The sequence below is a fragment of the Mesocricetus auratus genome, unplaced genomic scaffold (assembly GCF_017639785.1).
Source record: "Mesocricetus auratus isolate SY011 unplaced genomic scaffold, BCM_Maur_2.0 Super-Scaffold_100676, whole genome shotgun sequence".
Taxonomy (NCBI): Eukaryota; Metazoa; Chordata; class Mammalia; order Rodentia; family Cricetidae; genus Mesocricetus; species Mesocricetus auratus.
In genome coordinates, this window is record NW_024429266.1 from 18723500 (window position 1) to 18867678 (window position 144179).

General features: G+C 38.6%; 9 protein-coding genes across 9 annotated transcripts; 2 read left to right on the forward strand and 7 right to left on the reverse strand.

Moving 5' to 3' along the window:
- The first annotated feature begins 1228 nt into the window (after window positions 1-1228).
- Window positions 1229-2170, forward strand: LOC101832873 (olfactory receptor 10Z1). Its single transcript, XM_005088130.2, has one exon. The coding sequence runs from the start codon at window positions 1229-1231 to the stop codon at window positions 2168-2170; it is 942 nt and encodes a 313-aa protein (XP_005088187.1).
- Window positions 2171-3949: 1779 nt separating this feature from the next.
- Spta1 (spectrin alpha, erythrocytic 1) lies at window positions 3950-77588 on the reverse strand. The gene is made up of 52 exons (XM_040738927.1): window positions 77514-77588; window positions 64827-65063; window positions 63481-63606; window positions 61385-61525; window positions 60513-60659; window positions 60035-60168; window positions 59214-59358; window positions 55995-56149; window positions 55054-55189; window positions 54853-54954; window positions 53836-53973; window positions 52977-53087; window positions 51915-51992; window positions 51187-51342; window positions 48986-49190; window positions 47618-47799; window positions 46842-47085; window positions 45916-46038; window positions 42565-42782; window positions 41488-41580; window positions 40968-41105; window positions 39249-39400; window positions 38014-38200; window positions 37134-37235; window positions 35368-35459; window positions 34318-34462; window positions 33513-33694; window positions 33039-33138; window positions 32752-32949; window positions 31253-31396; window positions 29088-29191; window positions 28638-28800; window positions 28269-28400; window positions 27729-27866; window positions 27439-27543; window positions 26218-26426; window positions 24528-24648; window positions 23840-23961; window positions 22055-22187; window positions 19398-19496; window positions 17942-18104; window positions 17331-17407; window positions 14512-14721; window positions 11714-12010; window positions 10971-11083; window positions 9884-9901; window positions 9105-9156; window positions 7943-8130; window positions 6981-7034; window positions 6328-6474; window positions 5509-5653; window positions 3950-4485 (listed from the first exon to the last, which is right to left on the reverse strand). The coding sequence occupies exons 1-52, from the start codon at window positions 77586-77588 to the stop codon at window positions 4360-4362; spliced, it is 7302 nt and encodes a 2433-aa protein (XP_040594861.1). The 3' UTR covers window positions 3950-4359.
- A 590-nt stretch (window positions 77589-78178) lies between these two features.
- LOC101822772 (olfactory receptor 6K2) lies at window positions 78179-81815 on the reverse strand (the record flags this gene model as incomplete). Its single annotated transcript, XM_005078180.3, has 2 exons — window positions 80900-81815; window positions 78179-78210 (listed from the first exon to the last, which is right to left on the reverse strand). Coding segments are annotated over exons 1-2 (948 nt in total), but the record flags the coding sequence as incomplete, so codon positions are not given.
- Window positions 81816-89374: 7559 nt separating this feature from the next.
- LOC101822498 (olfactory receptor 6K3-like) lies at window positions 89375-90340 on the reverse strand. The gene has a single exon (XM_005078179.3). The coding sequence runs from the start codon at window positions 90320-90322 to the stop codon at window positions 89375-89377; it is 948 nt and encodes a 315-aa protein (XP_005078236.1). The 5' UTR covers window positions 90323-90340.
- Window positions 90341-103572: 13232 nt separating this feature from the next.
- On the reverse strand, window positions 103573-104496 carry LOC101840836 (olfactory receptor 6K3). Its single transcript, XM_005078244.1, has one exon. It carries the CDS (start codon window positions 104494-104496, stop codon window positions 103573-103575), a length of 924 nt encoding a protein of 307 aa, XP_005078301.1.
- Window positions 104497-110806: 6310 nt separating this feature from the next.
- On the reverse strand, window positions 110807-111754 carry LOC101823039 (olfactory receptor 6K3-like). The gene has a single exon (XM_005078181.1). It carries the CDS (start codon window positions 111752-111754, stop codon window positions 110807-110809), a length of 948 nt encoding a protein of 315 aa, XP_005078238.1.
- Window positions 111755-123381: 11627 nt separating this feature from the next.
- On the forward strand, window positions 123382-124347 carry LOC101841106 (olfactory receptor 6K6). Its single transcript, XM_005078245.3, has one exon. It carries the CDS (start codon window positions 123391-123393, stop codon window positions 124345-124347), a length of 957 nt encoding a protein of 318 aa, XP_005078302.1. The 5' UTR covers window positions 123382-123390.
- Window positions 124348-129331: 4984 nt separating this feature from the next.
- Window positions 129332-133200, reverse strand: LOC101841373 (olfactory receptor 6K3-like). Its single transcript, XM_005078246.1, has 3 exons — window positions 133073-133200; window positions 130237-130303; window positions 129332-129955 (listed from the first exon to the last, which is right to left on the reverse strand). The coding sequence occupies exons 1-3, from the start codon at window positions 133198-133200 to the stop codon at window positions 129332-129334; spliced, it is 819 nt and encodes a 272-aa protein (XP_005078303.1).
- Window positions 133201-137798: 4598 nt separating this feature from the next.
- Window positions 137799-139012, reverse strand: LOC101823305 (olfactory receptor 6N1). The gene has a single exon (XM_005078182.3). It carries the CDS (start codon window positions 138983-138985, stop codon window positions 138047-138049), a length of 939 nt encoding a protein of 312 aa, XP_005078239.1. The 5' UTR covers window positions 138986-139012; the 3' UTR covers window positions 137799-138046.
- Window positions 139013-144179: the final 5167 nt, after the last annotated feature.

The window sequence follows — 144179 nt, forward strand, 5'->3', positions numbered from 1 at the left end:
CTACTCTCAGAACAGGACCCTCTGAGATGGACCTCAAGTCTTACTCACAGAGAGCAGTCTTCTGAGAGCTGCCTGAGACATGACTACCAAAAAGGAGGACTCTGTCCCACTGTGATCTTCTTCATGTGAGTGAAGACTCTCCTTTTCTCCCCTAACATTGCCTGCTCTCATTCATGCCTGGACTCACAGCATATCTGGGGGTGGGAATGTAGTGGTTATTGAAGGCTGGTCACAATAGGCTGTACTCTATTCTTCCTTCAGTGCTCAGTGTGTTGGTAACATGAAAAAGAAGCCTGCTCCACTCAGGGAAGGGATTTGCATAGGATAGAATGGCTTGGAAGGAGGTAATTGTTCAGGTACAATTAATTTATATTGAGCAAGATACTTAATCTATACTTATTAAATATAATTGTCCCACAGTGTCTGTAGAGAGTAACCATAGTGTGAAAAAGTAATGCTGAATTATAACACAGCTTATCTGTTCTCTAGTCCTGCCTTGGTTTGACTTTTAAAAAGTTACCTTTGTTGGCCTTTCTTGCCTAATCTACAAAAAATTCACAAATCCTTCCACCTCTACTGAACATTTAAATAGGCAATGTATTTGTGTTTGTGTTTGTTTTTTGTTTGTTTGATTTTCAAGACAGGGTTTCTCTATGTAGCCCTAGCTTTCCTGGAACTAGCTCTTGTATATCAAGCTGGCCTTGAACTCACAGAGATCTGTCTGCCTCTGTCTCCTGAGTGCTGGAATTAAAGATGTGTACTACCACAGCCTGGATGTATTTGTGGTTGTTTAAATGTATAGTCTTAGGTATAAGGTCAGGATGAATGAATACATGGTGCATGTATATTCAAACTTGCTTATATGTGAATATATGTGCATTCATTACATAAATGCACAATGTACTTGCAGTGTGGTAAATGTGTAATAAAGAATTTGAGTATGTAATTTTATATATAAATATATACATACATATATATAATCATGTGTTCTTACATTTGCTTCCATGTACTTAGACATCTTTCAATGTATGTTATGTATACATGCTTGTGTCTAACGCAGTACATAATTTTCTAAAGTGTAATTACAGTATACATAAGAGATTCTATTATATGTGTGTTTCCAATAGGTAAGAGGAGAAGAGAAGCCATACCACCTGCATCTAAAGAGGCTAGACGTCTACTGGCATGGTGGAAGGAATCAACAGAATTACCAGGACTATCATTCCCAATGGCACAGGACAATGCCACCTGCTGGAGGGACTTTGTCTTCCTGGGCTTCTCTAGCTTTGGGAAGCTTCAACTTCTGCTGTTTGTCTTGTTCCTCTCTTTGTATCTCGTCACCATCACTAGCAATGTCTTCATCATCATAGTGATCAGGCTGGATAGCCATCTGCACACACCCATGTATCTCTTCCTTTCCTTCCTGTCCTTCTCTGAGACCTGTTACACACTGGGAATCATCCCGAGGATGCTCTCTGGCCTGGTTATGGGGGGACAGGCTATCTCCTTTATGGGATGTGCTACCCAGATGTTTTTCTCTGCTTCGTGGGCTTGTACCAACTGCTTTCTCCTGTCTGTCATGGGCTTTGACAGGTATGTGGCCATTTGTGCCCCACTGCACTATGCCAGCCGTATGAATCCCACCCTCTGTGCCCAGTTAGTAGGCACCTCCTTCTTGAGTGGATACCTTTTCGGACTAGGAATGACACTAGTCATTTTTCGCCTCTCATTCTGTAGCTCCCATGAAATCCAGCACTTTTTCTGTGACACACCTCCAGTGCTAAGCATCGCCTGTGGGGATACAAGACTAAGTGAGTTGGGAATCCTCATCCTCAGCCTGCTGGTCCTCTTGATCTCCTTCTTCTTAATTAGTGTCTCCTATGCCTACATTCTCGTAGCAATCCTGAGCATCCCTTCTGCGGAGGGGCGGAGGAAAGCTTTCTCTACTTGTGCCTCACATCTCACAGTGGTCGTCATTCACTATGGCTGTGCCTCCTTCATGTACTTGAGACCCAAAGCCAGCTACTCTCTTGAGAGGGATCAGCTTATTGCTGTCACCTACACTGTGGCAACTCCTCTCCTCAATCCCATTGTTTATAGTCTAAGGAATCGGGCTGTGCAATCAGCGCTGAGAAACGCTTTCCGAGGGACTTTACTAGGTAAAGGATGAAGGCTAGCCTAAAGACATTCTCCTTTGTGTAAGCAGGCCCTAGGCCAGGTTCAATTCAATGTCCAGATAGCCCCAAATTTTGCCAAAACTGCTGTATCCCAAAGACCACATCCCTCCTCTGCCTTTCCTTCTAGGATACCTGAAAGGATAAGACTGGATTTCTTGCTCTGGTCACCTGGCTCAACACACAGAGAGCTCAAAAAACTTAATATCCACCTTTAATCTCATACATGCCACTCTCAATTATCAGAACTCAACAAGAAGTAGGAATTTTCTTAATTCAGTAAGATCATTACTAATTTCCCAGCTGAGCTAAACAAGATGGGGGAGTTTCAGAGTGTTTAAGTTCAAGGCTAGGATGTCAGGATCCAGGTACATTTTTGAGAATTGTAATATGATTAGACAATGAGAATATTTGACCAGTAATGTTCATCTAATGTCTGAAACTCAGGTGGTAGCCATCTGGGAGACTCTGAGCAGACAGAAGCCCCGCTGCTGCATTTGTTTCTCACTTCTCAACCTAGCTATTAGCTTTCTGACTTTGTTGTAGAACTATTTATTTTTCCTGCTCCACCTTCCACCAACCGTGTTCTATATATGTTCTGCTGGGTGTTGCTAGGGATAAATAAAAGTTAACTCCCACAGTGCCCTGGCAGGAGTGTGAACACAAACTCCTCAACCAGCTGGGATAGGGTGGGTAAGTCAACATTTTCAGCTTCACTGTTCTCATTTGTAAAATAGTTATCATGTCCTACTTTTGTGTTGGTGACTAAACATGTTGTACATAGATAAAGAATTGATCAATATACTGGAGTCATAGTCATTTTTAATAAATGTAACCTGCTGATTTTAATAATGAAGTGTGGAGAGGGATGTTGACTTTTAGTCCATGGAAAGGTTACTCTAGGTGAGGACCTGTGAAGGCTTCATACCTGAGGTAGCACATGATCTTGTTCCTAAAGAATGGGTGGGACATTTCCTAACCTGACTGGGACCTTCAGAGAAGTTGACAGAACAATGGAAGCTGGGGGACAAGACACTGTGGGTATATAACAGAACTGACTGAGTTGCTAAGAGAGGATGAAAAACTTTCCAGAAAATTACCGTGTTAGCAGGGGCATTTTTGTTGCTTTAACTGGCTCCTGTGATAGGAATTTTTACTCCCAAAGATTGAGGAGGGGTTATTTTCTACTCAAGTGAAAGAACTGAGACTTAATATGGGCAATTAAAGGACAATATTCATGGGTGAGGGGCTCTTTGTGTGAAATGCTAACAGTCTTACATAAGGCAAAAAAGTTAAGAAATGTATCTGTCCTGAAAATACCTATAGTGCCATAGCCTCTTAGATTTTCTCCTTAATTCATAAATTCTGAACAATTTCTCTGACTCTTTAAAGAAGATAGAAATTAATAAACACAAGCATCATTTGTATCATATGAAAATGTAAGAGAGTAGTCTAGGAGTTAGAAAAGAAGGGGGTACCCTGATATGCCAGAATTGTGCCTTTCTGAGAGTAGAAACATCATCTCTAACATATGAAAACAGGAAAGAAGTTTTGTGTTATCTTCGTGTGGTTCTGCTTCACAGAAGATAAAATGACACACATTTTTCTTTTCTTTTTTTATTTAAGTTAGAAACAAGCTTGTTTCATATGTCAATACCAGCTCCCTCCCCTCCTCCCCCGCCCTCCCCACCAGGCCCCCCAGTCCCCCACCCAATCTCCACTCACATTTTTATTTTCAAATTGTAAGAATTTAAACATCCTCCAAACATACAAGCTGTAAGTCACCTTTAATTTTATTTACTACTTGATTATTGTCCTTATTCACAGTATAATTAACTACTTGTATTTAGTAATAATTTGGTTCCCCAAATGCAGAAGCACAATTTTAGTTAAATTTCCCCTTTAAAAAGAAACATTTCCACGATAAGAATGAAGAATAATCTTAAAGGTGTTCAGAACACATACATAGTTAGAGTCTAGTTACATTCAAATAAATCCTATAGCTGTCTGTCTTTTCTCCGAAGCCTCCCCATAAACTTGATAAACATTTTATATTCTGCAATAGATGTAAAACACACACACACACACACACAGCATCAACTTTTCTTCTTCCACACTTGCCTGTGTTTCTTATCCCTCAAGATTTCCTGCCACACTATGATCTAATACCAAAACCACCTGGTTATCAATTGCCAAAGAATGAATTGGTGAAGCCGACATAGTCATAACCAGCAGGTTGACTTCGACCCCGTGGGTCCATATATTGTTGCATATGTATGGTGCAGAATGACACTTGTTCTGGGGTTAGAGCCTGAAAATAATGAGAAGAGAAAGACACAGTTACAGAAATCCAACACTACCTGTTTCTGTGGGTTCGCTACCTGTCTTGGACATAGGAGATGGAGAGCCTTCAGGAGAAACAGCCTTTGTTCCTATCACTCCCCTCTAGCATAAGTTTATGCTAATGAATAAAAATGCTCCAAATTTCTACCCGTTTCTTTTTTCATATTCCACTTCTTTAAGTTTTTGAGACAGAACTGAATAAATGATTCATTATGACATTCCAAATACAATTTGATTTTGTTGATCTCACCCTCCCGCATTTTTTCCCTCCACCTTCCTGCCTGCCCTGTACCCTTCCATCCCCAGCAATCTATTAATTTTACATATCACATGTGTCTGTCAGTCGCAGCTTCTACTTCAAACTCTCTTTTCCTCTCTGTGGTTCCCTTTCTAGTTTCTTTGGCTATACCTACTCATACCCACCTATGTACATGCTTAGTGACACCACTGTCTAGGGTTCCAGTGTGAGACAGATAATTCAGCATTAGCCTTTCTGAGTCCTGATTACCACACTTAATACTGGAACTTCTAGGTTCTTCAATTTTCCTGCAAGCTTCATATTTTCCTTATGGCCTAATAAATGCCATATATATTTATGAAAATAGATAATGGAAGAATGTGATATATATATATATATCCACATATATCACATTTTTTCATTATCTACTTAATAGTTCATGGGCATCTGGAACTTAAATCTTTCTGTTTCCTAAATTTGGTTTATTAAGTAGAAATGATAGTCAATTGTTGAAAAATTCAGTTGCAAGTTTTGAACTGACTGTAATAGTCAGTAGATAACCTTTAGAGGTTTTTGAGTTGGAGTAAGGTAAATGACTTAACTGAAACAGTGATACCTTGTAAAAGATAAGATGAGAGACAATACAGTGGGTATTTGTGAGGGAGCTTATGGAGGAAATAGTCAAGGCTAAGTAAGGCAATCCAAACCAAAGTTATAGTGTCAGCACAGAAGAAGCAGCAATGGGAATCTCACCTGTTTCATGTCTTCCTTGGTAATATAGGCCTTGCCCTCTGCCAGGGCTTGGAATCCACTTTCTATGTCATCACTGGTCTTGATGTTCTCTGACTCCTTGTCAATCAGGAATGATGTGTAGTCCTCCAGAGAGACATAGCCTTTCCTGTATTAGAAACAGAGGAGCTATGCCTTCTCAAGACAAGCAAAGTGTTTTCCTTCCATCCTGTGTAATATCTCAAGGCAGAGGGAAGCTAGATCCTCTGTAGTTCTCTTTCAAGTAATCTCTCTGATATGTGAGTGTTCTACACTCTGATCCCCTATTACTCTTTTCTAGACACTCAGTTCTGAGATCCAGAAAAGTCTACATGGGTCAAAGCCATGTATTGCTTTTCTTTTTGAATTTCCTATCAGCTCAAGTACCCAGATAATAGTCCTTTGTTCAACTCTATCTTTAGAATCAGAAATAATTAGTTCCTTACTGTAACTTGGTTCTGTCATATTTACCACAAGCATACAAGACTCCACCATAACCTGTGTCTTTGAATTACTAATTTCTCCTGAAGAGCTCACAGAAAAGAGAGGATTCCTCTCCCAAATTCCTCTCTCAGAAACAGCTGAAATTTATAGACTAAACATATTCACAACTTGAGAAAACTGTAGAGCTTGGAACTCAGTTGGCCCAAGTACCATTTACTTCTGAACCAATCTCAAAAACAAATAAAACTTCCCAGTTGTCTTATTGACCTATTTTCAAGTAAGTTAATTTTGTATTTCATAGACCATTTCACTCTATGCTCCTCTCCACTGAAGCCCCAACCCTTGACTTCTTCCTCTTACCTCCCTGGATCCACAGCATTCAGGAATTTCTCAAACTTGGGCTCAGGTTCACCTTCCTCTACCATAGGCAGGTAGTAATTGAGTCCTCTCAGGCAGGACCGGAACTCTTTATGAGTTAAACGCCCTGTCAGATTCTCATCAAAGTGTCTAAAGAACAAAAACATTTCTTCAATATCAAGAAAGCTCCATGTTGGAACAGAACAGATCAGGCCTGTTGTAGTCACTGGATCTTTAATGCACACCACAAGATTGCTGGAACACATATTAGAGAACCCATCTGCAGCCCTGTGTGTTTTGTTAAAACCAGTAAACGGAGGACTAACACAAAGCACTGAACATGTTTCTCTCAAGTTTTGCCCTCAGAAACAGCTGAAATTCACAGAGCAAAGGTAATCACTCGTTGAACGATGTTTTAGAGACATGATTTTTTAAAATCCAGGATCTCACAGATTATTAAAATAAGATATTAAAATCCAATTCTGATGCTAATTAACATACCTAGACTAGATCTTTACTGAGGGTAATCAACATACCTAGACTAGTTCTTCATTGAAAATACCATCAAGACACATAGAAGGGGAAGTTATTATTTGTAAGCTCACTCTGAACTTTCTAAAAGACAAAGGACCAGTCAACTATGAACTTATACTTACTTATATGTGGTGCTAAACTCCTTCAGTGTCTCTTCACTCACACCTATGGTGTCCCTGGAAGGAAAATTATGAGTTAACTCTGTAAATAAAATAGCAAATGTCAAAAGACTACCATATGAAAGATAGAGGGATTTAAACAAATAATGTATTATTAGAGCTATCTAGTTGAGAGGTTGCCAACTTATACTACAGGAGCCAAATTTAGCCTCCTCCTGTTTCTTGACAACCTATGTGTCAAGAATGCTTTCAACATTTCTTTGTAGTTGAAAACAATCAAAGTAAAATTATTTTATGAAGCCTGAAAAACATGTGAAATTCAAATTTCAATGTCTGCAAATAAAGTTTTATTGGAACACAGCCATGTTCATCCAGTTATGAATTTTCTTTGGCTGCTTTCCAGTTTATTAGCAAAATTGAAATGCTCCAACAGAAATTTAATGGTTCGAAGAGACTTAATTATTTATAACGAGGTAATTTACAGAGGGTGATTGTCAATTTCTAAAGTACAAAAAATACTTACAATGACTATTGAGACAGAAAGCTGCTGTGATAAGTTTAAATTGTCTAGGAAAGATTAATTTCTTCACTTATGCCCCATTAGTCCCCAATTTGGACCCTTTCCCCCTGTTCTAGATATTATATTTTCAACAGACTTTTATAAAAGGGAATGGTTTCTGGGAGATCACAAGATGTTAAGGGGACCCTGAAAACTGGATGAAGGACTCATGAGTCTAGAAAAAGGATGTGTGCACACACGGGGGGGTGGGTAATCTCTTATTTCATAGTAGACCCTGGTGTAAAGAGAAATAGCCCAGTTGTGGAGCAGGAAAGAGAGAATATTGGTAGGTAAGCACAGTATCTCTGAAGCATCCCTTTATCAGGTGTCCTAAGCCCAGCCTAGTTAAGTTGCCACATATAACACCACCTGCCCTCTCTATGATCTGGGTTCAAACCATCATTACTTGGCCTGGATCTGTTGCTCCAGATTGTGTTGCATTCTCATCCCCAACTGGTGCAGCTGATCCCACTGTTGGGCAAGTCCAATAGTGCTGTATTTGATGTCAAGGATCAGAGCCTCTTCCATGCTGTCCCCCAGGTCTTCAATCTTGGTCAGATGTCGCTTCATTGCCTGTATCTCTTTTTGCTTCCTCTGGAAAAAGACAAGAAGAGAGGCAGTCAGTCAAGCCAAAAGGTAGGGAAGGAGAGACTGAATTAACTAATTTGTTCATTTCCAAAGGTCTTCTTATTCTCAATAAAATAAGGAAAACTACTTCACTTCCATAGTCATCCCTTTGTAAAACAGTAGGAAGTCTATGAGAGATGATGTCTGTCACCCTGGAACTCAGACACCACCAGCTCTATTCATTGCATTGGGTATTATCTCTATCATTCACTGGAGCTGAGCTCTCTGGCTTATCAAATGTCCTTAGTGTGGCCACTTCCTGGACTCCTCTATCATCAGGGATGATGGGTTGCTGTTGCCATCTGAACACATTCTGTAAAAATTTTCTACATTTTCCCAAAGCATTCCAATATGGGGGAAGCATTCACCGAGGAGTCACAGGGCAAAGTGGCTCTGAGGGTTGGGTGGAACCTTCCATGTTATAAAGAAGGTCAGCTCTACCTGACATATTATTCTTCTCTCCCTAGGAAAAAGTTACATTCAACATTTTTCAATCCTTCAAAGAGGCAATAAAGCATAGAATACTGAGAAATACTCTTCTAACTCACTGCTACCTTCAGTAGACAGGAGAAGATTTACATCTGATCATATCAACTGGCTACATCAAATAACAGAAATGTACTGATGCTCTAGGCTATAAGCTAGGGACATGTATATCTGCTCTTTTAGTTAAGTGCATCAGCAATCTTCAAGTAGATCAGTTGTATTATTGCAGAAATTGACACTCAAAGGTTTAATTAAACTGAGGTGAGGCTTGTATCAATAATGTGGTGGTCTGTAGTTAAAAAATGCAAATTGACATCTGAGTAGGACTAAAACCTTGGTTTCTTGACCTCAGGTAACCTCTACCTACAATATCACCAGGTTGCTTCTGTGTGTTTTTTTCCTGTGCTTTTTAAAATTCAAGCAGTGTCTTCAGCTAGTGAACAAACATTACTCACTTTATTTGCTTCGAGTTGGGACTCCAGAGTTCCTGTTTCCTTGAGCAATGATCTAATTAAGAATCAAAAGCAAACATTCTTTGTTATAACAGAAATCCATATTTCACAGACCCATTAGCTCAAAGCCTCTGCAGTTCTTTGTTTCTGTTTCTTTCAGGTTACGTAGATTCCATAAAATAAAGTCTAATGAAGCCAAATTTTAATAAACAAGCATTCTATCTGCCAATCTTTCTGGATAGATGAAAAGGAAATTAAAGCCAGGCCTAGATCCCCTGTATCTAGAAGAAGGTATCACATGTCTTTCTTAGTTCTACTCTCAAATGTAGTCATCCTTTGGTATCCATGGGGGTCCCTGTGGTTACCATCATAATGAATGTTGCAGCTACAAAATGGAAACGTGGCATGCGGTATGTGTATATAATCTATATTGCTTATAATACCTAACACAATTTAAATAGTTATTAGCTACTGGAAAGAGAATGATAACAAAAACAATGTTTATATATTCAGTAGGTACACAGTTTTTCTGAGTATTTTCAGTCCATATAGATATGGTTTTCATTGGATATGAAGGTTTTATTCTACACATTTAAGACTTGAGTGGTAACACCTACTGTGAGTGCAAGACTAGGAGGAAATGAGGTTTTATTCTTGCCTCCACATCTTTAATTAAGAACTACCAGATTATGATGAGATAGGATACCTCAGCCCCAAAGTTTCCTTAACTAATTATTCCAGGACAATATAAGAAAACAAAGATAATTACAGAAAATACTGACCCATCCAGAAAATAAGCCCTGGACGTGATGGACCGGAACAGGAATGATGAGAGAAAAAAGGAAAACATATGTTAGCACAAATAATGATTCCATTTCTTCATGTTGATGAAACATTTTAAGTCTGTATTGGAATCCACACATCCACATGCTGCTTCCAAAGCCTCTGGTACTCTGGGAAACTCAGAGACTTGGTGAAGCTCCTCTCTTTGGGACAAGGAGCAGTCCTAGCAAACAGTATGCTAAGTCTCCAGAACACACTACAGGGTAACATAAAGGAACCAAAGCCAGGACAAAGGAGGATGCATTGATCATACGATCTTAGCCAGTTGTACGTTTTTAGATAAAATGCATTTTTTTCTTGTTTAGTGTAGAAGCATTAAATATGTATTATCTAGCCAACACTAAACCTCGAAATATCACATTAGTGACCTACCTAATGGGCATAATCTTCATACATTGACCATTCTAACATATTACACTTTTTTATGAATCCTCTTTTTCCAGGTCATTTACTCAGAAGATGTAATGTACATTATCTTCACATACGTCTTGCATATAATAAATGAAATTAGGCTCTATTATACTATTCCATTCTCATAATGGCTTTCGTTGGCAGGCAACATAATAACTTCGTATTAGGTGCTTACAGTACATTCTGTTTTTGGTCATGTCAAATAAATACATGTGTGACCTTGAGAAAAACAATTTATCTACTTGAATTTTCCACACCTGAAAGCAGATGTAATAAGATATACTCTGCACTTTTCAAGGTTGCTCTGACAGTTAAGAATGATAATGGCTCTTGAAGTACCTTATAAAGTGCAATGTGGCATGCAGTCACAGAACTATTGTTTTGAAGTGTGAGTATACACAATAGGAGGGGAAGTATGAGTATCAAAAAGAAAATAAAAAGGGTGGTTGAGAATAATGTACATAATATCGAATTGTAGAAGTAGTTAAATACAAATATAAAGCAGAGTCAAAATACGGTGATGGGGACAGAGTACATATTATCTCTTGCCACTTGCATCATCCCTATTGGAAACAGTATCTGTGGGGGTCTTGGTTTCAAGAAAGCACAGCATACCTGGTCTCCTGGATCCATTGAAGGAAGGCACTGGCACTCTGTTCAAACTCCTGGCACATTTCAAAGTTCTTGATTTGCCTAGCTTCTTCTTTCTTTAACTCCTGCTCTCGCTCCTACAAAACAACAAAGAGCAGAGCTGATTCACATGGAAGGACTTTGTTTATTATAAAAGAAGCATTTTGTAGGTATAGGTGCACATCTCTATTCCAAAGCTAACCTATCTTCCACAGGTAGACATTCATGTGCCTATCTACTATCTATCTATCAATCAATCAATCAATCAATCAATCAATCTATCTATCTATCTATCTATCTATCTAATTATATATGTCATCTATCTATCTACTCATCTATATGTGATTTATGTATCATCTATTATCTATCTATCTATCTATTTATCTATCTATCATCTGTGTAACTATATCTCATCTTCTTTTGCTTCCTTCAATAATTTTTCAATTTCCCACAAATCACAAGGCAACAAACCATAAGAGACACCTACTCTGACACTGACACACACACACACACACACACACACACACACACACACACACACACACACACACATATATATATACACATGCTTTCCAATTTTCCTTAGATAGTTTTCTTTCTTGACTTCTGCCACAACCTAATTAATGACAACATTCCCTTGTTTTCTCTAACACTTCCAACTTTCACATAGGTTCACTGGTCATGCTTCATATATCAGAAGATGTTGGGTTGCCTGCCCACTAAGATACCTTGATGATGTCAGGAAGGTGCTTCCAGATCCTGCCCAGCACTTCTACTGTTAACCAGGTATAAGGGCTGCATGGCTCATTTAAGGCTTTAATCTGCTGGTCTAGCTCCAATAAATGGTTGAAGTCTTCTTGAGCTCCAGCTAGAGAGGCTAAGAAAGCCTCATGTTCCTTTTGGAGTTGCCTGATCTCATTCAGGGAGACACAGTGTACAGGCTCTGACAGGTCCTCTTCAGCATTCTCACACCAGTTGTTGAAGGCTGAAGCCTTGTGTGCAAATTCCATGAATAGTTCCTCAGCCTGCAGAGAAAAGACACCCTCATTGCTTCTGATAGCGTCCCATAGGAGAAGAGAATATTCAGGATAAAAATAGTGTCTTCAAATATTTGCAGAGCAGCAATATGAGATGTTAATACTAAAATTAGCAGGGATGCTATGATTGGGCGGGATGAATGCAAGTTAGAGGAACTGTCAGGGGTTAGCCTTTTCTCACTGTGTGCAATTCCTCAAGCTCCCCACCATCTACAGATGAAGAGAGTGACTGGCTCACAATGTTTGTTCACCTCCATCATACTAAGAGTGGCGATGCAAGTTTTCAATCACATCATTTCTTAGTCGGAAGTCTGGACTGCAGTCCTACCTGGCACAGGAACCACTCAGAAACAAGTGCTAAATGAGTATCTAAGAAAATGACTGATGCAAACCAAGCAACTCTGTGCTGTCCTTTACCCACTCCCTTTCTCCCCTTCAGTTTTTGTAGATGGCATACCATTACAATTCTTTGACTACACCAAGTCACTTTCCTACCTTCCTCTCTAAGCCTTATTGTGATCTCATCTGATGTCTAACTGAAGCTTTAAAAGTCACAGAGTGAACCCATCTTCTACACATTGACCCGCACCCTGTGCATGAACTAATGCTCCTATACTGCTGTCCAGAGCTACCCACATGTTCAGAGGACTCAGAACTTACATAACTGGGAGACAGAAAAATCATAGCAGTTCCAGACAAGAGATAAGGAATGATTCAAGATCAAAAGTGCACCACAGGTTTTTAACTCAGCTGATTGAATTTCCCACATGATTTGTCTGAGCAATTATGAAGATGGATTTTCTTACTTTCCAATTTAAGCTAGTTAGAAGAAAATTCATCTAAATAGAGAGGGTGACTATCCTGCACTAATTTCAGTTACCCATATGCTAAAATAAATAAATACAAAGAAAAACAAACAAGATGGACACAGAATCAATATATATCACTTCATGTTATATTAAGAGTGTTATGGATTGCTTGAATATTTATAGTAAAATTTGAAATAAATATTATGCTAATTAAAATTATGGAAAACAGAATAATAAATTCAAGTAACTTTATATGGTAAATGTACATATATACAGAAAGCTGGCAATATAATTGCTTTATTTTTTCACTTAAGAATTATTTCTTCTGTGTTTATATCCTTCAATAGACTATAAATTAACTAGGGGCTGAGATGCTGCATGTTTCTCTAACTCCCTGGCTTAAATTATTGTCAAGTACAGTTGTTCTCTCATCTAGAAATAACACCAACACTAACCATTCTGCATCAGTTTTTCTGTGGTGGTGAATGTAAAACCCAGAACCTTGTGCATTCTAGGCTAGTTTCCTGCCACTGACTTTCACACTGGGATTTAGTCTTTAGTTTCTTCTACAGAATCTTGTTATGCAGTCTAGTTTGGCCTAGAAGTCTTGATCCTTTTGCTTCTTCTACTTGAGTCAGAAATCTGGGATTTTTGGCAGGCACAACCACATTCAGTTTGGTTTCCTTTTTGTTATTGATATGTTTTGTGACCGTCAAGAAATATGTCTCAGAAACTACCACTGTAAAGAGTACTTTAGTCTCCTAAATCTACACAGACTACTGCATTTCTAGATCTGTTATGCCATTTAATAGTAAGAACTCAGAAAAGCAGAAGGAGATGAAAGTGTCTGTTGGGGAAGTCTTTTGTCAATAAAGCACTGTTGAGCCAATAGGAATCTAGATAGGTGGGACTAGGAGTCCAGGAGGATTCTGGGAAGGAGAAACACAGGAGAGTCAACATGTAACCACCATGGGGTAGGAGCCCGAAACTATTCTCCGGTAAGAGACATACTTAGATTAACAATTATGGGGTAATTACTTAAGTCAGAGCTAGCCAGTAAGAAACAAGCAAGGCCAACAACTTCATAATTAATATAGCCTCCTATGTGTTTATTTGGGGACTACAATGCGGCAGAGCCCAGGCGGCTGGCGGGGGATAAACCAAAGCAGCTAGCAAGGAAATAGCTTCTCTTTACAAGTGTCTTCCTGTTTCACAAAAGGTAGAACAAGGTTTAAAGGTTAGCAGTTCCAAACAAGGGATAAGGAATGATGCCCTCCTAGTAAAGAAGATACACTGAGAACACACTTTACAGCTGCTTTTCCAGTGACCAACTTCGGTCCAGTTTTAGTTTTGTGTACAAGACTATCTTCTATCCTTCTCTCTCACTCACTGTATGTAGGTAGCTTCCATCCTAAGCCAACTGAGAAATTTCTTTATCCATTGAAAACAAAACAAAAAGACCTTCTATCCATCCTAAGAAAATGAAATGCTTTTTGCTCAATGAGAATGTTTTGTTGATCTTTTTCTCTGTCCTGAAATGTCTATAAAATTTACAAATTGGGTTTCTAGTTACTGTGTCTGAATTCTCTTGCTAATAACCAGATAATTGAGGCCCTATCATACTTCATTGCATCCCATTCTCTTGTCACTCTGTTTTTTCTCCCTTCCCTTCTTCCTTACCTTCTGTAGAGGCAGCTGCTTCTCTAGCAGCTTCTGCCTGTGGGCTGCAGAGGCCTCCAGAAGTTGCTCCCAGCGCTTCAGCAAGGCCGCATGCCGCTCCTCAATGGCTTTGCTTTGGCTGTGCTCGGCAGCCACCAACTGGTTCTTCAGATCAGTGATTTCAGAAAGTCGTTCTTGCTCAAAGCTCTGAAGACTGGCATCCAGGGTATCCTTAGATGATCAAAAGAGAAGCAATGAACAGGCCCAATGAAACTTTCAACGGACCACTCATGTCTGTGCCCAAACAGACTTTTATCATGATGGTTAATGACAATTGTTAATGATAGGATATGTTTAAAAGGATAGTTAGAATATTACTCGAGGAGAAGGAAATACAATTTAGAGATCTGAATAAACATCTGAGCTTGGAATTATGATTAAGTACTAGTGCATGCATATTTTATAGATAATATATTAGGGATAAAATTGCTAAGGGGCTGGAACATGATATGATATTTCAAATATTTATAATTACAATGAAATCCTGTTTATAACACACATATTTTCTAAGAATTTGTTAAATTGTCACACTCTACTTTAATCAGAGGCAGTACACTGTTAGGGCCCATGGATATACAAACTTAGAAAAGCTCTGTACATTCTGGTTACAGAAATTAAGTTTTTGCAGAAATGTTAATATCAAAGTCACAAATTTCAGGAATGCTAAGTCAGCTTTAACCAAGTGACTTTCATTAGAACAGTTCTAGCTTCCTCCTCCTCTTCTTCTTCTTGCCTCTCTCTTTTTTAATACAAATCCTCACTCTGTAGCACTCATTGGCCTAGAGCTCACTTTATAGATCAGTCTGGCCTTGAAGACATAGAGATGTGCCTTCATCTGCCTATCACTGCCTGTTTCTACCTCTGCTGAGTGCTGGGATTCAAGCCGAGCATGCTAGGCTAATTCTCTTTTGGAGAATGATTAAAAATTAGATTTTATCCATTTTATTACTTATATGTGTGGTGTTTTATCTGCATGCGTGCCTGTGGAGACCTGAAGAAGACATTAGGTCTTTTTGAACTGGAATTTCAGACAGTTGTTCCTGCCATGTGGATGCCTGCAGTCAAACCCTGGTCCTCTGGGAGGCTAGTCAGTACTCCTAACTGCTGAGCCATCTCTCCAGACCTTATGAGAACAATTTTAAAATGATCGAGACGTTTATTGTTTGAATACAGTCAGAAAGCAACTGAAAAAGCTGCAAATGAATGGCTCCTGGTGCCTGAAAGGAAGAGCATGGCAGTGACGAATATTCACTCCATCCTTCCCTTCTAAGAATAAGCTGAGCAGGGTAAGACATTCACAAGAAAGCATTGCTCAGCCTTTGGCAATCACATGCAGTTATGAGGACAGAAATAGCCACTCTGGGGAATTGGGGTATCCAGTTCTGCAGATGCTATAGAAAGAGAACTGCAGGATTATAGAGTCACTATTCTTCTGTATTTTAATTTCAAGACACCTTAGATTCCAAAAATGAGCAGGTAGTGTCCTAGGAGTCAAGCAGAAATAGTACAAAGAGCCTTAGATGCTATGCAAGATTCCTTGTGGTATCAGAGAGCCTACTTCAGGACCTACCAATCACACACTCAAGTCAAAGTGCTTAGGGAAAAGAAAATGAGGGGAGCCAGTCCTCCTACACAGGACATACTTTGTAGTCTCTTAATTCATGACCAAAAAGAAGAGGCTTTGCTGGAATAGGTGGTAAAGCTTCAAATGAAATTGTGAATTATTTACCTTAAATGTAAACAGATCCAACTTTTCAACAAAACTTAATATATACTATTTGTAAGACACTGATGTGCAATACTTCATCTGCTGTGCAGAGATGATGCTTGAAGAGACAGTGCTGAATAAGAGGTGCTTATGTCACTTGAATCAATGTCCTCAGGAGAGATTTGCGTTGCCCACATCTCTTTCCTGTTTCCTTTATGATATTATACTTCCTGCCATGTTCTCTTTTCATTTGTCAGTGAGCTTGTCATTTCATGTACTGCTTGAACTAACAGCATTATACTATGAACAAAATACTCTTTTGAAAACAAGCTACCTATGCACTTATTGGAAAGTTGAAATCCTGTTTTTTGTCTGTATTTATGTGTGTGTGTCTGTGTACATGCAGATGTTAGAGGATGGCATTGGGTGTCTTCCTCATTTCCCTACATCTTCTCTTTTGAGACAGTATTCTCCTGTTGAAGCAGGAGCATAAATTCTCAAGATCGTTCTGTCTCTGCCTGCCAGGGCTGGTGCTAGATCTGAACCCAGGTCCTCATGTTTATGTAGGAAGCACTTTACCACTGAGACATCACCTCAGCCCAGCCCTAAGTTTCTCCATCCAAGATTTAATTATAGTAACAAATTGCCTAATTACAGGAATTAGTAAGAATGCACAAGTGGAGAAAATTAGAAAAACCAAAAATTGAAGATGACAAACACAAACACCTAATAGCAGGGAAGGGGCCTGTAAGCAAGGAGAGAGAGAGAGAGAGAGAGAGAGAGAGAGAGACAGAGACAGAGACAGAGACAGACAGAGAGACAGAGAGAGATACAGAGAGAGATGAGACAGAGACAGAGAGACAGACAGACAGAGAGAGAAAGAGAGAGAGACAGAGACAGAGAGACAGAGAGAGATACAGAGAGAGATGAGACAGAGACAGAGAGACAGAGACAAAATGACAGAGAGACACAGAGAGAGAGAGAGACAGAGAGAGAGAGAGCAAATTATTGGCAAACTAAATTATAGATACTGGCTTCCCTGGCCCCATTTGACATGGTACCCTTTACTCACATGCTTTGCCAGGAGTGTGAGGAAGGCAGTGAGGTCTGCACCATTGATCTTGGTTTTCAGACTTGCTTCCTTTTCACCTAGGAAAAAGGAAAGTCAGTAGTGAATTAATATTATTAATATGATTATTTGTCCTAGTCAGTGACAAAGTTTCCTGAGTCTCAGAACAGGTGACTCTGTGGAATATACAGACTCAGTGGGAAGAATGTGTTGCTTTTCAGTCCTTGTCAGAATAAAACTGACTCACTCCTAAGGGCAAAAGAAACACTGACTTGTGGAATGAAGGAAAGTTGAGGACTGAACATGAATTACAAACAAATCAACATACACTGTAGTGTGTTTCCTAGGACATTTTGTGGAGGATTTTCCTTTCTGAATATCATGCATGAGTTTGCCAGTAGCTAGCAACTGTGTTCTGTGGGTTTATGACATTTATTTCCCTAACATCAGTGTGTGTGTGTGTGTGTGTGTGTGTGTGTGTGTGTGTGTGTGTAATTGCTTCTAAGGAATACAAATGAGTAATTCACCTCATTTCCAGAGGTAAAGGAAAATCCAGAGACCATTCCTCAAATAGTACTCTTCAAACCAAGGATGGCAGCCCGGGCACCTCATACCTATCCATGACTCCACAACATCGGCTTTCCAGTTAAACTGCTGGAAGGCATACTCATCATCCAGTTGTAACTTCCAACTAGCCATTGCCTTGGCCAGAGAAGTTGTCTTTTCATTCAGAACTTGGATCTTTGTGGAAATCTTATCCTTGTTTTGAGTTTCTTCCTGCAATGCCAAGGTTAAGAGGAGTTAGGCAGACATGTGGAGGAGCTAGAAACATGATTCCTTGGCACCAGTAAAAAGCTCTCAATTCTCTTATCCTAAACACGTAACTACTATACTCTAGGTCTATTGTAATTATTCCATTCCTCACATGTGTTCAAGAATATTTCTATTCTAGCATTTGGACAACCATAGTGTATTTGTTTATTCATGTGTTATTTCATTTATGAAGCTTTTTAAAGACATAGGGTTATTTCTAGTTAGGGATCAACAAGGCTTTGTAAAAGATGATGTAAGCAAAAGAAAGATTCACAAATTATTAAGATATTCTTGTGTGGTCCTCTTTCAAGAGGCCTAGAAGACAATGAACTTAAGGCTCTTAGGGTGCGCTATGGATGTATGGGTTAGTTTTATGTTAACTTGATACAAGCTAAAGCTAAAGTCATTTGGAAAGAGGTGATTTGAATTGAGAAAGTGTCACATCCAGATTGTCCTATGGCTACATCTGTAGGGGTATTTGATTATTTGATGATTGGGTGGGAGGGCCCAGGACATTGTGGGCAGTGCCATCCTTGGAGAGATAGTTAATGTGTGTTATAAGAAAAGAGGCTAAGAAAGTCAAGGGGAGCAAGCCAGGAAACAGCATTCCTCCATTACCTCTGTTTCAGTTTCTGCCTCCAAGTTTCTGCCCTGCTTGAGTTAGTGCCTGGAATTCCCTCAGTGATGGCCCATTAACTAGAAGCATACAATGAAATAAACTCTTTATTCCTCAAGTTGCTTTTGGTCAAGGTGTTTATTACTGCAATGAAAACCTAACTAATATAATAGTCAAAACTAGTTTTAAGATTAATGGAGATTGGCAAAAGGCCAACAATGTATCTTTATAAAAAGATGAAAGGAGAACATTTAAGGATTTAAAAAAATAATATTCAGAAAACACCAGTTGAGTGGGTAATGGGCTGGGCTGCTGGGGGAAACAACTAAACTCTGCTTTGAAGAGATTAATACAATCCTGTGTTACAGACTGAGCAAAGTTAACATATCTTCAAATTCAGCACTTGGGAAGCAGAGGCAGAGACAGAGGCAGAGGTAGGCAGAGCTTTGTGGATTTGAGGCCAACCTGGTCTACACACTCAAGTTCGAAGCCATGCAAGAGCTATATAGTGACATGCCATTTCAAAAGAATCTCTATGTAATTCTATTTTATTACTTTTTACAGATAATTTCATCACTGTTCTTGTTTCTGTATTTGGACCAACCACTTTAAGAAAAGGACACAAAATCCTGAGAACTCACCTTACTAAGAATATCTTCTCCTTGTGCACACACATTTTGTACCCGGGCCTTGTGCACAGCAAAGTCATTCTCCAAAGCTTCATGTTTCTTTAGCAAACTCTGCATGAACAAATCAGCAAAGACCATAATGTTCAAGAATGATCAACCTCCGCCCACATACAAGTCTACAGTATATTATTTAGGAGAGCTGGCCCAGCCCAATTAATAAACTAGATGAGGGTGCATTTCATCTGCAACACCTCTATCAGGTTCCTCTTAAAAATTCTTTCCTGTGAGATTTCCAGAGATCTACAAGGATAACACCAACTGGAAAACTAAGTAATAGCGGAGAGACTACATTAATAGCCACTACTTGATGATAAGGTTGATGACTACCTAGAACCTTCATCCAGTGACTGATAGAAGCAGAGACAGATACTCACAGCTAAACACTGAACTGACCCCCTGGAACCCAGTGACAGAGATGGAGGAGTGATGAGCAAAGGGGTCAAGACCCTGTTGGTGAAACCCACAAAGACAGCTGACTGGACAAGGGGGAGCTCTTGAACCCCGGACTGATAGCTAAAAGGCCACCAGGGGACTGATCCAGACTACATGAATGTAGTGTAAGTGAGGAGGCCTCAGAAATCTCTGGGGCCTTGGGTAGTAGACTCGTGTTCACCATGGCATACGAATGAACTTTGGGAGCCCATTCCACATAGAGGGATGCTCTCTCAGCCTGGACACATGGGGAAGTGCCTAGTTCCTGCCCAGGATGAAATGGCAGACTTTAAAGATCCCCCCCTCCAAGGAGGGTCTCATCCTCCCTGGGGAATGATGTGGGAACTGGGTGGGGGTCTTGGGGGGCCGGTGGAGGGACAAGGGAGGAGGGATGGGAGAGGAAGCTGGGACTGACATGTGAAACATTCACGTTCCTAATTTAAATAAAAACGTATATTGAGAAAAAATAGATCAGATCATTGTCTTAAATAATATTAAAAATCAGGTCAAATATATTAAAGACTTAAATATAACAATGAAAATATCCCCCCCACCCGAGAGAACACATGCAGAGAAAAAAAATTCAAGACACTTGCTTTGGCAATCACTGCATGTGTTTTACCATAAGAGCACAGACACAGGAGCCACAAATAGAAAAGTAGGACTGCATCAAACTCCAAAACTCTGCACAGCCAAGGAAACAATCAACAGAGATCATGCACCACCTACAGAATTATGATAAATACACAAACCATGTATCTTATAAGGTAATTTCCAAAACATCCAAGGAACTGCTTTAACTCACTACTGAAATAAGCAAGTAGAGAAATGACAGGAACATTAAAAATGAATGCTCAATAGTTTGATTTAAAATAGAGAGAAGGTTAAAAGAGTTAGGAATACCAGTTTGAGGGCCAGAGAGGTGGGTCAGTCGCTAAAAGCTAGATTCATGACCAAAACAGCAAGAATAGCAGTTTGAGGTGGAAAGAACTGGTAACAGTTATAGAAGAGAAATGGAGAGGGGGCACTTTGTGATGGCCATCTTAAAATGCGGATATTATCATACCATACTACAGCTATTTTTAAATGTTACCCACAATCAGAGTATATTCAATAAATGATAGTTTCTCTAAACTATTGATTCCAAAGCATGCAAACCTTTGGCTTTCAAAACTAAAAGGCTCTGAGAGTGCACAGCCAGCATGTAAGCACTTGGGAGGCTAAGTGAAGAAAACTGACAGGAGTTTGGGCCAGCTGCTGTTGCAAGGTGATTCCCTGTCTCGCAAAACCAAAACATAAGAATAATAAAGCTTAAGTTTTAAAAGCAGAAGCCATTGGGAGTGTTTGATATGGAACATTAAAATGCTAGAGCTTGCACAGGGACATGTTACAGAAGATGTTTTTAACTAAAACACTGATAATTTGAGTCATTAGTCCTTCAGAATTTAAATGCTTTCCTGCAAATCTAAGTCTTCCTTTATGACCTTACATAGACGTGATTCATCTCCACACAGAGCTCTTAGCAGTCTTTGTACATAAGGTGGTGAAACAGACTCAAAGTCATGAGAACATTGCCATTCTGTGAAGGCTTTCTCCACAGTTGCCAAAACCTACATTAACCAAAGATCCTACACAGAGCTTGTTAATTTCTTTATTCAACAAATCCAATAAAGGTGACTTAAAAGGATGCCTCCAAATGTGTATTTAGTCTGTTAATAGGCATGCTAAAATTCTTTTTTTCCTAAAATTATATATTTTGGAACCTGTAACCAATTTCAGATAAATAAGCTTTTTTTCAGATTAATGGAACATTGATACTTGAGAGAATCTTTAGAAGATATATACATGATGTATGCATGTATGTATGTATGTATGTATGTACACATACACATATTCCCTGTAAGGACTCACACCTATGAGGAAAGGTCTTTTACCATGATGCCTTCTATGCAGAGAGCTCACAGGTTAAGCTTTGAGTTCTGCCTTCATCCCCATTTGGCTCCCTGACTTAGACAAGTCAGATCTTGCTTTCTCATATTTAAAATTAACAGAAACATCCACATTTCTCTAACTCAGGACACAGGCTCTAATTTTTACACAGGTGAAATCACCACATTCTTAAGGAAAGATGAAAATGGAAAAGATAACACAATCGACCCATTTTGCCTTTTCTTTACCTGAGTAGCAGCCAGTGTGTCTCCAGCGTCCCCCCTGCTGACCATAGCATCCTTTTCACTCAGCCAGGCTTCCTCTTCCTCTGCGTTCTCCATGAATTGCAGATACTGAAGAGACTCTTCCAGCTGTGCCCCTCTGTAACAGTGTGGTTAGCCCAACAGGAGTAGGAAGGAATAGCTAAACTGTGGAGCTAAAATGGGGTGGCTTAATCCTACCCCAGAAAACACTGGTTCTCAAGACAACCACAGCTTCACTGGGCATGAACACAATGTACATGCCTACTGGTCAGTGGTACTGATCCCTGTTGACACGGAAGAGACCAGTGCCCTCAGACTTTATTTTGCAACAGCATTGAAACTTTGATTAATGAAGGAAATCCCACCCAAAGAAAAGTTTCAGGGTCATAGACATTATAGTGATGCAGAGGCTCCCTGTGTCAAGTACTGTCTTTTCTCTCATCTGAAGAAAGTACTGAAAATCCAGAAAAGATCGTTGTTTTTAAAAATATTTATTTTTAATTTATGCATTTGTGTGTTTTCCTGAGTGCTAACTCTGGACTGGTGGTCCAAGGTGCTGTAAGAAAGCAGGCTGAGTGGACACATGGGGGAGGCCTAGGCCCTGCCCCAGATGAAGTGACAGACTCTGGAGAGCCCCATGGAGGGAGGATTGGGTGGGGGGCTGGGGAGCTGGTAGAAGGGCAAGGGAGTAGGGGTGGGAGAGGGAGCTGGGATCGACATGTGAAGCAAGCATGTTTCTAATTTAAATTAAAAATATATTGAAAAAGAAGTTGGCATTATAAATGTTTTATTTATAAAACATCTAGAACATTTTGTCAGAATTAGCAAGATCAGATATTTCTTCATGAGTTGGAATCTGGAAGTCAGTGGTCCAAGTTGAATCAGTAGGGTCCTTATTCTTCCCAGCATCAAGCAGCCTCTCTTGGTGATTGGCTTATGTGTGGAGGGGCTCTGTCAATCCTAACTAACTTATTTTTCTTCATTTTAATCTTTTTAGTTTCGATGATGTCACTTACAGATTCTGTTACTACCCAGTTTGTGGCTTTGGGGGTTGAATTATAACTAGACAATTTCTTAACTTTGCAATTTTATAAGGATACTTAAAAATAAAATCTATAAGAAAACATCCAAAAAGAAAGACAGACAGACAGACAGAAAGAAAAGAAAGAAAGAAAGAAAGCAGGCTGAGAAAACTATGGGGAGGAAGCCAATAAGCAGCATCTCTCCATGGCCTCAGCATCAGCTCCTGCCTCCAGGTTCCTGCAGTGAGTTCCTGCTTTTACTTCCTTTAGTGATGGAATGTGATGTGGAACTGTAAGCTAAAATAAACTCCACTCAAAATTGCTTTGCTTTATGACAGCAGTAGAAATAGTAACTGATAGTGTGACTGTCTACCACATATATGCTGGTGACTGTGGGTGTGGGTGCCAGTTGAAAGCACTGGATCCTCTGGAACTGGAATTACAGATGGTTGTCAAGCACCCAATTGTGAGTGCTGGGAACTGAACTTGGATTGTCTGTACGATCATCAAGTGTTCTTAACTGCTGAGCCATCTTCCCAGCTCTGGTAAATTCCTCTTATTTCCCAGAAAGAACTGTCTGCCCATGGCCACCAGAGGACAGGTTCATTCAAGACTTGGTGTTTGTATAGGAGTTAATAAAGTAGATTAGGGTCTATAGACCATGTTGGGCTGAAACAAAAGCATCCTTCAAACACAAATCTAGTTCTCCAAACACAGACACCTCATTGACTTCTTTTGTCCAACTCACCTGGTCTTGGCCAACTCTTTGAGCTTTTCCCAGTGTTGAACAAACTGAGCCAGCCGCTCCTGGATCTCCTCTTTCCCTACAGCAGCCTTGTCTCTTAGACTCTCCGCTGTATCCAGCACGTTCTGAAGAACACATATCCCACATTAAGTTACTCCATAATCTCCTCCTCTCAGTTGGTCATAATTCATGATGGGATTTTGTCTTTCCTAATGTCAGATTTTCCATGTGTTCCTGGGACTTGAGGTGGCCCCTGGTTACTGGGAATATGAAGAAAGCTATAGCAATATCTTTCATGCTAAGCTTTTCCAAATATTTTCACAAACATCCCAGAAATCAAGTAGGCTTCTTCCTTTGTTCTGCATTATGGGTCATTCACAGTCACAGAGGACTGTGCTGCCAGTTCAGAATCATAGTTATCTTTTCCAGGGATCTCAACCCACATACCAGTTGTCAGTGACTGTCCATCAGTGTCAAAATTAATCATTCCAGGAAAGATCGTGGCATCCTGTCTAGAATCTCCTATTCAGAGGACACAAAGTCTGCACCAGAGAAGAATTCCCATTAGCTAAAGGAGTAGCTAGCTGTGTCTGAACACTGCTTTTCCATTTTACTGTATTGATTTATCTAACTAGGGTGTAAAGAACTACTTTCAATTTCTTTTTCTTTAGGTCTGGCATTCGATTCCTACCTGGACAGCAGGTTCATGTGCCACCAGCTCTCCCTCCAGGCGTTTGTGTTTTTTCAGTAAGTTCTGAACACTCTGAAGGTCTCTCCCATAGTCTTGGGAGCTCACTCGTAACAACTTCTCCCTGAGACCCAGGAAGAAGATGGAAAAATACATAGGTTAGAAAACTCTGAGATCAACCCAGAGAAATAGCTTTCTAAATGTATGTGTGGTGAAAGCTGGTAGATTCTGATGAACTCTGGGACTGTGGTGGTTAGTTTGATGTCAACTTGACACAAACTAGTCATTGGGAAGAGGGAATCTCAACTGATAAAATGCTCCCACAGTGCTGGCCTATGGGCAAAGCTTTGGTGAATTTCCTTGCTTGCTGACTGATGTAGGAAGTTCCGGTTCTCTGTAGGCTATGAGGGAGCAAGCAGCCCACCCCATGGTCTCTGCCATCCACTCCCGCCATCAGGCTTCTGACCTGTTTGAATTCTTGCCTTGCCTTCCTTAAGTGAAGAACCGTGCTGTTGAACTGTGAGTTGAAATGAACCTTTTCCTCCCTCCTCAAGCTGATTTAGGTTATGGTGTTTTATCAAAGTAATAGAAACTCTTACTCATCCAGGAACCAACACCAAAAAGATAAGCAGTGGAAGAGAATTTCAGAAAACTTGATTTATATCAACACAAATTAAAATAACATACCAATGCCCATTAGTATGCTAGAACATATACACCTTGTTCCCTTTTTAAAATTATGAAAATTATATTACTTTCATAATTTTTGTATATTAATGTCATTGACAATATTTGGGAATATAGCTTAGTGGCAGAGAACTTGCCCTGCTCGTACCAAGTCTTGAGTTTGATCTTTATCCTTACAAACTACATGAAATGTATGAACAACAAAAGGTTACAGTATTTGATGACTACTAAAAGGTGTGACTTGACACCTTACAAACCATGCTTCCATCTAATTTGTTTGTTACTTGTAAGAATCTGTAGATCGGCAGATGAGAAACACAAGGAACAAAGTAACTATGAAGCAGGTAAAAATACTGATTTGTTAGGAATTTCTCAGGTATATTTAAAAGAATGAGATCAGCAATAAAACTATGACAGATAGTGTGACTGCTTAGTATCAAGTATCATGTAGCAAGTACAGAAAGAATGGATGGGGGCTGGAGAGGTGGCTCAGTGGTTAAGGGCACTTGCTGCTCTTGCAGAGGACTGGTTCCTAACTCCTGCATGAGGAGGCTCAACAAGCACTTGTAATTCTAGCTCTAGGGGACCTATGCTCTCTTCTGGTCTTCAGGGGCATGCTCATTCAAGTACCCATACACACAGACCTATTCATGTACACATAAATAAAAACAAATAAATCTTAAAAGGAAATATAAAATCAATGTTGTATTTTCTGCATAAGCTGCAAAGGCTCAGCTAACTATGCCCTACAGTTCAACGCATAGTTTAAAAGAAGTGTGTTTGGTGTCTGAATTTTATTCCCAGGACGTGGGTGAACTGCTATTCCAGTTTCCCTCTATACTGGTTTTCCTATCTGCATCCACTGAAGGTGAAAAGTGAAACCAATGTCTGCTTTCAGTTGAGGCAGAGATTTAAAAGTATTATCAACATAAAAATCAATTTCATATTGACTTCAGAGTGAGTTGAATCCTTTTGGTGGGCTACCCAGGGAAGTGGTGATACATACTCTATCCAGGCTTCCTCATCATCCAGGTCCTGAAAGAACTGGAACAAGGCGTAGGTCTCTTTCAGTTTTTCATGGTGTGCAGCTGCCAAACTCTGAACATTTTTGAAGCGCTCATTGACACCATTCATTGTCTTTTCTATTTGGTCAATGTTGAAAGTCCCACTGGAGATGAGTTCCTTAGCCAGATTGTTCAGATCTTTCAGAGGGTCCTTGAAAATACATCATGCTCAGTGAATGAAGGAGTATATAGATCCTAGACTTCAGTCAACAGTGGTTCTACTTCCTTTACTAGATTTGATAGATGGCTTTTGAAGGCACTGACTTTGGTATACACAGCTAAGTGTTTCACACAAATGTGGTTGTGTAAGAGGTGCATCAACAATATAGACATCATGGCTATATTACTCCAGATCACATTTATTTCCAGCCAACCTATCCTTCCTCCTAAGTTCTTCCCTGCTCTCACTGACTGAAATAATAACTTTGCCCACACACTACTGTCTTCACAGTGCTGCACACTTCTGCACTTGATAGTTACTAACCAAATGATCATACTAGTCAACAGTACCCTCTTTTGTAATGTTCTTGGGCTGACCTTACAACACATTCATGGCCTTTTATGCTTGTGTTCATTCTAGGGCAGCCCAATAATTATGTAATGAGAAATATTACAAAGTCTCAACACACCAAAACCAGAAAACTTTTGGCTTTTTGACCTTTTAATGTGCATCTTTATTACTAAGTAAAACATATGATTATCTGGTATGTAATTAATTGTTAATCCTGTTAGAATTTTGTTACTGGCCCAGGTTAGGCTACAACTGGAATCCTCCACAGAACTTACATATGTACTTTCTTATGTGCTATCTGTTCTCTCATCTGTTTTATTTCTTTACTTTCCCTTATAATGCCAGCTCCTCTTTTCTTTCAAAGACTAGCTCAAATTTGTATTTTCAGAAAGTAGTACGTTTATGCAACAGTAAAATGATAAATCAGATGGCTTTAAGGATCTACTTCCCAGAGTCTTAGAGCCTATGCTTTAGGGGTTTCATTAGTAATCGATAATAACTGTCATAATGGCATTGCAGACCATGGCTTTGACCTGGTTAAAATGGCTGCACGTCAATGATCTCAAGGCTGCAGTCTCATGTACTCTCCTAAAATAGGGTGTCAGGAATATTTCCACTTTGTCCAGAGGAGTGAGACTCCACCACTTCTTACCTCTCGAGCCAACATCTCTGCTTCCAATAGCTGATGCTTCTTAAGTAGGTTTCCTGCTGAGGTTAAGTCCCTGGCCTGATCTTTCATGGCCAATAAGCCTTCTGCCTAGGAACAGAGAAAAGGGAAAGACAGATTCTAGGTAAAAACTGAATTTAAGGAAAGTAAGATTTAGCATCTATGTTCCCAGATATTTACCATAAAGGGTCAAGGGAACAATTCATATATACATTAAATTAATTAGCATGTATCTATTAAGTTTTAATGTTCATATCATTCTCAGGAACAGTTACCTCTGAAAGCCAGAACTCAAAGTCCCGGATGCTTGTGTTGAACCTTTGCTGGCGACTGGCCTCATTGAGTTTCTGCCCTTTGTCAGTTGTTTTTTCTAGTAGATAATCCCATTTTTCCTTTAGCTTGTCCAGTTGCTCCTAGTTTCAGGAAAGTGAGAACTTATTATAGTCTTTGGAATCCTGGGCCCTGTAAGACCTTGAAGGGATAATGTGGGGAGGGTCATAATATAGGTGAAATGATGATATTTGTATGTCATCCAATTCAAAGTAGTTATGCTGTATGTGGGAAACAGCAGGTGTGAGGTGCAAGGAAACGTTTGAAAACCAGGATGCTGAACTTTGTGCAGTGGCTGGTATTTGAATGCCAAAAGGTTCTTGGCAGAAAAGAAAAACACCAAAAGGCATGGCAAAGCCAGAAGCCTAGTTCGAATTACAGGAAGTGTGACTGTATTTCTATTTCTACCCAGAAAATACTGAAAAGAGTGGAGGACTTTCTTCACATGCCTCTGGAGACCAGACTTATCTATGTACAAACTTTACCTTCATGGTCTCTTCGTTACCATCACAGACTCTGCGCTCAATCAGGGAGCTCCCAAGACTGATGACGCCATCCACCTGCTCTGCACGGCCTTTAACTTCATTTTCAAAGGCCTGATGTTTCAGATATTTCCTCTGAAGGCAAAGGAAGAATACATCAGTTGATTATCTAGAGAAGCATTATTAATCCCTCATCAAGAGAAGCATGATTGTACAATGGGACAAAACAACCACTGTGTCCCCCAAACAACAACAACAGCAAAACAGTACAAAGCTCAACCAACCACCATAGGACTTGTTCAGTTTTAGGGTGACCATTTAACCAACAATAAAGTGTGGTGAAACTTTTCAAGATTTCTATTTTGAACTTGCCTGAATGTTAGTGGGGTCTTTGTAAGATTCATCACAGGCTATGGGCAGCATCTCATTGATCCATTCCTCTATATCCTCGTAATCACGATAGAACTGTTTCAGGTCAGCATAGTTCCCGAGCTTTTCCAGTTCAGCAAGTAGCTGTTCTTTGAGAGCTTTCCATCTAAACGATGAGGTCAGATTATTTTCTACCCAGGGCTCCTTTGCTCTGACGTTACATACAATATATTTTCCATCTTCCTGCCTGACCATTTGCCTTTCATAGACTCTCACTTTTTCTTACATACAACACAGTGGTTAAATAAAGTAACTATGAAGTATCTTTCATGACTTTCATTCTATAAGTATAGAACAAAAGGTCTCCTAAGAAATACATTTCAAAAGGACAAGAATTTAAAGGTATCTCTTTATCATGATGCTGATGCAGACTGGGGACTTTGCCAGCCTGACCTGTCTAGCACATGTTGGAGGCGAGCAGCAATCTCTTCCTTGGCATAGTGGTCATCATCTATGAGCCTTGTAGCAACATGTTCCAGGTCAGCAATCTTCCCTTCCTGGATAAAAGAAAATGAAAGAACACATATGCCTGGTGATTAGGTATTTGATGTAATTCCAGGCTCCAATCCACTTTAAGGATAAACAGTGTTTGTGTGTGTGTGTGTGTGTGTGTGTGTGTGTGTGTGTGTGTGTGTGTGGTGTTTTCAGATGACAGTACCAGCATCAAAAAGTAATTCGTGGCACACAGAGAAATATTTCTATGCTGGGATAGTACTAACTTCCCTATAGAACAAACTTTTCTCATGGCTATTGTAAAGATGAATCCTGTGTTGGTAAGATGCTGAAATAGAGAGTAACATGAAGTCACATTTAGTCCTAAAAACTTGTGAGAAAGCCAAATATCCATATGTAATATGTCAGCTTCCCCTTCCTGCTCCGTCATTGCCTGTAAGAAGCAAAGGTGACTTAGAGATTAGTAGCCTATGGCTTCTGAGAGCAATGTCATCTGCTGGCTTAGGGTACAGCCATTTAAACCATTTCATTTTATGTTTTGACTAGTTTATCAAGTATCAAATTTTCAAGTGACTGTGTTATACATATTTAGTTTTGGTTGACCCTTATCCCCATCCCTTTCTCTTCCCTATACCCCTGTGCCTTCTCCACATCTTCATGACTTTACACCCCAGTATTCCTGTTTCACTTTCACACACGTGATCTGCATGTGCCTAAGGAATCTCTCTTCCTCTCTGATAGACACCTTTCTACTTTTCTGGATCTACACATGTTCACTCCCACACAAATGCACATGTACAAAAAGTTAGAAGCTAGGGTCCTCATGTGAGAAAGGACACCTGTGTTTGTCTTAGGGCTGATGGGGCTCCACCCCTCCCTGAGAGTTGTGTGCAGGTACGTGGGTGAAGGAAGGGTATCTGCTTCTGGGGTGTAGTCACTGGTGAGGGGTTCTTCTTTCTGTAAACAAACATACACCATGTTCCAGGCAACAACCTCATGAAGGCCGCTGGCCATTAGAAAAGAAAAGAGGTATTGGAGTGAATTAGTCAGGGCTAGCAGAGAAGAGGAGGAGGATGAGTGCAGGAGTAGGTAGAGGACAGAGACAGGAAACCAAACACTGTGTACGTACATGGAAGTATCATAAGGAGAGTCACTACTATATATAATTAATTTGCTAATCAAACAATGCTTGAAGAGAAGCAAAGACAAATTAAAATGCCTTAAAATCAGAAAACTGGGCAAGGGTGTAGAGTTTCTGTTATTATTACTAATAGTTTGCCATGGTCCCACCACAGCCTGGGTTCCCTGAGACTGACTGGAAAGGGGTATCAACAAAAGGAGAATTGTGTCTAACCACCAGATGGATTTCACACAGATGACTGGCTCTGAATAGCTCAAGTTCTAATTATTATTACTTCAAAAGCAAATATGTTTCTCCCAACTACCAAGACTAACCTCTGGCAAAAGCAAATGTTTTCCCCCCAACTTTTACATCAAAACAAAATAAAATAAAAATTTTAAATTTAAGAATAAAAGCAATGCTCAGTATTTTGTTAGATTGGCTAAAATCGAGCAGGCATATCCTGTGGTTACAAAGCAAAAAGGTGATAAACGTAGGCTTGTATTCTCCAGAACAGCAATATCATCCAAAACTTAATGAAGCACATTTACAGAAATGGGGGTGATTTGCCATAAACTGTTTGCATGCCGTTAGCCTGTATTTCTCTGACTGTTCCCTTGTCCTATAAATGGGTCCTACATGCTTAAGCCTCCCTATAAGAAACCTGAGAAGAATCAGTTCCCAAAGAATTTTAGGGTGAATATTGGAGAAGAAAGTGGGATTCCTGGGAATGATCATATCTGTCCCATGATTGACTGACAAAGTGAAACTAAAAACCTTATGAGAGAGAAGAGCCTTCAGGCCACATGGTCCTACAAGAACTCTGCACTGTTTGGAGGTCTCCTGGTCTTTGCCAAGTGAGAGACCATCTCCACGGGCTTTGCCTCTTGGAGACCCATTGGACAATCGTTTATACGCTGATCTGAAACTAGGCCACATGGCTCCCAACAACAGTTGGTACTGGAAATTTTATATTGATTATTACCTGGGCAGCAATTGCTTTCTCCAAATCATCACGTTTCTTCATCAAAGCTTGCAGACTGTTTAAGTGATCCCTGTCGTCTGATCTCAGAGAGTTCTCACGAGCCACCATCCAGCTCTCAACCTGTTCACAGTTCCCTCGGAACAACTGTGGGCGGGGAGGGTGAGTAGGTGAAATCAGAGGCATGAATACGGTATTCTACAAGGGCCAAGGAAATAACTTTGTCCCTCCTCAGTGATGATGATGCAAAGCATCTTTCCAGGGCTGGTATTCTCTCATGAAGCGATCTTTTAATTAATCTTAAATATACTGTCATTTTACTTTTTGCTTCAAACATATCTCACATGTTTTATAAGCTATAGTAAATGAAGTAAATGTGAGGCTGGTGCCTCATATGTTTGTTACATATAGTAGCTATCGACTGGCTCTCTCTCCTTTCTCTTTGGCCTCTCTCTCTTAAAATTTGAGACAAAGTCTTAGGTAGCCTAGGATGACATCAAACTCAGTATGCAGTTGAAGTTAAGCATGAACATCTACATTCTGAGATTTTCAATGGGTCTAACCTTCAGCTGGTTACTTCTTTACAACTTGGTTCAAATTTTACCCACAGATGTGTCTGATAGTTTCATACACTTCACTCACTGTGATCACCCCTTCCTTTTTATCCTCAAAGCATTCATACATTCCATTTTATTAGTAAACATCTCCTATATTAGAATGATCTGTACTTCTTATATAAAGAAACACACCGTAATATTTGTAGTACTGGGACCTGCACATAGCAGTTCTTAATGAAAACTAGTCCTTCAGTTAATTACTTACTGGCAATTAATGATAATCACCCCATTCATCTACAAAGCTGGTTAGCATCTTCTTTTGCTCTCTCCTTAAAAAACTTTCAATTTTTAAAATTTCATGTATTGATTATTGCTAATAGTAGCACACATCTGTATGTGCACATATGAGGGAGAGGGTGTGTATGGGGGATTCCATGGTGTGCATGTGAAAGCCAGTGGACAACCTAGTGGTGCCTGCCAGCTCTTCCCTCTACATGTGTTTTGGAATGCAACTCAGGTCATCAGGCTTGTTCAGCAAATACCTTTACCCACTGAGTCATTTCGTAGGCACTCGCTTGGCTCTTTTAACAGGAACAAGAGCACAGAACATAAGGATGCTTAGTTTACAACAGAGTACAGTGGGAAACAATCATGAGACACTGGTGTTTACAGCTCATAGAGTCTAAAGCAGCAAGTGCACCCAATCAGCCCATAAAACCACTCTCAAGGGACTGGGGCTAAACCCCAACTATCCAGAAGATGCTATACCTGAAGTTCTTTTTTTTTTTTTTTTGGTTTTTCAAGACAGGGTTTCTCTGTATTGTTTGGAGGCTGTCCTGGAACTCGCTCTGTAGACCAGGCTGACCTCGAACTCACAGAGATCCTCTTGCCTCTACCTCCCTAGTGCTGGGATTAAAGGCATGCGCCACCACCGCCCGGCTATACCTGAAGTTCTAAGCACTGGTCTAGCATCTTCTTGCGGTTTTCCCAACCTTTCTCCAACTCATCTCTCTTTAATTTAATATCACGAAGAGTATTTTCAATTTCAAAGCTGTTACGGTGGCCTCCGTCTATAAGTTCTGTGCCAAAGTCCTCTAAGGCCTGGAAGGTGGGACCCTCTGCCTTCATGTCATCATGATGTTCCTGTGGGGAAAGCAGGAAAGGTGATGGTGAACACCGTAGGAACTTCTGAAGTGACAAGAGAGTTTTACATCAGTGGTTAGTAGCTGTACCTGGTGTCGCTCCAACAGGATCTCTGTGCCAGTTAAGTCCTCAGCCAGTTCAGGTGATGATATTACACCACCAATGGTTTTGATCCAATTCTCTAGATCGCTGTAGAAGTAAATGTATCAGGATCAATCATGGTTATCCTAATCCTTTTCTGCCCCCATCAGAAAGAAAATCCATGCTCCAAACTTGTCTCCTGGCAACACCTAGTACATAATATGTACTTTATAGGAGCTTTCTTAGTTGGTCTGCTTGCATCACATTTTATTGAGCAACAGTATTTTAGGACTTGAAGCATTAAACCTGTTTTATTTATTTATTTTTCTTTTCTGTGACCCCTGGAGATGACACTTGGACATAGTCTGCATAACCCAGCAGTGAATAGCACATGTACCCAGGCTATTCCTAGGGACTCTGCACAGGGCAGCCTGCAGAAACTGCCCATCCTGCTTGTTGAATGTCAGCCTTTTGAACTGTACCTGGCCTTGCTGAGGAAGAGAAAGAATTTATGGGCCTCATTCAGACTCTCCTTTCGGTCATTTGTAAGACCTTGTAGGGTAGCCCAGGCCTCGTTCAGCTCTGTTTTCTGCTTCTGCAGGTCCTCAGTGGCATCTGGGTGGGACTCACAGAGACGCTCGGCTGTCTCCTCCAGTGTGGTCACCTGGACAAAAAGAAGCTTAACCACATGGTAGTTTCTGAACTGGGCAAAATTGCCTTTCCTAATTTTTTTAAAGAAGTTATAGGGAAGAGGGCATGAGTGACCCTACTCCTCAGTAGTACATTAATCCTGGAACCCACTGGGTCTTAATTCTCCATATGAAAATATCCTTTGTGCTCTGCATGAGGATGCTAAGCTCTAGGTTTCCTCCCGCATATCTGGAAAGTGTCAGTCTTCCCTTTTTACTTTGAGGTAGGAATAGTCTTATTTAATTACTGACTAAGGGAACACTTCCCAAAATCTAGAAATAGTCTGATTTGAATATTCATTTTCTCCTCCACATTTGTTTCCACAATTGGCTGAAAGTCTAATTCTCTTGACAGTCTCAAAAGATGTAAAGAAAGCATTCATTTAGACAGTAAATGTTCAATATATTTTTCCTATGCTAATGGTCATGGGAGCATATTTTAATTTTTTCATGAGGGGGAGTGTATAAAAATTATTACAATGCGAGATTTAAAAAAAAGAATAAGAATAATGGTTTTGGCGAGAGAACCAAAGAAAGGCACACTGCTACGGGCATAAACTTGGAGAAAGCACCGAGGAAGGTTGAAAACACAACCCACCTTTTCTCCCAGGGGGATGATGTCTCTCTCAAAGACCTCATGCTGCCTCTGGAGGGCCTGGACACTGAGCAGATCAGAGCCAGGGTCAGCAGCACTAAGAACCCGGCATTTCTTATCAATCTGCTCCTTGATGTCATCTGCTTCTCTGGAACACAAAAGAGTGAAGAACACAGGAATAAGGATATGCCTTAGAAGGCTGGATCACAAGGACACCACTACCACCATCGCCTTCAGCACCCTTCTCATCCTTGTGATATACTGGCATCTAGGCTGCTTGGATATAGAGGCATAGATGCTGTAATTATTTCCATTCTATATATCAGAAAATAGGAGTTTAAAGATTTCTCAAGATGCTGTCACTTCCAGATGGTGGAGCCCATGTTTGAATCTGGCATACTAACTACAGAGTCACATGGTTAAACAATACTTTGCATTGCAAGTCATTCTAAACAGAAGAATAGAAAACAGAGAAAAATATGAGGTTTGATATCTGTTGCCATTTCCTATATATATATATGTATATATATATATTTCTTTTTATTTAATCATCTCCCATACAATATATCCTGAACATAGCTTCTCCTGCATTCCCCTGCTCTTCCCAGCCACCTCCTCCTCTCTTTTCCCTTTTCTCCACCCAGCCACCTCCTCCTCTCTTCTCTTTTCTCCACCATTTCCCTTCAAAAATGAGCAGGCTTCCCAGAGGACAGCAACCTTTCTTAATCTACTCCTGCAGCCTTTTTAATGCTTCATTCTCACATCCACGTATACTAAGAACATAATGACGTAGGCCCAATCTATCCTTCAAGCTTGATTCTCTGTTATAGAACTACATCTAAATTTCAAATGTGCCATGCCTAATTGAATATTGAACTTATTTATCTTTGAGTATCCAGTGTGTCAGGTTAAAAAACAATCTGTTCTGTTAGTAAACTGTCTCTTTCTGAAGAAGAGGGTTGTACACTATCACTCTTCTCCATAGTGATAGACTTAAGGACCCTGTGAGGAGGCTGTAGTGGAGTAATACCATCTAAGTGTTAAGAGGCTTACCTGTGAAACATCTCAACAGCATGGGCGCTACTTAGTAGTTGATGCTGTTCATCTGCCAGCCTCTTCAAGGAATGCCAGCGGGTGTTCAGCTCCTTAAAGAAGTAGATATATGGATTTAGTCAGAGAGCTAGCTCAGACAGCTTAGTGTTGACATGTCACCTCCTGCTTTTCTGGTAGCCTTTCAGAACGTACATAGCTCTGCTTCTGTCTTGCATGGTTTTAAGATAGTGCCTCGGAAGAAGGGCTTTCCTTTCTTCCCAACTGACGTTATATGTAGGACTGTTGGTTCTAGGGCAACTATAAATGCCTATTGTCACAAAGAATACATTAGAACTTCCAAAATGAGTTAAAGCATTGACTTGGTAGTCAGATGTTGGCACATTTATTGAGGCAAGGCCAAGTTTAGAGCTAGTAGTTTTTCCTGCAGGATTTAAGCAAAGTGTTTTCATATATCTTCTTTCGATGCTCAATCCCAGGAAAACTACCATAAGAAAGAGGAAATGAAGTCATCACTACTGCTTTATGAAAACCAAGATTGTAAGACTAGTCTTTGCAATAAATGTTCATCAAACCCATAATGGACACAATGTGGTCTAGACACAATATGGGTGAAGATCATCAACCCTCATCTCTAAAAGTAATGGGAGAGACATTTAAATTCTCCTTTACTATGCTTACCAAAACCAGTCTCTTCCAATATATTTTCTTGACTAACCTCTTCTCACAGTCACTGATCTCTTGTGTGCACTATCTTTGCTTTCTTGTATCTGAGCATTGAATTTTTAGTGTGTATGAGGCATTAAGAGGTAGTTGAGTATAGGTCAATTTTAAAGGATTTCAAGTCAGTTAAATTGCATATAGTTTAAAACTTCAACATAAACTATCTAACTTTGGGTAAGGTCAGAAGATAGGAACTTTATGATCCATTTGATGGAACATAGTAACACAAATTAAAAGGATTTAAAGATTGTTTTATCCAATCATGGAGTTCCTTACCAGTTAAGCAATTTTTACAAAGAACACATAGGGTAAAGCCAAGACTAAATCCAACTTTCCCAATTCCCAATGCAATATCTTCCAAGCTTCCTTTTTCGATGTGTGTGTGTGTTTATGTGTATGTGCATGTGCGTATACGTAATACATACATACATATATATGCATGTGTGTGTGTGTGTATGTGTGCGCGCACATGTGTATTTGCAGGTCATAGGTTGATGTCGGGTATCCTTTTCAATTACTCCCCACCTTATTTTTTTGAGACAGGATCTCTCAGTGAACCCAGATCTCATCAATTTGGCTGTACAAGCAAGCTCTGGGAGCTCTTTTTGTTCACCCACACTCTCCTAGTGTTGGGACTAAAACCGTGTTCTTTGGTGTTTGGTTGTTAAATGGATTCTGAGGATCAAAAATGAGGTCTTCATGATTTGTTCAATGCATCCTTTACCAAAGGAACATCTCTGTAATCCCTACACATTTTAATACTGCCTCTTGAAGTTACATATGAATTTATTGTCTGAGATTTTTTTGTCCTTCACACTCCAGAAATTATGTGTGAGAACATGGAAGACATTTGGAAAATGTCACTAAGTAAATCTGCTTTACTGAAGTTCTCTGAAACAATAAAAATGGCTGGCCTTTTCTATAGCCAGTTTCACACTGCCTTTACATTCTGGTCTTTGGAATATGAAGTGGAATCAACTGATGTAAAACAAGGAACCCAGAGTCAAGCCTGACACCGAGGAGGAATGGAGGGAGTCTGTGATTACCTGGCGTATGTGAGCACCTTCTGGTGTCAGAAGCTCTTCAAACAACAGTTCATCTGCCACCTTGTTGATATCCTTTAGCCGAGGCTCATTGCTCTTCAGATCCTAGATTAAAACATTCATCCAAAGTACTATGAATCTTTTTCTTTGACCTTCCATACATGTCTGCCCCCTGGGCCCACATTTAGCTAATTGTTACTAAATTAAATGGTTAATATCAGTTGTCATACACATACTGCTCTCTCATTTGTTAAACACTGTGATACCAAACAGCCATCCAAAACTTGCCAGAGCCATCATTTACTTGGAGTCTGAAGTGTATCTATTTATCTTATATTCCTTAAATTATTTTCCATGTTTTAATTTATATTATCAAAACATTTCTACCTCAAGTATATGTCTATATGCCAATATATATGTTTATTTCCTCTAGGAGAATAACAAAAATAAAAGACAGTAAGAAGTAGATTTATACCTTGTGCTATTTGATATGAGTGAAGAAAAATTGATGAATGCAGGTAAATAGTAATTTTCTGGCAGTGAAAACAGGTCACTTCTCTTCCCACCTCAACTGATGCTTCCTATTTTGAGGCCACATGCGTCCTGTGACACCCCATCTCTGTCTGGGATTCAGCAGTACAGTATGTCACAGGGCAAATTTTGAAGAATCATTGTGGGGGGACTACATTGCCTAGCAGATTTTGGAAAGCCAGGAAATGAGGCTGGAAATTTAAATTGACTGGTTTCAGATACCTTGTTTTCTAGTTATAGGCAACCAGTGGGGGTGTTAAATGTGGAAATCTCAAAAACCACTGAGAACATTTAACAAATATGAAGCAAACACCTCCAAGAAAAAGACGTCCACGCACAGCCCCTCACTTACCCTCTGAAATTCATCAAACTTCTTTTGCAGCTCCCAGACATCATCCAGTTCTACCCCAGTGTTCTCTGCCTTTTTCTCTTGGATCCACTCCAGCATGTCTCCTGCCTCATAGGCCAGCAGAAATTCATTATAACGTTGCAGCAGGCGACGCCTTCGTTCCTCTGCCTGCTCCAGCAGGGAATGGTACCTTAGTGAAGGAGAAAAGAGGAGGGGAAAGTAATGGGCTGAAAAACATAGAAAGCATAACAAGTTAGAGGCAGGGTGAGAGAACTAGAGGAGGAAATGGAGGGAAAGAAAAGAAGAGTAAGTTAAAGTGAGATCAGTAAAAGAGAAGAGAAATGTAATGGGAATAAAGCAGACATTAAGAGCAGAGGGATGAAGAATATTATATTTAAAAACTGAAGTGTGCCCAAGACTCAGGCAACACCCTGGAAGAGATAGTAGAAAGATTGTAAGAACCAGAGGACCAGGAAGCCTTCTCTGAGAAAATATCTTCTAGAAATAGCTTCTCAAACAAGACCTGAACAATAACGCTGTTTACTGATATGATAACACAGAAGGGAAAAAATCTCAGGGAGACACATTTTAAGAAAAGAACTACAGCAACTCATGACAGCTGAGAGAGGGAGGATTAATTAGCTTCGTCCAGGGAAAAGCGTTTTCATTGGCTATCTAGTATAAAATGGTCAGATATGAAGTCACACACACACACACACACACACACACACACACACACACACACAAATATATCCAATGGGTTTACTTACATGTTTTCACATCTATCATCTATATAGCCTTAATCAAAGAAAATAGGCCATCAATTTGAGAGGAGAGATAGGAGAACATGGAGAAGTTAGAGGGGAAAGGGCAGGAAATTATGTAACTACATTTTAATTAAGTATCTTTAAAATATCAATGGATGAAGAAAATGTCTTTTGTCATTACTTTCTTGTTATAGAAGAGAGAAGTTGTACATGGTAGCTAAATATGAAAGTATACAACATTCTTATGAATGTCTCTGGACTTAGAAGGAAGCTGGCTGAGTTGGAAGACACGACTTCATTGTCTGACACAGACAACTAATGCTCCTGGGATTCCCTTTTGTTCATTTACAAACTAAAGTGTGTGAAGGATAAAGTGTGTGAATTTACATCTCTAAACAGGACTGACTGTTAAGAGGAAAGCAGGAAATAACTTTAGCCAATGTCCATCAAAGTCTCCATCCGGGAACTTACAGGCTCTCCACCTGCTGCTGGCGCTGAGGGATGTTGATTGGCTCTTCTCGTCGATGCTGCGGGAACCCTGGTAGCTCATCAGGGGCCAGTTTCCTGACATAGACCGCTGGCACAAAGCCCTGGTGATCATCAGCTTCAACCTTCCACCAGTCCTAAAGGGAGGACAGATTCACACTTTTTCCTTAATCCTTGAAAAGTCACAAACCATAGCGGCTTCCATTCTCACAACAGTACCCGGGACAAGGAAGAGCTGGCTATTAAGGGCTAAGCATTACTCCCAGATGGTACATAATTTCTATGCATTACAGAAAGGATAGAGGAGGAGTTGCAGAGGTCAGCCCCTGGAATTAGTGACTCTGATATCTGATGTCAGATGGGTATGGTACTGAAAAGAAAGTGAGGGGCAGCTTGGCTCCTCAGGAATCAGCTTGCTTTGTTCCGGCTAGGTTCTGTGTTTGACAGCAGTGTGTAAGAACTGGTTACTCATATCCCACTTCCAAGGCACTAAAATATATCAATTTCGCTGAAATTCATTGATGCAAACTCTTTTAGTTCTGGAACACTAGCCGTTCCAAAGTCCAGTTTCTTAGAGAAAGTGTTGTGAAATGTGATCCAGGCAAAGTGGAGGCGGGACTTCCCTTAGATTTTCTGGTAAGAAAACATCTTACCTCTCAAAAAGTTCACTTATCTTTAATAATAGTAACAAAAATAAAGATCTTCCTATTTTCTTACTAAGATCTTTAGGAGAATAGTTACATACTAAAATATTTTTTATAAGGAACACATACTGTAAAATTCCATTCATTAACACTGGCTTTATAGGCATATAAGAATTCAAGTCATTGGAAGATGAATTTCCTCCTTCCTCTTCTTTCCTTCCTCCCTTCCTCCTTCCCTCCCTCCCTTCCTTTCCTCCTTTTTCACTCCCTCCCTCCCTTCCTTCCTTCCTTCTTTCCTCCCTCCCTCCCTCCACCCCTCTCTCCCTCCCTCCTTTCTTCCTTTCTTTTTCTTTCTCCTTAAACATGTTATATATCTGTGTTGCTCAGGCTGACGTCAAACTTTTGTGCTCAAGAGATTCTTGTGCCTGAGCCTTCCAAGTGCCTGGAGCTAAGGTGGCCGTTGTCTTTCATCAGGCTTCTCCTAACCCTAACAACATTTTATTCACTAGGGATGCTGTCACAGAAGAGGAGCAAGCAAGGATATAGGAAGAAAAGGACAATTTAATTCTTTAAGTGCATAGCAATATAAGGTTGTTCAGCCTTTATATATGTTCAGTTAATTCCCTAAGTTTTTTGATTCACTGTTTCAATAATGCTAAAATTAAGATTAGAATGCAAAATTTCCCAAAGGTATATGGATCTAACTTTCTGCCCTTGCACAATACTTTAAGAAAAATATTACTTAATAAATTATTTAAGAGAAAAGGACATTGAAACACCTATCTGAGCCTGGCAGTGGAAATGTCCACCTTTCATTCCAGCACTTGAGAGGCAGAATCAGGTGGATCTTTGTGAGTTCAAGGCCAGCCTGGTCTACAGAGCAAGTTCTAGGACAGTGAATGTTACGAGAGAAACCATATCTTGAAAAAACAAACACCCTCCCCCTACAAAAAAAAATGAGCAAGTAAGCAAACAGGCAAACTCTACCTATCTGGTGGACTCAGGAAAGACTTGTGGAAGACCCATGTAGTAGATGGTAAGAAAGTTTAAGAAAAATCACCTTGTTGATGGAACTGAGTAGAGTCAAGACATCATTCTTCTTCATGGTAACCTCTCTACGGCTGCGGGCCTCAAAGTCATATAAAGCTATGACCCTAGCTTCTAGAGCAGCCTCATCCACTGGTGCTGCCTGTTGTTGCTGGGGAAAAAACAAACAAACCAGATGTCAGTTGCTCACTGTAAGTCTTTCCCTGTGGAACTCACAGTGCTGGGAAGTTCCCAGGACCTCCCAGGAGAGGGGAGAAGGAGTTCTTATGTGGCTGCTGGGTCTCACAGTGGTGATCCTCACGGATGCTGCACCACTGAAGCAGAGAGCGGGAAGATTGGAAAATACGAACACAGTCACCAGTACATAGGCACTCTGTCAGAAAGCATGGAATGTGCCAGACTACATGGTTTTTAGGGGCAAGGGCAATAGACCCCTGCTCTTTAGAGGGAAGGGCAACAGCAGATGAGGCAGCAGCATTCCTTTACATCTCTAGAGAGGGATGTGGGCACTGTCTCAGCCCAGCACTTCTTACCTGGCAGGCTTCAGCCTGATCCCTCAGATCCTTTATGCTGTTCCCAAATGCATTCAGATCCACCAGGAAGGCCTCATGCTTCTTGAGAAGAGCCTGCATTTATTGACGGAAAGACAATTAGGACAAATATCAGAGAAATAGCAAGAATGCTAGGGAGGCGCTTCAGCTACTATTATTAATGTGGGTGAGTTCAATTGCTTACTCTTATATTAGAAAATTACTTTTCATATTACATTTGTGAGACTCAAGGACATTTCAGTAAACAAGTGAATAACAACTTTAATGTATTTGCCCAAATCAAAATTAACTAAGATTTACACACATTTTAAAGAAGACATATCATATCTGTGAGAGGATGTGACTATAGACACACTATGGATAATGTTACTTTGCAGGATTCATGTCAGGAAACTTTATTTATTTTAGTTTTTTGTTTTATTTTGTATTTATTATTATTTTTATTTATTTATTTTATTATTTTAGTTTTTTTGATACAGGATTTCTGTATGTAGCCTTGGATACCCTGGAACTCACTTTGTAGACCTGGCTGGCCTCAAACTCACAGAGATCCTCCTACCACTGTCTCCCAAGTTCAGGGATTAGAGGTGTGGTCTAACAACACCAGGCTTTCAGAAAAACTTAAAACACACACTATTTCTAAGGTTAATGAAATCTACTTTATAGATATGCTGATTTTCATATGACACCAAATAAACATACTGGTGGATATGAGGGATTGTAAGTAATAATGACCCTTAAGGTTTCTCCTGTCTGTCTGATTTCATTTTGGTGGCATGGTTAAGCCTAGAGAAGTTCAGGGTTACTCTCATAAGTTTAGAATAAAACCAGGACAGGTGTAGATCTTTGATCACTGACTTTGTATTTAGGTACTCTTTATAGGATCTATGGATTTCTATGAGATTAGAAAAAAATGTGATATTCCTTTGGGATCCCTGTTAACTTTGGGTATATCACAGCAGATCCAGGCAAAAAACACTGCTACAACTTGAGATAGTCTAGCATTTGATAGAATTTGGTGAATATTCCCTGGACCTTGGTCATTCCATCCCACCGTACCCCAGCTGCTTCTTCATCAGCTCCATAGTTTTTGTTGTCTACAATTGGTTCTTTCTCTTTAATCCATGCTTCTGCTTCATGCAGATCTGCCAGGTACTGTTGCAGCTGGACATTGGCCTTGAGATCATTCTCCCGCCTAACAGCTCGAGCATGGAGGGACTCCATATTTTTGTTCAAGCTCTCAACCCTAGATGCTATGTCTTCTGCAGCAAAGTGTCCTATGAAGTAGATATAAGCATAGTGAGTATGATCCTCATTCATAGATGCCACGGTCTAATCCTCATCAGATCTTTGAGGAAAAGAAGAGGCAAGAACAAGATGCTCAATTTAGTGAGGATTACAATAAAATTTCTTGGAGTTGGAATGTCTTCAGTGAGACTAAGAAGTAATATGTGGGGGATAAATGTAGAAGGAAGCCTGTATGCCGCCATTAACCATGTGACTTACTAGAGGCGCATACAGATGAGGTAATAAAAGAGTGGTTTACCACACCGCTAACCACACCCACTTTAAGCATGACTAAAGACATATACGGACGGACGTAAAGACGTATACATATGTAGGCGGTGAACTACGTCACTAGCCAGGCCCACTTTTGGGCATGGCTAGGGGGCGTTACGGGGGAAGGCATAAAAGACAGCACAAAGGAAGTCTTGGTCTCTTTTCCCGGATTTCGGCTTCCGGTTCGGCAGTGGAAAACTACTGGGCTCATCTGGGTTACTTGTTTGGTATCTTGTGAGTAATTTATACAATAAATACTTAGTTTTACTTTCAGTAATTGTGCCGTTTATCGTTACAGCGTCATTTGCAGCATCAGATAGATGTATGTATGTGATGGTGAATGAGCTGGTATAAGCTAAGGAATACAGACACAACAACAAAACATCCAGGAGTGCTATGAGACTCAGAGTTGAAAACCATTTCTCCTTTAGATTCAGAAGAAGGACTAGCAGATCTCCATTCTCCCTTAAAAGTAGAAAACAGGTCAATATGGAAAGTATAATGACTTTTCAGAGAATTAATAAAAGGAAAGAAAAAGATGAGACATGCCCAAATGATATTATAGTGTATGCCTGGAGGTTCTGTGCTAGAAAACTAATCCAAGATAAACCTGAGTTGATGAGACAGAGAATGGGAAATTCAGGAACTAGAACTTGTGAGACAGAGAACACTAGAGATAGGGTCTTCACATAATTGGGGCTTCAAAGACATTCAGCCAGGTCCCTTAGGATTTATGACTGATATGCCATGTGTACACATGCAAAGTGATGATGAGAAATGATGTGAAGGCAGCCACCATACAGTCCCCAGGATTCATCTAAATCTGCAGATAGTTAAAATTACAACCCAATAAGCTGAAAGGGTACCGTAAACACAAAGTAGGGTCATTAGAAAAGCATCTTAGTACTGGACTTTATCTCTCAAGTCATCCAATAATACAGTCTGTCTGAAGAATCACAATGAAGACCCGAGAAGCCCTGTAACTGTCATACTGAACAAACAAGTGTGAGTGAAAAAGAAGAAAGGTTAAGGGGTCTGGAAAAGAAGATTCATGGCAGAAAGTGGATGACATCAGACTTCAGATCAGAAACTGCAACTCTGAGGGCAACATACTTGTATTTTTAAGGCTTAAGGAAGTTACTTTGACTTGTAATGAAAATATACTTGAAAAAAAGGAATGGAAAATAAATTAAGACATTCACATGAACAGAAGCAAAGGGATTTATGATCATACAACAAAGGACCTCCAGAGGAAGTTCATCAAGTAGGAGGAAAGCAGTGCAGAGGGTAATCCCGACCAGTGCAAAGGAGCAGGAAGAGATTACACAGACGGAACTTTCTTCTTTCTCAATATTATTCAAGGCTAGTTGAAAACTAAAGTCAAAACAATGTTAAAGCATTGAAAGAGTTATAATGTAACAAAATTAAATTGTGTAACATCAAGAAAAAGAGGGAAAATGGAAGAATGAACTAAAGGATATTAGATTACTCATGGAATGCTATATTATTTGACTTTAAAATGCCATAAATTTAAATGTGTTTTAATTCCTAGAATAATAGCTCCCAATACTTTAACTATCAGAATGCCTATAAAAACTTAAACAATGTGAAGTTCCCCCAAAGTTGCCATACATATGATTATATTTATCAACAGTTCCCATATAAGAAGTTAAACATGAAATATTGAGACAAAAACTAATTAAAAGACAAACAAAATGATTACATTAAAATCATTGAGTATATTTCAGAAAAAGGAATATTTCTGGGAACAAAATCTTGTAGAAATTACAATTGATCAGGGAGACAAATATATCAGCAATATTACATATAATAATAAAATTTCAAATCATTATAAAACAAAAATTGATGAGTATATAATAAGAAATAGAAAAATATCAACACCTATAGTCAGAGATTTAGAAAATCAAAAGATCCTTTCTATGGCAAGACAAAATTAAAAAAACAAACAAATGGCAAAACAACAACAAAAAAGGAAAAAATAAATTTCATTGGTTTGAATAACTTAGTTCAGAACTGAAAATTTCTCAGCAAAATTTATATTAACCTATACTTTTAAAAACTGAATACTAAAAATTGACTAGTTAACAGAGGGAAAATATTTTAGTGTAACCTGGATTGCTTGTCTGTGCCTGGCATATGATGCTCAAATCTGAACATACTATTTAGAAAGTAGAGCTTTCCAAGTATGGATAACATGCATGTGCATAGTCGCTAAAGTTTCATAAAATTAAAAAGTTAAAGGAAAGACCTTTTTACTACATTCATTAATATGTCGTCGAGAAGAAAGCTTTTAGATATTTGGAAACCCTTATATAGGAAAAAGTTTTGTGTTTTACAAGGCTTTGGAAATTATATTTGAATTCTGCAACTTCTCCAAAGAACCACATTGATAATTAGACTAAAATTTATTTATTTTAATGATTTCAGATTTGCAATAAAGAGATGATTTAATAAAGCATTCAAACATCTGCAGCAGGATTATAAAAAGCACAATGTAAGCTGGGCGGTGGTGGCGCACGCCTTTAATCCCAGCACTCGGGAGGCAGAGGCAGGCGGATCTCTGTGAGTTCGAGGCCGGGCTGGACCGATAGCATCCAATACAGAGAAACCCTGTCTCGTAAAAACCAATAAAATAAAATAAATAAAATAAAATAAAAAAAGCACAATGTATACTGCTCTATCAGAAACACTCAAAGGGAATTTCTTCATTAAATTGGAAAGTGATGCCATGTACGTTTAAATTCAGTGTAAGTACTAAGATTACCTAAATTTCTTCCCCAAGGTCTGTCATGATGGAGTGTTGGGCAAATCAATCAGTGCCACACGTACCTTCCTCTACCATTTTGTTTCCCCTCTCCGTTATCACTTGAATACGTGGCTCATGGCTGGCAATGTCGGCTAAGATGACTTCATGTCTGTTTAGAAGATTCTTGGCTGCAACCAAATCCTTGCCTACATAGAAAAAGAATGCAAGGTTTGATAGTATCCTTGTAAATGGGACTTGCTTATAAAATATGTTTCACCTGAGGCCCATTATTAAATGTGACCACTGAGAATTTCATCTGTCTTGACCCTCCCTCTATCCTTGGCATGCTTAACCTCTCTAATTTCTGACTTTCCTCCCTGTATTTGGCCCTACAGCATCTCTCCAGACACTCTCCAGGCTATTTAAACAAAAATTGGAGTTTTCTATGAAGTTTTTGCTGACAAATTCATCTACGGCATTTCATAGATGCTCCCAGTACATCTGCATAAAGTTGTGCAATATTTGTGTGTGCTTTTTCTGTCCACTAAAGCAACTATCCTGGAAGTTACACTTATGAACTAATGAGTTCTAAAGTGTAAGACAATTTTATATCTACAGTTCACTTTTGATTCTTTGTGGTAAGCACAGTTCTCAGAGGATTACCAATAACCCAGACAAATTTATATATATGATACTTCCAGCATTAACCATTACTTTTCAGCAAAGAAGGGTCAACAAAATAAATTGCAGCTCAATCTTCAGACAGCTAAGCACGCCAGATCTTCCTAGAGGCCTGAATTCATGCCATTGCTCATATCTCTCTTACAAGGTGAATCTGTTGGCACAGTTTTTAGATAGTTAGCATTGATGGAGGTCAGAATAAAATTTCATCAGTCTGGCATGGAAGAGTGAAGAGTAAACTTTTATCCCCTCACTGTGGTATCTTGTTCTCTCAGTCTGGATCACTTGGTCCTCTCCTGACTGCTCATTCTGATTGTGCTGCACTGACCGAGATGGGTAGAAGCTGCTGAGGGTTCAGTCTCCTGGATCCAGGCCTCCTCATCTTCTGAGTCCCTGCAAATCTGCTGCAGCTTCAGTAGGTCAATGAGTTTCTTCTTCCTAGTGGCCAGTGGCTCCTTCAGAGCTTCAAAGCGGGACACCAAGGATTCCTGCCTTGAACGTATGTTCCCAGAGTCGGGATGGCCTATTTCTTCAAAATGTGCAGCCAATTCTGTGAGGGTGTCCACTTGATTCTGATGAAGACAAACAATGTGTCTTAGGAAGTTATACAGTTTATTAAGAATGGATGAGATTTCCATGTGCTGAAAAGTGGGGGCCCAGTTACTTTAATTTTCCCCGTATTGCTAGGATTTTAATATTTTTTCAAAAGCATCAGTGAGATCGCATGGGTGCAGACTACCAGAGTGGGAAGCTCTTATGTTATAGATGACAGTATTGATACAGACTAATGTGAAATGAGCCACATGTGAGCAGATGTAAATGGCAAGGCTGTCTAAAAAAGCCGAAGACTCTAGACTGGGAGAATGGAGTGATATTTAGAAGAGTCAGTAGGTGCTTACGTTAGTCATGAGCTTCCAGGGAGACATGCTCAGGAAAATGACAGGACTTGGGAAATATTGGAAAGAGGCAGTTAACTAACGAAATTAAAAAAAATTGTTCTTTGGTTTCCTGATCACTTAATAGGAATAGCAATAATTATAGATTATGGATATGCACAGGGTATCTGTCTAGTTTTCTACAATTAGCAAAAAGCTAAAAACAAACCTGACGAGTGGCCACAGCTGACTCAAGAAGACCGTGCTTCCTCAGTAGATTCTGCACATCCGCCAGGCCTTTCCCATAATCCTCAGAGGTGACCTGCCACTCCACATCTTCCAGCCAGTGCTTCAGGTCTTCTGCATTGTTATCAAACTGTAGCAGCTGGTTAGCTTCATGCAGCTGGGTCCCTAGTGGAGGGTATCGGATAGAAGACACAGAGAATTGTGGCTTTTCTCTCCACACTGTAATATCCCAGCCCCCAACTTAATGAGGAATATATTTGAATATTACAAAGAGAAAAATAAGAGAACTATCTCATATCTCACTAGAGAAGAAGTCATCTTACGTTAGAATTCTGGTAGTATTTGGTTTTAAATACAGAGATGCTATCAAAACACAAACCATAAGTTACATTCTCTGGTGAAATGTAGTTCTACTTGCTGTCAACTCTTTTGGATATTTTCAAGTGTCATTTGATACACATTGTACAGACCCTTCTTTGGATGTGATACAAGTCCAAACATAACATTTGTTCAACTTTGGGGGCTGGGTAAGTGTAAAATTCTGAGGTTGTTTTGAATATGGCTAGCCTTACTACTAGTGACTACCTTTTATCAAAACCATGATTCATTATTTTATCTTCTAGAAATCCCTTGATGATTTCAATTATATTTGGATGCTTCTTTATTCAATTACCTTTCAGCTATTTGCATTATTATTCTTCAAAGCAATTACTATCTCCTGCTGTGAAAAAGTAGCCAGGACATCTTATTATTAAAGTAACACTGTATTTTTTTCCTTAAGCCACAAATCAGGATGACCTCCAAAGAAACAACCTATACTATTTTCTATACCCAGATCAAAATCCTGTCTACAAATGAGAGTCATGACAAAACAGATACTAACAACATACCAACAGAGAAAACATCATTTGTAAAAAATATTGACAAATGTTTAATTTCCAAATGTAAGAGGCATATGACCCACTTATAAATCTAGTTTATATAACCAAATGTGTTAAAAATAACTCTAGCATATTAGGTTTAGATACAAAGCCAATACTGAATCATGGCTTTAAATATTTCAACATTTGTTTAAGAAAAGAAAAATCTAGAAGAAAATTGATGGAAATAAAAAGAAGTTTCAATGACAACAACAAAACTCCAATGTAAATAAAGGAAATATTTAAAGGATTAAATATATAATGCTATATATTTAGACTAAATTTTAAGTGTTGATGACCAGATGGCACAGGAAAAAAAATGGCTAGGGTCTCATTGCAAACTGTTCACCAAATATCAAGATGATGAGGACAAAAGTAGTAGATTTTAGAATAACAATTGAATTATCCTTTATCCAAACCTTGCTTCTAACCTTTTTGTGCTGTTGCCTCCAGCAACTCCCTCCAGAGGTTGGCAACTTCATTCATGCGAGCGGCCACAGCATCAGAGGCATAGTGACCATCCTCAATCATCTCCTGGCCAGTTTTCTCCAGGTTGTTGAGCATAATCCTATAAGTTGCCAATTCTTCTTCAAAGTCTAATTGCTTCTGAACCCGGCTCTTCAAGTTCTGTACATCCTGAGAGAAGGTGAGAAAATCAAGGAAATAATTGCTTGAGGAACAGACATTTAGAGGAAAACCAGAACTAGATGATGAGACTCTACAGAAAAATCAAAGTGGGACTGATCCAGAAGATCCTCTCCAAATTCACTATCTTTCGTTGTACCAGAAAGTACTGATCAGGCTAATGGAGAGAAGGTATCAACAGTCTTACGCAGACATGAATTCCACTACACATAGCACTAACCTGCAAGATAAACGTACCTACTAGTGAACTAGAGGCAGGACTGCCATAGGGGTAAACGATTGCTCTTTGCTTAGATGTGACTCTTGTCAACTCAAAGGGAACTATATTTGATGCTGTCAAGCTAGTATAAAGCCCAAGATTAAGGAGGCCTCAGTCCTCAGGGATAAACTTATTCCTCTTGTAAATTGTCATGGTGTCAAACTGCCATATACATATATTCATAAACAAGTGTTACTCTTACAGGAAAGCATATCTGTGCAATAAATTGTGGTGAATGAAGAGATAGACGATTGCTGAATGTGATATCACACACACACACACACATACACACACACACACACACACACACAGAGCTAAGGAACAAAAAACTCAAACCAAACTCACAAACACAAAAAACAACAACAAAAATTTCTCCAAAGTGGGAAAGTAATTTGTAGGGGGAAGGAAGACTAATAGTGGTGGGAGAAAGATTAGATAGGGCAGAGGTTATGATAATCAAGTAGGAAGAATGCAAGTTATACATCCATGAATTGTCAAAGAACAAACTCAATAAGTGTTTAAGGTCAAGGAGTCACTTTACAATACACACAACACTCCACAGGCTAAGCCCTCTAGCACTAGGCCATAAAAATTCTTTTAATACAACCCTATGCAAGCATGAGCCATCAATCAGAGCTTTTGTGACAAATGGAAAATATTTTCCATTTCTTTTTTAGTTCATATACCACCCACACATTTGCATTTTAGAACTCCATTTACTCTGGGCACAGGAGAGCTCTTACTCCTAAAGAAAATGTAAACATGTGCTTTGTACTTTCATAGAATGAAAGATAAAGTAAAATGTTCACAATTATCTGAAGTATGAACCAAATATACATTAATGAAGACAGCATATGCAGAAATGTAGATACTTTCAATATTAGCCTAGAAACTGAGAGACTAATTAGAGCCTTGACTGTTAATGTGATTAGAAATTGTATACACAGGTGTGCACAATAGCTTATATCATCACAAATGTGAGGGAAAGCATCCATTGGCACAACTCTAAGGAAGAGAATTCAGTAACCCAAAGATTTACCAGCAACATTCATAGTTACAGAAGCTAAAAGACTACAGGGAAAAATTTCAAGCCCAGGTTGCCCTTGAGAGTTCATATGCTTTCAATCTTTGTGAGTAACATGCTCTAAATAACTAGATAACTTTGGACACCTTCCAATTCAGAAGCTGGTTTCTTCATTCATTAAATAAAGAGTTGCTTCCTTCCAGCCATAAAGCTGAGGTAGCTAGTATACATTACCCAGAAGTTAGTTCTGAGCTTACTTTACCTTTAAAATAACTGAATGTATCATTTGAATCAGGCACAATATTATCAATTACAAAGGTATACAGAAGGACCAGTTATGGTGTCAGTACACAGCTTTAATTCCAGCTGCTCAGGAGGCTGAAGTAGGAGGATTTTGAGTTTGAGACCTTCTTGGGAATATAACAAGCATCTATCTTAAAGTATCACCGATGAGAGAGGTGTGTGTAGAAGCAGAAGGTGTGCTTGAGGGACCATGAGCATCCAAAGAAGGAACACGCCTGTGCCCCATCCTGCTAAGGACTCTAGAAGAAGGTCTAGTTGAGAGATGAGAAAGGAATAGAGCATGTGAAAACCAGAATACAGACCCTTGGGTTTTATCTAAGTGTATAGCCCCAGGGAGCCAAACTACAATCTATGAAACCAAATGCTGATAAGTATAAACAAGGTTGAACAAATCTCCCTACCTTGTAATCTTCATCATCAGCCAACTTTTTCTTTTTATTGATCCAGGTTTTTAGGTCATCTGAATCTTGATACAGTTGTTGGAGAAGATGTGAATCTACCAGTAATTTTCGACGAGTGGCAGCTCTTTCACGCAGGGCATCACGCCTGGCCAGCAGCTGTAAAACACACACACACACACACACACACACACACACACACACACACACACAATCTGTGAGTGAATTTACAGTCAACAAAAGCAAATACATACACTTGAAATTATTGCCCACCCTGACTATCTTTCCCCCAATGTTTTACTTGATTCCTGTGCCCAGGCAATGCATTGGTTAGTTTTGGTCAATTTGTAGAAACTAGAGTCATCTGAGAGGTTCAAACATCAAGAATTGCCTCCATAATGCTGACCTGTGGGAATATTTGTGGGAATATTTTCTTGATTAATAATTATTGTGAGAGGGTCCAGCCCAGTGTGGGCAGTTCCACCCTTGTCAGGTGGTCTTCAGTTGTATAAACCAACAAGCTGAAGAAGCCTTATAGAGTGAGTAAGCTGCTTTCCTCAATAGCCTCTGCTTCAGTTCCTGTGTCCAGTTCCTACCTTGGCTTCTCTTTCTAATGTATTGTAACCTGAAAGCCAAATAAACGCTTTCCTCCCACAAGTTGCTTTTAGTCTGTGCTTCATCACAGCAATAGAGAAGGACAGGCAGATAGAGGCTCTGGGCCTTGGGCATACCCCATCACGGATAGCAGCAATGTTCTCAGAGTCATAGTGGTCATTGTCAATAAGCTTGGTTGCAGTCTCATCCAAGGTCTGGAAAAAAAAAAACAACGACTCTTCCTCAGCATCAGCTAAATGAGTGGCCTCAGTTTGAGTAACCCTTTAAGATAAAGAATATCAATGTGTGAGTCCAACAATCTTGAAGGTTAGAAGGCCTGGATCCTAGTTGTGAGTTCTGATATATCTGTACTTCAAAATGAATACCATAGGCTTGATAATTATCTTTTCTGCACTATATTTTTTCCAGTATAGGTTACAGTGCATGAATTCAGACATCTATATGAGTAAACACTGAAGAAGTATGACCAAGGATGGAGCCAATCTTATTTTCTTACCAGCTCCTCTGTCTATCCCATCCAGTAACCTATTATATGCATCTTTAACTACGTCTATGTTTATAACTACACTGGGATAAGGAGACAAGAAGTACAGAAGTGAATTTTTATCTATATCCATTTATCAATCCCTCAATTTGTTAACTATCAGAATGGATTTATCAGTTGGGATAGGAAAATTATATATAGTATGTGATAACACAATAAAATAAATTACTTTATAGTCAACTTTTTACCTGTGAGTATCTACAACAATTATATAAATTAATGAAGTGTAACTTTATGCATGATAGGAATAGGGGAGATTTAGAATTTAACTCTTGTTTTCTATGCCAGTGCTCAGGTGATTATATATAGTGTGTCTATGTGTGCACTATCCCAGGAGACAATTAAAGACAGACAATATAGTTCATCATGCTCTTAAAGTCCTTTTCCCATATTGGTAAATTTTATGATTGAAAGTGAAAGTATATTATAAACATTCTACATGCTCACAGAACCAAACCACAGCATTTTAAGGCATGTAAGTAGGTATCATCAACAACAAAGGAAGGGGTGGAAATTTACAAGGAACAGCCCTGATGTTAGGTCTTCTAGTTACAACAGTGACTTGGTTTAGAGAAATGTATGGAAACAGTGTATGTAAACAGGAAACAAATGTCCATCCAGAACCATTACTTACTATAATCTTTTCTTCCTGAGCAGTGAATGCTTCTTCAAAGTCATCATGCTTTTCAAGAAGGGCTTGTACACTGCCCACCGAATTCCCCAGGTCCTCATTTTCCAGGAAGGCCTGTAAAAGACAGAAAGACATGTCCCAGATTTTCTCATTGGCAAGACCTTTTCCTCTTGAATCTTCTCAGAGACAAGGACAAAGAAAGGAGTCTAGGGAACTGAAAAGCAAGGTGAGAACTTGAATAGACAAGGATGTTATGTAGAAATTAACTTCAAATACCTTGAGCTTAGATTCCCCATATGTTAATGCTTGCATGCAATTTTCTTACCTTTGTCTCTGGGTATAGTCTCATGGAATTTTCTCGACTAACTAAATATTATTCAGAGTTCTCATAACTACCTTCCTTTAAAAAGTCGTTCATTAATTTCGTTTGACTTACAATATTTTTCTTCCTGAGCCTGTACCCTTTCGATATTCATTCTATTTTTCTTTATCTGTAGTCAAAATCTCTGTGTTACACACTTAAATGTAGCTTTTGATACAGTGTCACTAGGTAGAACAGACTGTTTTCAAACTTCTGAAACTCCTGTGAACTCAGCATCCTGAGTGTTGGTATTGCAGGTTTGTCCACTACACCCAGCTTTTACTTAAGTATTTTTCTAAGCATTTGCACATGAAGGTGATTGTGTAGCAGCAACCTTACAGAGCTAACTCCTCTTTACTTTTTTACATGGATCATCCTCCAGTTCCTGAGACACCTTTGTACTAAAGAAATGACTTCAAGGATGCTGATACTAGTCAAAGACATAGACAAAGAATGGAAGAATTGATATTTGAAGATAGCTCCACCAGTGTCTCCTGTTACCTCTTGTCTGCTCATCCAACTATCCACTTGTTCACTGTCTCGGTAGAAGAGGTGGAAATTCAGGCACTGATGGTATTGATGCTGGCACTTGTCCCACAGTTCCAGCAGGGCAGCCCAGTCATTGGCTAGTCTTGTCATCTTAAGAAAGGAAAGGACATTGTATCAAAAAAATTAACTAATAAAATTTATCCTTCATTTACTGAGCAGCAAAGAATGCAATACCATTTGAAAAATGCAAAGGTAAGTAAGAAATGAGCTACTTTTCTAAGGTACCAACATTCAAGCAAATAACTGCAGTATAGGAAGAATAGGAAAAATGACATGGAGAGACATAATATGTTTTATATGCTTAAAAAAAGAAGAAAAAATTTAATTCAGCCAGGGAGAGCTAGGGAATGAAACTACAGGGAGTATAAGGACTATTGTGCCAAGAAATTTACAGTTATTGAGCAGCATCAGGGATGAAGAAAAACATCAGACCACAAGAAAATTGCATTGTCAGGATACGAGCATGTAGGTTATACATTGCACTTGGGGGAAATGCAATGTGGCTAAAATAGGTGGGCATTTGATGATTTCCTTGCCAGTGGTGAAAAATCAAGTTAATTTGAGTTTGTATAGAGGGGATCCGAAACAGTACAGGTGCATATCACTGAACTAGGCAAGGAAGGGAACCCAAAGATTATCAAGGTATATTCATCACTGACTTTACCTTCTAGCGTTGGGTGTGAGGATATGCTAAAATAATGGTACAATGTGGTATAAAGGTTTCAAATTAGGTGTGAGTCAGAGAATTGATGAAGTAATACCCAAAGTAGAGCAATTGTAATCGCTGATCTTGTGGGGATTTCAAGTGACTTGGCTTAGTTAATGCATATGTGATGAGGACTGGGTGGACTCCAGACACACCGTTAACATGTTTAGGTATCTCCTTTCCCCTTTCCAAAGGGAGATTATAAAATAGAGGAGGGTGGAATATATCATTGAAACATCACACACTGTGTGAAAGCAGCTTACCATCTCACGAATTTCCTCAGAAGCTTCGTGATTACCATCCAGCAGATCTTGACCAGTTGCATCAGCAGATTGAAATCGGTCATCATAGGAGTCAATCTCATGCTGTGGTCACAAAACAGAATGCCACAAATGCAGCAAGAAACTGCCTGGACCTCTCAATATTGAACAAAGTCCCTCCATCCTTTCTCGTATTTTCCTTACCTTATGCTGTTGGTGTCTGGCTAGTAATGCTTCCCCGCTGGCTACATCTGTGGGCAGCTCATCAGCATTGATTAGAGCAGTCTTTTCCTTCATCCAGCCTGAGAGCTCATCATAGTCAGATAAGAACCGATGGTATCTATGAGAAAAACAGGATAAAATACAGGAAGGGGATACCTGATTTGAAAGGACTAGGAATGGCATAAGCAATGGCATGGGAGGTTCACATTGTCCTAATACCATGTCTCCTCTTCCCCTTCAGTGGAGTAGGTTTGAAGCCTTTCTACACAGGGTGGTAGATCCTAGAGTAGGTGTATCATTGTGTGGGTGTTATGATCCTGCCACCTTAATGTCATAACTACCTCAGAGTAAAGTCTATGATGCAGCCAGAAAATGGATACATGCTATGCAACTATCAGAGTGGAGATAGAGTTGAGTTTTCTCAAAACTATCTTAGCTAATATTTACTCTACTGATCAAGAATACTCATAAGATCATTATCTATTTAAAAAGTTAAATATTCATCATTTGGTTATAAATCATAATGATAACGTGAGTGCTATCTTCTATCTCCTAATGGTTGGATTACTATCTCTAAAAATTGACTACTAAAATTGTGACTTGTTTTCACAAATTTTTAAAAGTTTTAACTGGTAGCCAAGAAACAATTCTTGGGTCACTTTGACACTTTAGCTTGAAACCTTATTTACAACAATTTGTCAGAGTCAAGATCTTTCCAGTTTTATAGGCTACTTTGTAACACCTTCCAACTATCCAGACAAGAAAGATAAAGGATGTGGTTGAGGGGCATGTATGATGCTGAGTATTATACCAGTTTGTAAAAGGACTTCTTTGACAAATTAAAATTTCATTTGCCTCTACAGAGTAGGGACTCTGCTTTGGGACTCCCTGGAAGTGGTAGGACAACATGTGCAATTTCTGACCCATAAGAAGCCTTCAGCTTTGCATATCGGTTCGTGGCCAAGGCACGGATGTGTTCCCAGTTGGAAAGCAGATTCGCTTTCATCTGCTGGATCTGAGGTGCATCCGAAGGATGGGAAATCATCAGCTTGTCTGCTTTGGCACATAACTCCTTCACCTTTGGGATAAGAAAGAATTCAAGCACTGTGACGCCTGGCAGAGCTTTATCAGAGAGAATGTAATGAAAACAATGGCATGAATAGTAATGATTGGTAAGAATATTTATATTACCACACTTGACTAATATAAAATAGTCTATGTTAATGACAACTTTTAAGTCCTTATTATCCATACTATGTTTTGTACTCTACAAGTATTTTCTCATATTATGTTGTTCATTTGATAATATCACAGGAAATGCTCTTTTCTCTTTTTTGAGAATTATTCTTTTTTCTATGTTATATGAGTAACAACAGAGAAGGGCTGTTTTACTCCTTCAGTCATTCTGCTCATGTCTGAAGCAAGGTTTGGAACAAAGTTATCCTTCATCATCTCTCTATGATATCTCTGTAGCTGTTATTGTCAGGAAGGGCACTTTACCCCAAACCTGAAGAAAACTACATAGCTCCTTTAGAGCTTTAGACCAGGGGTACTACAGCAAAATGTAGACACGGGAGACTTTCCACATGCCATCGTTACTTCTTTAATTGTTCTCAAACATAATCAGATACTTTTGAGGGTTCGAGGTTTAGTTACCATAATACACTAAATCATATAACTTCAGCATTTATTATTATGAGAAATAGACCAACAGCAAAACAAGAAATGAACAGCAATGGAAGTGGGAAAGTGGAAGGGGTCCCAGGGACAGGGCTTTACTCAAATCGAGCAGGTGTAATCTTTCTGTACTCTGCCTATGCATTGAAAACATATGGATGTCTGCCTTAACTGTAACTAAAGTTGTAAAATGGAGTCTTATAGTAAGCTTTGATTACCAACATGATTGGGTTAATAAATGCCTAATGTAGCAAAGCACCTCTCTGGGTGTCTGTGAGAACAGTGTTTGTAGAGACAACTAGAGCTCTAACTAGTCAGTGAATCTATCTCTTGATGGGTTTATAATTAGTGTGTGAGTGTGTGTGTGTGTGTGTGTGTGTGTGTGTGTGTGTATGTATGTGTGTCTGTGTTGGGGTGATAGAAGGTAAGAGACTGGGTTGGAGGAAGCAGATCGATGAAGATTTGTTCTTGGGAATTATATTTCCTGTATTCCCCACTACTTCTTGGTCAGCCAGGAAGTGAACAGCTGTCCTCCACCACTTTCCCATCACCACTATGTTCTTCCAAAGTGCATGAGGCCAAGATGTGATAGACTGAAATCTCTAGAATTGTGAGCCAAAATGAGTGCATCTAACCTTAAATAGTTCCTGTTGGATACTGTGGTCACAGTGACAGAAATATCAGTGACGGAGGATGAAATAAAGGACGGAAATTGTTCAGGAATATAGGCTTGCTCTGAGTTCTAGTGTGCCTGTGTCTGTTCCTCTAGGCATATAAATGAGAGCTTTTCGCATTTAGAAGGGAGTGAACTTGTGCAGAAACCCAAATGATGCTCAATCACACCACAAGTACACTTGCTCAACTGTGTTCATAGCAGCAATATTTATAATAGCCAGAACCTGGAAACAACCTAGATGCCCCTCAATCAAAGAATGGATAAAGAAAATGTGGTACATTTACACAGTGGATTGTTACTCAGCTGTAAAAACAATGACATCATGAAATTTGCAGACAAATGGATGGAACTAGAAAAAAATCATCCTGAGTGAGGTAACCTAGACCCAGAAAGACAAACACGGTGTGCACTCACTCATAGGTGGATATTAGACATAAAGCAAAGGATAACCAGGCTACAATACACAACCCCAGAGAAGCTAGGTTAAAAAAAAGGACCCTAGGTGGGGTGCATGGATCACTCTGGAAAGGGGAAATAGATAAGAGCTCCTGGGTAACATGGAGCCAGGGGGAGGTAGAGGTGAGGGGATGAGGGATGAAAACATGAGGGAATAGTTGGGGGTGGGGTAGAGAAGGACAGTAATGAAAGAGATATCTTGATATTGGGAGACATTTTGGAGTTAGGGAGAAACCTGGTGCTAGGGAAATTCCCAGGAATCCACAAGGATGAACCCAGCTCAGACTCCTAGCAATAGTGGAGAGGTTGCCTGAACTAGTCTTCTATGTAACAAGATTGGTGACTACCCTAATTGTCATTGTAGAATCTTCAATCAGTGACTGATGGAAGCAGATGCAGAGATCCACAGCCAGTGGATCCAGGAATGCAGTCAAAGAGAGGGAAGAACTATATGAGCAAGATGGGTCAAGATGATGATTGGAAAACCCACAGAGACAGTTGACCTGAGCTCATAGGAGACTGTAGAGAGTCAGCTGGGGAGCCTGAATGGGACTGAACAAGGCCCTCTGCATGTGGTGACAGTTGTCTAGACTGGTCTGTTTGTGGGGCCCCTGGCAGTGGGACCAGGATCTATCCCTGGTTGATGAGCTGGGCCTTGGAGCCCATTCCCTATAGTGGGATGCTTTGTTCAACCTTGATGGACCAGAGATGGGCGTGGTCCTGCCTTAACTTGATGTTCCATGGGAGGTCTTACCCTTTCTGAGGAGTAGATAGGGGTGAGATGGGGAGAAGATGGAAGGGGAATAGGAGGAGGGGAGGGAGGGACACTGTTGTTGGTATGTAGAATGAATAAAAAATAAAAAAATAAGGGAGTGAAAAGATAGATTTAGATTTTAAAATATCTCAGTTTGTTATGAAAAAAGAAATTTCTTCCCTGATTTACAGTATGAAGGGAGAAAACCAGGGTCCAACTGCCACAGAAGAGAATGTGTTGAGAGGGAAAACTCTAGTCCCAAAGTGCTTTACTGAGAGAGATTAATGAATCATTCTTGGAGGTATTTTGTTTAGTTGCAGTACACATCACAAAATATGATAGCATATGAAACAGATGTGTATGTTTAAATAAAAGTAGTTTGAATATAAAATAAGGACTTGCGGCATCACTGAATACATATGATCTAGAATGTAGATGCATACTGCAGTGCCATGGAAGAATCCATCCTTGGTTAAAAAGTGTCACTTTACTGTGTCTTCTTGAGTATGGTGTAGGCAGGAGGATTACCACGTACCTTTTATGAGTCTAAAGCCAGCCATTTCTTCAGCAAAAGCTTACCTTGTCATCCATGACAGCGAGATTCCTTTCAAGCCCCTTATGACTGTGAAACAGCGCTTCAGAACTAACAAGATCTTTGCCATAGTCCTCAGAGGTGAGTAGAGGCTCTTTCTCCTCCATCCACTGGATAGCTTCAGTGACATCCCTGCCAGAAAGTGTCATGAACATCAGCAAAACAAGATGGCAGGCAGGCATGACAGGGCAAACAGACCCACAGGACCTGTTTCCTTCAAGTAGCAACTACTCTATTTTTCAACAAACAAGCATGAAGTAACTTAAAATGTACTTGCTTGTTTTTTCCCAGTGAGATGTTCTAGTCCAGGGGTTCTTGACTATTGAGTTTCCAGAGACACTACCCGTGTCTGACATGGGGGAGTTATTTATGAATACCACTCATTCTTTCTCTCAAACTCATCTAATTCTTACATGTCCTCTTCGCTTTGTACCAATACAGCAGTGCTATACTTTTTTTTTTTTTTTGGTTTGAATACCGAAATCTAAATATTAAGTTGATCTTTGCTTTTTTAAGTCATTTGCTACCTCAAAGGTGAAGAAATGATGGTCTTTGGCTTTTGAAGTATTTTCAGTAATTGCTAACAGGAGCAGACAGAGGGTAATGCAAATAAATCTGATACATGCTTATCAATAGGGCTCAAGCCCACACTCTTTGAAGTCCTTATTCAGCTGCTTCCACTTGTGGAATGGCTAGGATTATAGTTTGTTTGCCTCTTCTATCTTACTTTCGATGGTGATGGTGATCAGAGACAGGACCTCTGGTGCACTAGGCCTTTACCTACCATGCTATACCTTCAGCATCATACCTTTTGAATCTTTGGAGGTCGGCAGCATTCGACAGATTTTCTCGTCTCTTCAGAGCCAGGTTCCAGAGACGATCCCAAGCAGCATTGACCTCATCCTGTTTTGCCTTTATCTCAGGCAACTTAGGATGTTTATTCTAAGAAAGTAAACCAAAAAAAGATGATGTCATACCAAAAAAATCACTTTAACACTGAATTTATACATCACACCTTGTCACACTGCCATATAAAGAAGCATGGCTTCATAGGTAATGGGATACCGTTACTGCTCCCACCTACCCCCCCCCCCCCATACAGCCATTTTCATGGATCAGAGAGGGAAGACTGTATCCAGAGGAGAGAAAAAGCTGCTCATGGCATGCCAGTCCATGGAGGTGCATCCGTCTCCTTTCTTACAGGGTCACATTCCCCTCTTATCCCACCATGAGTTCTTCAAGACCAGAATGCTTTCCCTGGAATGCCTCTTTTGCTTCCACCCTACCTGGGCACACTCGTTAGCATACTGGTTCACTTTGTCCACTTTTCCCTTCCGAGATGTCAGTTCTTCCTGGAACTCTTCAAACTTCTTATGCAGGACTTCAGTTCGTTCCCAGTCGTCACCCAACTCTACTAATGTCACTATAGCTTCCTGTAAGTACAAAAATGTCCATAGAATCACCAGCAGAAAAAAAAATCTAGAAATTATTTTGCAGGTCAAAAGTCCCAAGCCCCTGTTGATTTCTCAGGATAACCCAAATGGAGGCCCTTTCTGAGAAAAGCCAGAAGTAAGAGTAACTCCTGGGATGACACATTGATCTGGGGATTCATTTCTTTTGAGATAATTCTTTGATGAGATTAGGGGAATTGTTGGGAGAGTGTCTGGAAGTTCCTTCTATGTTTTAGAATACCAGCTAACAGTTCTTCCTACTCTGACTCCTTTGGAATCAAGCATCTGCCAAAAGCACAACTCTTGTGCGTGTAAGACTTCAGCCACAACTGGGGTACTATGTTTTCAGTAGTACTGAGAAACACAAGTTGAAAATTATTTTAGCCAAGACACAGACTGTAAGGAAAAACCTTTGAATTGAAGAGTTAAACAATTCAATTGGATAATGAGTCTAGGCCATGCTGAAAGTCTGGTGTTAAGTCTTATCTTTGCCATAATCTTACCTGTGTATTTAGGTTTATTCCCTACAACATTAATCTTCAGAATTCCCCCAAATCTTTGCCAAAATTCACCTTTTCCCTCAAAGAATGAAGCCCAGAAAGAGATTCTTCAACTACTCAATACCACCTAAGCAAACAGTAAAGAGTTACTACAGAGGAGTGCTAAGTCAGAGCCATCAGAGCACACAGGCATATGCCGGCCTGTACCTTTTCTTTGATCCACTCCAAGATGTCTTCGCAGTCCTGTGAGTACTGATAGAACTTCAGCGCCTGCAGCAGCACCTCACTTTTCTCTTGGGTCAGCTCCCACAGCAGATCCCACAGGTGGCGAAGTTCCTTCAGATGGGTCTGTAAGCAAGAGAGGCATAATAGCTAGGCTGGCAAATAGCCCAGTGAGGAAAACCCTTTGCTTTGCAAACCCAATAACCAGAGTTTGATTCCTGAAAAATACGTTGGGAGGAGAGAACCCTCTGACATCTCTGCAAGTACATCACATTACACAGCATGAACACACACACACACACACACACACACACACACACACACACACACACACAATGATGAATAAAATATGATTTAAAAACAATCAATGGAATGCAGAAATAAGGAATAGGAGAAGAATAGAACACTTGAGCAGAAAAATACCTGGATAAATAATCCCTTCTCCTATTCATTCATACACTAATTGCCCAATAAGTGTCTAGTGAAAGGACATATATATATATACATATATATATTCTTTCTCTATAACTCTCTCTCTACATATATATATATGCATATATATATATATTTACTAAGCTAAACCATATATGATCTTCAGTGAGAGAAAATTTTGCTAAAATGTCTTGACATTTTAAATAATTGAAACTACAAGCTATTAGATGGCAAAACGGTGGTGGGAGGTTTGCCCAGGAGAGTGCTCATTTTGACTGAGCCTTCAGGACAGAAAGATTCCTGTTGTATAGATGACAGGTAGAGAATGCTCTATGTACAGCAAACAGTCATAGCAATAGCATAGGAGGAACATATGAACTCTAGCGGAAAGTATAAAAGCCTCAGTTTTGCTGAGTAACTGGTAAACCTTTCATTAACAGGAAGACTGTTTTGGGACTACATAGTTTGCAAACATGTAGAAGGATTTGAATACCAGATTAGACCAGAATTTCATGTTGTACCAATCATGGGAAACTGGTTAGCCTTGTGCTACACTTTAAAAATCTTGTATCTTTGACTGCTCCATTGCTCTTGGTAGGATATGAACCCTACTGTGGTGCGTAGTATAACTTCAGTGATTGTAGTGGATAGTCGTTTTAAACACTTTTCATGCTTTTTTGCTTGCTTTGCATTATAGGTTTTAGAAAACAACATCTCATTATGTTGCCCAGAGTAGAATTGAACTCACCACCCTTTTGCCTCGATCTCTATACTGTGGGTTTGCAGGCATATACCATCATATCCATTAAATACTTCAATTAATATAAGGATTTTCAGACAGCATTATAATATAAAAGTTCTATTTTAAACAAAAAAACAAGACTTGAGATATTCTTGTTAGTACTTTCCAATCAGATTACGTTTCTAGCTAAAATTATTTTTCTCTCTTGCTAACATTAACATGGGCTAGAATATTTATAATACATATAGAAAGACTAGCCTCAATTGGAAATTATGTAATAAAAATTGGTTTTGTAATTTAAAAATCATAAGACAAAAATTTACTCATACAAAAGGTAGAATATATGATTTATTCGGAAAGTAGCTGTGTCACTAAGAATAGGCACACAGTGGTAAGTGATTGTTTAAATAACTATGATGTTTAGGACATGACATGTAAGAAAGTTTTCTGAAGCTGTTAGATTTTAGGGATTTTTGTTTTGCTGATTTTGTAAATAGGAAGGAAAGTATGGGAAATTATATTGTCAGAAATGGGGTGTCCTGTGTGAAAAAAGTAAACCTTCACTGGAAAACAGGAGGAATTCAAAGAAGATTCAAATGGAAAGCATTTGTCTTTGTAACAGTCATTTCATCTGAGAAATGTGGGATAAGATGAAGTGGCCTTGACCTAGACACAAAGACAAGTATAATAACTGCCAAAGGACATTTTCATACTATAGTTCTTTCTCCACCTATGAAACACGAGGGCGATCTGCCATTTCTCCTGCCCCAGTTTCAGTAAGGAACAAGTGTTTTGAGCCCTTGTATGATGACAGCTACATCAAGTTTTACCTAGCATAATCCACTGAAACCCTGATAACACAATTAGCAGTTAGTGGCTTGACTTTGAGACCCTATAATTCATTTACCTTGGTGGCTTCATGGGCAAAATGATCTTCTGCAAATCGGGCTTTCCTGGTTTCTTCCAATTCAGGAAGCACCCTTGATTTGATTTGCACCTCTGCTACAAAGGATTCATGCTTCTGATACTTCCCCTGCAATTTGGAATTAAGAGTTTATAAGTATTGAAATTCAGTCTCACAAGAACACAACGTACTCTTTTTGTTCCTCCTTTCAATTCTAAGCAGACTTCCTACTCCCCTTCTTATACTCAGCAATTTCCCTTGGTCATAGTAGGAACAATCACATCCTGAAACAAACAAGTGTGTACTCAAGGTAGATCAACTGAACATACCCCCTCAATCAGAGGTCAAACAGATGGTCTTTTATATTGGCACTTCTTTTGGAAAACTATCAATAAAATTGTATTCTACTCAAGGCGCCACAAGATTCTATGTGAACAAAACCATGTAATACATGGAATCACTGAGTTCTCTCTTAAAAAGTACAGTGCACAAAATGTAACTATTTGTTAAAAGTTCATGGTGATCTTGCTCTTGTCATATATGAGTTAATCCATTGTACATACACATCAGCCAGATCTTGCTCCATTGTTCCTTGCTCAACATCAATCACCAATTATGTTCTTACTATGCAACATGCCAACAGATAGATGTAGAAATTTACACCAAAATGCTTGTCCTACAACCTTTTATTTGAACTTAACAACAGCCATAAATAACATTTTTGAGGAAAGCTAGATAAATCCCTACTCCTGAAGAGAATGGACAACAGTTGCTTTAGAAGCACGGATGATTTTTACTATCCTAAAGGAAATCAATTGTTTCATCATTAATGTCACAACATTAAAAGCACATGTATGTCAATAGTTTCTTGAACTCTCAGCCTCTATTTTGTCTGGTAAGCTCTTATAAAATGCTGGCTTGGATGAGCCTTATTTGCAGATAAGATTCTGAGAGTTAAGAAGTAGAAGATGGGGATCCTGTAGAAATATTGTCTGTGGTAAAGACTCTAATTTTTCTATGACATCTACATCCTTAATTATAAGAAGGTGAGTTCTGAATGGATCTTCAATGTGATGCAGTATGATTCTGTATTTTCAACTGCTGATACACTGTCATTTTTTTGGGTTTCTTTTTTCTATCTCATATTTCCAACATGATAAAGAAGGACCAACTTTAGCCTTTTTCTTAACTGAACTTACAAACATCCCATTCCACCATTTTGGTTTCTTTCTGTACATAGAATGAAGTTGTGCTTACACCCACCCCTTAACAGTAACATAAAGAAAAGGCCATTTAATTTTCTAGACAATTTAGGGTCAACTTTGGGAATATCTGTGGTACTAAGTCACCTGTATATTTGTGGGTTCATAACTCTTATCTTTTGCAATCCCAAGTTTCTCCATGATCCACTTCTCCAAGTCGTCTGCATCTCTCCTGAAAACTTGGTAGTGATAAGACTCTTCAAGCTTCTGACCTCTCTCAGCAACACGAAGCTTGAACCTTTGGTACTGGTCTAACACCTCCTGTCTTCTGTGCTGGATTTCTTCTGCTGTTTCCAAAACCTTTGGCCCACTGCTTTCCACAGCCTATAAATTAGAAAGTATCTTTATGTTTTGAAACACTATTCCTTATGCCAACATATGAATGTGTGATTATTATGTCAATTAAAGATTGTAAGAAGAAAAATAAATGATGGCTCTAAGTGTTGTTATTTCTCATATTTATAATGCTATTATTCTTATATGTCCCAAGACATTCTCCCACATGGAAAATATGTTTACACATTGTTAAACCTGTTAATTCATACTGTTGTAGGGGCTATAATATAACTGTATAATTTTAACTATAGATAGCTATTGCTTAGGTTAATAGTTGTTAGCCATCCAAAATATTCTATTGAAGGAATAAACTTGGACTGATGAAGCAATATCACAGAATTTCAGATAGACAGTAACAAAATGCTATTTTATATTTTATACCCTTCAAAGGCTAAACAACATTAATAAGTGGGGATTAGACTACAAATTTAAGGAATACTCTGGGATGTTTTGCAATTAACTTAATTAATCACACACACACAACCATGAATATTTATCTTCTTTAAGAGTATAGATTATGTATTATATACTCTTCTCATTTTATTTACTAAAAAAATTCTAAAAACATAAGAAAGTTTAAATTCAACTTGTCTTTTACTCACTTGTCACAACTGTAAATCACTAGTGTTTCAGTAATTTTTTTGGAATATAAAATATTATATTACTATCAAGACAAAATTATGCTTTAATTTAAAGAAATCCAGTTGCGTGTAACAATATCCAGGAAAATTTTAGGACCATTTCTATATAGCACTACTTTTCTTGTTTCTTATATCTAAAAAATTCAATGCAGAGTTTATATTTTAATGTTTCTTTATTTTTCATAAATACTTTTCTATGGCCAGTAATTACTGAGTTGACAATAAATTAAAGTTATTCCACGGAGACACAAACTATTAAAGGTATTATTTGGTTTCAAATTACCTAGTTGTTTTCTGTATGATATATCTGACGTTAGCAAGTAACTGCTGAGCTTTTATTAGTACATAGGTGCAAAATTCTAGGTTATTTTGAAAAGCGAAACGTTCACAAAGTAATTAAAAGCAAAGTGTAAAGTCAAAAATGTAATTTTTAATGACTCTGTGAAGATGGAATGGAAAATTCAGAGGAGATAGCTTTCTAATTGCATCAGGGATGAGAATTAGTCTCTACTCACTGCTTCCTGTGGAGGGTGCTCCATCTCTCCCCAAAGTCTAAAAGATGAAATGCAGCTCAGAAAGAAAAAATGTTCCCTGAATGTCTAGTCCACCTCAAACAGGAGACACATGAATGTGGCAAAGACCAAGAGGGAAAAAAAGCTTTAGAATCCCGCCAAGCATAGATGATCAGCATTATCTCCTGGGGACAGTTTGAGGCAGTGGCTGACTTCCACAGACAAGGTGACTCAGCAGTTTTGGGGGGGGGCTGTGGCTCTCAAGGCCTCAATGGGAATTTAAAAAGAAAAGAAAACCAAAGTGTTTAGATGCAAAAGTACTCAAGAAAATCTGAGACAGATGAATGGCAAGAGGCTGTGTTGGGTTGTGTTTTATTTAGTGTCAACTCATAGGGCAGAGAATTTATATATCAGGAAGGAATTCCAGGTTGTGCCTTTTTAGACTCCACAGTGGAGAGCTGAGGGAATTCAAACAAGTGACTTTCTTGTTTTGATCTCTCTCTAGGAAGTACAATGCAAATACTTTGCCAAGGCCCAGATTCAGGTATTTAACTACTTTTTGCTCCATAACTTAATTCAAATTTGCTTCAGAGTCTTTCTGAAAATTGAGTGATTTTATGTATGACTTCATAGATTAGATTCCTAAAAATATAATCCAGCTGTACCTTTAATCATTAAAATACAAAGCATAATACAGTAAGTTATGTGAATGTGTTTATTTTAAAGTTAATGAAACAATCTTTCAAAGTTAATGAAACAGTAATTATTGTTTGGAAATATATATAAATTATTCACAGCAGGTTTAGACATGCCTAAGATATGAGGCAGAAACTACACTATTTTACATATATTTAAGGGGGCAGAACTTCTTTCTAAGGTACAGTTCCTCTAGGTTACTTTACAAAAGAAAAATAGGTAAACAAAATATGCAATACAATCATGAAGCACAAAGGTGTTGGCCAGCTGCACCCTTATCCCCTTTGCGCTGGTTGCTCATGCTCTTGTTCCTGTATCTCAGAAACCATTATCAAAACCTGTGTCATAAAGCCATCTCCCAGGCTTTCTTCTAACAATTTTATATTACACCTGAGTCTTTCACATAGTTAACTGAATTTTGATGAAACTTAGGATGTGCCAAGTTTCTTTGTTTTGTGTTGATATTCAATTTTCACAGCACTATCTAGAAAGGTCGCTTTTTTTTCATGACATCCAGTCCAATCAATTTGGCCACTGTGTGTGTGTGTGTGTGTGTGTGTGTGTGTGTGTGTGTGTGTGTGTGTGTGTGTGTGAAATTACAGGTTATTACATGTTTTGTACTTACAGTGAGGTGGACCCAGATAGAGACCAGAAGTGTAAATGTTGATGGACTAAGCAAAGACTGACTAAAAGCAAGGAGAAGAATGTTATAACATTTATATTGGTGTGGGCTTGACTTAATTTTTGAATACATCAAAGTCATAACTACAAGATATAACTTTGTATTTCAGTCTATTTAGTATATTTTCACACATAAAATTGAGACTATATAACTTGCAGGATCCTATAAATTATATGAATTAATCACATCGATGTGTATGGTAGATAACAAATCTCTTGGATAAAAATAAAATATTTTCTCTTCCTCATTTCAACTCTATGTAGAGGTTCCTTAGCAATGTGATACAGTGTATTTACTAAACTGGTGCCTTTGTCTTTCCTATCAATTTTATTTGAATATGTTAAAACTATATAAAACTCACAGAAGAAAATATGAAGGAGTTTCATGAAACTTGTCCAAGTAATGACCTCTTGAGTCCGAATAAAAAAAAAGCAGGAACCACAAAAGACAAGTGGTACACCAAGTTGAAAAGCCTCTGTACAGTCGAGAAAAAAGTCAACAAATTCCAAGGGGAAACATATACAAGACAAGGAAATATACTGAAATATAATTGATGAAACCATAAAGTCACACCACCATGACTGCCTAAATATGAGATGCACAAGAATGACATCCACAGACATGGCAAAATGGATGGGGAAGCCTATGAGGTCTCAACTCTACACAAGAATTACAGACAACTAAGTAATGTTGAGTGGGAAAATAGTCTTCCCAGAAAATCTACACACAAGTAATATTACACAGATGAACAGGTTGTACTTAGGTATAAATATGTATACATATGTGTGCAAGTAATAACAATTAATGAAAAAAGAAGCCATTAATCTAAAAATGAGCAGTCAGGGATATATGGGAGCATTTGGAGTGAAATAATGAAGGAGAGACAGGTTGTAATTATAATCTTAAAATTTATAAAAGTCTTTTAAAAGAAAAGAATGCTTGACAGATCCCACAGAAAGATTGTATGGTCAAAAACTGTGTTCACTGAGTGAGATACATAAAGGAATATTAGTTTGTTAATTAAAAGCTCATAATTGGTCATGTACAGATAGGTTAAAGAGAAGTCACAGGAAGGGAATTATTTAATTAAAAAGTAGTAATTAGAGTAATGCACACATGTTCAAATATAAATGCAGGAAAATGCAGGGCTGAAATGACAGGAGTAAAAGCTAAACCTTAACTGCAAAAGGAGCTTTTAACTTTTAAAGGCATTACTTGCTGTTTTGACTCACTTTTTAATCAAACCTTAGGGAAATTATAAAATGAATGATTTTACAAGTGATGTCTTCTTTGTATGGGTGGGGTGATTTGGAGGACTGTCATTCTAGGTCTTGGTTATCAGCTCTGGGCACATCTACATAGCAGCAATCAGCCCTGAACAGCTTGCTTCATCCAGGCTTCAGCATCAGGACAAAGTGAGGTACTTGATGTCCTCTTCTTGACCTCAGAAGATCCAAGAGCTTCATAGCCAAAATTTTACAGTTTCTATACTGTAAACTTACTTTCAAGTCAAGTTTTCCCTATTGATTCATCAACAAAGACAAATACATTAAAGTTAATATGAAAATAATATTTCCCATAGAATAGAATTAGTCATTAATCCATTCTCCTGAGATTTTACCTTTAATTTTATTGGAGCTACTTCATATTTAAAAATGTCTTTGAATTTTGACTAATAGATGGGTCAAAATAGTAGAACATATTGTTCAGAAAATGAAGAAGATATTCTCTTTGGGGCATAGGGTTTCCATAGGTATCTGTAAAACTCTAGAGATACTTGTCCACCCATGTTCATTCTAGCTCTATTCACAGAAGTCAGGAATTGGAAACAGCTTAGATTTTGATCCACTGGTGAGTAGATAATGAAAATGTGGTAATTTCATATACTGGGTTATTATCTAGCCATTAAGAAAAATGAAATATGAAAGCCATAGGTAAATAGTTGGAGAGAAAATCATTCTGAGAGCTAACTCAGACCTGCCCAGGATAACTAACATAATGTTCATGCTTTCTGTCATTTGTAGGTATTATATTAGAATCTTAAGACATTAATTTTTATGGAATACCTATTCAAGTCAGGAAATCAGTAAAGAACTATAGGAAGGAGGGCCTTTCAAGAGAGGAGAGAAAGAATGCTGTGGTATAAAGTGTTAGGGAGGATTAAGGAAGCAGGAAGGGTTAAATCATGCTGAGGAGATCTGGGAAGGAGAGGAATGAGGAGGGGAAACAAACACTGAAAATGTTTGACAAGAGTGACATGGAAACTTAACCACTACAGAAGCTTCGTAGCATACGTAGGTACACAGATATAAATATTTAAATGGAGTTAATTCATGATAGGGGGACAAAGTTACTACTAGATATCCTAGGCCTACAAGTAAAGCAATCCAGTGCCAGGAATGGGTTTTCTCTTTTGGTTTTTTGGTGCTTGAAATGAGACATCTTCCCTACTCTTTGGTCCTTAGTTGGTGGTGCTATATGGGAGGTTTAGGAGGAGTGGCCTCAATGGAGAAGGCGTGTCACTGGAAGCAGGCTTTGAGAATTTTAATACTCATACCATTTCAGTTCACTATCTCTGCTTCATGCTTTCAATTAATATGTGAATTCTCAGCTACTGCTCCTGCAATCATGTTGCCTCTGCTCCGCCATCATGGACTCTAGACCTCTAGAACTGTAATACATAAGTTGCCTTGGGCATAGTGTTTCTTCATCACAGCAATAGAAAAGTAGCTAATTCAGTATTGTTGTGAGGCCCAGACATTCCAGCATTCCAGGCTAGTACCACTGCTTCTCTAATATATCCTTGGGACAGTTTAGAGTCGGTACAGACAGCCCTTCTCTGGTGCATTTTGTTAGCGGCTAAGTACTATTATATAACATTGAGAATGCTAGTATCGATGATTGGAAATTATTGCCAGACATTTTTTCCTTCAGATAAAACTAAATGTTAAGGCCTGGGGAGATATGAACTCTTCATTGACAATTGTTAGAACTTTTTGATTTAAGCCTGACTACTTTAAGCGAGCAGTGAGTTGCCCAAGATGCTTGTTTGTTGCCTGGCCAGATGTCTTTATAACAATCTGGTTGCTTTGATCATTTCATGGACAGCTTGGGGAGCTGTACTCCAGGTGCAATGAATACTGCAGCCACGGTATTTTGGAAGACCTTGCTCTGGTCATGATCTCCCTCTATAAACTGTAACTAATACATAGGTCTTAGAAAGAGCACTGACATTAAGACAATTCTCTGAAAATACAGGTGACTCTGAAGCTATTATCACTCAAGGAAAACACCTCCTCAGTAACTCAGTAAGAAGCCAGTAAGACTTATTTAAAGGCTATGAGTGGTTCCTATGCAGGGCCTGTAATTGGTGGAACTAGAAGCTTTGTTGTTTGATACAAATACATTTTGCTACATAACCAGGCCTTCCAGTTCCTTCTTAGAGTCAGCGAGAAGGCACCCCCTTGTGTTGGTGTTGTGACATTCAGCTCAGTAGAAGGGTTTTCCCCTTTGGCATGATCAGTATAATTGGTAGACATTGCCAGGTTGGTAGCACAATCAGGAGGCAAGGCAGTGGTATCAGTAATAACAGCAGCAAGAAGTAGTGATAGTATCAGTGAGAGGGCCCTAGAAGAGCTCCAGGAAGCAACTGGGAACAGAAACATCAGGAAGCATAGACTTAGAAAGAAGTTAAGGGTGGGCAGAAAGTTCATCAGGGCTGGGCGAGGCACTCTGACATGGGGAATAGGTTCCAACAGCCAGCATATGCTAAAGGGACAGGTCCTGATCTCAGCTGTGGGTTCCTTTAAAAATTAAAATTAAGCCTTAGCTATTTGTGATTCTCCTCATGATAGAGCAAATAGAACCACAGTCAACTGACTAATCTCCCAGGTAATACAGTATCTCTCCATTTTCTCAAGCAATGGTATTAGAAAATATTTCATGGTGGTTAAAGCAAAGCTTTTGGAGAAGGTTACATCTGAGTTTGAATTACAGCTTAAACTTTTGTAAAAATAAATATACTTAGACAAGTCACTTAGATACTATGAGCCATTTTTCCTCTCTTTTATAATAGGAATGATAAAAATGAATACTACAAATTACTTTTGAGATCTTAGACCCGAATTCCTCTCATTCATCCTCTCTCGAATTCCCTGACCTGACAAATATAAAAACTGGGGAAACTGTCAGGTACTACAGATGCAAGCATAACCAATAGAATACAAGAGATGGAAGAGAGAATCTCAGGTGTTGAAGACACACTAGGAGAAATAGATTCATCAACTAAAGAAAATCTTAAGTCCAACAAATCCCTAACACAAAACATCCAGGAAATACGGGACACCATGAAAAGACCAAACCTAAGAATAATAGGTATAGAAGAAGGTGAAGAAAATCAACTTAAAGGGGCAGAAAACATATTCAACAAAATCATAGAAGAAAAGTTTCCCAACCTAAAGAAAGACATGCCAAATGAAGCTTACAGAAAACCAAATAGAGTGGATCACAAAAAATATCCTCTTGCCACATAATAATCATGACTCCAAGCATACAGAATAAAGAAAGAATACTTAGAGCAGCTAAGGAAAAAAATCAAATAACATATAAAGGCAAACCTATCAGAATTATACCTGACTTTTCCATGAAACTCTGAAAGCCAGAAGGTCCTGGATAGGTATTCTATCAACACTAAGAGACCACAGATGCCAGCCCAGACTACTATACCCAGCAAAGCTTTCAATCACTATAGAAAACAAGATATTCCATGACAAAACCAGATTTAAACAATACATATCCACTAACCCAGCCCTACAAAAAATTCTAGAAGGAAAACTCCAATCCAAGGAAGTTAGCTACAACCAGAAAAACATAGAAAATAGATAATCCCACTTTACCAACAGCCAAAAGAGAAAAGGGGTAGAAATCCACACACAATTCCACCACCATCAACCATTCCAAAACAAACAAGAATGAGAAATCAAAGGTCATTAATATCCCTCAATATTAATGGTCTTAACTTGCCCTTAAAAAGGCACAGGCTAACAGAATGGATTCGAAGACAGAATCCATCCTTCTGCTGCATACAAGAAACACACCTCAGCTTCAAAGACAGATGCTACCTCAGAGTTAAGGGTTGGGAAAAGATTTCCCAATCAAATGGACCAAAGAAATAAGCAGGGGTAGCAATTCTAATATCTAACAATTTAGACTTTAAAATAAAATCAATCAAAAGAGATGAAGAAGGTTATTTCCTATTCATCACAGGAGAAACCCACCAAGATGAAGTCTTGATTCTGAACCTCTATGCCCCATATACAAAGGTATCCACATCCGTAAAAGAGACATTACTAAAACTCAAACAACACATAAAACCTCCCACACTTACATAGTGGGAGACTTCAACACTCCACTCTCACCACTACACAGGACTACCAGACAGAAACTTAATAAAGAAACAAAGGAACTAATAGAAGTTATGACCCAATTGGGTTTGACTGACATCTATAGAATATTCCACCCAAACACAAAAGAATATTCTCAGCGCCACATGGAACCTTCTCAAAAATCAACCACATACTTGGCAACATATCAAACCTCAGCAGGTATAAAAAAATTGGAATAACTCCATGCATCTTATCAGAACACTATGCTTTAAAATTAGAATTAAACAACAACACAAATTGCAGAAACCCAACAAACACATGGAAATTGAATAAAGTACAACTGCACTACTCCTGGGTCACAGAAGAAATAAAAAAGAAATTAAAGACTTCCTAGAATTCAATGAGAATGAAGACACAACATACCCAAACTTATGGGACACTTTGAAATCAGTGCTAAGAGGAAAGTTCATAGAACTAAGTGCCCACATGAAAAAACTGGAAAATAGTTACACTAAAGAATTAACAGCACAACTGAAAGCTCCAGAACAAAATGAAGCAAAGTCACCCAGGAGGAGTAGATGCCAGGAAATAATCAAATTGAGATGCTGAACTCAATAAGATAGAAACTAGGAAAACGATACAAAGAATCAATGTGACCAAGAGTTGGTTCTTTGAGAAAATCAACAACATAGACAAACCTCTATCCAAACTCAGGAAATGGCAGAATGTGAACATGCAGGTTAACAAAATCAGATATAAAAAGGAGGACATAACAACGGACACTGAGGAAATCCAGAGTATCATCAAGTCATACTTTGAAAACTTGTACTCCACAAAATTCAAAAATTTAAAGGAAATGGACAACTTTCTGGATAGATATCATCTGCCAAAATTAAGTCAAGAACAGATAAGCAATTTAAATAGACCTATAACCCCTATGTAAATAGAAACAGTCATCAAAAGTATCCCAACCAAAAAAAGCCCAGGGCAAGATGGCCTCAGTGCAGAATTCTACCAGAAATTAGAAGATCATCTTATACCAATTCTCCTCAAAGTGTTCCATGCAAGAGAAGCAGAAGAGTCTTTGCCAAACTCTTTCTTTGCCAAACTCTTTCTACGAGGCTTCAATACCTTGATACCCAAGCTACACAAAGACACAACTAAGAAAGAGAACTTCAAACTAATATCCCTTATGCAAAAATACTCAATAAAATACTGGCAAATCGGATCCAAGAACACATCAGCAAACTCATCCACCAAGATCAAGTGGGTTTCATTCCAGGCATGCAGGGATGGTTCAACATACGAAAATCCATCAATGTAATCCACCACATAAACAAATTGAGACACAAAAATCACATGATCATCTCACTAGATGCTGAAAAAGCCTTGGACAAAATCCAGCACCCCTTCATGATAAATGTCTTGGAGAGATCAGGGATAACAGGAACATACCTGAATATAATTAAAGCTATATAATGCAAACCAACAGCAAACATCAAAGTAAATGGAGAGAAATTCAAAACAATTCCTCTAAAATCAGGAACAAGACAAGGCTGCCCACTCTCTCCATATCTCTTCAATATTGTACTTGAACTTCTAACCAGAGCAATAAGACAACAAACGGAGACCAAGGGAATACAAATTGGAAAGGAAGAAGTCAAACTTTCACTATTTGCAGATGTTATGATAGTTTATTTAAGTGACAGGAAAAACTCTATGAGGGAACTCGTACAACTGATAAAATACCTTCAGCAAAGGATACAAGATCAGCTCCAGAAAATCAGTAGCCCTACTATATACAGACGATAAAAGGACTGAGCAAGAAATTAGAGAAATATCACCCTTTACAACTGCCACAAAAATACCTTGGGGTAACCCTAACCAAGCAAATGAAGGACCTGTATCACAAGAACTTTGAGTCCTTAGAGAAAGAAATTAAAGAAGACACCAGAAAATAGAGAGATCTCCCATGCTCTTGGATAGGTAGGATCAGCATAGTAAAAAGGGCAATCTTGCCAAAAGCAATCTATAGATTCAATGCTATCCCCATTGAAATCCCACACAATTCTTCACAGACCTTGAAAGAACAATAATCAATTTTGTATGGAAAAACAAAAGACCCAGGATAGCCAAAACCACCCTGTTCAATAAGGCAACGTCCGGATGCATTACTGTCCCTGACTTCAAGTTCTATTATAGAGCTATAGTCCTGAAAACAGGTTGATATTGGCACAAAAATAAACAGAACAGGTAGACCAATGGAATCGAATATAAAACCCTGATATTAACCCACACACATATGAACACTTGGTTTTGACAAAGAAGCTAAAATTATACAATGGGAAAAAGAAGGCATCTTCAACAAATGGTGCTGGCATAACTGGATATTGACATGTAGAAGACTGCAGATAGATCCATGTCTATTGCCATGCACAACACTTAAATTCAAATGGATCAAAGACCTCAACATAAATCCAGCCACACTGAACCTCTTAGAAGAGAAAGTGGGACGCACCCTTGAAGGAACTGGTACAGGAGACTGCTTCCTGAACATAACTCCAGTGGCACAAACACTAAGATATACAATTAACAAATGGGACCTGCTGAAGCTTCTGCAAGGCAAAGGACACAGTCAACAAGACAAAAAGGCAGCCCACAGAATGGGAAAAGATATTCACTAAACCTACATCTGACAGAAGGCTGATCTCCAAAATTTACAGAGAACTCAAGAAGCAAGTCTCCAAGGCACCAAAGAATCCAATTAAAAAGTTGGCTACAGAACTAAATAGAGAATTCTCAATAGAGGAGACTAAAATGGCTGAGAGACACTTAAGAAAGTGCTCAACATCCATAGTGATCAGGGAAATGCAAATCAAAACAACGCTGAGATACTATCTTACTCCTGGTAGAATGGCTAAAATAAAAAACACCAATGATAGTTTATGCTGGAGAGGATATGGAGAAAGAGGAACACTCCTCCACTGCTGGTGGGAGTGCCAACTTGTACAGCCCCTTTGGAAATCAGTATGGAGATTCCTCAGGAAAATGGGACTCAGTCTACCACAAGACCCAGCAATTCTACTCTTAGGCATATACCCAAAAGATTTACACAACAAGGACATCTCTTCCACTATGTTGATAGCAGCACTATTTATAATAGCCAGAACCTGGAAGCAACCTCAGATGCCCCTCAACTGAAGAGTGGATAGAGAAAATGTGGTACATTTATACAATGGAATACTATTCAGCAGAAAAAAACAATGGAATCTTGAAATTTGCAGGCAAATGGATGGCACTAGAAGAAACCATCTTGAGTGAGGTAGCCCAGTCAAAAAAAGACAAACATAGTATGTAGTCACTGATATATGGATTTTAGACATCAATCAGGGGAGTACCAGTTTATAATCCCACTGCCAGAGAGGCAGGAAAACAGGAAGGACCCTAAGAGAGATATACATGGTACCCCAGAGAAGGTGGAAGGAGGCAACATCTCCTGAGCAGATTGGGGGCACAGGGTGGGGAATGGGGAAAGGATCCAGGAAAAAGATAAGGAGACAAGAGGAAAGGAGAGGAGGACATGGGGGAGCAGGAAAGTTTAGTTGGGGGAAGAACAGAGGAGAGCAGGATGAGAGATACCATAATAGAGGGAGCCATTCTAGGTTTGACGGGAGTTCTGGCACTAGTGGGATTTCCAGAGATGTACAAGGATGACACCAACTGGCAAACTAAGCAGTAGTGGAGAGACTACCTTAAATGCCCCTCCCTGATAATGATTTTGACAACTATCTTACATACCATCCCAGAACCTCCATCCAGTGACAGATGGAAGCAGAGGCAGACACCCACAGCTAAACCCTGAAATGAACTCCTGGAACCCAGTGACAGAGAGACAGGAATGATGAGCAAAGGGGTCAAGACTGGGCTGGTGAATCCCAGAGAAACAGCTGAACTGAACAAGGGGGAGATCTTGGACCCCAGTCTGATGGCTGAGAGGTCAGCATGGGACTGATCCAGACCCCCTGAATGTGGGTGTCAGTGAGGAGACTCAGACAATCTATGGGGTTTTTGGGTAGTAGATCAGTATTTATAACCCTGGCACAAAACCTTAATGTCACCAGTGTGTTTGTTAGTAGCTCCCTTTATATCCAAATCAGAAAACATGTTTCTTGAATTCTGTGTACTCATGCAAGTTTTATAATGTACCATTAATGTTATCATACCACAAGTTTTAACTCTTTTATTTTCTCTTTTCCTCTGAACTTGAAATAGTTTGTGTTCAACACATGCACAGGAACACGCATGCACACACACAAACACGTGCATGAGCATGTACACACATACACACACACAAGTTAGTGAAAGTGCTATAATAATTTGAAGAGATTACGTTTGTCTGTGGTAGGTTCCTAGGCAGAGTAGCACACTGGTAAGATCTAAGCTTTAAGAAATAAGTCATTCTGATCTTGAGAGCTTGTTTGGAGGTTCTAGCAGGGGAGCGCAGCTACTCGTATACCCTTGACCGAAGACCGGTCCTCCTCTATTATGGGAAGGTCGTCCTCTTCAACCGAGCGTGCAGCTTCGGGAGGGAGGCACATGGAGCGGTGAGGGAGGAAGGGGACACCCGCCTAGCCAGCCAGATCACCCGAATCAACCCTGGCGATCAATGGGGTGACATATGTCGCAGCCAGATCGCTACCACAAGACCCAGCAATTCCACTCTTAGGCATATATCCAAATGAGGCAAATTCAAATTCATACAACAAGGGCATCTGCTCCACTATGTTCATAGCAGCATTATTTGTAATAGCCAGAACCTGGAAGCAACCTAGATGCCCCTCAACTGAAGAGTGGATAGAGAAAATGTGGTACATTTACACAATGGAGTATTACTCAGCAGAAAAAAAACAATGGAATCTTGAAATTTGCAGGTAAATGGATAGCACTGGAAGAAATCATCCTGAGTGAGGTAACCCAGTCACAAAAAGACAAACATGGTATGTACTCACTCATATATGGATTTTAGACATGGATCAGGATAGTGCCAGTCTGCACTTCCACTGATAGAGAGTCTGGGAAACAGGAAAGAACCTAAAAGATATGCATATATGCATAGTACCCAAGAGAAGAGGATTGAGACAAGATCCTCTGAATGGATGGGGAACACGGCAAGGGGTGGGGAGGAGTGGGAGCTGGGAAGAAGAGAGGGGGAGAAGAGGAAGAGAGAGTAGGTCATGGGGTAACAGGAAGTTGAGTGGGTGGGGGTAAAATAGGGGGAAGAGGGAATCATAGGTTAGAAGACAGATCAGGCACCAGAGTGACCTCTAGTTATCTAAAGGGATAACACCAATTGGCAAGCTAAGCAATAGTGGAGAGACCACCTCGAATGCCCATTCCTGATAATGAACTTGATGTCTATAACCATCCGGGAGCCTTCATCCAGTGATTAATGGAAGCAGAGGCAAACATACAATTAAGCACTGAACTGAACCCAAGGAACCCAGTGACAGAGAGAGAGGAGTGATGAGCAAATTGGCAAAGAATGGGCTGGCAAAACCAGCAAAGACAGCTGATCTGAACAGGGGAGAGCTCTTGGACCCCAGACCGACAGTGGGGAGGCCAGCATGGGACTGATCTGGACCCCCCAAATGTGAGTGTCAGCGAGAAGGCCTGGGCAACCTATGGGGCCCTGAGCAGTGGATCAGTGTCTATCCCTGGAATACAAACAGTCATTGTGTGCCCATAGCACAAAGAGGGATGCTCTCTCAGCCTGGACTCTTAGGGGAGTGCCTGGACCCTGCCCTGAGTGAAATGACAGACTCTAGATATCCCCTATGTGGAAGGAATTGGCAATAGGGTGGGAGGCTGGGGGGGAAGGGGAGTGTAGGAGGAGGGGAGTGAGAGGAAACTGGGATTGACATGTAAAAGAAGCTATTTAAAATTAAAATAAAAAATGATAAAAAAAAAGAAATAAGTCATTCTGTAGGGAATGGGAGGCTTGGCTATATTAATTTCTAGAGGCATTGGTTATGTCTAGAAAACAATTATGTAATACAAAATTTAAAATTGTTGTGGTGAGAAAAGGAAATGGAATACTTTTTCATACAACTTTTAATCACAGGTATTATATTTATAATTATACTACAGAAAACAATGGAATGGTGTTTGTTAAGTACTTACACAGCATTAAAATGCACTATTTCCCTGTAAGTTTTGTGAAGTCCCAAATTTCAAGAAAGTTTATTGACTTAGAATGTACACTATTAAGTGAAGTCACAATCCTTAGAAAGACAAAGAATGCAAGATCCAACAGTATTGACTGAATCCCTTTGTTGTTTCTCTCTCATTCCAGAAATAAAGGATCTCCTGTAGTCTTACTTTAACTTCTACCCACAACACAAACATTTTCTCCTTTCCCTGATTTCTTCAGCCAAGCTCAGGGCTGAATGGCATTGGCTGTTGAAATGTAAGACCTTCCTTGTTACTTCTGTCTCTCTACAGATTTTTAAGAATGAAAGTAAGTGATCATGGGACAGAAACACGGGAAGTAGGCTGACAGATACAGAGTTTGTGTTAGTGGAAAAAGAAGGGGTAAAATTGTGCCAATATACACAGAGTAATGAGCTTTATCCCATCCAAACTGAAACATAGGTCCTGGAGAAAATTACTCCTTATGAAGCATGCAGGACAGGATTTCAGCAAAGGAAGTCCTTAACACTGTACCATAGAGAGTATAGGATCTTGAAAGTCAAGGGAATAAAGGGCTTGAAAATGGATTTGTGTTCAATATGTTGGCTTGTTAGCTACAATAATCAAATTAGGGTGATGATGCTTACTTATTAGTTCAGCAGACATTTATTATATACATTATTTAATATACATGAATACACTGAATACACTGAAAAAGATTACATTTTAATTTATTATGAAAAACTGATACTTTGGCATATAACAACTTAAATTCAAATACTAAATTTATGGGTTAGGATTGTTCCTTAATTCTATGTTGAGTGGCACTTAGTCTTATGAAGACTCTACACTTGATATATTCCCAGCAATCAATTTCTTTGTGACAGGATTCTCCATGTATCCCCAGATGTCTTAGAACTCTCTAAGCAGACCAGGCTTGCGTCAAACACACAGAGATATGCCTGCCGCTGCCTCTGGGATTAAAGGCTTGTGCCACCACACCAGCCTTGTTGTCTTGTTTATTTGTATTGAGGATCAACCTCAGGGCCTCATGCATAGTAGATCAGTACTCTACCAACTGAGTTTCATTCCAAATCATAGAATAACTGTTTAGGTTATGTTCAAATTATAGTGTTTATCAAAATAACTTCAGCAAAATAAAGTTACTGTACATAACTTGAGTGGTATAATGTTCAGTTGTTGAAGATACACTCCAAAATATGTTGGATTGGATAAGATTGAAAAGAAGCTATCAAATTTAGGGGCTGGGGGGAATGGTTGGGTGGTCAAATGCTTGCCAATAAACAAAAGCAGGACCCAGCAACTGTCATGTGGAGACAATGGATCTAGTTAGCCTTGCTGGCTAACCAATTCAGTCAATGGTTATTGATTCAATGAGAGACCCTGCCTCAGAAATTAAGGTGGAGAAGTAATTGAAGAAGACGTCTAATGTCTATTTCTGGCCTTTGCCACACATGAACACATGCATTCCCAACACATGTACACATACCTATGAACAGATAAGAAAATAAAAATAAATATAATTTAGTTATCTGTAAATTTCATGGATCAGGGACATTTGGCCAACAAGTTTCAGTAAAAGGCTGATAAAAAGATTTCTGAGCAGTGAGAATGAAAGAGACCCAATATGCCCTCCCAAAGAAGAGATGTTATGTGGGGTTCCTGTTCGTATGAATTAAGATGTTCACTTGACTTATGTGCTTTTTTATGGCTTCTTTTATCTCTTTGTTCCGTAGACTATAGATGATGGGATTGAAGAAGGGGGACAGAACAGCAAAGGCCAGAGCAATGGCAGTGTCCCAGAATAAGGAGTAGGTAGCAGAGAAGCGAAGATACATGAGAGCCACACTACCAAAGAAGAGCAAAAAGACCGTAAGGTGGGAGACACACGTGGAAAATGCCTTGCGGCGGCCTTCAGCTGAACGGATGCGCAGGATCACAGCCACAATACCAACATAGGACATGAAAATGAGCATCACTGCTGTAATTATCTCAACAGCATGGACAATATCCACCACCTGAATCATGACGATGGTGTGGGTATCTGTGCAGGCTAGGCGCAGCACTGGGAGGAAGTCACAGAAGATGTGCTCCAGGTGATTAGAGCCACAGAAAGGGAGTGTAGCGATCCAAGCAATCTCTGGGAGGGGTGTGAGAAAGCCACAGACACAGCATCCTAGGGTCAGTTGGGCACACAGCCTGGGAGTCATGATGGTGGGATAATGAAGAGGGCTGCAGATGGCCAGGTAGCGATCAAAGGCCATAGCTGTCAAGAGACAAACCTCACTGATGCCTGTGGAATGGAAGAAATACATCTGCAGGACACAACCATTCAAGGTAATGCTCCTTCGTTCACTAAGCAGGCTAGAGAGCATCTTTGGGATGGTGGCTGTGGTATACCAAATCTCTAAGAAGGAAAGGGCACTGATGAAGAAGTACATGGGTGTGTGTAGGTGCACATTCCGCTGGACCACTGTGATGATAACCAGGTTTCCAACAATAATGAAAGCATAGATGAAGAGCAGTGGGATGAAGCAGATGACGGAATGGCCCCAGGAGCAGGGGAAAGCAGAAAGAATGAACTCCTGAGCAGTGGTCCAATTGGAGAACTCCATCTCCAAATGAGAAGTGTGAGTGTCCACAATTCCTTGCACACTCAAGCTTTTTAGAACGTGTCTATTATAGTTCCGAGGGAAACCACACTTAACAAGAATCAGCCTTTTAGAAGACACCTGTACTGTGGCTGTAGATGAAGAGGAATGAATAATGAAATCATATGCATTCTGCACTGGCTTTCAACTGAACTTGTCATAAGGGAAAAATAGAAAAATCAACCCATATGTAGATGTAATAATTCTCAAGTCTTCACATGGCTCAGAATCAGTGAGTGAGCTATCAAAGCTCAGAATCCCAGTGTACTTATTGTAGGAGGTCTTAGAGAGAGCCTGAAGATTTGCAGGCGATGTTTATTCACTTGTCAGTAAACCATATTTGAAAACCATCATGTTCAGACATTTGGAGGGGGACCTGAAGAAACAGGAATGAAAATGATGTTCATTCCTGAATTCCAACCTTATGGGTTCCCCAGCATTTTTTTCCTTTGACTCAGTTCATCTGACTCTTGGCACATGATGTGAAATGTTTCCTTTTCTTTTATCAAAAATAGTTTTTATAGTATATTCTGATTATAGTTTTCCCTCCCCCTACTCCTCTCAGTTCCTCTTCATCTCCCCTGCCACTGGGATTCACATCTTGTTAGAAAACCAACAGGCATCTAAGGGAACATAATAAGCCATCACTGGGGATTTCTACCCATTTTCTGCCCTTTCTTCTAATTAGCTTACCACCTATTCATATGTGTATACTTAAAATGATTAGGAGGATAAAGCACAATGGTGTTTTTATTTATTCTTTAAAGGACGCACCACCCTTCCTCCTCCTATCACTTTGTCAGCTCTTATTTAAGAGAGACTAGAAGATGCTTTGTATCAGCAGTCTGACTAAATGACACTGTTTGTGAAAATTGAACATGTTAAACTGTGAGGGTAGGCTTGCACTTGTAATCTTGTGAGGCACGGTGGGAAGGGAGTGATGTAGATTGCAATGGACTCTAAGTAGAACAAAACACAGTACAGGGAATCCTCTTCGTTTATTTACTCTCATAATGATTTCTTTCACCTTTTCTACTGATTTATTTTTCTTTCAATATCAAATATGTTCACTTGGAGGATAATACATCTCTACTTAGACTATTTTTTCTTCATATAAAATTTGTTTCCTAATGTCTTGGGTAATTCTCTCCAATTCCCCTAATCTCTTCTAATAAATCATTTACCTTCATCTTTCCATATTGGTTTCCACTCACCTCCGAAGGCCAGGTGGGCAATGCTCAGCAGTCGCCTGCCTGTTGAGACCACCCTACTCAGGTTTTGCTCTTATTCTATTTTCATTTCCCAAGTATATGGATGACACAATATTCTGTTTTTTCATTCTTCTCCTCTCTAGTCCATGCCACACAAAAATGTCATTTTATTTCAACATTTCATTTTTTTCAAGATTCCCAATTTCCCTTTGCTCTTTTCACCTAGGGATGCTTTATAAATCCCTGTTCTGAACCGCTCTCTTGACCCCACATTGACTTCCCCCTCAGAAGCTTTACCTTCACCCAGTTTTTAGTGTCACCTATTACGTCATGAGACCAGCCCTCTTGGAAACCACATGCTGAGTTTCTAACCCTCAGGACCTCTCAGAGCGTGTCTGCATTTTCATACACAGCATTCAAAGATGTAATTCAGTCAAAATAAGGTGACTAGGGTTGAGCCTACTGACTGGTGTTTCTGTAAGAAAAAATTTGGGCATTTTCAAATGAAACGCTGAGGAAGACTCTGGGAAAAATGGGCATTTACCAACCAAGCAGAAAGGCTTCCAAGGAAAGTGACCATGTCAAAACCTTGAGTTCAGCCTTCTTGGTCTAGTGGGAAGTTAATTTTCTTTTTAAAAAGCTAACCCCTTAACAAGCTGGCCCATGACCTTATGTATCAGCATTCATTATGGCTCCTCGCTAACTTTCTTATTTTCGTTCCTATATATGCCAGCCATACTCATTTTATGACTGCCTTTCCAATAGTTTTCAAATCACATCAATTGCCAAATTCTATGTAATTTAATCCTTTTTACTGTGTTAAAGTATTTTATTTTCACTATCTATGAACTCCTGATTATGTGATTAAGTCCTATAAAACCTTTTTTGTTTGCATATAATAACTGTATCATTTTCCTTTAACTTTATAGTGAAATTAGTTTTCATTTTCTGTAGAAATAAAAGCTACTCTATCTCCCATTACCATAGGAACTTGCTACTTACACATTCAGTTTAGAGAAGGTAATATTTCACTCATGTAACTTTATACTTTCTAGTTTCTGAAGTCTGCAAGAGGAGTCTCTCTTTTCAGAAACATCCTGTTCTTATTTCCTTTCAATATCTGCTTCTTTGTTTTCTAAGCAAGTTCATGTATTTCTTGTAGCTTTTACATCACTGCTTAGTCTATTACTTGTGATGTATGTGCATGTAGATGGTAGGAGAAAGTGACTTATTCTGTTATCTGTGTTTATATATGTATATGTATGTTAATTATTTAAAATAGTTTTCAAGTTTTCTTGATTTTTCAAACATATAAGTCTTGATGTTCTCAATGGTAGCCAGCACATCTTCTCACTATTGCCCTCAGAACATGGTTCTAAAATGAGAATCACACACTTGCTCAAGAAAGTAGCGTCTAAGTAGACCCAGACCTTTCTGTAATCTCTAAATTCATGCTATGAAGCCACAGAAAGTATGAGTAAATCTCGAACCAAAAACAGCAATACTTACATTATCCATTGAGTTTTGTTACCCTTATCCAGATTTCATTAGCAATGAGTCTAGCACAATTGCCAGTGACATCAACTTCCAAAGCCTGACTGGAAAACACATATAATTATGGGGCCATTCCTGAAACATTTTAACAATCAGTCTAAGGACTTATCTATGTTAAATTTAAAGCAGTCCTTTGTATAGTGAAATCTACTAATTCAAACCTTTATTTGTTGTACTGACTCTATCTAGAACACTCTTTCATACAATCCACCCCAAAGGCTACTCATAGTAGTTACCTTCCTGGTGGCATTGACCATTACTATTGTGGATGTGTTGTTTTTAAGTCTATATTTCTGCATCACCCATCCGAATAGTTAATCCACTGACCTTGTTGCTGTTGGGATCCAAGTCAGAGTAAACATGAATGAAGACTGCCTTGATATGTATGAGGTATGTAACTGCCATAGGAGAACTGACTTCCTTGACTATGTTTCCACCCTTAGTCTTCTATCTAAAGTCAATTTCTTTCATCTGTCAATGATTTAAAGGATCTGATTCTCTTCGTGACTCTTCCTCCCCTTCCCCCCCTTTTTTGTTTCTTAAATATGAGTAAAATGATTGACTCTCCTGGGAATTGTACATAAATGACTCAAGCTTAGTAGGAAAACAATCATCCCCATAATGGGTTTAACTGGGAAAAACATCTCAGGCTAGTAATTAAGAGAATCTCAGGTTCAAGGATCTTCAGCTCATTTAAAATGGGCTTGGGAGTTCCTGACATGAGAATCAATCAATTTATTCTTCTTTTATTTATTTTTACCCTTCTTTCTGTGCCTCTCTTAATGGTGTTGATGTTTTAATGAGTCAAAATGAAGAAAATCTAAGACTCAGAGTTGAGTAATGTTGGAAAAGTGAAGGAGGGGAGATCCATAAACGTTGAAGTGGGGAGTTGGAAGGCTGGGCTTACTTGCTTTTTCCTAGGCCAGTCAACTTAGTTTAAAAAAATCATTTGGCCATTTGAATATTTCATCTAATTATTGCTTATTGAAATTTAGGGTAATAGTGTTGATTTTCTTTGCCTTATATCCTTTGTACATTGGAGTCAAGACTTCTCAGAGGAGACAAATGACAGACAAGGAAAGTTCCCAAAGACTAAAGCAAATTAATAATGTCATATGATGACTTTATAAGACTATTTAAATTATAGTCCCAACTTTCACACAATCAGTTGAATTTGTTTCCTTCTTGAATATCTCCTGCCCTGTGATATGCTATAACGCCTTCTTCAAAAAACCCTCATTTCTGTATGGGAAACAAAAAGTGAAACCTATGTGTGAATTTTAGGAAAACAAATTACATTTTTTTCTTTAAGTAGTATGTCATATTGTCATATAAGAAGTGATGGCTAGAAATTTTTTTCTAAAATTCATACTTTCAGACTGATAACTTCAAATTAATGTTAATATTGTTTTGGAACTGCTTGCTAATTATAAGTCCATAATTTAACCTATTTTATATTTGAGTTTACTTGATTCCTAACTGAACAAATGATTTCCTTATACTTTTATTTTAACAAATTATATCTCTAAATCATTTCTTGAATGATTGCACAATCAAAGAGAATGTGACTAAGAGAGAGAAATAGTTACTCCCAAAGCTCTAGGATATTCCTAATCAATCTCAGTGATAAGACCCTTTAAGACAAAGGGGCAAAGAATGCTACAACTGAAAACGTTAAATTCCATTTCCACTGTTGGATTTAGTGCGTGAGCCAACAGTATCTGCCAGAACCCTTCCCATCTTAAAATGTTATTTTCAAAGAAAAATTTAAAGTTAAGAACAGGATATTTTTGTTATTGCCTATGTTTTCTGAGACTCTATAAAACAAAATCTATTTACTTCAAGTAGGTTTGTTAAAAACACATAACATTGTATGTGTTGTATGATACCTAATTATGTACTTAAATTTTGGTGGTCTCCCATTCATACATAATGACATATCTGAGAAATTTATTAGTTGCTTTTTAAATTTACTGAAAAATCAATAAATTATGACATTTGACATTTGTAAATTGTAATACACCATGCACATACCACTCTTTTAGATTTTCAAACATTATAAGATTACTGCTTTAATAAAGGATTTTTTTTATTTTGAGAAAAAAAGTTCAAAGAATCAGGCTCCTCAGAAAGATATCAACAGTATCTTCTATAGTAAAAAATAAAAAGATTATTACACAATTTTTTAAAGGACATGTTTCACAGATTAAGTCCCACTCACACAATTACATTGTTACACTGTGTTGAAAAGTCCTACTGGGTACTCATGGTGGATAACAAATGTTGATCTAACTAAAAGGTGCTCTCAGCTGCTACAACTAAATGAGATTTCCTTTGTATGCAAGGAAACAACTCTGGTTGTTTTTTTTTTAGTATCCTGTATTATTGTCATAAAGATAAATCAAAGTAAAAACCAAAGAGATGTCAAAACTAAAACCAAAACTGTAGAATAAATAAGCAAAAATCAACAGAATAAATAATAATATATTAACAAAATTTAATTATAAATTACTAAATAAATAACAATAAAATTAACATCAAGGGAAATGAAAATGGAGTCAGGTCTAGTGCCATATGAATGAATAATCACAAGAAAGACAAGTAACAGTAAGAATGTGCTCACTTCTCAGGGAAATTAGCAGGGAATATCTAATATGGTTCTCATATTGGACAAGTGTCTAGCTAAAGAAATGATCAGATGAGATTAGTCCACTATGTACTTAAGTGTCTCCTTGTCACTGGCATTGTCTCTGTCATTCTCTCCATCCTTAGATATGTTTTCATCATCCTTGATAAACTGCAAGCTGTCATCTCTCCAGTCTTCATTATCACCCTCTACCAGACCTCCTCCTTCCGTCGGCCTCAGATTCCTTCACAGTGGTCTCATCCGTCCACACAGAGCTGCTACTCTGCACTATTTGTGATCTTCCATTCTTCATTTCTTGATTGTTTGTTCCATTGTTTTTCAGTTCTCCTCCTCAGCTTTCCATTGGAGAATCCACTTTGTTTTATCTGGGCCAGCTTCTTCTCCAAAGCCATTTTCTTTCAACATTAAAGGCTTCAAAGAAGATTCAGCAGTCCATTTGTAGAACTGATGCCACCTTTGTTCCTTGGTGAGATGTTTCCTTATACATGATAATGTTTAGAGGGCATCACAATAGGAACATAGGAGGAGGAAGAAAGTAAGAGAGGGAACAAAAGAGGAAAGAGTAGCACAGGCTGGTTTTAAGGTTGACAGTAAAGCAGCTACCCTGGAGAAGCCCGACTAGGAAACAGTATGTAGAATCTGTAGAATTCTCAACAGCCATCTAAAATTTTGAGACAGAAAGGTGCCCACAACCCTCTGAGAGACCATTCATTGAAAGGTTATGAACTTATAATTCTTATAGCAATGTATAGAACCTAGGACTATAACTTAACATATCAGAATTCTCTTTTAGTTACAATAAATTCACCAATGATCAAATCAATAGGCTACACAAAAATACAGTGATCAGATTTAAGCTATAGATCATTCTATGTCATACTACATGTCATTCTGACAGTCTTACATTTATGAGTCAGGTATACAACTGTGATGTAGCCATTAGTAAATATTTTTACATTTTTTCTGTAATATATCAACTTCTTGAAGCAATATTGTAGGAAAGGAATTTTGTTCAATAATGTAATTATTACTAGATTTATGACACCATGATATGGAGACCTGTAAAATTTCAAGTTAGAGTAAATTCATAGCATATCAGTGTGTTTCATAATTAAGTCATAATAAACATTATATGGATATACAAACCTTAGTATAAAATTGTAAGTTTTACAAATATGAGCTATCAAGTCACATATGTATAATATTAAATATACAGCAAAATCAGGTATTTTGCTATTTCAAAGGGAAAAGATATAAAACATTTTAGAGAGATTAATGAAATACATGTATTTATTCAATCTCAGTTTACTCATATTGACTTTCTATAAAAATTAAATTGTCTTTATAGTGATTGACACAATACCAAATATAACCTGATTTCCTATTGATGAAAGGTTATATTCATATCACAGAGATACATGTGTCTTAAATGACCAGAACACAGCCAGGAGGTGTGGTACACACCTTTAATCCCAGCATTCAGAGGCAGAGGCAGGCAAATTTCTGTGAATTTGGGGCCAGCTTGGCCTACAGAGCAAGTTCCAGGTCAGCCAGGATTGCTGCACAGAGAAACCCTGTCTTGAAAAAAACAGAAAAAAAATCAGAGCACTATCGGAAAGGAGATAAAGATGAAAAGAAAATGCCTATAGTTTGGATGCAAAGAAGGTTTCTTTCTCCAAAACTTGTTAAAAGGCTTTGGACTAACAAGTGTACAACAGAGAGAGAGTTACTACACACTCTGATGTGGCATGAGGGGCACGAGTTTATAATGACTCTAAGGTTATTGGGAAGATAATAGTGAAGATACCAGTGGCCAAGAAGCTCAGTCAAAAATGTAATGCCTCTATATGTACCTCATATCTATAAACTTAACCTTTCTGGATGTGTGTGTGTGTGTGTGTGTGTGTGTGTGTGTGTGTGTATCAATAGGGAAATTAAGACAAAATTTGTTAATTTTATAATCTCTGTGACTTCTCAGAAGATTTAATTTATATATTCATCCACCATCTCATTGAAAAAAATGTTTGATCATTGAGTAATTTTTAAGTTTACAGTCTCTAAATTTTTGGGGTGGGGTGATCTTGTTTAGGTTAAAAAGGCATAAGCTTAAATTACCTACCTGATTCATTGAGTACCTTTTGAGAACAAAAGCGTTTTTTAATTGCATCTTTCATGTCCTTATTTCTCAGGCTGTATATAATAGGATTGAAAAGGGGAGCAAATACAGAAAATGTAAGAGCAATGGTGTTGTCCCAGAATGGTGTATAAGTGGCAGAGAATCGAAGATACATAAGGGCCACACTGCCAAAAAACAAAAGGAAAACAGCAATGTGGGCAGCACAGGTGGAAAAAGCCTTTTTATGACCCTCTGTTGAAGAGATGCCCATGATAACAATAATAATTCTTATGTAAGAAAGAAAGATAATCAGACTTGTTATCAGAATAGCGAGCGCATGAATCACATCTTGAACCAGGATCACTGAGGCATCTGTACAGGCTAACTTCAACAAAGGAGTGAAATCACAGAATATCTGATGGATTTGATTGGGACCACAAAAGGGTAGAGTAGAAATCCATACAATCTCAGGTAGAAGAATGAGGAAGCCAAATATACAAGAACCAGCAGTGAGCTGAGCACACAGCCGGGATGTCATGATGTTAGGGTAGCGGAGTGGGTTGCAGATGGCAACATACCTGTCAATAGCCATAACAGTCAGTAGGGTCCCTTCAGTGTTTCCAAGTGAATGGAAGAAGTACATCTGTAAGAGGCAGCCAGTGAAGGAAATGGTCTTTTTCTCACTGATCAGGTTGGAGAGCATCTTAGGGATTGTGGCCGTTGTATACCACATCTCAAGAAATGAGAAGATACCTATGAAATTGTACATGGGATTGTGAAGACGGGTGTCCAGCCTTACAGCAATGAAGATCACCAGGTTTCCTGTCACAATAAAGATGTAGATAAAGAGTAAAGGGAAAAAGTACAGGAGGCCACCATTCTGGAGCTGGGGGAACCTAGTGAAGACAAATACAGTCACTGTTGACAGATTTCCATTCTCCATATCCCCATCTGAGTGACCTGTGAATGAGAGAAAGGCCATATTCAACTAACAAGGAAGGAAGGAAGGTAAAGCAGTACGAATGTAAATGTTGAGGCCGGGGCATAGATGGTTCAGTTGGCAAAACGTTTAATAAACAAGCATGAGGACCTGAATTCAGGTCCACAGCATCCATGTGAAAATGCTGGCTATCGGTACCCATGTTTATAATTCCAGTGCTGGGAGGTCAATTCAGGAGGATCCCACAATCTTGCTAGCTAGCCAGTTAGCCATGTTAGTAAACTTCAGATTCAATGGGAGGGAGTACCTGTCTCAAAAAAGAAGGTAAAGAATGTTGGAAGCCAGCGCCTAACATTGACCCCCAGCCTCCATCGGCATATGCACACACTCAAATGCCCAGTTCACGCACACACATGCAAACATGTATATACCAAATACATACACATAAATGTAAATGCTACTTTCTTTAGATGGTACTTGTAATTTTCTATTTCTGAGATTCAAAAATAATAAGCTGCTTACATCTCTATTGGTTTGCTTTTGGGAGAGCACATTATAGTGGTTAATCGAGTGGATCATGTCAAATATATGGAGCCTGAGTTTTCATTCTGTTCACTATTAATTGGGGACTGGGAAGCTTACATAACTTCGCTGAGTCTTGTATTTTCCACTGTGCATGAAAAGTACTTGTGCTGAGACATGTTAAGGAGTTAATTTATAAAAGAACCCATTATTGACATTTATGGTATTTATTTCCTTTATAAACCAGGTAACTGAGAGAATTATGTTAACTATGTCTGCTTTAGATTGTGTTCCCTCCTGAATCATTTGTTAGGTAGTTTTGCTCCTTCCTGCTCTTCAGAAACCATTGTGACTTACATATCCTTGTCATAATAATAGAAAAACAATAGAAATTCCAGTCTTTATGATTATACTTTTGAATCAGGCATAGCAGCCTACTACTCTTTGAAGGGTTTTGTTACAGATTTCCACTAAACTATCATTCCTGCATTTTCTATCTTCCTGTAGAGAACTTTTTCAGATGATTTGTTATGTAAATCATTGTTTTGTACTATGTGTTGAAAGTCATGTTCATTACTCATTCTGTATGTCTGCAGGAACACTGGAGTCTTGATTCTTAAAATCAGGTCAATACACATTTTCTGTTGAAGTAGATACTCTCCCATAGTTTTCCATTATCCCAAATCTGAAGCTTTTTGACACATCTATATAATATTCTTCATCTTCAGTTTCTCATACTTCACTGTGACAGTTTCACAGTTCACCACCATACACTCTAGAGCTTTGGTGACTTTTAGCTTTCTTCCTAGGATGTCCCTTTGCTCATACTTATTTACCTGGCCAACTCTGATCTATCCTCATGTCCTTTCAGCTCTTGTCTTTCAGGAGACCTCATATTTAAACACACACACACACACACACACACACACACACACACACACACACACCTTCTTGGCTTATTTTCACACATGCATCATCCAGATAGTCTCTATCATAATTCTTACACTGTCACTGCAGTTCATGATATATATATATATATATATTATATATTAATGTCACTAGATTCTATTGGGGAACAGTTTACCCTTAATAGGTCCTAGGCACTTGGAAATATCTTCTTTTGTAATAAAAACATTTGAATTGCACTTAAAAGCACAATTAAAACAGAGGACATCTGTAAATGTGATAGGTGGGAAGGGAAAGTGTTATCATTTACACTCATGAAACTGAGTGCAGGACAAACAACTGACTGCTATTTCTCATGTAATTCTACAGAGCCTCCAGCTCCAAAGATGAAATTCTTATAAGTTCCAACAAAGTTTCAAATTCCACATCCCCCAAAGTTCTCACTATTTGAACCCTCAGCATTCAGTTACTGAGCACCTCATTTCAAGTAAAAGAAATGAATATGCACCCCTGACTTTGGCACCCCAAACTCACCTCTGTCAAATAGAGTCAGGCTGTTTCCCTCTTTTCCTGGGCGTATCTGTGTCTCTTCTTTCAACATCTCTAAAAAGTTTTTGTAACCATCCTTGGAAATATTCTGAAGGGAATTTGAGCTCCACCGAGGTTCTAGTCCCTCAATAATAGAAAGAAAGCACTTCCCCCATGGGATCACTTGGCAGAGGGTTCTGTCATTTCTGTTCATTAGATCCTCAGGTCAGGGAGTGCCCAGGGGGATTCGTACAGATTCTTCTGAACACTCACTTTCCCATCACTGTTATGATTGAAAAAGACATTCTACATTATGCATGCCACTAGGAGCTGCTGTGCCAAAAAAACACAAAAAACAAACAAAAAATACCAGATAAGGATGCTATCATTGTTATTGTTTTTTGAAAGAAAAAAATAAGTGGGGCAGTATTGAGAGTGATTTTTCTGACAAGTGTCACCAATAAATTGAATAGAACACAGAATGATTTCTATTAAAAATTTACCAATTGGAAAACCATGAGATGTCAAGGAAGAAAATAAAAAATACCACATTTTATCTCCTCAAAGTCTCCAAAGGTCTGTCTAAATTTGTCCAATTGATTTGCTGAACTCCTCATAATTATTATTTTTCACCGCAAAATGCACCAGTGCTTCATCTCCATTTCCTCTCCTGTGTAGTGTCTCCCTACTCATTTTCTTCTATATCCCCACCCCTATTCGTCAAGAGGAAACAGCCCCAACAAATTATGGCCTTACTGAATTACCATAAAAATTGAATTGATTTTTTCTCTGCATTGAAGAATAATTATCATAAACCACTATTTGTTCTAATATAATGACTATTTTGCTATTCAGAAGCACATTCAGTGACGTTTATTTGTGTGTAGTTGAATGACTGACATGTAAAAATAATTGGAAGGCAGAGAAGAATTTCAGGACCAGGTAAATAGTCCTCAGATAAAAAGGAGAAAATGGGATTTTTTAAAATAAGGAAATAGTACCAATTTATCATAGAGGAGGAAGATTCATTTCATATGTAATACTGGTATAAGTGGGTGGCAACAGAAACACAACAACAGAGCATATTTGTTTTTCAGTACTACTTTCAAAATTAAGGTGCAAAGACAAGAAACAAAATTACGATTAATGAAAATTTAGGAGCAACACGGACATGATTCAGGACAGAATTTCTGCTTGCCTGTATGTCTGTTTGCCCAGCATGTGGGTGTGCCTTGTGCCCACAGAGGTCAGAGAAGAGTATTGGCTTCACTGGGACAGGAATTACAGACAGCTGTGAGCTTCCACAAGCACTCAGGTTTGAACTCAGATCCTCTGGAAGAACAACTGGCACTCTTAACTGCTGATCTATTTTTTCTCTAGTCACAGGTTTTCTGTGATACTCATGATTTCAGTGAGATTTTTAAAAATTTATTTACAATTTTTTCATTTATTTTACATGCTGAGCACAGCTTCCCCTCTCTCCTGTCTTCATATTCCCTCCTCCCCCATCTCCCTTCTATCACCTCCCACTCCTCTTCAGGCTACCTTCAGAAAGGGGAAAGCCTCACTTGGGAGTCAATACAGCATGACACATCAAGTTGAGGCAGGACCAAGCTCCTCCCCTTGCATCAAAGTTGGGCAAGCCAACTCAACTTGGGGGTTGGGTTCCCAAATGCAACCTAAGCACTCTAGGGACAGGTCCTGGTCCCAATAGTAGAAGCCCCATAAACAGATCAAACTATACAACATCACATCACACAGATGCTGAGGGCAAAGGTTAGTTCCATGCAGGCTTCCTAGATATCAGTCTAGAGTCCATGAGCTCCCATAAGATCAGGTCAGCTGTGTCTTTGGGCTCCCTTGTCATGATCTTGATACACACACACTTGTACAATGGAGCTTGTCCCAGTGCTTGATTGTGGATCTCTGCATCTGCTTCCCAAAGAAGTGAAAGCCCTGAATAACAAGAACTTTAAATCTTTGGTGAAATTGGAGAAGGTATCAGAAAATGGAGAGATCTCTCATGCTCATTGATCAGTAGGATTATCATAGCAAGAATATCAATTTTACCAAAAGAAGTCTACAAATTCAATGTAATCCCCATCAAAATCCCAACCAATTCTTCACAGACCTTGGAAGAACAACACTCAACTTCATATGGAAAAACAAAAAAACCAGGATAGCTGAAACAATCCTGTATAATAAAGGAACTTTCAGAGGTATCACCATCCCTGATTTCAAACTCTACTATAGAGTTATAATAATAAAAACAGCATGGTGTTGGCATAAAAATAGACAGGTGTATCAATATAGTCAAATTGAAGACGACATAAATCCACACACCTATGAACACCTGATGTTTGACAATGAAGCCAAAATTAAATAATGGAAAAATGAAAGCATCTTCAACAAGTGGTGCTGGCATAACTGGATGTTGGCATGTAGAAAGATGAAAATAGATCCATATCTATCATTTTGTACAAAACTCAAGTCCAAGTGGATTAAAGAAAGAAATCAGAGAAACATCACCCTTTACAATAGCCACAAACTACATAAAATATCTTGGTGAAAGACCTGTATCACAAGAACTTTGAGTCTCTAAAGAAAGAAATTAAAGACAAAGAAGCTATAATTATACAATGGAAAAAAGAAAGTATCTTCAACAAATGGTGCTGGCATAACTGGATATTGACATGTAGAAGACTGCAGATAGATCCACGTCTATCGCCACGCACAAAACTTAAATCCAAATGGATCAAAGACCTCAACATAAATCCAGCCACACTGAACCTCTTAGAAGAGAAAATGGGAGGCACCCTTGAATGAATTGGTACAGGAGACTGCTTCCTGAACATAATTCCAGTGGCACAGACATTAGTGTGTCTTAGGATATGCAATTAGTAAATGGGACCTCCTGAAACTGAGAAGCATCTGTAAGACAAAGGACACAATCAGCAACACAAAAAGGCAACCCACAGATTGGGAAAAGATTCACTAACCCCACATCTGAAAGAGGGCTGATCTCAAAATTTACAAAGAACTCAAGAAGCAAGTCTCAAAAACACCGAAGGATGCAATCAAAGAGTGGGGTACAGAACTAAATAGAGAATTCTCAGTAGAGGAGTCTAAAATGGCTGAGAGACACTTGAGAAAGTGCTCAACATCCGTAGCCATCTGGGAAATGGAAATCAAAACAACTCTGAGATACCATCTCACTCCTGTCAGAATGGGTAAAAGAAAAACTTCAGAGACAGTTTATGCTGGAGAGGATATGGAGAAAGGGGAACACTCCTCCACTGCTGGTAGGAGTGCCAACTTGTACAGCCACTTTGGAAATCAGTATGGAGATTCCTCAGGAAAATGGGAATCAGTCTACCACAAAACCCAGCAATTCCACTCTTAGGCATATACCCAAATGATGCACACATTCATACAACAAGGACATCTGTTCCACTATGTTCATAGCAGCATTATTTGTAATAGCCAGAACCTAGAGGCAACCAAGATGCCCCTCAACTGAAGAGTGGATAGAGAAAATGTGGTACACATACGCATGCCACAATATGGGGTGCTCTCTCATCTGGGACTCTTGGGAGAGGGCCTAGGCCCTGCCCTGGATTAATGACTGTCACTGGAGATCCACCAAGGAGGGCCTCACCCTCTCTGGTGATCAGAGTGGAGATTGGGATGGGGACTGGGGGACCTGGTGGGGAGGGCAAGGGAGGAGGGGAGTGAGGGAGCTGGGATTGACATGTGAAACAAGCTTGTTTCTAACTTAAATAAATAAATAAATAAATAGGTAAATAAAAGAAAAAGAAACTAGATATCAAAATACCAAATAATCCAATTAAAATGGGGTACAGATTTAAATAGAATTATCAATAGAAAAATCTCAAACGGCCTAGATACACTTAAATAATTGGTCAGCATTCTTAGCAATCAGGAAAATGCAAATCAAAATGACTGAGATATCATCTTACACCTGTCAGAATGGCTAAGATAAAACCAATGATGACATTTTATGTTGGAGAGCATGTGAAGTAAGGGGAACAGATCTCTGCTGCGGGCAGACCCAGTTGGGACCACTCAACCTGGGGAGAATCAGGGATCCGGAACTCACGGGAGCAAAGAGTTGGCAAGTGACAAACAGACACGAAAACAAGAGTGCTGAATCTGAGTGTAATTTCTCAAAGCATGCATCAGATTTTTATAATTATTACATGAAGAAGTAAAGAAGTTAATTTTGTACGTGTGTCAAGATACATTGAAGTAAGCAAAATCAGCATATAAGACACATCATGAGACTAGAAATTCAAAATAGAAAATCAAATACATAAGAACTGGCAGTAGCCAGACAGTGGTTACAACATGATAGCATCAGATTTCTCTGAGATCAACCTATTCTTAGAATTACTTCCCCTGTCTTATGGCCATATGCACCAGTCATCGTTTGGTCCAGTGCTTAACCCACCATTGGCCCGCCTGTTTGAACTTTCTGATTATAATATTTTATTGTGGCTTGGATAATAGATACCAATGGGTTCTTGCTCTAGCAAGCTTTTCCATAAAATTCAGGGTGTAATACAGCACATGTTATACTCCTAATTATCTTCATAATCATGAATTCTAGTATAAGAAAGGGGAGCAGCTGTTAGCTTAAGCATTTGGAGAAATTCCCTATTTACTGGAGGAGCCCACCATCGGTTCCTGATTTTGTTGGTTCTGTTTCTGGCAAGGAAGTTGGAACATCAGTGGTGGCCAGAGGAGGAACATCCAATTTTACTGGACCTTCAATCAGATTGAACCCTTGAGGCATACTTGTTCCTACGAAAATTAATACCAAAAAAGATAAGGTACAGAAACTTCCACCAGTTATTGCTAGAGCATTTCTGGAACAAAGACACTTGCTCAACTATATTCATAGTAGCATTATTTGTAATAGACAGAACCTGAAAAGAACCTAGATGCCACCCAACCTAAGAATGAAAAGAAAATGTGGTACATTTCCACAATGGAGTATTACTCAGTAGTAAAAAACAATGGATGGAACTAGAAAATTCATTCTGAGTGAGGTAACTGGAACTCAGAAACACAAACACGATATGCACTCGCTCAGAAGTGAATATTAGCTGTAAAGTAAAGCTTTTTTTAAAATTCACTGTCCTGTGAACTTATTGTCTAGAATTTTTAAATCAAAGCAAAAATTTATTTAGGTTTTTGAATTATTTTACTTTGACTTCTATATAAGGTCAACGGGGCCAAAATTTAATCTTCAACATGTGGATATCCAGTCTTCCAGCTTCATTTAATAAAGAGAACCTACTTTATTGAATGCATATTTTTGGAAGTTCTGTTGAAGATAACAGATGTATTTCTGGACCCTCTCTTGTTGTCTTTTCATTCTTATATTTATTGTAAGCCAGATCCATGCTACTCAGTTCAATGCAGTTATGAAGTTTGCCATGATCTCCTTCTGTGCCATCTTCATTCTTTTATTTTTTGTTTAGGAATTGTTTGACTCAGGGTCCTTTTTGCTTCCATATGAATTTTAGTATTTACTTTTCTTTATGTGAAGAATGTTATGATAGGCTTTGCATGCCATCTGCATGTTGCTTTGAGTGTTACAAGCATTTTTTTTGTTTTTTGACATTTATTTTTGATAATTTCATACATGTATATAGATTATACTCTAACTTTTAATCCTCCTCTAATCTCCCCCAACCTGTTATCCCTACTTCTTACATATCTCTTTCCTACATTCATATCTTCATGGTTTTTTGTTTGTTTGATTGATTGCTTGTTTGTTTTGAGACCCTGAGTTTGAAACTATCATTGAACCCTGGTGGGCTCCTCAATGAATATTCAACTGAAGAAAATGGCTAACCCTCCTCTATAATCTTTCAGTAGCCAATAGTTCAGAAGGAGTGTTTAGGATCTTATGGGGCCCTCTCCAATTCATGATTGATTGTTGATGTGTCCAGTCTTGTGTAGGTCCATTGAAGGTAGCCACAGGTCCCATGAGAACATGACAGTATTGGCAATGTCATGCCTTGAAGATAGTACCTTATAGTTTTCTTTTTATCTCTTGGATCTTAAATTATTTCTGTCCCTCTTCTCTGATGATCTCTGAGCCTTAGAGAGGGTAGTATAAATGTCATGTTTAGTCCTGAGTATTCAGTTGGCACTTATTCTCAGTACCACTAACATTCTATATAAATATAGTCCTCTATCATTAAGGGTTGGAGGAACATTTGTCTGTGGGTATAAATATAAATATTTGCAAAGGAGTTTGGGACCAACTCAATTTAGATAAAGAGTAGTGAATTTGCTTAGCCATGGATTTTTTACTAGATTTACAGTATTAGTAATAAATTCTGACTCATGGAATGGATCACAAATCAAACCAAAATGTTGTTGGTTACTCCATAACAGTCATGCCATTATTGTAACAGTGCACATTTCTGGTCTTGCAGGTTGCTATTGTAGTTTCTATGCTTAACAACTGGTTATGTTGTTGGTGTCTGTTTTGCCCCTGTATTAGCTTATGTCACTGTGGAATATAGATAACAAGAAGGAAGCTTCCATATGTTATGAGGATTTTAACTGTATCCGTTGTTCTAATACATGAACTTAAGATTTCTCCCTGTTTGTGTATATGTTTTCTTCTTCTTCTATCATTAATATTTTGTATTTTTCTCTGAAAAGAGTTTCTACTTTCTTGGTTAAATTGTTTCTTTGTATTAGTCCTATTGGCTATTGAAAACTATATATATATATATATATATATATTTACCATTTTTAATTTTCATTTTGGTTTTGGGAATTGAACCTAGGGTCATGAACATACTAGTCAAGAGCCTTTCCAATTATACCCCATTCCTCCTGCCCCTCAAGTCCTTTCATAGTTTCATGTTAATGATCTAAATTTAAGAATTTCAGCTAAGAAAGGATTAGATACAATAGAGAGCAGTATAGAAGGGTACATTTGATCTGATTGGGAAATGGCAAAAAATGGGGATGTAAGTACATGAGGAAGAAGGGAGTAAAATAAAAGAAAGGATATATGAAAAATCATAATTATAATATTAACTATCTTGCTCTTTAATAAAACCACCCAAAATACACATGTGTATTAATATACATACATCGTTTAAATGAAATTTTCTCATCTGTGCTGACAATATTCCCTCAAAGAGCCGAGGATCACCTAACACAACCCCAACCACAGGCATAAGAAGTCCCCTTTTGAGTTGTTGGCCAGGGTTGTCCAAGAGACTCCCAAAACATTACAGACCACTGTTCCTTCCAGAATTGGAAGATGAATCTTTATGGCTGAAGACACTGTTATGCACTTCAGATACTAGGCCCAGGGGCCCCTAACTGGAACTGTCTTGAATACCTCCTGCCTGAATACTGAATACCAGAAGGCATCGTGCAAGCTTCCAAAGGAGAACATCAAGCAAAGTTCTACCCAACTAGGAGGTCTACTAACCACACTGACCAGTATTGCAGTATAACCATAAGCGTACAATAGTAGCAAGCATATTTTAATTGGACTTAAGTCTTAATCAGATGGAAATCATGCCTGGTACTGGAAACCTAGCCAAAACCCTGGACTAGTGAAGTCATGGATTTTCAAGGAGAATGTACAACCACCACATTGTTAAGGCAGCATAATCCCCAACTACATTCTAAATACTTGTTCTTATACCCACAGATAAGTGTAGTCCTCACCCCTCATCAAGGAAGCTTCTCTTTATAACACACAGAGTCACACAATAACAAACGATTGTGAAGCTTACTTCCAATAGATTCATCTACAAAACAATTCCTGTAGCTAAGGCTCAGGGAACATTACAGAAGAAGTACCAGAAAGATTTCAAGAGCCAGAGATCAGGGAGTTTGCTGTGAGATGTGTCTCCTACTAATGTCAAAAGCTACATCCATAAAATCTCATCATGACTTCCTAAACATGAGATGAATGAGGACAATAACAATAGTCAAACAAGCCTGGTCTACAAGAGGTAGTTCTAGGACAGCCTCCAAAAGTCACAGAGAAACCCTGTCTCTAAAAACAAACAAACAAAAAGACTAGCCAAAGTAGGCAGGAAAAAGTCCACAGGCTACTAACAAATGCTGAAAGTGGGAGAAATGGTGTTTCTCTGGGATAAGGACACAAATTGGTTATCTAATACCAAATGGTGACCCTGGAAACATACATACAACTAACCTTATACAGAAAGCATGGATATTTAGAAACATATATGCCTATTTGTATGTAACATATATGTATGTAATATATATGTATATGTATTGTTACATATATATATGTAACAATAGCACAGTTCATGGACCTAAAGAGATCAAGGAGAGGTACATGTAAAGGGTTTAGAGTGAGGAAAAAGGAGGAAGGAATGACATAATTATGTTGCAATCTCAAAAGTAAAATCAATAATCAAACAAATGAAAAGATATAGCATGCTTCTTAAAAAATAAATTACTAGATGAAAATATCGGGCAAATACTTTTAAGAGAGTCCAAGAAAGATTTTTTGATCTGTCATAGAAGAAACAAAACTAATAATATATAAAACATATTTATAATAATATATAAAACAAATAATATATAAAACTCAAATACTTTTCTTTGCAAAAGCAACAATCAGTAAAGTGTAAAAGTAATCATATAGAATGGGAGAAAATACTAAATATCTGCCAACGGTTTAATGCTTATCCTACATGAAGAATTTGAAAAAAAGTAACAAAACCCAAACATCTAGTGAAAAATAAGACAACATATGAGTAGACAGGTACCAACAGAATAAAATTAGCTTAACAATACATGAACATGCTCTCTATTATGAGCAGGAAGTGCAAATAAAAACTTCTGTGAGCTACCATTTCATAATGGCTATTACAAAAAAATTAAAAACAAGTAGCTAAAGAAGATCCTAAAATTCATGGTGAAGATGTGGAGAAATAGCAACACCACTGCACTGGTGATGGCAGTACAAGTTCATACAACCACTATAGAGACAGTATAGAAGGCTTTCTAAAAAGTAAATCAATCCTGCCCCCCTCTCTCCTACCTACCTACCTATCTAGGTACCTATGCATTGAAACTGCATTGGCTTGCTGAAGAGCTATCTAGGGATAATAATTAAACATCCTAATGCATTTTTATTGTGAACATACCCGGGGAAACTCTAAGTAGTCTGCTGCATTAATTTATCTCTATGTCTAGATTGCTAAATTACATTTCAAAATGTGTGATTGTGGCATTCCCAATTCCTTCTTTAATTCTACTGATTTTTGCCCATATAAACTCTTAGCCTATGCTCAAGGTATACGAATTTATAATTATGTTTTCTTGCTGAAGTGACACAGGAACCATTTTAAAAAATTCACATGTTCCTAGTAATATGTACATTATTAAGTTTTGTTTGTTCTAAGGCTAGCATAGTGAAAATATGTTGTCTGGCAGGTTGCTTCCTAGGTGAAACCATTCATACAGAAATTCTTAGTGCATTTTTTAAAGAGAACTACACAAGTTGTGCATAAATAATGATAAATATCTATGCTCAGTTATAATAATAGCAGATATAGAAAAGTGAGGATGTGGTCGGAGTTATGTAGTTAAATCATATGTTTTTTCATTCTTTTGGAAACAAACTTTTACAGATGTAGAGAAGAGTTTTTGAATGGAAATTAGTAAAGAAAATGAAGATGTAAGGACTTAGAAGGTGAAATAATAACTAAAACCATTCTCTACATGTACCAAAGTATACTATGGGAAATGGCATTCTACAGTGTAGTATTGCATAACCAGGTAATCCATGATTTATAAACAACTTATTAAAAATTTAAGATATATTTCCAAAGTGGAGGCATCATACCTCATAATACACTGTACCTCTACAGTTAATTCATGCCATTGTTACCTCAAAATCAATGAATAAGTTTTCTTTAGATACATCCTGCCAGAATAATTAATTACTGAACCCCATACAATTCATGATCATATGCAGAACAAATTTTATAATGATTTTACTACTATGACGACAGATTTCAATGTAAGAAAGAGCTAGGTATAGAGGAATACCATGTTTTCATATATGAAATACATGTTTTGAACAGTAAGAAGGAAACTATGGCTGAAATTTAGCCTCCAGATGTGTTCAAAACTTTGTGAAGATAAGTGAGTCTTTAATTTTTTTCATTCATCTATTTTACACCCTGGCCTTAGCCTCCCCTCCACCCTTCCCTCCCAGTCCTTCCCCCTTCTCCCTACCTGCTCCCAAACCCAATCCCCTCTTTTTTTTTTGCCTCTATCAAGGAAGGGACAGGTCTTCCATTAGTATCAGCAAGACATAACATATCAAGTTGTAGTAAGACTGATCACCTCCCCTTGTATTAAGGCTGGGCAAGGAGGCCTAATATGAGGAGTAGGGTTCAAAACCAGTTAAGAGTTAGAGACAGCCTCTGTTCCCACTGCTAGGAATCCCACAAGAGGACCAAGCTACACAACTGTAATGTGTATGAAAAGCTAGGTCCATGCAGGCTCCCTGGTTGTCAGTTCAATCTCTGTGAGCCCCTATGATCCCAGGTTAGTTGATTGTGTCATCATTCCCTCAGTGTCCTTGATCCCTCTGGCTCCTACATTCTTTTCTACTCTTCCTCTGCAGGACTCCCAAATTCTGCCTAATATTTTGCTGTGGGTCTCTGCCTCTGCCTCCATCACTTTCTTTCTAATGACAGTTGTCTCTGATGGCAATTGGGCCAGGAATCAATCTACTTTCTCTAGGTTTCTGGACATAGTTGACCTTTATTTTACTGCTAATATACACTTATGAGTGAGTATATAGCAAATTTGTCTTTCTCTGTCTGGGTTACTTCACTCAGGATGATTTTTTTCGTGTTCCATCCATTTTTCTTCAAATTCCAGGGTCCTTGTTTTTAACAGCTGAGTAATACTCTATTGTATAAAGGTACCACATTTTCTTTATCCATTTCTCGGTTAAGGGACATCTAGGTTGTTTCCAGGTTCTGTCTATTACATATAATGCTGCTATGAACATCGTTGAGCAAGTGTCCTTGTGGTATGATTGAGCATTCTTAGGGTATATGCCCAGGAGTGGTATAGCTGAATGCTGTAGTAGGTTGATTCTCAGTTTTCTGAGGAACTGCCATACTCACTTCCAACATATCTGTAAAAGTTTGCAATTTCAGAAGCAATGGAGGAATAATCCCCTTACTCCACATCCTCTTCAGCAAGAGTCATTGCTCATGTATTTGATCTTAGCCATGACAGAAGAGTTTTTTAATTGCATTCTTCATGTCCTTGTTTCTCAGACTGTAAATGATGGGATTGAAGAATGGGGCAAGCACAGTAAACATCAATGCAATGGCTGTGTCTAACACTGGGGGATAAGTGGCATTGAAACGTAAATACATGAGGGACACACTGCCAAAGAATATTAGAAAGACCATGAGGTGACCAGCACAAGTAGAAAAGGCCTTTTTCCTTCCTTCAGCAGAAGGGATTCTCAGGATCACTATGACAATTCTTACATAGGACAGAGCAATAATAAGAACAGTGATGATAATGGCTATTGCGTGGATCACATCCTCAATGACAATCATAGAAGTGTCTGTGCAGGCTAGGCTCAGCACAGGGACTAAGTCACAGAATATCTGATGTATCTGGTTAGGTCCACAGAAAGGCAGAGTGGAAATCATTACAATCTCAGGAAGCAAAATGAGAAAACCAAAGATACAAGAGCCTGCAGAGAGCTGAACACAGAGCCTGGGGGTCATGATCATCTGATAGCGAAGAGGGTTGCAGATGGCAATGTATCTGTCAACAGCCATGGTGATCAACAAAATACCTTCTGAATTTCCCAGTGAGTGGAAGAAATACATTTGCAACAGGCATCCAGTGATGGTGATAGACTTCTCGTCACTGATGAGGTTGGATAGCATCTTGGGAATTGTAGCTGTGGTATACCAGATTTCCAGAAAGGAAAAGATGCTGATAAAATTGTACATGGGATTGTGAAGATGGTTGTCAAGCCTTACAGCAAAGAAAATCAACAGATTTCCAATGACAATGAAAATATAGATAAAAAGCAAAGGAAAAAAGTAAAGTAGACTACCATCCTGGAGCCTGGGAAAGGTGGTGAAGACAAACTCTGTCACTGCTGACAGACTGCCATTCTCCATGTCCCCAGCTGAGCTATCTGCAGAAGGAGAGAGCACAGAGAAGACAGTTAATAAGATTCACACCTAAATGGCGTAAAGAAATCACAGGGATTAATTTGAAGTGTTTATGTATGTCTCCCCCCCTACCTTCTTGCTGCTGTACATAGTAACTGCTGATAATATTTTTCTTCTTATTCTTCAAGAATTACAAATGCAGGTTAAGGGGTTTCCAAATGTTTTAAAGGCACAAAAATTATTCAAGGTTATTTCAGCATATCCTTTATATTTCTATATTTATAATCTATAATACTGTGCTATATTGTAACAACATACAATTATATATCGATATTGATGACATGATTCATATATTAAAGGTAATAAAATATTTGTTCAATTCTGTGTTTTCCTCATTAGATTGTATTTTTTACACTTTTTAATTTGATACACTGATTTAAGCAACCAGAAATTCAGTGAGATAGTTCAGCAGGTAATTTGCTATGCAAGCCTGGCAACCTGAGTTCAATCCCCACAGCCATATGAGAATGAGCCAGAATTTGGCTTACACAGCACAGCAGCAGAAAAGCAAGGGGACCTCTGCCTCAACAAAACGGGGAAGTTGTCCTATGACCTCCATTTGTGAACCATATCAGGTCTGTGCACTCTCTCTCTCTCTCTCTCTCTCTCTCTCTCTCTCTCTCTCACACACACACACACACACACACAAATAAATTTTTAAAAATACAAACTCAGAAGTCACAATTCACATCAGGCCCAAACTCAGTCTACTGCTGTCTACAAATCTTTTGGAAAGTTTCCAAATGTCTCAGTCTCATTTACTCATTTGAAAACTGCCGTTTAATATAGATTCAAAGGGTTTGAATGTGATTTTTGTTGTTGTTGTTGTTTTATTAGTGGTGGGATTTTGCTTTTGTTTTTGAGACAGTCTTTCTATTTAGCCAAGTCTGTCTTGGAATACATGGTATAGTCCAGGCTGATCTCAGATTCAATATCCTCTTTCATCAGCCTTTCAGATGCTGGGACTGTGGGTGTGCCAGCACAATTGGCAGTGTGATTTCTGAGACAGGTAACTTCTTCAGGAATAGTAACATCCAGATCACTTAATTCCTTATGCACTTTAAAGCTGTGCTACATACTTCCTCAGCATCTAGCTGGCACTATTCTGCCAGTCACCAGTGGATATTACCCAGTCCTGCCTGGCAGGTGACACAGTCCATTTCTCTGTCTCGGGGACTGTTCCTTTTATCCCAACCCCTTCAGGTCCAAGTGCCTTCCAAAGGCGGCTCTGCTTCCCTCTGCCTGGTTTCACTTATTTTTAGTTGCACTCCCATCCTCACTCTGCCTCTTCTTCCTAACATAGACACCTGTCATGTTAAACTCTTCTTCAAGAATCCATTTTCCTAAGTTTTCTAGCACCCTCCCTAAGCTCTCATAGTTTTGTATGCTGTTTGGTAATCTCACTAACTAACAGTATTTCAACTAGAAAGCATATAAAATCTTCAAATTTTTTAATACGATCTTTCCCATAAGCCCTAAGCCAACATATCTGACCCATAACTCCCTGTCACTTTACCTCCTAGCATAGACCTACATCATTCTTCCCTGTAATTCCATTATTCATGTTGTTTTCTGCAGCTAAAATAACCTCCTGTGTGTGCTGCAGCCTCTGACTTATGTATAACACTTCTCCCTCCTGACACAAAATCAGAAGATGGCAATGGTAAAAAATTTGGACGTCATAAATAAAATGCTAGCATTTAAATCCTTTCTACTATTTACACACTTGTGACATTTCAAATTACTCAGCTTCTTAAATACCCAAATTTGTAAGATGAGAGCATGTATATATGCTCATAATATTCTGATAAAGGGAAAATATGTAAGTATCAGTAGTATTAATGTAACTTAAAGTACAATGATTAGTTGCAGGAGATACTGCCCCCAGTGCATTTTGTACATTTGTAACCTGAGTCTCATAAAGTTTTACAATGTAAGATCATCATTTTTGTCTCACAAGTGATGAAACTCAGACATAAATTATGTTAAGTAAAGTATGGGTGTTCTTAGCTAATAAACAGAACAATAGATTTAAGTACATTCACTCCGTCTATGGAGAAATGTTCTACTCTTCTGGCATTGGGTAGCTTCTACTGTCATGTGTAGATGAATTTTATATATTTAATGTAGTATTAGGAATATTATAACACCAAAATATGCTGAATTCTCTAGTGCTAGGCAGCATTCTAGAATTGTATCATTTATTGTACTCCATCAGTTTACTAATTTCATTTTCTCTAGATAGCAGTGCATGTCTTTTTTTGTCACAGCCACTACAGTTGGTGTGTGGTAAATGTCCAATGTTAATGTAGCCCGGAACTGGGTCACCAGGCGCAATTAAAATTACATGTATTGGGTAGTCATGTAACTTAACATTGAAAAGTGGGGGTATGTGTAAAGGCAGAGCCAAGGTTCATGTCTAATAAGAGTCCTAATCAAGACTGGTGTACTTGGACAGGTAGCCTCAGCTCAGTAATGTGATTCCCTGCTGCACATATGCATATTTGTTATTCCTATGCAAGCGTTGGTGTGCATACTTACCTCTGATCCAGAACACAGCACCTCCTCAGTCTCTTTAGATCTCTGCATCATTGATGTTCCATCAGTCCTCAAAATGGGAGTTATAGTCACATCACAGACATCCTGGGGAATAGCAAGAGGGGGTGTGCTCTCTTGTGGGGGATTTCTTCCCTATAGTACCACAAACATCATTTCTCAGGAGGTTAATTACTTAATTCTCCTTCTTCCCAGACCAAAGTTGTCAATAAACACAAGTTTTCTATTTATACTTATCTTGGAAAGTACTGTAAGCACCTCTTCAGTTTTCCAATTAGTATCTTGTTCTTGAGTCTACCAGAGTGCACTGTAAAGAAGTGATTATCCTGGTTTTGATCTTCTTACACGTGTACAGAGAGGGACAGTGTGGGAAGGAATCTGAACAGAAAATCACCCTGGAAAACTACATAGGAGAATATAAGATCATTTCATTATAAATTTGTCATTAGGTATTTTGTTTCAATATAAAAGAATATGAGGAGAGAGAGAGAGAAGGAGAGAGAGAGAGAAGGAGAGAGAGAGAGGGAGGGAGGGAGAGAGAGAAGAGAGAGAGAGAGAGAGAGAGAGAGAGAGAGAGAGAGAGAGAGAGAGAGAGAGAGAGAGAGAGAGAGGGAGAGAGGGGCATGGTTTTCCTCACAGTGCAAATGTGTGGAGGGGAGGAAACATCTGCTTTCCTACAGCTCAGCTTTCCTCCACATCAGTGTGCTGTTCCCCACTGTCCTCAGCCCAGGAGCCTGTGAAAACCGCAAGTTCTCACTGTTTTTAAGTGAGAATAACTGCTTTTATTATGTTATGTTCTCTTTGGAAATGTCAGATTATAAGAAGATATGTTTTCTTTTTCCTATAGTTATGCTTAACTTTTCTCTGGAGGGAAACAAACTTTACCATATAACTTCGTATATTTCTCCTAAAATTCAAAACTGTCTACAACTGTAATGAATTTTTTCTAATTATTTTATACAACATGAAACAATCTCAGTACCAAAATATATCTGAGGACCAGAATATTCTTAGATGTAGGAATATTTCTTGTTACTATTAAATTATTTTCTTATGTCTTATGTCTTGGTTTGAGGAATTCCTGCAATAACATATTTGGATGCATTTTCTTCAATCTCTTTTTGGTTTTTTTTTTGTTGTTGAAAAATCATCATTGCATGCAACCCAAGTTGTCCTTGAATATTCCATGTAGTCCAGGGTGGCTTTGAACAAATGATCCCCCTCTCTTAACCTCCTGCTGGGGACTACCAGCATGGACTTTTTTGCCCAGACACTCATATTCCTTCATCTAATATTTGCTCTTCCTCTGGCCTAAGTAAGTTCTCAGACATTTTCTCTTATTAACTTAAGTTTTCTCTTTTCTTAACATACTGTTTAACATGTCAGTTATTTTTATACTTCCTATTTTTCTAATAGCTACCATAATAAAAATATTGTTGGCTCTTATAATTTTTTCTTAATGATTGAATAACATTTTATTGTGTAAATATGACACATTTTCATTACACATTCATAGTTCCTAAGCTGTTGTTCAATGTGCAAAAAAAATAAGAGACCATGGAATACTCAGCACTAAGTGGGACATACATATCATACCCAAGGCTTAGAGATTTGCAAGGAAGAATGAACAGAAAGATTGTAAAAGTCAGAGATGTCCAGCTACTTTAGGCAAACATTTTCAAGTAGGGAAGATCTCACATAGGAACTCATAACAAGTATTACAGCAAAATCCTAGCATGGATGACAGGAGGTGTGCAGAAAACACCACCTCTGTCTGAAGAACTTTTGACAGTTGCTGGGAGATGGAGATTCAGTTTTCTTCAATGATGTGATCCTTGAAAAATTGGCACACTTTAGGGCTGTCTCCATCCCCAAGAGTAGCTGTGCCAAACAAATTGGACTGATGGGGGTAAAAACAAAACCAAACTACAACAAAAACAAAAACAAACCTTGATGTGGGAGGGGTGTTGGGTGGGGTAAAAATGAAGAAGGTGGATCTGAAAATAGTTGATGGGAGAGAATACCATCAAATTACACGATATGAAATTCCCAACGAATTAATAAAGTATTATCTAAATAACAAAATCATATGATATGAAAAAAATTAAAATTTGAAATCTCACCAAATGTTTTTAAATTACAATTGTATCTTTTTTGATTAGCATGTATTAATTAGCATGTAAATAGTAAATAGTGAGATTCAGTGTGGAATTTCAGAACATGACTGTAAGGTGTGTTGATCAAATCTATCCTCAATTTATCAATCCCTCCAGTCTCACCTATTGCAGTAGTCATCACTATTCTACTCTTAGATCAACTTTTCCCTCTCTCCTTTTTTTCTTCCCTCTCTTCTCCTTTCTTTATTCCCTCATCTCCTCATGCTTCTTTTCCTCCTCTACTCATTCCCTACTCTTTCCTTTATTTTAGGTCTATATATGTCAAAAGGCCTTCTTCAAATTCAGGAAGTCCTTATGTTTAGTCTAGTATGCCACTGAAAGTTTTGACTACAGTTTTCACTTTGCTTGTTGAGCCTTTTATTTGTATGAACTTTGCAAAGCCATGCAGTGGTAACACATGCCTTTAATCCCAGTCCTTAGGAGGTAGAGGCAGGTAGATCTCTGAGTTTGGAGCGAGTCTAGTCTACAAGGTGAGTTCCTGAACAACCAGGGCTACACAGAGAAATCCTGTCTCTAGAAATAAAAAAATCTAAACAAACAAAATAAAACCACCATCAACAACAAAAATGGATGTTAACTTTCAGAATCTTGAAATCAGAATCATAAAATTCATTTCTTTTCTAATTTCATGTCTCTACTATTTGTACCATTTTAGATATTATTGCATTTATTGATAGTTACTCTTTATTCTTTTTTATTCTTCTCTTCTACACTGTGTCTTACCCCAAGTTTTCCCTTTCTCCATTCCTCCCAATTCCTCCCCCCACCTCTCCTCTCATCCAGATCTACTCTTCCTCCATTTCCCTTCAGAAAAGAGCAGGCCTCCCTTCCAGAGATATCAACCGAACTTGCATAACAAGTAAAACGACTAGACACATACTCTTATAACAAGACCAGATGAGGCCTTCCCAAACGTATGCTTTTAATATGTTTATATTATAGCATTACTTAAAAATCAAAACCACTGTCAATGACAAATAATAACAGTTAGCACTTGCCTTTTACTTGCTTTTTAATAATAGTCCCAATGGCTTTGAATAGCTCACTTAATTTTAAGTTAATATATGAGGTCACAACTTAAGATATATTACTTTTAAAGTTACAGACACTGAAACAAAAAATAAAAAATTAACAAGATTCCTTTGAATTCACAAAGTTAGTATGCAGTACCATTTAAGCATAAATTTTGATATTTACAGATATTATTCTAAGTACTATATTTTACAATCTGTGTTTGTTATTAATGCATATCTAATACATTTAATAATTGTGTATAAAATTAAGATTTACAAAATATGTTACTGGCTATATATTCATATTTCCTTTGTATATTTCCCCCTTCTTTGTAATCTAGACAACTACTTGCTATCTGGCTTAAATATGTTTAAACAGAATAAATAAAGGAAGATCTGCAATAAAGACATGAAGAATATCAGTGTACCAATGAATGAGTCATGTGCTAATTTGATGGTTTAGTATGGTGGTGTTAAATCTACAGAGAGAGGCATCTGTGTATGAGCAGACTAACTTGCAGTTGTAGACAGTATCTTCTGAGAACAGAGAAGTTTCTTAATTGCCATCTTCATGTCCTTATTTCTCAGACTATAGATGATAGGGTTGAAAAAGGGAGCAAGAACTGCAAACATCAGTGCAATCGCTGTGTCCAAAATTGGTGGGAAAGCAGCTGAGAAACGCAAGTACATGAGTGAGACACTGCCATAGAACATCAGGAAGACACCAAGATGGGCAGCGCAAGTAGAAAAGGCCTTCTGGCGGCCTTCACCAGAGGGAATCTTTAGAATCACTGTGATGATTCTGATGTAAGAGATGGCAATAACCAAGACAGAGAAGATGATGGCCATGGCGTGAACGACATCCTCAACCAGAATCATGGAGGTATCTGTACAGGCCAAACGCAACACAGGTTCAAAGTCACAGAAGATCTGATGAATTTGGTTGGGGCCACAAAAGGGAAGTGTGGAAATCCATGCAATCTCTGGGAGCAACACAAGAAAGCCAAAGATGCAGGAACCAGCAGAGAGCTGAGCACAGAGCCTGGGAGTCATGATAGTTGGGTACCGGAGAGGATTACAAATAGCAATGTATCTGTCAATAGCCATTGTGGTCAACAAAATACCTTCTGAATTTCCAAGTGAATGGAAGAAGTACATCTGCAGCAGGCAGCCAATCATGGAGATGGTCCTCTGCTTGCTGATGAGGTTGGAGAGCATCTTAGGAATGGTTGCAGTGGTATACCAGATCTCCAGAAATGAGAAAATGCTGATGAAATTATACATGGGGTTGTGAAGATGAGTATCCATCCTGACTGCAAAAAATACAATGAGATTCCCAATAACAATGAATGTGTAAATGAAGAACAAAGGAATGAAGAAGAGGAAACTGCCATTTTCAAACTGGGGAAATCCAGAGAAGAGGAATTCTGTTACAGAAGTGTTTCCGTTACTTCTCATTATAGCCTCAACAAAGTTGATCCTCACAGGTGGAAACACACAGCTCAATTCCTAGATTAAAGGCAAAAGGTCAGACATATTGGTTCATGCAAGAAATAAATGGAAAGCAAGATTTAGGAAAATAATGTATTTATCTCTGTTCTTGGATTAAGAAATAGATATCCACTTAGTACCAATGCTGTCTCTCAGATATCTATGCATTTGTTTCTAATAGTGATGAAAAAGATTATCTTCATAAAATTTGTGTCCTGATAAAGAATACAAATAGAAACTGGAGCATGGACATAGCTCATTGGTAGAACATTTTCACATTATGCCCAAGGCCCTGGATTCAATCCTCAGTACCACAAAACGAAAATAACACATCAAAAATCTAAAGTTTGCTGAGAAATAGCACACACGTTTAATCCTAGCGGTTGGAAGGCAGAAGCAGGTGAATCTCCTAGTTCAAGGCTAGCCTGGTCTACATAGTGTGTTCTAGGACAGTCAGGGCTACACAGAGAAGCCATGTCTCAAAAACAAAACAAAAACAAAAACAAAAAATTAAAGTGTGTAAGATACATTAGCTAAAAATTAGTATGAATGCAAATATAATTGTGTTTATATTAATTTCAATGTTATTTTGAGCCACGCATCAAAGAGCACCCTCCGAAGTATTTTCAAATCAGGTTAGATAAAGTATTTGGTTCTCTTACTGCCCATATAACCAGTGTGAAGATGCATCCTGCTCTATGCTTAGTTCAAGTTCCCAGAGTTTTGCTTTCATCATTCCTTAAAAGCAGCTTTGTATGTGGCTAGAGAAATGGAGTGGGTTTTCAGGCAGAATATGAGAGTGAAGTGCGTGTAGGAAACTTTCTAAAGGCAGACAAATCTAGGCAGTAGAAACTAATGAGCCTGGAAAGAAATGTTCAGTGAGAAATGTGGCAAATTTCAATCTGGACCCTAAAGTATCAGTCTATGAGAGACTACCTAAGTCTCCCTATTCAGACTCTGTATCTTGAACAAGACCATGTGTGGGTAAGATGATCAAAGCCAAATATGGGACTCCAGAGCAGTTCTTGCTGCCAGGTGTCTTGAATGTGCCATGGGTATTGAGCTGTGCCCCCTAGAAACAATGCCAAGGAATTCTTGAGCTGGGCTGGGAGTACTGACTATACAGTTCAGATGCTGTTGTGACTAACAAGTTAGCCACATATTTATTACTCAGCAGAAACCTGAAAATGAAGCATGTGGGTGACTTACACATTTGCTTTGTGGGTATCTTGACCATCAGATCAGTCCTTCCATAGCTCAGGAGGCCACCCTATCTGTACACAGCAAACTATACTCTCTGGGAACCTGTGGAAGTTCCCTGGGCTCCATGTAGTGATCATTAACTTTCACTGTTAAGTTGATTTAGAATTGTCATGGAAACAAACCTCTATTTGTGTCTGTAAAGGCAGTTCCAAAAAAGTTTAACTGAAGAGGGAAAGCTTACCCTGAATATGGGTGATGCTATCTCATGTTCGAGTATCCCAAGCTGAATACAAGGAGGTGAATTGAATTTTCATCTCTCTTTGCTTCCTGATTGTGGATATGGGAGTGGAGCCGAACTATAACAACTTTGTCAGGGAAGCCCTCATACAGGAGTACAGCTGATATACTGAGGAAGCCTTTCCCTGAAGCAAGGCTGAAAGCTGCTATGCTTACTGTGACCTGTGGTATTCCTTGGCTCCCAAGTGACAAAATACTTGTCTATCCAAGCTGTAACACTCAGTTTTCTTTGGCTCCTGAGTGTCATAATCCAACCCTGTCCATCACATCTGATCTGTTGAAAGGCGTACAGAGCACATACAGAAAATTAGGACATGTTGATTAGTATTATAGACACCAATCCTCCAGATTTTTAGAAACAGGTTTATTGAAAACTAAAAGTCTTGCAGCTCTGAAGATTTCAGTTTTTCGTTGATACAACACACATCCATGGATGTAGAAATGTATATATTATAATTTTATATTAGATAATTATTAATCCATATCATTCTTATGATCTTATTTTTATAGAAAATCCCTTCAAGTATAAACTGATACCTTCATGTTAGGAGTTACATTCAGCAATGAAAATTAATGAATTTCTGGTACACAGAACAATGTGAGTAAAGGTAAGGTGCAGAGAAAGAGAAGAAGGGAAAAACACAGTAATAGAAATATAAGCTTGCAAGGGTAAAACATGTTGGTGTTTTGGTTTTAAAGGACAAATTTAGAGAGTTCATGGAAAGGTTTCCAACAGTGAATATGTCCTATATCTTGATTTTCCACTTTGCATTTACCTTATCAGTACCATTGGGTGAACTCCACATGTGCAATTATCCCTCTGACTCTCAACTTCCATTTAATGCAAATTAAAGGGGAGAATTGGCTTTCTCCAGTTTCAACCTCTTCTTCATGGAATTTCATTGAATGACTAAGGGCTTTGCTGTTGATATTGTCATCTACGGTTGACAACTGCCACCCATCCAACTGAGGTCCTGGCGGTTTGGGGCAGCTTTCAGGGTAATAATGAGGTATGGTGTCAGGTGACCACGGTGGAAACAATGCAGCTCTTCTAACATATTGTAGCACTTTACAGTTTTCGAGATTTTCAGATTCTGTCCGGGACTTTGCCAGTGGGTCTTGGTATAAGCAGATTCTGCAGAACACTGCTATAACAATGCTAGTTGTACATGGGGAAGTTGTAGCAGAAGCAAACAGTGTTCTTACAGGATGGGAACAAATTGTTCATATAAATATCTTGTGATATCTCTGCTGTGCTTACCTGATCAATTAAGCCAAAGAGAGAAGGTGATAAAAGCTTGGACATTTTGTCTGGCAGTTGATGATTTTAGATGTCCTGAATGAAGCAATCTCATCTTTGTACTCCATGTGCATGCTTCACCTGGCTCACCAGTCCCTGAATTTACCCAAGGAAAACATATGACCAAATTCTGCTCTCTTGCTCCTAAAACCCCCTGCCACTTCTTATGTATTTGAAGATAGTTAGAAGATCCCACCCGTATCTATACAGATATCTGGATATCTCTATGTTCAAAACAAAATACAATTGGGTTTGAAGTTATCATTGCTGTGCTCCTAAGGTTGACTGGAAATCCAAAGTAAAATTAATATAGCTAACAGGGAAATAAAATTTAAAAGAGAACTGTTTAGGGGAACAAGGCTGCCCTACAACTTATGGGTCACAGCTCTCATTGTGACCACTCATAAGACTGTTGACAAGCCAGGGGCTGGCATATTTCAATTCCATTTTGTGGGTACGACAATTAGATAGAAATAAGCTCTATCCCTATGATGCTTTCTGTTACCATACAGATGCTTGGAAGAGAGTGAGGCCTCCCTGCTGACCAGGGAAACCCAACCAAGGGGAAGGATGCATGTGACATCTTAGACACTTAACTAGCCTGACCTGCAGAGCAGACTGATGTGTGACTGACCACATACTGATATACACATACAGGTTTGCATCACCAGAAGTTTTCAAATTAGCAGGGAATGCCGTGGCATTTTCTTGGATCCTGATTTCAATCAGAAAACTCTGATGATGTCATAATAGAGGGAAAAAGCATGACAGTAAAGAATATCAATTATTATGACATACTACATAAGCAAATGATATTATCGGTGACTTCTGTTTTACACATGCTTTTCTTCCCAAAGACAAATCCTAATCCCCAATATTATTCAATTAATGGAAGGAACACTAGCTAAGTGCTCCTTTACCTGCTTAGAAGTTTTATCTTCATGACAGATGACCCACTTACATCTCAGCAACACATGAATTCTTCTCTTACCTCCACCTGGAACAATGAGGTCCCTTCTCTTCCTTGGACTTATCCAATCACAATCTGTCTACTTTATCAAGAAAGACTGTTAGACCTATTACAAAAGCCTTCTCAGTGAGATTTATCTACTGCAGTATTTCCCTCTAGTAGTTAGGGAAATATACTTGATTTCCCCATGGCTTTAATTAATGGAAAGCTCCTTTGATATTTTCTGATGAGTTTCCCTAGTGTCAGACATTCCAAAGAGTCTCAATGTAGTATACAGCTTTCCACTGATATATACGTATATACTATATAAATAAAATTTCTGTATTATTATAATAAATATTACTTATATATTATGTAAAATTTATTATTTCTGTATTATAATTATAGAAATATATTAGTAAGAATAGCTATCAATAGAATTGGGGGCTAGAATTTTTAGTGGTCAAATGTGTCAAAAGTACTTAAATGTTTCCAATATTTGAATAAAGTTGCTGATAAACAATACTTTGAAAATGTTTACTTTGTTAAAATTTTTCCTTAATCACCAATTCTGAATTGAGACTACTGTCTCCTATTTTAGTCCACACCCACTTAAGTAAGAACCTTTGAAAGTTATAGTGTGGATTTCTGCATACTGTGAGAATGACAGAAATCTATACATTTCAAAAGCAGCAAAATATAATCTCTTCCTATATCTAATGTACGTGAAAGGCGGATTGACACCTCTTCCTATCAAAGGATGAAAGCTCCCTTCTCCTGTAAGTCCCCTTGATTTAGACTGGCCAGTGTGGTAGAAAAGTGAGTCTGTGCCACCTCTCAGACAAGCTCTCCAGAGACCTTGCACACTTATAGACTGCTGCCCTTCCTAGTCACTGCATAAACAAACTCAACTGGCCTATTACAAGTGAAAGACCACAGATATGAGAGTGCTTGAGGAAGGTGAGAGTAAACAACTGATTGACACAGAAAGCATGGATACAATGATCAAGGACTAGAAAATCACCTGTTTGGTTCTAATCCAACTCGCCAGGATATAAAATTAAGAGATTTTCTTTTTGTTTTAAGTCACCAATCTTGAAAGATGATTAGCTCCATAGCAAAAGATACCTGGTTAGATCTCTGAAACCATCCCTTTTACTTGAACTTTTAAAATAACACACTCTGCATGTTATTTTAAATATATAAATATGTGTTAAACATGTATCTATAACATGTAAGCATATATCTATATGCTAACATCCTTATTACATCAGGGGTATCATTTTTACTCTTATTTATTATTTATTCTTTTTCAGAATTTCATATATGAATAACTGATCATATTTACCTGATAGCCCCAAGTTTATTCATATCCAATCCTAATTTCATGCAGCTGTTGCTTTCTTCTTCCTCTTTTTCCTTTTCTTCTTCCTTTTCTGCTTCCTCTTCTAATTATTCCTTTTTCCTTTTTCCTCCTTTTTTTGTTAGTTCACTAGGTCAAATTACGGCTGACCCTAACATAAGACTATGTGGCTGTAGATTGAAGCAGGCAAAGCCTACCAGTCATCACATTGTCAAAGAAAATGATCCTCCCTCCCCCATGAGCTACCAATGTCTCATAGTTCCTCAGCAAAGTATGAGGCCTAAAAGCACCTCCCCTCATCTACTCAGGAATTTGAGTTAGCTTGTTCTTGTTCTGGTCTTATGTAGGCAAGCATGGCTGCTGTAAGTTCATTAGTGAAGAAGTCAAAAGGTAACATTTTATAGTACTCTTTCCTATTCTCTGACCTAGTCAGGGATACTAGCCTAAGAATATCATTTCTTGCTAAATCTATTCTTTGCTGCCATAGATATACCAGATTGAACCTAGTGCCTGACATTAGGCACTCATTATGTTAACCCACTTTCATTTCATGACTCTTCCTGTGCCTCATCTGCACACATTAGCACTTGGTTCATATGGTTCATGCAGTTGTTTTCAGACTAAGAGCACTGGAAAAAATGGTTCATCTTACCAAATTTTCCTGGCTTATTCAACAAGTCTTTAATTTTGAAACCATTTATTCAAACAACACTTCTTGGTCTACTACTTCTATTAATTCTTTTGAATTTATTACTAGTTATTCTAGAAATGATTATACCATTTGAATATCATACTGGCATGGCCAAAGAGTTTGTATCTCTTTCACTAAATTTAAGTTACTGTATTAAAAAAAAGGATATCCTTTATGGTCAATAAGTTTAGTTCTTTCAAAAGTTTAAAAAGGAAACTGTTGTATTTCAGGCCATAGATTATCATTAGAGACCCAATTTAATTTTATTTGCAAATTTAGGAGAAAACTGTATTACTTTATGGTGACATCAGCTTAAAAAATATTTTAGGGGTCAGGAATACCACTCAATGACAGAGCACTTGTCTTGTGTGTGTGAGACTTAGGGTTTGAATCCCAAGATTGCAAAAATAAGAAAAGGTGTTTCTAGTGAAATAAAAGAGAAAAAGGACAAAAGATGAAATGCCACATAGGGAGCATGAAATTTTTAAAATAATTTTTCACTTGATATAAACAATAGGTAGGCATAAGCCCTTTTGTCTAAACTATGATTAGAATTTCTCTTTATTGGAAGCAATAATCAATCAAACCCCATATTTTTCCTCTTATTGAGAATAGGCTTTTTTCTCACATTGTTAATTGTTCTTTATTTCTGCGAATTAATACATGTAAACAATGAAATATGATGACATCCATCTTCTCCTCCTCTCAACTCCTTGTAGTCCCACTTGTTTTCTGCTGCACTTGACAATAAAACTTCATGAAAGAGTTGTTTATTTATGAGGCTTACACTCCATGTACAAATAACAGCCATCAACTGTCAAGGGTGCTCAAATCTTCTCCTTTTCCTTTTCTCAGTGGAGTAGTTTGCTTCATCTGTACGACACCTGCATCTCTATCTCTGTTTTTTTCCCTCTTACTTCCATGAACTTACATACACTTCAACTAGGGGTGAGGCCCTGAGAGATTTTCCTATCTATGTTGGAACGCCAACTGTTGCTGGACTTGTCTAGGTTTTTTTTATGCAGCCTTGTTGTTGAGATTTTATTGGTGCAGCCTTCCTGTCATAGCTAAAAGACACAATCTAACATCTTCATAGTCTTCTGGCTGCACTTTATCATATTTATGCTAGTCAAATTTCATAAAGGTCTTTTTTGAAATTACGCAGGTTTAATTTCATGGAGTGTTTCCTCCACACTTACTGAACAGTTAATATTCACTCAGTTAATATGAATTGAACTTTAAGAATAACCAAATTTATCTGTAATTTATACCTGCAAGAAAAGGGAAAGTCGGTTTTCTCCAGTGGAACAATACTGTCCATATATACCATAGAACAGATTTCATGTTCAGGAGTCGATGACCAACAAATAATGGACCACACAGTTTTTAGTGTGTGCTTTGATTTGATTAGTTTGTGGTTTTGTTTTTTGGGTGATGTATTTTGTTTTCTAGTTTTTTTGGTGTTTGGTTGTTTGTGGTAGTTTGACTCTAAGTGGCTCCCAGATGCTCAGACAGGTGTGAACTTGTTGGAGTAGATGTGACCTTGTTGGAGGAATCATGTCACTGTGGGGGGCAGGCTTTGAGGTCATCTTTGCTCCAGCACTCAAAGTAGAGTCAGCAGTCCACTTCTGTTACCTGCAGATTAAAATGTAGGACTCTCAGATCTTTCTCCAGCACCACGTCTGCCTGCATGCTGCCATGCCCCACCATGATGATAATGGACTGGACTTCTGAACTGTAACCCACTGCAGTTAAGTGTTTGCTGTGGTCGTGGTGTCTCTTCACAGCAATAGAAACTCTAAGACATTGTTGTACAGGATTTTTGTCTTGTTTTGATTTTTGTTTTAGAAAGAACTTAAAGTTGAATAGGTAGGGAGGAAGAAAGGGTCTGACATACTTGAAGGAGGGGGAAGATCATGATCAAAATATACTTAAATTTAAAAAATATATCTAAAAATCAAAAACTGCAAGCTGTAACATACATGTAGAGGGTCTAGCTCTGTCCCATGCAGGCTTCCAGGTTGTTAGTTCAGGCTCTATGAGTTCAAATGAGTCAGATTGGTTTTCTGTGGCTTTTCTTGTGATATCCTTGAGCTCTCTGGTTCTTACAATCCTTTCTTCTTCTCTTATGCAGGCTTCTCCAAGCTCAGCCTAATGTTTGGCCGTGGTTCTCTGCATCTGTTTTAATCCATTACTGGAGGAAGGCTGTCTGATGACAATTGGGGTAGTTGCCAATCTGATCACAGGAGATGAGCAGTTCAGGCAATATATCCATTATTGCTAGGAGTCTTAGCTGGGCTCATTCTTGTAGATTCCTGGGAGTTTCCCTTGCATAAGGTTTCTACCTGACCCAGAAATGCACCCCCTTTCCATTGGTCTATTTGTGAGACCTCCAAAAATGGGAGCAGGTGCTGGCCCTAACATATTGAATGGTTCTTGGGAACCTAATTCTTATGCTGGGTTACCTTGCCCAACCTTAATCCTAGGGGAGGTACTTAGTCTTATCACAACTATATGCTATGCTTTGTTGATACTCATTGGAGGCCTGTCGCTTTCTGAACAGAAACAGAAAAGGAGTTGATGAGGGGGTGATCAGACAGTATGTGGGGGGAAGGAACGGGAGGAGAGGAAGGAGGAAAACTGCAGTTGAGATGGAAAATGAATAAACAAAAGCAAAAAACCAACCAAGCAAAAAATAATAACCAAAGTTATAAATTAGTATCAATTTATCTAGAATGTGCATTTTGAAAATTTTAACACATATATGTATATATGTGATGAAGGAAATAGAGATGGATATGAAACTGAGAGGAAAGCTATGTTTTCTGAATGGGTCTACTTTAAAGTATGTTGTAAATTATTTGTCTCCTCCATTTACTGGTGCTCCTGAATGATAGACTTTGTGGTCACAGGTGAATCTACGGGAATGGCCCCGGGGGGGAATCACTCATTACCATGTGACACTTTCCCCTTAATTTGTCCCTTAGAGGGGAAGCTCAGGATGCTTTCTTTAGATACTGCAACATCTAAAGTGTAACTCCCAAGAAAGACTATCTTTCCATTGTATGTAGTCCCCCAAGAGATGTTTAGATGCATCTATACACTCACCAGGGTCTATAGAAGTGACCCTGACTGCAGAGAGTCTAAGGAGTGCTTTGTGGTCTCAGACAGGGTAAGTTGTGCCGACCACTACTGAAATTTAACATTCAATGAGACTTTTGCTATTTACCTGCTCCTTCCTGCATTCCCTCTACTCTTAAGAAGCCAGCTGTTTCTTCACAGAGTAAAAGTCTGTGTTTTTGAAGATTCATTGCATTAGTAAAAAAATTCAGTTATGATACATGAAATGCAAAAAAATTTCGAGAAGGAATAGAGGTCAGGGAGCTTATGAAGATGTTAATATCTAAAGTCAATTAACTCAAATAATTATAGCCTTTTAGGGAGTCAAAGATCAAAGTAATGTTTCTGTTTAATCACTAAGCACTAAATCGGGTCTCTTTACTGTGCAAATCATATTTGTAGGGTGACCTCTTTATATTCTGCTAGCTATCTGTAATTCTACAAATCATTTTACATCCTTTACTGTTTTAGAAGCAAGAATGCTTTTGTTGGCTTTTCTATAGTTCTTGAACCTTTAGGAGGATATCAGAGAATCTTGATTGTCAGGTGAACAAATGTGTCAATGACAAGTAACGAGACAGCCTACTCATGCGAGGAACCCAAAGTGATGGTGTTGTTGGACTTCTCTGAGATGCTTGCCACTGGATTTCTTTATCCATTTTCATCGCTCTGACATCTCCTGTTCTGTATATCCTGTGCATCATTCTGCTGATGAGAAATTACACACAAAGGCAGGACAGAGAAATGAATGCTTTATTCAGAGGGTGCCTCCAGGAGCTCACAACTTTCCACAGCCTCTAGTTGTTCACATCTTTCCGCCTTGCAGGCTCTGCTCTTCAACTGAGCACCACTGTTTATTCATTTCAAAGCTTGCTTCTATTTTTTTCCTCCCTCAAAGTGTGGCACATAGAACCAGAAGCATCTACTGTGAACTACTTTTCCTAATCTGCCATACATTTAATTTAATTTACTTTTGTTCTCCGGAAGAAACCACATGAACTCTGTCACCCTAAAACCAGGATAGATGTAAAGATAAATATAAAGACTATTAAGTAGAAGGTAATGGACTTCTAGGACAATCTTGAATTTCAAATTACTGCTTTGAATCTTTGCTATATTAATTTGAAACAGTTATTTCCCTTAATTTGTTCCCAGCTTCTCTATTGTGCAGCATTAACTATTAATCTGCCATATGTATATAATGTATATAATGTATATAATGTATATAATGTATATAATGTATATAAAGCAAATGTTTGTAACTAGAATTATTATCATTACACAAGAATTAATTAACGGCATCATTTCATTTCTTATGTGATTCCTATTAAGGAGGTTTTAGTTTATTTGAGGGAAACATTGCTAAAATGTGAATATTTGAAATGCAACAAAAGTTGGACTAGATGTAAAAAAGAGAACATTGAAGTGAGGTTAGAAGAGAGAATTTTGTTCTGGCAGTGGGAATCATGAAGGTTTGCATCAACATGGGGACATTGGCACATAAATTTTTGATAATAGATAGTAGACCCAGAAAATTAAAAAAAAGAAGTTGCCAAAAATAAACAATAAGAAAATGGTGTCGATTTTTAAGGAACTATTGATTTTCAGGATAGATGGTTCCAATTTTGTTTGGAACTACATTAGAGATGACAATGATTATGAAGCTGATAATCCTGAGTTCTACCTTAAATGTTTTAAAAAGGAAAGAAAAGGCAAAGGTCACATTAGGGAAACTCATCTGCAGAATGACTCCTTAGATACTGAGGTAGTCAAGGAGACAGAGTGTGTATACAGACTTCACTAATTCTAATCAGCCTTGCAAGAAATTTGATGGTCTAATATCCCAACAAGTAAATGCTAAAGTAGTTTGCTGCAGCTAATTTTTAGGAGCTCCTCCTCAAGACAGCCATTGCCATGATAGGTATGATTGTTAAAATTAAGAATGATCTCTTTACTTCCTCTCTTAGACATAGAATTAGTGGGGAGGGATACATGGTGATGGGGAGTAGCTATATGTTTGTCCAGAAATGACTAATTAGATACAAGGTAATTCCAGAGAGCTTCTTAATTTGAGCAATTGTCATATTAACCATGGAGATGGAAGGAAGAAAAGCTGCAGAGAAAGCAGAGACTGTGAGGACAAGGCTGCGCAATTACTACCCGATGAACAACAGACATTCTAGTCTAAAGCAAAGAAACCAAAAACCCAGAAACTGTTATTCCAGTCAGGCTCAGATCAGTATTGGTGGAGGGAAAAGTAAAAAAAAAAGTAATTAAATTATTGTCCAAAGTGTTCCTGATACTTTCTTCATGCTTTACTTAATCCCCCTCAAAGAATAGGAAAATGAAATATTTGAAAATCAAAGTGCAATTTTTTGAGTCTAGTCATACAGGGGTTGAGGGTAAATGGGGGTAACCCCCAAAATGGATGGATCCCCAGAAAATATTTTCTGAGACTAAACTTCTGTGTTATTAATTTTTCTTCACATAAATCCATGACAGTGAAAGAAAAGTAACTTAGAGATTAGACTGTCTTATAAATGTTTCAACTGCTTCAGGTGTTCTAACTGATATTTTAGGGTCTCATTTTCAACATGAGTAACTGAATATAGAAAAGAATCTATGTCCAAGCAACACTGCAATTCCTGGAAGTTCTGTATGTCTTTTCTTACCTTCACAGATGACCCAGTTGGTGACCAACCTGAACCAAACTATGGTGATTGAGTTTGTCTTCTCTGTATTCCCACCCCTGTATGAAGGTGGTCTCCTGTTTTTCATTCTCTTGCTTCTTGTGTATACATTCATCGTTTCAGGGAACCTAGTTATTTTTGTTGTTGTCCAGCTGGACATGGTCCTGCACACACCCATGTACTACTTCATCAGTGTGTTGTCCTTCCTGGAGATCTGGTATACCACAACTACCATTCCCAAGATGCTCTCCAGCCTAGTCAGTGAGAAGAAGACCATCTCCCTAGTGGGCTGCCTCATGCAGATGTACTTTTTCCATTCATTGGGTATCACAGAAGGCTGTGTCCTGACGGCAATGTCCATTGACAGGTACTTAGCTATCTGCTATCCTCTCCGTTACCCAACCATCATGACTTCCAGACTTTGTATCCAACTAACAGCTGGGTCCTGCTTCTGTGGCTTCCTTCTGGTACTTCCTGAGATTGCATGGATTGCCACTCTGCCTTTCTGTGGCTCCAACAAGATTCATCAGATCTTCTGTGATTTCACACCTGTGCTCAGTTTGGCCTGTACAGACACATCTCTGGTGGTCATTGTGGATGCCATCCATGCAGTAGAGATTCTGGCCTCCTTCTTTGTAATTGCCTTGTCCTATATCCGGATTATCGTGGTGATTTTGGGGATGCCCTCAGCAGAAGGGAGGCACAAGGCTTTCTCTACTTGTGCTGCCCACCTTACTGTTTTCTTGCTGTTTTTCGGCAGTGTGGCTGTCATGTATTTGAGATTCTCTGCCACCTACTCTGTCTTCTGGGACACTGTAATTGCTGTCACGTTTGTTATCCTTGCTCCGTTTCTCAACCCCATCATTTATAGTCTACGAAACAAGGAAATGAAAGATGCTATTGGGAGGCTCTTTCAGCAGAAGAGAAATGGCCGGGCTCAGAAATAGATCTCCATTCCCGATATGAAAACCCTCACTGTTGCCTTTTTGGGCCTCAGATGTTGCTCTACTGCTGCAGATACTTGTTCTCCTACCATTAACAGGCATGATGAACTGTGCCTCTAGGTCACTGTGGCCCTTGTTTGCAGAGCGTCTACCAGAATCATGACAGCTGAAACAGTATATGTGGATACTCCTGCTTTAAGCACAAGTTAATATACCACGACATACTACAGTAATGTAGTTCCTTCACTTCTCTTCTGTGACTGCATGTGTTGATGAGGACAATCATTAGGGAATGAGACACATACCATACAAAATAGTTCTGGAAAATGCTGAGTTTGACATTCTCTCTTGCTTTTCCAGCAGTAGATTCCCTTGTCATCCATCATTGCTCAAGTACTGTTTCCTGACACAAAAGACAAATTTTCTCCACTTTCAGCTCATATAATTCAATTAGGTACACACTCAGTTCAGTAAAAAATGGACCAGCTGTTTCTAATCTAAATTTTAACTTAAAAATAAAAAAATTTAATAATAAAAAATAAAAAATGGACTAGCTACTATGTGTTTGTTATAGGATGCCAGGCTCAAAGGGGTTTCATAAGAGTAACGTGGGTAGACCATTATGTTTCCTGTTAACATTTAAAATATTTTCTTACATATAAACTGCCTTACAATTTAAACATCCTTAAATATACTTGTCAGAATCTTCATTATTTAAAGATTGATAAATAAAATTTGGAAGTAAAGTTCAAACTTGTTCCATGAGTTTCTGATTTTTAGCTAAGTAGTTTATAACAACTGCTTTAAATCATTTATTTATTTTTATGCATCTGTGTGTGTGTGTGTGTGTGTGTGTGTGTGTGTGTGTGTGTGTGTGCACATGTGGGCAGGTATGGTCTAACCCTAAAATGAGATTTATATCTTCCTGCGTCAGTGTCCCCCAGTATGTAAGTGTTGTTTGTTTGTAATACTACTGATATTTCATTCATTTTAGTTCAAATTAATTTTGTATTTGAGAATTTTATACATGAATATGGTATATATATTTCTGCCCCTCCCTCCCCTCTTTCAACACCTCCTGTGTCACCCCCACTTACTCTGAAATTCTTGACCTCTTCCTTCTTTTACACACACACACAAACATACAAGTGTATGTACACACACACACAAACTAGTGAGTCAATTTTTTTCCTTTTTTATTTAAGTTAGAAACAAGTTTGTTTCACATGTCAATCCCAGATTCCTCCCCTTCCCCTCCTCCCCATCACTTCCCACCAGGCCCCCCAGGCCCCCACCTAATCTCCACTCTGATCCCCAGGTAGAGTGAGGCCGTCCATGGTGGATCTCCAGAGTCTTTCTTGTCACCCAGGGTAGGGTCTAGGCCCTCCTTCAAGATTCCAGGCTGAGAGAGCATCCCTCATTGTGGGATGGGCACTCAAAGTCTATTTGTATGCCAGGGATAAATACTACCCAAGGCCCTGTAGATTACCTAGGCCTCTTCACCGACACCCACATTCAGGAGGTCTGGGCCAGTCCCATACTTTCCACACAGACATCAATCTGGGGTCAAAGCACTCCCCCTTGTTCAGGTCAACTGTTTCTGTGGGTTAAACCAGCCCAACCTTAACTCCTTTGCCCATCATTTCTCCCTTTCTGACATTGGATTCCAGGAGTTCAGTTCAGTGTTTATCTGTGGGTATTTGCCTCTGCTTTCATCAGTCACTGGATGAAGGTTCCATTTCTCAGACTCTTTGGCAGTGAGATTGTAAACTGGCACTCCCCTGATACATGTCTAAAATCCATATATGAGTGAGTACATACCATGTTCTCTTTTTGTGACTGGGTTACCACACTCAGGTTGGTTTCTTCAAGTGTTATCCATTTGCCTGCAAATTTCAAGATTCCGTTGTTTTTTTTTTCCCCGCCGAATAGTACTCCATTGTGTAAATATATCACATTTTCTCTATCCACTCTTCAGTTGAGGGGCATCTAGGTTGCTTCCAGGTTCTGGCTATTGCAAATAATGCTGCTATGAACATAATGGAACAAACGTCCTTGTATGAATGTGCATCGTTTGGGTATATGCCTAAGAGTAGAATTGCTGGGTCTTGTGGTAGACTGATTCCCATTTTCCTGAGGAATCTCCATATTGATTTCCAAAGTGGGTGTATGAGTAAGTACTCCCACCAGCAGTGAAGGAGTGTTCCCCTTTCTCCACACCCTCTCCAGCATAAACTGTCATTGGAGTTTTTTATTTTAGCCATTCTGACAGGAGTGAGATAGTATCTCAGAGTTGCTTTGATTTGAATTTCCCTAGTGTGTCAATTTAGTGTTGCTTTTATGTATATGGCTTTAGAATTGACCACTTGGAATTGAATAACCTATCATGATACTTGTCCTTGAGAAAAAACTTATTACTATTTCCTTCTCCAGCAGCCATTAATTGTGTGAAACTCTTCACAAAGCAGCTGGGACTTATAAGATTTCCCACATCCACAGTGGTTTGTCTTATTTACAAAACCTTCTTGATGAGATCTGATGGAAGCAGCTTCACTGTCATGTCCAGGAAACACTATGTCTTGTTAAGAGTGCAATTTCTGTGGCTCTTACAATAATTCTGTTTTTTCTATAATGAACTTCATCTTCTGAAAAATGAAGCTTTTGTCATGAAATATGTGAGCTAAACATATCTGAGACTCTAAGCATAAGCATTTAAAATGCACTTAGAGTTTATCATGCCAAACATGCCATTTTAACACCTTGTTTAAAAAAATGAGAAAAATAAGAAAAAGTGGAAAGAAAATTCTGATATTATTGATGACAGCATTTCCACACCACTAGATGGCCTCTTGCTCCTTTAAGATTGTTGGTAACTGTTTCCAGCTTTGTTTTTCTCCTCATAGGAGCTAGGCAAAGTCATTTTTCTGGAGATTTTACTTTATTCCTAAAACTCCTGGAGTATTTTTGTAAGAAGAAAGCAGAATAGCCTGAAAAAGACACCAAAACGTAGAAAATTTATGATGGGCAATTATAAGATTAAGGACAGAGAATGGAGGAGCAAACCAAAGCTGCAAAATAGTGCTAATTATGAGTTTTCTGACAGGATTTCTCTGTAGCTTTTTCTTCAGAGCCTGTTCTGGAACTCGGTTAGTAGATCAGGCTGGTCTTGAATTCACAGACATCTGCCTGCCTCTACTTCCTGACTACTGGCATTATGAAAGTGAGTTATTATGATGGCATGACATTTTAATGGAACATGACAAAAGGTTGTAATATTACCACTATTAAATTATTTTTCATTTGTATTTATATGTGTGTGTGAACAGGTGTGCGTATGTGTCTTTGTGTGTGTGCATGTGTGTGTGTATGTACTACATGTATGTGGGTATTCTCAGAGGCCAGAGGAGGCTGTCAAATCCTTTAGTATTGTCTTCTAGGGATCTTTAATGGGTTCATTTTCTCTGCCAGTCACAGAATTAAAGGGAAGGAGAAAATATCCAATATGTCAGCTGACAGCAGGAAAATAACAGACACACAAAGTAGAAACAATGATGAAAAATAATTTTATTAAAGGTGAAGAAACACACTCACATACACACATACACAAATACAAAAGGCATTCACATTTACCCATGCACAAATCAACTTACATACAGAAGGTACACAAACATACACTCATAAGGTACACACATACTCACACAGACTAGGTGCACACACACACACATACACACACGCGCACACACACAGGCAAACACACAAGAAACTCATAGACACTGATACACACACAAAGTGCACACCCACACATCCTAGGTGCACACACACACTATGTGCTCACATAACACTCCCATACACAAGGCGTGTGTACAAACACACACATACATACATACAGCGCACACAGCAAGGTACACAGAAAGAAAGATAGAGTGGGGACTCTGGAAGCAAAGTCCGTTCTCTCCTCTACAACTGGAAGCTTTATGTGTCTTTATGAGGTGTGAGGTGCCTTCTTCCTCCAGTTGATATTTGGTCAGTTTGAACAAAGACTAAGTAATGATAGGCCCACAGTTTTGAACAAGCATTTTCCAGTCCATGTCCTCTGGCTGGGAGTGCCGTATCAGCAACACCAGGCCTCAGGACTCAAGGCCTTTTTCTCAGGTCAGGAAAAAGCCAGAAGTTCGCCATCTTTGTTGCCTATCTGTGGTCCCTTCCCCTTTCTGTCTGCCTATCGAAAACAAGGAACAAGCCGGAGCCACATGTCATTGTGAGTTGTCTGACATGGATGCTGAGATACAAACTCAATGCAAAAAGAATATGAACTATTAACCACAGAGTCATCTACGGTCCCATTTAAAAAATACCAACTATAGCTGTTTAAATGTTTTGTGTTTATATTTTTTAGCCTCAAGGCAGTTTACTAAATCTATTTTATCATTAGCAGCACTAGAATGTTTGCTATGGAATCTTGAAATCAACACGAAGTCCCATAGAAGAGATGATAACAGCAAACATCAGAAGTTAGTGACTATGTGAAACATAATCATGGTATTTTATCACTGACTAACTAGGGAGAGTATGTGACTTTTTTTGGATAAACTTCAGGAATCATACTCCTTTCTCAAGCCCAAATCATCTTAGTTATATGGAATTTGTTGATGTTTTATAAGTGTCTATATAAATAATCAACCAATTCTACGTATAGAGTGAATGGGTACACAAAGGAAGCATTTAAATGTGCCAACTACAAATGCTATCATTCCTTACATCATGATCCTTAGTTGGCTTGGAAAAGATGGTACTGCACTATTTGTAATTTCAAAATAATAAGATACTGGTGATAATATGAATAGTGCCAGGGTGCAGGTGAATTCCTTTGTCAGGACAAACAATGGTCAACTTGTTAGAAAACTGGAAAGAAGCACAACCAAGACTATGAAAATTTTACATTGTAATCTTATGATTTTTTGCCTTAAAAGCATATATAGAGCATGAATCATCTTTGAAAAAGCATGGGTAAACTCACATTAGCTCCAGAGACAGTGAATATCTTTTGAGAACAGAACATTTTCTTAATGGCATCTTTCATATCTTTGTTCCTCAGGCTATAGATTATGGGATTGAAAAATGGGGCAAGGACAGCAAACATTAGTGCGATGATCTTCTCCAGCAGTGGCTGTAAAGTGACAGAGAAGCACAGGTACATGAGAGCCACACTGCCAAAAAACAGCAAGAAAATAGTGATGTGAGCTGTGCACGTGGAGAATTCCCTCTGACGGCTCTCACCAGATGGAAACCTCAGGATCACAGTAATGATTCTTAAATAGGAAAGGGTAATGATAGAGACACAGGTCAGGATGGAGATCGCATGGACGACATCTTCAACCAGAATCATAGAGGTGTTGGTACACGCCAAGAGAAGTACAGGTTCTAAGTCACAGAAGAGCTGGCGGATATGATTGGGGCCACAGAAGGGCAGAGTAGATATCCACACAATCTCTGGGAGGAGCATGAGGAAGCCAAGGACGAAGGAGCCTGTGGCAAGCTGCATGCACAGCTGCGGATTCATAATGATTGCATAGCGGAGTGGGTTACAGACGGCAACATACCTGTCGATGGAAAATGATTTTTGGTGCAAAATGAGTCTACTGAGATCTGATAAAATAGCTCAAGTATACAAACATTGGGCCCATGATCTTTTAGTCCTGTGCTACTTTCTGAGAAGAAGATTCATCTCCGAATTTCAACAGAAAATTACCAGTTCTTCTCGTGAGACTTTTGTGACACATTGTCTTTGACAGAAATTTCCTTCATTCTACTAATCTGAAGCTGGAAAACAATGAGTGTCTAACAACAGGTTTGGTGGTGTTTTTAATGATTATTTGTTAAAATACTTTGCATCATGGAAGTCAAAACTGTGTCTTTTGTCAAATTCAACTGCTTGAAAGTGAGACATCTGAAGACTGCCCTGGCAAAAGAGAAAATTACTGATAGCTACCCAAAAGAGTCAATCATTTGGGAGCTGTCTTTAGACACAGTACATACACTCTCCTGGAACTACAAAACAAGCATCCTCACACAAAGGATAATGAATCAAGGATCTGGCTTGTTTTCAAGAGATTTGTAAAACTACAATTCACATAAGAGATGTATTTCTTCATGACATTTACTTTAAAAGTTGATGCTCACAGTAGAGGTAATGTAACTTCTGTTTGTTTCTTTTTACCCAGATTCATTGCCTTGAAATATTTCTTGACCCAATTGGATCCCTCAGGTAACTGAGGGAAATTTTCTTAAATGAAAAGGTGTGGGTATGCTAAAATCTTGCACAGGCAAGGGCTATAGAAGACTTCAAAGCTTACTTTGATCCATTAAAAATAATGTGAATAGATGAGGTGTTCTTAAAACAATTTCAACAGCATTTATGATCTCCTATTCCTTATTGGTCTGCAATGACATAATACTTGTATAATTGTGCAGTGAGTCAAATTGCTCTGTCAATAGTACACTTCACAGCCACAAAACTGAAACCTGGAAGAAGGAAAAAGGAAGAATTATACCAAAAATTACTCCTCTATTTCCTTGGGGAAAGGAACAACCAGAAACTAAAGTAGTATGCTACTGTCATTGGTGGGGGTTTCTTTATTCCTAGCTGTCTTTTATGACTCTGCTGTATGATACATAGGCATCTTAGATTATAACTGAACCCAGGATTCTGTAGCAATAAGACATGCCATAGATCCAGTCTCACGGGTGAAATTTAATGGATCATTTCTCTACGTATTTGTTGTGATTTTCTGTAGTCAAAGAATACAATGAACTGCCAAAACCCACTTACCTGAGCTACAGTTTCCCTGCCTCCTATTTGCATGATCTCAACAATGACTCTGTAAGTCTTTTCATCTTATACCCCCTTTTCCAGAATTCTCCTTCCTCACATCTCTTGATTTCTTTGCATCTCCACAAATAGGAAGGTTATAACCACAAAACTAGGTTTCTTGTGGGATAAGCAGTGGAGAAAAGCTTCAATTTGGCACACTTTATCCAGTGCTTAGGGAAAAGTTACTCATACCCCAAGTGCCTAATTAGGGAACTGAACTCTGCTGCACACATCCATTTCACAAAGACTCCATACCTATGGGAAGCTAAGATTTTTAAGTCATGCTAGTAGAATAAAGGCAATACTTGGTTTGCTTTTCTGTATAAGCTAAGAAAGAATTGTTTCAGTTATACAGTATCAGACAGACTTAGGGGATTATGGTGATATCTTGCTTGTATAAATAAAGCCTGTCTGAATATCAAAGAATGGAGCTGGCCATAGGCTGATCATAGAAGTCTGGAGGTGTGTACAGACAGACAGAAAGTGAGATGGCTAGGTGGAAACAGCATGGGAGATGTCTCTGTCAATTCTAGAGCTTATATTACATCCTCTGGGGTCTTTGATGGAGTTTAAGACAGATAATTATGTTAGGGTTTTCCTTAGTTATGATAAAAGGTAAATTACATATGAAACTTTAGTCTCACAGAGAAAGGATAGATGATAGAATATTTTCTTAAAATTTTGCCAAATGTTAGTGGACTAAATACTGTTAACTATAGTTCTTGCTTGATAACTGTTTTGTTATATATAATTTTACTATGTTAAAGTTAAAACCTTCCTTTTTATTTAGACAGAATAGAGGAGATGATAGGAAATGTCCTTCTGTGTTCTGTGAATATATGTTTCTCTTATTGGTTGATGAATAAAACTGTTTTGGCCAATGGACAGGCAGGATTTAGCCAGGCAGGAAATCCAAACAAGGATAGAGAAAGGTAGCAAGTGGAGTCAAGGAGATACCATGTAGCTACTGGGTAAGAAGGATGCCTGAACATCACTGGCAAGCCAAAACTATATGGAGATACACAGATTAACAGAAGGAGTTAATAATTAAGAGAAATGAATTAGGAACAAAAGGAATGAAGCTCACAGTCTGTGGCTCAAAGTTCAAATTCTCGAATTCATTTGCATAAGCCATTGCAACAGCTTGTGAGAAGAGCACAATTCCGAAGCCCATGAAACGTTTGTAACTTCGGTAGCACTTCTTCAGAAAGATTCCAAAAACCACAGGGACATTAGCAGAGAAGTAAGGTTGTCACTGAGATTTGTCACATCTTAGTGACTCCAAAGATTTCTCTGTGGGTTTGACTGAGGAAAAGATTCAAGAACAGTGTTTCTTTCTACAAAAATGTACATTGATAAGTACATTGGGTATGTCCATAGAGACATTGGAAAAGCACCTCATATAATGGGTAGGAAACACAGTTAGAGAACTATATTTACTTTCTTTTATTCTTTTCCTCTTTTTAAAAGCTGAATTTGGACCTAATATGTACAGGACGATAATGCTGGAGGAATATCAAATGAATAACACCGTGATACTTTCTTCTCTTATGAAAATGTATATGCAACAGCAATAAAAGGTTAAACATCAAATGTAGTGGTAGCAGAGAGAAGAGGTAGGGAACAGCATTTGAAAATGTATTTTTAATTAAAAAACAGGTTATGAGGATTTATGAAACAAAAAGAAACTCTGAGAACAGAGATGGTTATTGACCCTGAGTACTTATATTTTTAAAAGTTGCTGATCAAGACCCTCTATATGAAATTGATGGGTAAGTGAGCTAAGTTAAGAGCTTGTGTTGTGTCCAAAGGCAACACACTCTGCCTTCATCACAGCTTTCCCCCAGGGAGTCTTACCATCTGCTTGTGTTCTGAGGCTTGTGTCTCCTACCATGCAGAGACAGTGCTTCCATGGGTGTCTTGCTTATCTGTGGACCCTGGAGCACCCGCTCTCTATTAGTCAGTCTACTCAGGGGTAAGTACATGAGGTATGCTCACCTTGAGGATAGGCTGTCCTCTACTCGCTGTTGCTTTGGGTTGTTAAATGTTCTGCTTCTGCTGCTTTCTTTATTTCCTCAGCTAGGTAGTTTGCTTCATCTCTACATTCTGCCCCTTGCTCGTTGGACCAACACCTCACTTAAAAGGCAGAGCAGTACCATTAGCTTTGAATCCATTTTTTCCTCTCATTTTGTATGTTTTCATTAATGTAAGCTTTTCATTTATTTTTCTACTAAGCATCTTTGCACAATTAGAAACAGTATGTTTTGCCTATTTATCTTTATATAGGATTATATGTTAGTCATAATTTTACAATTGATTATTCACTCAAAATTATTTTTGTGAATTATTTATGCTAATACATTCAGCTCCAGCTTTGAAATAAAAGTACTATTGAGTCCTGCCTGGCAGGGAAGCAGGTTGGCTGACTGCAGATCTTCACTTTCCTTCTGCTACTCCAATCCCCCAGTCTCATCCCTGGGTCTACAGCAAAGCTTCTGGAGTGACCTCTCTTCACATTCTGACCCCATCCAAGGAGACTAAATAAACAGATCCTGGTGGAGTAGTCTCCTTTCCTCCCTCCTGTGAATCCCCTCAGTTCCCTGACCTATCCCCACTCCTAAGTGCCAGCTCTTGATACCAAGAACCCTAAGTAGCCATAGCTATGAGGTCCACAGAAAGTTTCCTATCAGGTCACACACAGCCACAATGCTCCCTAAAAATCAGTGAGACAACAGAAACCATGGAACAAAATACCTACTCAACAAAGATTAAATGAGATAGCAGTCCTGAGAACTATAATCTTCCCAACCTAACCCTAGATGATTAGACTCCATGAGAAAAACGCAAATTATAGCATCAAGGACAATGTGTCTCCACTAGATCCCAGAAGTCCTACCATGGTGTGATCTGAATATTCCAGCATTGCTGAAGCACAAGAGGAAAACGTTAAGCAGCCTATATGACTATATGATAGAGGTCCCTTCAAGAGGAAGTTAATAAATTCCTTAAAGATAGTCAGGGGAAAAAACAAGGAACAGTAGAAGGAAATGAATAAAGCCATTCAATTCCAGAAAATGGAAATAGAATTAATAAAGAAAACCCAAAGTGAGGGAACACTAGAAAAGAAAAAACTAGGAATTCAAAAAGGAACTAGAAAAGCATGATTAGCCAACAGAATACAAGAGATGGAAGATAGAATCTAAGGTGTTAAAAATACAAATAGGACAAACTAAAAAAGACCAAAGCTAAGAGCAATAGAAATAGAGGAAAGAGAAGAAACCCAGATTAAATGTCCAGAAAATACTTTCATCAAAATCATAGCAGAAAAGTTTGCTAACCCAAAGAAGATGCATATAGAAGTACAAGAAGCATACAATGCACCACGTAAATTGGACCAGAAGAGGAAGTTCCCTCAGCACATAATAATTAAAACAATGAAAATATAGAATAAAGAAAGAATATAAAAAGCTGCAAGGTAAAAAAACACAAGTAGCATATATAAAGGCAGACCTATGAGAATTTCATCTGACCTCCCAGTGGAGACCCTAAAAGACAGAAATACATGTATAGATCTGCTTCAGACTGAAAGAGACCACAGATGCCCGCCCAGACTACTATACCAAGCAGAAGTTTTGATCACCATAGACGGATAACATAAGATATTCCATGACAAGTGCTAAATTTAAGCAATATCTATTTACAAATTGAGTGCTACAGAAGGTGCTAGAAGGAAAATTCCAAAGTAAGGAGGTTAACTACACCAATGACAACAAAGGAAATAAATAATCAGACCAGCAAAATCAAAAGATGGAAAGCACATACATCACCAACATCACTGCCACCGCCACCACCAGCAGCAATTAGTAACAGGAATCCATAACCATTGGTCATTGATAGCTTTCATTACCATTAGCCTCAATTTCCAATAAAAAGACACAGACAAATATAATGGATGTGAAAACACCACCCACCACTCTGCTGCACTCAGGAAACATACCTTGACATTAAGGATAGACATTATCTCAGGATAAAGGGTTGGAAAAAGATATTCCAGGCAAATGACCCTAAGAAACAAGTTGCTGTGGCCATTCTAATATCTAAGAAAATATATTTCAAACCAAAATTAACCAGTACCAGGAGCGATCATTGGCATATAGGACCTCTTGTAAATATTTCCAGCTGTGGAGGACCCCAAACAAGGATAGCATAATAAAAGCCATCTTCATATTCCTACTGTATTCTTAGAGACTAGCGCTTAGTTAAGTTTACATTTCTCTGTGTCTGCTTATCTTCCTGTACAGCATGCTTTCAAAGCCTGCATTTCAGGCTCTCCCACCCTTCTGCCACCTGGCCTGCAGTCCAGACTCCCCCAGCTGCAGACTTATTTCCTTGGAACATATCCTGCCAAGACCAACCTTCCTGCTTCAAAGCAATAGCCTCTCCCACCTAACCTCCCCTCTGCTCTGCCAAGATTCCTGCTTGAGAGATGGCTCAGAGGTTAAGGGCACTGACTGCTCTTCCAGAGGTCTTGAGTTCAATTCCCAGCAACAACATGATGGCTCACAACCATTGGTAATGTGATCTGGTGTCCTCTTCTCACCTGCAGGGATACATGCAGACACAATACTGTGTACATAAGAATTAAATATTAAAAAAAAGAATCCTTGTGAGAAAATAAAATCCACAGCTTGATCAGAAAGCCTGTCTTGCTGTCGGTCCTTGTGTCTCTTGTCCCTTTCATTCCAGGTTCCTGTGGGCTCGATCTTCATTGTGCCCTGCTGGTCAGGGCAAACCAGAAGATAGAAAGGACACAAGCCTATGACTCTGCCCACCTGACTCCATCCCAACCAAGTCACTTTCATGGGCCCATGTCCATATCCTTTCTTCTGTCCAAACCTGTTCTGACCACATCAGACTTAAAACTAACAGAAGTCATCTACATGCCAAGATCCCACCATGCAAATACCATTATAAAATATCAAGCCAGTATCACCTCTCCAAAAGTTATTAACTCCGTAACTCCATAGTAGTGTTGAACAGTGAGAATTACCTAGAAGAACCCAGGACACATAACTGATAAGAACAATGATAAGCTTCATGAAATAATTCAAAGAGTTTAAAGAAGACTCAAAGAAACAGTCTAATGAAATCAAGAGGCATCTCATGACTGGAGTGGGATTTTATGCCTGGTCTTTGGTTCTTAGAGCAAGCATTGCCAGACCAGATAGAAAATTTCATTTATACTATTTATTCACAGGCTTATTTGTGTTAAAATTTTAAGCAAATGTTGCATATATACAAGCAACATTATATTATTGGACAGGCTATATTTAAAATATATGTGAATACACATATATGCATATAACAGCACTTAATAAAAAATACACCATGCATTTGTAAAATGAGCATGGGGCTTTATGGGACTGTTTGGAGAGAGAAAAGGGAAGGGAGAACTGACATAACTATGTTGTAATCCCCCAAGTAAAAGAAAGTAATCTGTTACTGTTAATGCTTCCCTGTTGTTTTTCCACCATGGATTCCCATCATATATCCTTCCTCAAATACTGTTTCTTGACACAAGAAAAAAGATTTCTCCTTATTAAGCTTATTTGATGTGCGACCACAGACTGGCCACAGCATGATGTGTATATTTGTACATCTGTTTATGGAGATATAAGAAATAATTGGGTCCCCTGGAACTGGAGTGTCAGGCAGTTGTGAGCCGTTTGATGTGGTACTGGGGCCTAAACTCCAGTCCTCTTCAAAAGCAGAAAGAACATTTAAATGGTGAGCTACCTCTTCAGTCGCCTAGAAGCTTGCTTATAGTCCAATGCGTAAACATTTCTTAGTACTAGCCAGTTAGGTAATTCCCATTTTCTAATAGTTATGTTACAGGAAATAGCTAGTAAAATAAAATAATTCGTGCAATATATGCTTCTTGACTATAGCCCAGCTTCTATACTTTTATGCTTTATAAGGGATGCCGATGTTTAGGACCACTAACAATGACACAGATGACTCACAGGACAGACAACAACACACTCCATCCTTCTCAAGAGGATACATTCTGACTGGTTCATTCCTTTATTTTGAGACATATTTTGGCTACATATATATGAACTAAATGTTATTGTATTATACATATTCATAACAATGTAATTCTAAATCACAAAATAAAGATGAACAAGGTGGATTAAAGTTACTAAAACTATGAAAATAATTTTTTTCTAGAATCAATATGCTAGATACTATGTATCATGATTTAAAGATTTTTGTTGTAACTATCAAAAGACTTTTACAAGAAAACATTATGTAATAAAATTGAGACTCAAACATATTTGTTTTCCTTACCAATACCAAGTAATTGGTAAGTTATTCAGTAAGCTATAACTTAGACTCAAATTTGTGGAATTTCAAGCATATGCTCAGGAGACTAATGTTTTCTATAGGATAAAACTGTTAAGTAATCTAAGAAACATTTATTTTTACTTAAAATTTTATTTAATAAATATCATAGTTTATGATACAATTAAATAATTCATGTTAAATCAAGTAAACTTGAACCTACATGTATTAGGTAAGAAATATATTTGGCAAAATTTCTAAGCATGATTCACAAATATCTGAGGTTAGGAAAGTGTGTATACTTTGCAGTCTCTGGGGTCAAGCTGATTGTGGTTCCAGCAGATATTGTAATGGCGATGATAACACCAAAGGCCAGCAGCCCTTGCCTCTCCTTCAATCCCTGACACAGAGAAGAATGAGAGACTTTATTTCTCCTCTGACTCTCCCTCAGCCATCATCAAATCTGTCCTTGACCTTCATTCTGTATCATGCCAATATCCCTGCTCTCATCAGCTGCTTCTTCAGGGCCTCCTTGATTTCCTTGTTTCGCAAACTGTAGATGAATGGGTTAAGGAAAGGGGTAACCACAGAGTAGACTACTGCCAAGGCTCGGTCATAGTCAAGGGAGTAACTTTTCTTCAGCCGCACATACATGAAGAGGATGCTGCCATAGAAGATGAGAACCACAGTGAGGTGGGAGGCACATGTGGAGAAGGCCTTCCTCTTGCCAGCAGCAGAAGGAATCCTGAGCACGGTGCGGATTATCTGCAGGTAGGAGCTGAGAATCAGCAGGAACGTGGCCAGGATTTTGCAGGAGTTTACAATAAAATCTACCAGGACATTGACTGATGTATCAGTACAAGCCAAGCTCAGCACAGGAGGGAAGTCACAAAAGATGTGTTGAATATGATTGGGGCCACAGAAAGGAAGACGAGACACCAAGGAAATTTCCACCACTGGCCCAGCCAAGCCTCCCAACCAGCAGCCAATAGCAATCTTGGTACAGAGTGTCTGGGTCATGAGGGTGGGATAGTGGAGGGGCCTGCAGATGGCTAAGTACCTGTCATATGCCATTGCTGTCAGAAGGTAGCACTCGGTAGCTCCAAGAGAGTGAAAGAAATAAATCTGCAGGAGGCATCCAGAAAAGGAAATTGTCTTCTTCTCAGTGAGCAAGTTCACCAGCATCTTAGGGATGGTGGCAGCTGTGTAGCCAAGCTCCAAGATAGAAAGAATGCTGACAAACTTGTACATGGGTGTGTGGAGCCGAGAGTCCATGTGGACCACCAAGAATATCAGTAGGTTTCCTAATATTGTAGTAAGGTAAATTGCAAGCAACAAGAAAAAGAGGTAAGTCTGGACACCTTGGAGGTGAGGGAAGCCCAAAATGATGAACTCTGTTACCTGGCTCCAGTTCCCAGTGTCCATTGCTCATCATTCGTGTACCTATTGGTGAGATCTAGAAGAAATAAGGGGGAAATCAATCATTGATATCCTACCAAGGAAACTTTCAGTACTTCCCCCTGACTGCTAGAGTAAACGTCCCCTATTACAAAAGCAGCCATTGGCATGCTATCAAGGAAACTCCGATACTTCCTCCTGACCCTAGAGTAAACTTCCCTTATCACATGACAGGTATGCATTTCATTTCTGCTCCTGCCCACTCCTTCAGTCCTCAGAATCTCTACCCAATAATTAGAACTTATCTTCCCTTTTCTGAGCGTCACAACCAATCTTTGGCCCCACGTCCCACCTTATAACCCATTTGTCTTTCATACTGTAGGTTTTAGAAATTTCAGTGTTCCTTATTTGTGTTATATATTACCATTATATAATGCTCATTGAATGTGTTAAGAACATCACTTACACTGGGAAGTACTGGTAGTGTGCCACACCAATGATATGCAATTCACATTACAATTGCTGTTTTCTAAATTCTACTTGTTTGCTTCATCAAGATTTTGGCCCTTGAAACACTGATTTTTTTCATCCTACTTCCTTATATTCTCTCATGAAAACAGATCCAACATCATCTATCCTCAAGCACATCAGTTAGAATTTTAGGCCTCTTTTGCACACTGGTAAAAATTACAGTAGAGACTAAGACAATTTAAGAAAATGAAGGAGACTCAGACTGAAAGTAAACCCTACATCTCTCTTCTCTCCTCCATGTTGGTCACTTCCACAGTCCTCTCTATCCCCAGCCTTAAAAGCACATCTCTTATTCATTGGGGTGCAGATAATGAATATTTATGGTTAATGTAACTAGATATCATTGAATATTTTCTAAAACATTGTAACTAGAGACAGACTCAGGTAATAAATAGAATATAGTGGCCAATGCTAAGAAACTGCTGTTTCTTTCTTTTTGTGTTCTTCCTTACTTTAGTTGCAGCATGTATTTGTCATATATGACATGGTGCTATAAAGTGAAGAAGGATTGGACACAGCTAGTTAACTTAAATATTGTGTCAAACAGCTGTCACTGTGTGGTAAAAACACTTGGCATCTGTTCTGTTGGTATTTTTTAAAATGCAGTGAAATGGAATGTTGAAATGTACTTGGTGCCAAAGCCTAATGATCTGGGTCTGATTCAGGGTCCTACATGGTAGAAGAAGAGAAGTGACTCCTAAAAGCTGTCCTTTGACCTCCACACCCTTACTCATGCACACACGCAAACACAAATACGACTTTAAAAAATACAATATTTTTGGTTGTGAGCCTTGCCTTTAATGCTGAGCCATTTGATGACTACCTTGGTTACCATTCCTAGAACCTTGACCCAGTAGCTGGTCAGTGCAGAAACAGGCACCTACAGCTGAGCTCTGAGCCATACTCCCGGAATCCAGTTGCAGAGAGGGAGGCGAGATGACCAAATGAACCAAGACAGAACTGGAGATACCTGCAGAAACGGTTAACCTAACCTAATGAGAGCTTGCAGACCCTAATTGTAAATCTGGGGAAACAGCATTGGACCAAACCAAACCCTGAGAATGTGGGTACCAGCTAGAAGGCCAAGGCAGTCTATGGAACCTCTAACAGTGAAGCCACGGTTTATTCCTAGGTCACAAATGGACTTCGGGAGCCCTTTCCCTATGGAGGGATACCATTGCAGCCCAGATACAGAAAGGAGGGCCTGGGCCCTCCCACAAATGAGGTGATGGACTTTGATGATCCCCCTTGGAGGGTCTCACTATCCCTGGGGAGTGAGTGGTAGGTGGGTTGGGGGATCGGTGGGGAGCATGAGAGGATTGGAGAGCAAGGGAATGGAGGGATGGATATGTAAATAAGAGTGTTTCTGAAAATAACAAAAAATGCCATATGCAATGAAAAAATACAATATAGTGTTTTTAACTAAACTCACCCTGTTGCCCAAAGTATTTAATTTTCTAACTGAGGAAATAAAGAAATAAGTACAATACTTGCTCAGAGTATTCTATCATTATATAAATATTATATTAATCTCACTAAATGCGCTAAACAAGCATGTACACATACACATGACTGCACACACACACACACACACACACACACACAAATGAGATAATGACAGAGACAGAGAGAAGTCCAGTCATACTTCCTCACTGTCCTTTTATTACATAGTACTTCAGATACTGACGTTATTCCTCTCCATATATTTTACATACAGAAGCAGCTCTCTGTGAGCTTTATAAAAAGTTTATTTTTATTACTTATGGGTACATATAGGTATGTGTCTCTGAATATATGTACACACACACACACACACACACACACATATATATACATATGAGTGCAGGTATCCACAGAGGTCATGAGCATCAGATCCTAAGAAGCAGGAGTAAGGAACAGTAGTGAGCCACCTAATGTGGCTTCTGGAAACCTAACTCGGGTCTTCTGGAAGAAGAGCAATGTTTCTTAACTGATAATCCATATCTTCATTCACTCTGTAAGCTTTCTGAAATTTACAAATTATTTCCATACTTTATTTACCACCTAGAAATTTTGGTACAATGTCTGATGTATCACAGGTGTGATGGCTGATGAAAAATAAAATGTCAATCAAGATGATTGTCTTGGTCTTTCATGAGGGTCATCTCTTCCTTTGGCATCAGAGATGGAGTGAGGGCTATTAGAAAACCTAGCATATTTACAAATTAGCATTTATCTTACTTAGGCCATATCTCAGTTCTCACATTCCAAGAAGTTTTTAGAATTAGTGGCTTGTATTTTATTCTCTACTCCACACAGTTACATTGCCCCTGGCCAATATCTAATGAGACTGAAGTCCAAATAGTTGTAACTTAAGAGATCAACCCCTTAAACTTCCCCATTTTACAAAGAAGGAAATGGGAGTCAAGAAGGGGAAGATGCCTTGTCAAAGATTACACACTTGTTTAAAAATCATATCCATGTTGCTAATTCTGAGATGAAGCTCTTCACAGCAACAGTTACAAAGGAGAATAAACCCCTGACATGGTGGCTCACACTTGTAACCCTGACACATTCTGGACTATAATGTGAGCGCCTATCTCAAGAGAGAATGCATGTGTACCAGCATAAGTAACCAATTTCTCAACATTAACTTTGTGTTCTACACAATATGAATATCCCATGAACCCTATTTACTTAGCACACTTCATACTTCTGAATGCTCTTGGTCTTTTCCTTAACGTCCAGCATAGGAAGAAACATGATGAAGTGTCTGCCTGACACACTCTTACCCACAGCTTGATAGTGAGGATCCTTTAGGGCTTGGCTCTGGGGCCACTGCTGAGCCTACAGCTGGGAGAGGGCTTCCTGATCACTTTCTATTCCATTCTTTGCAGAATCCTGTGTAGCCACTTGCAGGTGATGCATGAGTTGAGCTTTCTCACTTTGTGAAAATCTGCAGGAGTAAATTAAACCATACAACATTCTCCTTTCGTGATCTATATTCTTGTTTGGACTGAGGTCTCTGGGCCTTCAGAGCAGACCTCCTGAGGTTGCTAAGGTGTTCCTTGGGGAAGGGAACTGGCATCAGTGAAGTTCATTACCCAGGAGTCCTTCACTTCCTACCAGATCAGCTGATTGCAGCAATTACTACCAGTCCAAGTTGCAACAAGCCTATCTTACTGCAGTGTTTTTCATTAGTGAAAACAATTACCGTTATAAAACTCCAAAACCAACTGGTTCCCTGCATTGCATGACTTTAGAGAAAGAAATCACACACTCATTACAACATGACCTTCTTACAATGTGACTGTGTTTCTTGGTCACTGAGATGATGAAAAGAGGTACAATCTGAGGACATAGAAATTATCAAGACAAGCCCTAATTATGAGTATTGGTAAAACTACAGTACTTTCACACCCTTTCTTCCACAAATACACTCCAATTTCATCTTGCCCTGAAAATATATCTACCTCTGGATTCTGAATTTAAATCTAGCTACAACTTCAACTATTTTGTGGTACTAGGTACTTTATTCACTGTCTAATTTAAAACTTTCCCAAAGAAGGGTGTTTACATATTTATTCCATAAAAATTATGTGTTAGAGGTATTGAGTATTCCATTATATCAAAATCATATGCTGTTTCAAGTCAACATATGTAGGTCCTCGTCATCTTTCCTTATCCCCACCCTGTGGCTTACAACTATGAAAAGCTCCTTGGTCTTTCTTAGGTATGTAATGTACCCTATGTACTTAAAATTTTCTCTAAGAGGACCTGAAAGTTATCAGTTTGAAGTGTCTTTAATCTTTCTGGAGAAGGTAGAGTTTAAATTTAGATACTTCATAGCTAGCCAGTACAGATGACCTAACTGCATTTTATATTGGCTAATCATTTGTTGATTTTTTACTTCCCCTAATTACATGCAACATACAATACAAAATGCATTTTTGAGGTGCCAAAAGTACATACAATGGAAAATCCCAGTGAAAGTAACAACTTGATTCTATATTCAAATAAATAACTAAAACATATTTTTAAATTATATAATTAACCTTTAGTTAATTTTGTTCTTTAGCTCTGAACTATTCATTCATTATCCATCCTATTAAACTTGTCATCTTTTCTTTTTCTTATTTTAAATTTGTTTTTATTTTATGTGTGTAGATGTTTTACCTTTGTGTCTATCTGTGCACCAATGGATTTGAAGAGAAAACAAGATCCAACTATCTCTTTTCTCAAAGAAACATATTTTAAAATTAAATACTTTAAAAATGAGAGTCAAGGAATGAAGATTGACTTACAAAGAAATGGAAGCTATAAACAAACTAGTATAGCAATTCTATTATCCAATATAGTAGACTTGAACCTAAAATCAATCAGAAGAGACATATAAGGGATTACATATTTGTAAAGAGGGAAATTCACCAAATAATTTGAGAAGTGTAAGTATGTATACATCCAATGCTGGGGCTCCCAATTTCATAAAAATGGACACTACAGGGCTCCAAGTGTTAGATATGTTAATATTAGGTGATGTAATATCCATCTCTCATCTTCAGATAGCTCTACCCAACTAAAGATCAAGAAAGAAACTTCATAGTTAAATTACACCACAGATTGATTGTATCTAGGAGATGTTTATAGAATATTTCACACAATAGTTGGGAAGATACATTCTTTTAAATGTTATGTGGAAACTACTTTAAAA

What these genes read in the sequence shown, in the direction of transcription:
- LOC101823039 (XM_005078181.1), bottom strand. Translation starts at nt 111,754, where the DNA reads ATGAGAAGTAACGGAAACACTTCTGTAACAGAATTCCTCTTCTCTGGA.
- Spta1 (XM_040738927.1), bottom strand. Translation starts at nt 77,588, where the DNA reads ATGTGCCTCCCTCCCGAAGCTGCACGCTCGGTTGAAGAGGACGACCTT. An exon ending in GCTGTTGAGATGTTTCACAG is followed by an intron (nt 34,463 to 35,367) that starts GTAAGCCTCTTA and finishes TTTGTGTTCCAG; the next exon opens with AGAAGCAGATGACATCAAGG. An exon ending in GAGAAGATATTCTTAGTAAG is followed by an intron (nt 18,105 to 19,397) that starts GTGAGTTCTCAG and finishes TTGGCATTGCAG; the next exon opens with GAAGAAACTCAAAACAAGGA.
- LOC101841373 (XM_005078246.1), bottom strand. Translation starts at nt 133,200, where the DNA reads ATGTACTTACCCCTGAGTAGACTGACTAATAGAGAGCGGGTGCTCCAG. An exon ending in CCTCAGAACACAAGCAGATG is followed by an intron (nt 130,304 to 133,072) that starts GTAAGACTCCCT and finishes CTCTTTTGCCAG; the next exon opens with GGCAGTCTTCAGATGTCTCA. An exon ending in ACACAGTTTTGACTTCCATG is followed by an intron (nt 129,956 to 130,236) that starts ATGCAAAGTATT and finishes CAAAAATCATTT; the next exon opens with TCCATCGACAGGTATGTTGC.
- LOC101823305 (XM_005078182.3), bottom strand. Translation starts at nt 138,985, where the DNA reads ATGGACACTGGGAACTGGAGCCAGGTAACAGAGTTCATCATTTTGGGC.
- LOC101841106 (XM_005078245.3), top strand. Translation starts at nt 123,391, where the DNA reads ATGACCCAGTTGGTGACCAACCTGAACCAAACTATGGTGATTGAGTTT.
- LOC101832873 (XM_005088130.2), top strand. Translation starts at nt 1,229, where the DNA reads ATGGCACAGGACAATGCCACCTGCTGGAGGGACTTTGTCTTCCTGGGC.
- LOC101822498 (XM_005078179.3), bottom strand. Translation starts at nt 90,322, where the DNA reads ATGGAGAATGGAAATCTGTCAACAGTGACTGTATTTGTCTTCACTAGG.
- LOC101840836 (XM_005078244.1), bottom strand. Translation starts at nt 104,496, where the DNA reads ATGGAGAATGGCAGTCTGTCAGCAGTGACAGAGTTTGTCTTCACCACC.